This window comes from Lactuca sativa, chromosome 5 (assembly GCF_002870075.4).
Source record: "Lactuca sativa cultivar Salinas chromosome 5, Lsat_Salinas_v11, whole genome shotgun sequence".
Lineage (NCBI taxonomy): Eukaryota > Viridiplantae > Streptophyta > Magnoliopsida > Asterales > Asteraceae > Lactuca > Lactuca sativa.
Window position 1 is genome coordinate 284,329,152 of NC_056627.2, and position 144,179 is coordinate 284,473,330.

At 34.8% G+C, this 144,179-nt stretch overlaps 8 protein-coding genes and 1 long non-coding RNA gene across 10 annotated transcripts; 7 read left to right on the plus strand and 2 right to left on the minus strand.

Annotated features, from left to right (window-relative positions):
• The first annotated feature begins 27,480 nt into the window (after positions 1 to 27,480).
• On the plus strand, positions 27,481 to 31,222 carry LOC111910218 (cell division cycle 5-like protein). The gene is made up of 3 exons (XM_023906008.3): positions 27,481 to 27,780; positions 28,223 to 28,634; positions 31,007 to 31,222. The coding sequence occupies exons 1-3, from the start codon at positions 27,604 to 27,606 to the stop codon at positions 31,057 to 31,059; spliced, it is 642 nt and encodes a 213-aa protein (XP_023761776.1). The 5' UTR covers positions 27,481 to 27,603; the 3' UTR covers positions 31,060 to 31,222.
• Positions 31,223 to 36,856: 5,634 nt separating this feature from the next.
• Positions 36,857 to 37,921, plus strand: LOC111910168 (protein FAR1-RELATED SEQUENCE 5-like). The gene has a single exon (XM_023905944.1). The coding sequence runs from the start codon at positions 36,857 to 36,859 to the stop codon at positions 37,919 to 37,921; it is 1,065 nt and encodes a 354-aa protein (XP_023761712.1).
• A 289-nt stretch (positions 37,922 to 38,210) lies between these two features.
• Positions 38,211 to 39,229, plus strand: LOC111910169 (protein FAR1-RELATED SEQUENCE 12-like). The gene is made up of 2 exons (XM_023905945.1): positions 38,211 to 39,032; positions 39,149 to 39,229. Exons 1-2 carry the CDS (start codon positions 38,211 to 38,213, stop codon positions 39,227 to 39,229), a joined length of 903 nt encoding a protein of 300 aa, XP_023761713.1.
• Positions 39,230 to 54,014: 14,785 nt separating this feature from the next.
• On the plus strand, positions 54,015 to 56,525 carry LOC111910116 (uncharacterized). Of its 2 annotated transcripts, XR_008224108.1 has the most exons (6): positions 54,015 to 54,244; positions 54,313 to 54,353; positions 54,589 to 54,762; positions 55,032 to 55,102; positions 55,957 to 56,005; positions 56,121 to 56,525. It is a non-coding gene; the product is annotated as an uncharacterized LOC111910116 (long non-coding RNA). The 2 variants fall into 2 exon arrangements; XR_008224107.1 differs by having other exon boundaries at positions 54,015 to 54,762.
• Positions 56,526 to 63,516: 6,991 nt separating this feature from the next.
• On the plus strand, positions 63,517 to 65,391 carry LOC111910219 (uncharacterized). The gene is made up of 3 exons (XM_023906009.3): positions 63,517 to 63,784; positions 64,565 to 64,796; positions 64,901 to 65,391. The coding sequence occupies exons 1-3, from the start codon at positions 63,690 to 63,692 to the stop codon at positions 65,180 to 65,182; spliced, it is 609 nt and encodes a 202-aa protein (XP_023761777.1). The 5' UTR covers positions 63,517 to 63,689; the 3' UTR covers positions 65,183 to 65,391.
• Positions 65,392 to 73,015: 7,624 nt separating this feature from the next.
• Positions 73,016 to 75,354, minus strand: LOC111910220 (uncharacterized). The gene is made up of 9 exons (XM_023906011.3): positions 75,175 to 75,354; positions 74,799 to 74,984; positions 74,440 to 74,519; positions 74,295 to 74,354; positions 73,940 to 74,194; positions 73,779 to 73,841; positions 73,588 to 73,656; positions 73,372 to 73,417; positions 73,016 to 73,285 (listed from the first exon to the last, which is right to left on the minus strand). The coding sequence occupies exons 1-9, from the start codon at positions 75,182 to 75,184 to the stop codon at positions 73,215 to 73,217; spliced, it is 840 nt and encodes a 279-aa protein (XP_023761779.1). The 5' UTR covers positions 75,185 to 75,354; the 3' UTR covers positions 73,016 to 73,214.
• Positions 75,355 to 90,696: 15,342 nt separating this feature from the next.
• Positions 90,697 to 93,696, plus strand: LOC111910221 (26S proteasome regulatory subunit rpn11). Its single transcript, XM_023906012.2, has 10 exons — positions 90,697 to 91,019; positions 91,578 to 91,703; positions 91,839 to 91,926; positions 92,050 to 92,135; positions 92,257 to 92,460; positions 92,538 to 92,680; positions 92,758 to 92,916; positions 92,999 to 93,079; positions 93,151 to 93,205; positions 93,274 to 93,696. Exons 1-10 carry the CDS (start codon positions 90,909 to 90,911, stop codon positions 93,472 to 93,474), a joined length of 1,254 nt encoding a protein of 417 aa, XP_023761780.1. The 5' UTR covers positions 90,697 to 90,908; the 3' UTR covers positions 93,475 to 93,696.
• A 9,169-nt stretch (positions 93,697 to 102,865) lies between these two features.
• On the minus strand, positions 102,866 to 104,786 carry LOC128126304 (uncharacterized). Its single transcript, XM_052764048.1, has 3 exons — positions 104,711 to 104,786; positions 104,111 to 104,161; positions 102,866 to 103,336 (listed from the first exon to the last, which is right to left on the minus strand). Exons 1-3 carry the CDS (start codon positions 104,783 to 104,785, stop codon positions 103,121 to 103,123), a joined length of 342 nt encoding a protein of 113 aa, XP_052620008.1. The 5' UTR covers position 104,786; the 3' UTR covers positions 102,866 to 103,120.
• A 16,113-nt stretch (positions 104,787 to 120,899) lies between these two features.
• On the plus strand, positions 120,900 to 121,518 carry LOC111910118 (late embryogenesis abundant protein Dc3). Its single transcript, XM_023905901.3, has one exon. The coding sequence runs from the start codon at positions 120,949 to 120,951 to the stop codon at positions 121,249 to 121,251; it is 303 nt and encodes a 100-aa protein (XP_023761669.1). The 5' UTR covers positions 120,900 to 120,948; the 3' UTR covers positions 121,252 to 121,518.
• The last annotated feature ends 22,661 nt before the right edge of the window (positions 121,519 to 144,179 follow it).

Below are 144,179 nucleotides of genomic sequence, written 5' to 3' on the forward strand. Positions count from 1 at the left end.
CTTAGCCTAAAACTGACCAAACTTCAAACGGTTATAACTTCTTCGTTCTAACTCCGATTTTGATGTTATTTATATCCATAGAAAGGTATTGAGGAGCTCTACAACGCAATCCAATCACTTTTGACCTAAAACACATCGAAATAAAATCCATAATTCATAAAAGTAGTTTGAAACACTACTTTCTCATTTTAACCTTTGAGTTCAAAACGCAAATCGAATTATTGGATCACATATCTACATTACCCACATCCAAATGGGCCTAAACCTCTTTTCCCCCAAAGCATGATGCCTTATGACACTTGATATTCGGGTCACGGACCCGAATTGTGAAGCAACTCGAAACAGGGTGTTACAAATCTGCCCCACTTAAATTAGATTTCGTCCTTGAAATCATTCCTTGCTATCTCCTCTGTCGAATCAAACGATAATGTCCGAACTCCATGAATCACAAAGATGACTAGGAAAATCATCTCACTCGGATAACCATCCACCCTTACTACCGTCAAACCAAAAATAACAGAAATCACAAGCCCTAGCGAAGAATGAACCTCATATATACTCTAAGCCCACGAGTGTCCAACTGCTACACCTGAAACTGAAAACCCTGATCGATGTCTGACTCCTAAGAAGGCAAAAACACTCCAAATCATTTCCATAATGACTCAAATTCAGATCGCAAACCACACAAACCTATCCGCCCTGAACAAGTTAACGGATACCCGAAACATATACTCCATGACCACTTACCAGTAAAAAAAATCCTCATCGAAAACAAAATTAGCTCCAGACTCAAAAACTGAACAGGTACACGTGGTCATGGTCTATCCGCCAATACGAATCCATTATTTATTCAATCCTAATGAAGGATAGATCAACCAACAAATGCTTGATGATCACCTAGTCCACTTAACCCTAACAATGGCTACAACCAAACCGAGTTTTCACATCACATTGGCCCCAACCCAGCCAAGTGATGATCTAAATCATCCTAGAGAATGCCACAGGCCAATTCATAGACTTCTGTTACTGTTACCAACACCTACAAACCTAGTGAATGCTACGGCTGCTCCGTAGTCTTATAACACTTCCGCAACCGCACACTAACCTAGTGAATGTCACGGCTGCTCTGCAGTCTTACATCACATTCACAACCACACACTAACTTGGTGAATGCTACGACTACTCTGTAGTCTTATATCACATTTACAACCACACACTAACCTGGTGAATGCTACGGCTGCTCTACAGTCTTACATCACATTCACAACCACACACTAACATGGTGAATGCTACGGCTACTCCACAATCTTACATCACTTTCACAACCGCACACTAACCAAAAAAATTGTGACTTAAAACCCTGGCTACTTGACTCTATCGGGTGTTCGGCTCGTGTTTTAGAATCCAAAACCTTCATCAGACAAGAACAGGTAGAGAGGTCCTAACGCAACCCTCGACCTGAACCTAACCATGAATCCATATCATCTGCTCTGATGCTCATCACTAACCAAAGAACACTATTTCTTGCTTAACTCTAACACCTCTCACAACTAGAACTAGCTCTCTAGTTTACTGGCCTTCCCAATTAATCCTTAATCAAACCATATCTTACCCGCACAACCTGATTATCCGATCAAGGCCCTGCCGGCCAAACAGTAGTCTGCTCCATGCTCACAATCCCGAACTATCTTGGATTCTTCCCAACCTCAAGGAACCCTGATGCTCCCTCCAGATATACCGATCCAAAACTCTAACACGGGCACAAATTCTAAAGTGGCTCGCACTTGGAACTATTCCCATCAGCCCCAAGTGACCATCCCTCACTTGGATTCATCTACAGTCTGATAACTTCATAATCATTGGATTACCTAGATATCCTACAATCTTCCTAGCTAATCACCACCACATTGAGCTTACTATACTAAGATCCCATGATCAAACAATATCAGGTGCTCACACTCGAAACCAGATGAAGCACTTTACTACTCTCGACCAAGATTGTCGTATCCCAAAATATCTTCCCTTGATACAATTCCACATTCTTCTACAGTCCCAACTGATGACAAGGAGCCCAAAAGATCACAATTGGAACAAATAGATAATCACTTCAATGTTCTTCCTACTACCAAACAAACCTGAGTCTGCTATAGACCATAATTTCACAATCCAACAATTCAGGGCAACATACCCAGAATCCATGATATACCCATAACAGAACATGGCGATTGATTGTCACAATCATTGACCTTCAATTATATAGCTCAAAACCTTCAAAGCATCCCCACCCATTGACAGTAAACGAGGACAACCAACGATCGATAATGCACTGATAACAACCCGATAATCCAGAGTTTTCCGCTGAACTAAACTCATGCAGGACTACATATACCCAATCCTGAAGTTAACTGAAAGATCACCCATTGCTTATCTTAGACTATAGGTAGCAATCTATACCTTATCGACGAATCCTTCAAACATCGATATTCAAACCGAGCGACCCAAACGGTTCATGACCTAAACATCAACGAACTCGAAAGAACCACTAACTACAACGAGCTCATGACCAACAACTTCCTGCTGCGAAAACAAATTATGCATTTCTGAGCTCATACAACAAAGGTTAACTTGCTTTACACCTCGTCTTGACAACATCTTGAACCGAAGCCTCGCATGTCTGGACCTCAAATCCTTATAGCCCATTCTTTTGAAGTTGTGAACTCAAACATATCGATGATCTTTCAAATAGCATGCCTAGATCTCCCCCACTTGGGTTTGAACTATCACCAATTGATGTTTTTGAAAAATCCCACTCAAACCAACTCATCCAGATACATATCATCCTTGACTCTGGGAATGTATAACACAATGCAAGATAATCTCCCAGAGAAAAAACCAATAACTTAAAGACATTCCAAATCACAAATGGAGACCTCAAAATCTTTTTAGACCTAACGACCTCTATAATCAAGAATCCCATGCAAATGCACAAGCAATAACTCTAATTGCCCATTCATAGAATCGATTATCTAAGAACAATTGGATTACTACAAACTTCGCCTCTGATTCCATGGCATTCACTCCATTACGAGACGCAATCATGCAACATGACACATCATCCTCATAGTCGAGACACAACAAAAGTTGTCGTTCTCGATTCACTTTTCCTGATCATTTGGAATAACCTGCCAGAACACGCTCTAATAGAACTCAAGGAAAGCATATCGTGTTGGATTAGGTGTCTAAGCCCATAACTATAATTGGTATATACTTGAATTAATAGTAGCACAATCCTTTTGGGTTGCCCTCATAACTAGCAACGAGACAAGATGACTTTTGGAGAGATGTTGAATTTATTATTTGGTTAATAAATTGAAATAAATAATTTGTTAATATATTATGAGAATAATATATTAATTAGAAATAGAAATATTTGATTAATATTTAATTAGAAATTAACTGGAATTAATTTTAGGATTAAAAGAATTAATTAAAAGTACAAGGGCTAAAGTGCAATTGTTCAATAATTAAGCAAGAGGTTCCATAAACTTCCTAGGGAAGGAGGTGGGCAGTTTCTATATGGATAATCTAGAGTTTCCATATTATTCCATGTGGATAAATAAGGAGCTGGATAATTACCAATTTGAAATATTAATATTATATTTAAATTAGGGTTATCCAAGGCATCATATCTGTATTATAAATATGCGTCTACCCCTTATGAATTTCGGCTCCTTATGAATTTCGGCCACTGGAAACCGTAGAAGAATAGCCGAAATTCTTAATACTTTTTTCCTCTCTCCTCTATCATCCTCTTGCTAGTGTTGGGTGTGATTTACTAGAGACACGACACTTGTGGTGCTTGCTCTCGATGCTTCAACAACACCAAGGATTTGTATTGTTATTGCTATATAACAATTAAGGTATGTTTTCTTAACCCTAGTTAGTGATTTCAAAAATATACCAGTAGTCTTAGGGTTTCCATTTGATGTTCAAAAGTTATATGTTCAATTAGAGAAAACATAAATCAAGAACTAGGGTTGAATGCACACATAGGTTTTTGTTTGGTATGCTCAAAACCCATCATTGGTATTAGAGCGTTGACTTTTTTTTTTCTATTGAATGGATGGCAATCGTTTGAATTTGATCAATTAGGGTTTATGACAATTAAATCCTTTTGGACTTAGGGATTTTCGATTCTAGGGTTTCTTGTGCCCTAGATTTTGAAAATTAGGAAAGGGTTTTAACCCTTTCCCTTGTCCTACAATTTTAGAAATTAGGGTTTCCATAACCCTTAAGGTTTCAAAAATGTTAGGGATTGAAATCCTTGCCTTCCTCCCTGAGATATGCATTTTTCGAAAATTTAGGTTTGGTAGGGATTTCCTTGTTTTTGGTAATTATCTGTTTATTTGATTAATTGGATAATTATAAAAGTTGTAAAACTATCTTGATTAATTTAATTGGATAATCCTCAAATTGATTTAATAAATTAATAAAATGTTTAATTAATGGATAATTATTAAATCATATGGTTTAATTTTAAATTTAAATTAAATGTTTTAATTTTCGAAATTTAGAAATTAAATATAGTATTTTGAAATGTTTAAAATACACCTTATACTATATATAAAATTAAATGTTTAATATTTATTATATGTATAAGACCAAGTCAGTCGAACCGCTTATACGCATCATTCGCGAAGCCGATCTATAAGGGGGTATAATGAAACTGCCTATAAAATGGTAGTTGAATGTGTGTCCACTCTTTCCCACCACTTTCTTGATTAGTGGAGGGTCGTTATCCGAACGGGTTTGAAAGGACAAATAATCCTCATTAATAAGTATAATGAATTATAAAGTAACTAAAACATTTTTTTTACAAAATTCCCAATCTTAGTTACTTTAGGAAAAATGAGACTTTGTATGCTAACCCATGAAATTGCACATTGCACTTTATAAGTCGTTAGTGGAGCATGTGTGGTTAACCAACACACTAATAGGGACTAATAAAGGGTGACAATGGGTGTCTCGTAAATTATCATTGATTAATGGAGCGCGTATGGCTAACCCACACATTAAAATGAGATGATAAATGACATCGAGAGTACCAAGCTAATTTGCATGGTTATTCACATCTTGTTTGTGATCCTTGGTATCCAAGTCACAAATGGAAGAACATAATCGGGATTAAACATTGCATTGAATAGTTCAATGAATCTCAAAAGATCTTGGAATTTCATTAAAAATCTAATTCGTTTAAAATTTCGTTTTCGTGGTGAAATTGGTAAATCGTCATTTACCTACCTTTATATAATTTAGAATTAGATTACGGCATCCCTTTTCTAAGTTGTGAATTATCTAGTTGGATCATAGTCTTAATATTTCATTTGGATGTTATATTGAGGATTATTCTTATCTAACCAAAACTATATTTCTTCAATTTCAGATGTCTACTCCAAACAATGCTTCCAGTTCCTCCTCCTCCAACAACAACTCCTCCAACAACAACTTCTCACTATTGAACATCTGCTCGAGGGTAACTTTCGATGGCACCAATTATAACGATTGGATACGAAACATCAAAATGGCTCTACAATTCGAGGACAAAAGTAATGTGCTCGAAAAAGAACTTCTCGAGATTGATGAAACTAAAGCAACTGCTGCAGAACTAGTTGAGTATAGGAAACACTATAATGATGCAACAAAAGTTGCTTGCATCATGGTGGCAACTATGACTCCTGAGCTACAAAGGTTCTACGAGGATTACTGGCTGTACGAGATGAACAAGGACTTGATGGAAAAGTAGCATCAATGAGCTCGTCAATAGAAGTTGCAAGATGAAAGATGGAGAGTCCATTAGTAGCCACATCCAAAGAATGCAACAGTACACGAAACGCTTGCTAAAGCTCAATGTGAACTTTGATGAGGAATTGGCTATTGATATTGTCTTGCACTCATTGCCCAGTTGTTATGATTAGTTTATCTTGACTTATTATCTGAACAACCAAGAGACCACATTGGCTCAAATTTAGAACCTCATGTGAACTGTTGCTCCAGTCTTTGGCCATTGGGCAAGGAAAAGGGAAGAAGATAAAAGGTCCTCCAAAGCAGAATTGGAAGGGAAAGTCCCAAGACGGTTCATCAAGCAATGGACCCAAAGGATATGCCAGTTCTGATGCTCCTACTGCCTCCGATCCCAAAGAGGCTACTTGCTTCTATTGCCACGAGAAAGGGCACTAGAAACGAAGCTTCCCGAAGTACTTGCAAGATATAAAGGATGACAAAGTAAAGCCAACCTCGACAAATATTTACACTATCTTATCTAAAAACTCATCATATTCTCATTCTTGCGTCCTTAATACAATAGGCGATCTTCACCTGTTACCAAGATTGGAGTTTATAACTTAGTGCTTAGTAGTAGGTTAGGTTTTGGTTTGATAAATTATTTTTACTCGTCAGAGATGACAAGAAACATCATTTCATTTCATGATTTATTTAAACAAGGATTTAGATATTCTTTCAATGATGAGAATGGATCTATTTCTGCTTTTAAAAATGGTATTTTTTATTTTGAAGCTTTACCTTGTGATGGTGTGTATGAAACTGTGATGATTGTAGACAATTTAGAAAAAAGCATTTCATATCCCTGGTCCTCATCTTGTATAGTCTCCACAAAAATGACTCTCTTTCCACACATGAAAAATTTGAAGAACATAATCCTCGTCAAAGAAAATGACATCATATGCCATCGACCGATCACTCAATCTCAAGACTACAATCCTCAAGCTGCTTATCCCAACTGCTCCCTCATCGAGTTCCACGAATCAGACTGACACTACCTCAAGTAGGGCCCCCAAGAACTCGAAATCGAATACTCATCAAGGTCTGCACCATTCAACCCTAACTGACATGGCCACTAATGCCCAAACAATCACCCAACCCGTCTTCTACCCGAATAGCTATAATCGAAAGCAACATATTTGTAACATCCCAAAATTCAAGACCAAAAATTTCATTTTTAAATTAGGCTATTATATAAAACCATCGGTATAAAAACATTCATATTAATATTTCATGTAAAAACCAAAGTGTCAATAATCAAAACATATTATCATAAAGCCATAACAGAGTGTAATCCCAAAGATCTCATGTGCGGAAAACATAGTGTGATGCGTTGCTATCAAGCCGACTCCTTTCCTTTGAAAACGAGCACCTAAAACCAAAACTGTAAACCGTAAGCACAAAGCTTAGTGAGTTCCCCCATCATACCACATACCATACTACTAACATACTGTCAGGCATATCTGGGTGCCCGACCTACCCCTTCGGTATCTTTCAACCGATATCCACCTAGCATATCTGGGTGCTGGCCTGCCATTTGGTCTCTTTCAACCGGTAACCGCCTAGCATATCTGGGTGTTGGCCTCCCCTTTGGTCTCTTTCAACTGGTAACCGGGAGCTAACCTCTCCTTCGGTATCTTTCAATCGGTAACCGGGGACTACTTCACCCCTACAACTTTCACATAGTAACATAGCATAACATACATGAATATATTGTCAGGCATATCTGGGTGCCCGACCTACCCTTTTGGTATCTTTCAACCGGTAACCGAGGACTATTTCACCCCTACTACTACTACATAATATCATATCACATGTATCATAATCTTTCTAGTATAGTTGGGTACTAAACTACCCCTTCAGCCCTATCGACCGGTAATCAGGGACTATTCCCCCTATTACCACTATCACATAATATCATATCATGCTAACACATAAAACAATATCAGATAATAGCAAACCTAGATGATTATCACTAAGACAATCATCTATTATACAACTCCTACTAGTGGGCCGACATTGTGGCCTTAGACCCACTTCTACTGGAAGATAACTCACCTCACACTGCTGAAGTCCCGAAGACACAATCCCACACTGCTGAAGTCCCGCAGACTCAACCCCAACTGCTGGATGACAGAATCTCGATCTGTCAATATCAAAACGTCACTCAATTAATAATTGGGTCCCAACACATAACCATAAGTTCATTCTTTGGATAATTACTACATTACCCCAAGCTTGGCTTATTCAAACCCATGGCCCAAAGTCAATTAGGAATCAAAGCCCAACACATGGCCCAATTTTCCAAATTGGGCCCATGCCTATACATGGTCTTATTCTAAGGCCCAACATCATATAATCATTAAGGCCCAAACTATGGCCCAATTTTCCAAATTGGGCCCAACCCCTTACATAGGCCTTACTCTAGGCTCATTAAATTACTTTAGCCCATTTGCTTGTTCTTGGATGACCCATTATTATCCCAATCATCAAAGCCCAATAGAAAGGCCAACTCAAGGTCCAAGTGAAACTAGGGTTTCACATGAAATGACGATTAGGGTTAAGCTTCCTACTTAACCCATTAATGACTTAATCCATTAAGTCCTACATGACCTTAGGTTAATTTGCAATGATTATTAATTATTAATTTAAATTCATTAAACAATTCTCATGCGGTCCCGATAATCCCAAATTATGGTTTTATGGCTTTAGGGTTTTCCAAACCCTAATTAGGGTTTCCAACCCATATTAGCCCAATAGGCCCAATAGCTAGATCCTTAAGCCCATTAGGGTTTTCCTTAGGTCAATTAGGGTCCATTAGATCCATTAGGGTTTTCACTAAGCCCATTAGGCTTCATTGGGCCCGTTAAGGCTTACAAGGCCCATTAGGGTTTCAAGCACCCCAAACTAATCAAACTCACAAGGCAAGCACATCGCCACCCGACACGGCGGCCGGTGGCGGTAGCCACCACCCTAAGGTGGTGGTTTTTCAATTTCTTTTATTATTCCATTTTACAACTCAAAATAAACACACTAAAATAGATACACACACACTGCCGCACTGTGGTGGCCGGTGGTGGCGCATGGCGACAACCACCACCTCATCGTGGTTGTGATGCCTTATTCCGAGAATTCCGGCCAAACATACACGCCCACAAATGAAAACATGCACACCATCACATCTTTTGCTCGGAAGGAAAAGCCAACCACCCACTTAATGGGTTATCTCAAAGAGCTAAAGTGTCAATTTTAGAGATGGCGGCTTAGCAGCAACGAACCGAGCAGAAGGGGGGGGGGGGGTCCGCGACGATGGTAGCCACGCTCCAGCTCCTCCGGCGGCGGCAAAAACAACGTAACAATGGCGATTGGCGACTCCCGGCCTCGTCGTCGACCGATCTTGCAGCTCCACCGACACCACCGTACTCATTTTCCGATGTAGAAGGGATGGACTCCGGTGACTAGCTTCAACGGTGGCTGGATGTGAGAGGTGCGAGCGGCGACTGGACATAGCAGCGTTAGGGTTAGGGCTTCAATGGGGTGACGGGTTTATATACCCCGATCCCCCAAACTTGTTTCCATAATGCCAAGATCAGCCCTTCCTTTCCCTTTTCTTTAAAAATTCAATCCACATTTTACCTTTTAAACCCCGCCCTCTAAATCTTTACAAATTAAGTTCGAAATTTACAAAACAGCCCCTTGCTTGACAATTTCTTTTCAATTTAAGTTCCAATAATTACCACGGAGCCCCTGACTTTATAAATATTTATGATTTGAGTCCGAAACTTACACTTTTGACCCCCGGCTTCTAAAATTGACAATTAGCTCTTCGAGATCGTCCTTTTATATTTAATTATTTATTTTAGGGCTACTATTCATTCATTAATTTATTTATCTAATAAATAAACTAGGTGTTACAACTCTCCCCCACTTAATTTAGATTTCGTCCTCGAAATTATTGAAGAGTTTTGAGCATTCTAACACTTCCTAAGTGTACATGCAATCCTAATAAACCTTGGATCTATGTTTGTCTAAATACATGCAAAATTTGGTTTTCAAGGTTCATAATCCTGTCTAGCATACATGAAACCTTAATCCTAAAAGGATAGCTAGAAATACATACCTTATAGTTGATTTTGATTCCTTGAAACCTTGAGAGCCTAGCACCCCAAGTGTGATGCCTCAAATGCTTCACACAACACCAAATGCTTTTGGAATGACTTTAGAGAGAATGCACACACTATAAAAATCGTCCTAGCCCTCACTTCTCTTTGTGTAGCCGATTTTGGTGGATAGTATGTTCCTTATATAGTGTTGACACATCTAGGGTTACACCATGTAAACCCTAATGTGTCATGGCTCTTCATTTCCATGACCCATGAGTTTGTAACTCCCATGGAGCATCCATGGAGTATCCTATTGGTTTAACCCAACTTGATAATCCATGGAGCCTCTTATCCCACTATACAAGTTATAGATGATTTACATAATCAACCCATATATTTAATTAGTTATCTTTTGATCACTTAATTAATTCCAAATTAATTATTGATCAATACTAATTAAATAATACTATTAATATATTAGAACTTATAATATATTAATAAACCACAAGTGTTATTTCTCTCTTTTAGTCTATCCAAATGCATGGTGCCATGCAACCCAAATAGACCATGCCAGGTCAGGTCAAGTACATACCAGAAATAGTTATGGACTTAGACACCTTATCCAACAGTCTCCCACTTGGATAAGTCTAATAACTATAACTGCAAGTAGGACTTCAGGAACCGATCAGCAATCGTAGCTCTTTCAAGGTCTCTCAAAATTGAGAAGATGATGATACACCATTTAAGATAAGTGGTCATATAATCCTCTGTTCTAGATATCAGCCGGACAAATACATGGAACAATGTTTTTCTTATTGTCCAGCAATTTGTTTCCCGATTTCCGATTTGTTTGACAAAGAACTTAATTGAACACATCAACTTAGTTCTGACCGGGCCCAGTACATAGGTCAAAACAAAATCATCGAGGGGCCCAGATATCAGCTTCTAATCCAAGAAGGAACAGATAAACTTAGACTCATATGTTTGTTCTACCACTCATTGAATTATACACAAGAGCACGTTTTATAACATCGAGTTACCAACTCATAAGTAACAAATCAAAAATAAATAGTTATGGGTTATCAGCAACCATGGGGACTATCGACAGTCCCACTGGGCTAACAGCAGGCCCGGTGGGTTATCAGCAACCCTGGAGATTATCAGCAGTCTCAGTCACACATAATATCATAACACAATAATAACAACTAGACCCATTTGGTCGCCACATATACAACCATTCTACCACACAAGCTCATACAAACATGCATGAGTCACAAAGACAGCTAACATCCTACATACACAATTTGGTGAGTCGGCATTGGTGTCTTTCACTCATGAGCACTGGGAGAAGACTCACCTGAATCGAAGAACCATGAGACACCATGAAATGATCTCTTTTCTGCACTGCTCGAACCCGTGAATCCACTAATATCGGGACCAGATAAAATCTTAATTTATAACACAAAACCCTCAAATTTGACCCTTGGTCAAAAGTAAATGGTCAACAGAAGTCAAAGTCAACAAGTCAACTTCAGGCTGAGTACGCCTAGTGTCCTCAACTAGTACGCATGACATACTCGCCATCTAGAATCGGGACCCATACGAGTATGCGTAGCGTACTTAAAGGTATGCCCGAAGTACTCGGCCAAAAGGCACTTTTCCATTAAGTGCTTAATCTCGTAAGTCCTTTTGTCCAACACTTAGATCTAGTCTCACAACATCATTCTAAGTCATAAAGTTTCCACCTTAATGACTTTCCATGTCTAAAAAAGGTCAAAAAGCAAAAACCTTAACTTATTAATTCATTAAGACATCATGACACTTTCATGGAAGGTATAGAAGGATCAAGATAACATTTTTATGGATCCTAAAAGCTCCATAATAGATAAAGTTTCCAACATTATCCATTATAATGTTCCAAACCACCAAGATATTGCCTTTAAACATCAAAGAGACCAAAAGTGCATCTTTTTCAACTTAATCCATTAAGTCCAAGTCTCCAACCTTCATATTTGAATCACAATGATGTTTAGATGGATAAAGTTTCCAAGTTTATCCATAATAAGGTCACAAACTTTCAAGATATAAATTTTATGCACTAAAATGTCCAAAAGCTCATAACATCAAAAACTAGGTAGATCTAACAAATGCATCATCAAGATTGAAACTTTATACCTGTAGAAGATAGATCAAAGTGAACAAAGTCTAGATCTACATTCTCCAATGCAACCAACACTTCTCCAAGAAGTTCCTTCTTATCCAAGGCGCACCATGCATACTCCAAAGGACTCAAAAACACCTTCTTTTACCTCAAAAGGCTCAACTAGGGTTAGGTTTCATGGAAGGGGTGTTGGAGGATGGAGGCTTAGAATGGAGTGTGTTTTGGGAGTTAAGGAACTTAAATCGGACTCAAACCACAAAACTGGGGTTTGGGCACTGATTGCGTATGCCCAATGTACTCCTAGTATGCCCAACATACTCAGGATGCCTCAATATGCTCAACGTACTCAATGTGCCTCAATACGCCCAACGTACTGAAAGACCCTAACTTTTGTATTTATGAAAGACCCAAACTTTCATACTCGACAATATAGTTACTCCAAAACATGCTACTTGCATATTCATAAAAACAATATTTTACATTGATAAAGAGATTACAAACTACTGGATACAAACTGACTATTTTAAAGTGTTATATATTACATAACTTCCCAGGATTCTATAGTTTTATACATATGGGAGTGCAAAATACAATAGTTTCAAACTATTCATAAGCTTCTATCGATACAATAGTTTCAAACTATTCAAAAATCTTCTACCAGTATATAACTATACTGAATGTTTATCTCCTGCAATTTGTTAAACATCGAGAGGGTAAGCGGTGACGCTTAGTGAGTTCAATAATAGATACAATATAACGTTATGCCATATATATACTTTAATAGGGCAGAAGCAAAGAGGAACAAGGAACAACAAGGGCATATGTGAATCATGTGACAAACATTCCATATCAATTATTGATTTGATTTAAAGATATACAATCAATGAGACATAACAATTTCCATGCTTGATATACATCAATAAAGCTTTGGCCCAAACGGCACAGAAGATATACAACTTCGGATTAACATTTCGGTAGATTTCAGGCTTATAGCCCTGTCTAACCTTCTGCCACTACCATAGAATAGAATTCATTCTCTTACGGAGACATGTTCCACATGGCCAGAGGCTACATACCAGTACCAACGTGAATCTAAGTCCTTTCACTGATCACATGGTCAAAGGTATTTCTTTACTATTAAAAATAGCAATTAAAAATAACCCGGGAAAATGACCCGGAATAATAACACTGAAAAGCACGTAGCACATATAACACATAATATACAATTATTTCTATATATTAAACTCACCGTGAAATAATCGGGGGCTAAAATATTAATTTGGGCAGTACTTCGGCTCTAAATATGACTTTCGTCGTTGAAAACCGGGCTCTACGAAGGTAGAGCTTCGAAACCGAAAAGATAAATTTTTCGGGCTTCTCGGGAGTCTCGAGGCGTGTTTCGGGCTTTGGAATCAGTATCGGGGCTTTGGGGGAAGTCGGAATAGTAAAAATATCAAAAAGGGGGGTGAAAGTGGCAATTTTCCAAAATTACCCGAGAGGTCTCGCAGCCCCTTGTATTTATAGGGAGGTCCGAAGTCGGCTAAGGAAGGGGAGTCATCAGCGAGGACACGCGGCATCAGCAGGGCGAGGGTGCGCAGGTGGCTCGCACGTGGGTTGCGCATGCGAGGGGCTCGGTGTCGGCTTCTGATTGGACCAAGGCGAGGCTTTGGACGTGGCACCCCTGCGAGGCTCGCACACATGATAAAGGGCACGCGTCGGATTCTTAGCGGACCGGACTTCGGATGCAAGGGTAGGCGACACGTCTCGCCAGCTGGCTTCGGTGACTCACCAATTTCGAATATGTGGCATGTTTTAAGCGAGGGTGACGTGTCCGAAGTCCACGTATGCGAGATTTCTCGGTTTTTGTGCAAAAACTTCTAAAATCCATAACTTTCACATATGAGCTCCGTTTTTTACGTTCTTTATATGCACGCATAGCTAAAATTATGCTCTACAACTTTCGTTTAGACTTCGTCGACTAATTTTGACTTTAATTTTAATATTATTATTTTAACAGACCGGGACAGGAAAATCCGTTAAAAGTTCATAACTTCTTCATCCGACGTTCGTTTTCGTCAGACTTTTTACCGTTGCACTACTAATGACGAGACCTTCAATTCTCGTTTAGGTTGTGTCGGCTAAAAATCACTCGATCTAAAATTCGAGTTTTTAGGTGTACTGCTAAGTTGAAACTTCGAAAAATCATAACTTCCTCATGCGAAGTCAGATTCAAACGGTCTTTATATGAAAGTTGATTATTTTCACGAGTTCTACAACTTTTATTTAGATTACTAAGGCTAAAAATTAGTTTATCGAAAACTAAATTTTTACGCGACAAAGTATTTTCCGGATTTATCACGGATCTTCATTTGGTCATAACTTCTTCGTTATAACTCGAATTTCGATGAGGTTTTCGCCCAAATGTTTCTAATGAGATTATCTACAACTTTCAATAATAAAATTTTACTTATTCCAAATTTTATATTTTCACTATATTTCATTATTTGGCTTTTAATTGGAATCTCATAAGACTTCCAATACTTTCTGAATCATTCTAAGCATAGTTTTACTTCAATTCTAGTAAAAACTATCTGTTAGAACTCAACATTCAAATTCACATAATATTTCATAATATTATTTACTTAAAACACGATTTCAAAACGTGTATGTTACACGTACTCCCCTCTATACGCTCTACGTACTCAACTTAACCCAAAACCGACCAAACTTCAAACGGTCATAACTTCTTCGTTCTAACTCCGACTTTGACGTTCTTTATATCCACATAAATCTATTGAGGATCTATAAAAACCTATCTAATTAATTTTGACTTAGAACACATCGAGCTAAAATCCATAATTCATAAAAGAAGTCTGAAACACTACTTTCACATTTTACCCTTTAACTCCAAAGCGCAAACCAAACTATTGGATCACATATCTACATTAACCACATCTAAACGGGCCTAAACCTCTCTTCCCCCAAAGCCCGAAGCCTTATGATACTTGATCTTCGGGTCACGGCCCCGAATTGTGAAACGATTCGAAACAGGGTATTATATATATATATATATATATATATATATATATGGAACGGTTCACTTAAAGATCTAAAAAAATACAGATATTGAGAATCAACATTAGCCATACATTTCTTATTTACTGTTCTAACGCTCCAGCATCTAAGAAACAATAGTGTATGCCTAATCATAAATGATTATATGACGGAGAGGTATAATCATATATGATTATAAATGTTTATACATATATGTATAATCATAAAAGATTATAAATATATGTATGTTCAGAAAGTGCTTAATCATATATGAGTATAGTTGTTGATGGGGGATGAGGTGGTGGTGGGAAAGGGAGTGGTGGTATAGTTGACGGAGGTGGCAATAGTATGGTCGGTTGGTGGCGGGTTGGTAGTGGTGGTTGTAGTCGTGGGGAAAGTTTCATTGAGATTATAAAAAAATAGAGATCTTGAGATTTAATCTCAACCATATATTTCTCATTTCATACAAAAACTTTTTGTTTAACAAAAATGTTAAAAAAAGGTTTTTACATAGAAATGAAGATTTTTTATGTTAAAAACAAATTGTATAAATATAATTTTATAAAACAAAAAAAAACATATGCACAATCTTAATTTTGAAAAAAAAAAACATGTAAAAAAAACTAAATTAATGATGAATTCGTAACAAAATTTTGATATCTAGGCCAAAAATATAAAAATTTGACCATATTTAAAATAACATTTAAAATCTAGGCTAAAAGTATAAATTTTGGAAATTGATAATTTGTAGACTGAGTAAAAATTAATACAATTACTGGTATTCGCGATTTAATCACACACACACACACAGATATATATATATATATATATATATATATATATATATATATATATATATATATATATACACACACACACACACACAGAGAGAGAGAGAGAGAGAGTGAGATGGGTAGGTTACATTAAGATGATAAAAAAAATAAAGATCTTGAGATTCAACCTTAACCATATATTTCTCATTTTCCGTTCTAACCCTCCGGCATAGCGGCACGATGGGAGTGTTTATAATCATAAATGATTATGCACCATTGTACATTCCTTTTTCCTCTACCGCCTTCCCCACCACCACCACCAACCCGTCACCAACCGACCATACAATTGTATACATATAAAATCATATTTATATAACTTTTATGTTGATCATTTTAGCTAAAAAATATATATATTCACTTTCATTTTTATAAATAAATGTTTATATTCATTAAATTCTATAAGTGAAAATGGGAAATTATATAATTGCTAAATATGATACTTATAAAATCACAAGTGTTTTGTAGAATGTATTAATGGACTAATTGTCACACCCCCAAACTAGAACGACGGAATCGTTTGAGGGCGGATGACTTCATGTAGTATCATAACAGTTGAATAAATAGTAAAGAAAGCAAACAAAATCATCATAAATATAATTTAAAAAGTTACATTGTTGATTGTATTACATGTTTCAAAATAAATTACATTATGATGATAAAATAAGTTTGAAATTGACGCCTTAGCGTCCCTTCCCCAAAAGTTGTTGTTATACCTGTATTACTGAATTCCTGAGAAATACAAGTAGTTTTAAAAAAGTATCAACAATTAAGTTGGTGAGTTCAAAAGCGTTTTTGTATAAGAATTGAATGACTTTTTGTATAAAGTAACTGAGTTTGTTTCTAGAAAATCCAATATTTTCCATAAATGAATAGTAGTTTTAAAGGTTCTAAAAACCGGAATACATAAATATTTTCCAGACCTAAAATAGTGTAAGCGGATTTATATATGTATATATAATCACTAAGGCATTTGATAGCCTCGTAAATCAAATGTTTTAATATTTCATGTGAGTTTTATAACCGTATTATTGACCCAGACTGCCTGTAACAACGTTCTTCAGGTGTTGGAATGATATGACATTTGTCACCCTAGACCTGCCGGTCCAACTGTAGCTAACAATTTAGGTGCGGGATTGTCAATCCCGTATAGATCTATACACAAGTATCACACTCTCCCTACAAGAGATTATGGTATATAATACAAGACTTAAAATGCGTACATGAAAGTGCATGAAGTCAAATTTCTCACAAAGTTTGTATCAAATAGAGTTACGTTTGAAAAGTCCATTGTTCTTGTAAATGTGAGTATTTCCTTTCTATAGTGTTTATAGAGTGTAAAATATCATGAATATCTCATAAACTATACCTATTATAGTTTTCCAAAAATGTATTTCATTTGCATGATAAACCTTAGTATGTTACTATCTTTGCATGTAAAGTGTAACATTTGTAATAATGTTATTTTATGTATTTAACATTTATACACAAAATGTAGATAGAGTATTTGAAACTTTATGTAATGATTTGCATTTTAACATAAGTTTTTCTTGCGTTTCAGTTGTATTCCCCCCCCCCCCCCCTTAAAACATAGAAAAGACGTGAAAATATAGGGATATGAACTCACTTGGTAGAAGTAGCAGTTTGAAGAAAACGAGACTTTTCTCGGGCAGCACTTCGACTGGAAAGTGGAAGATTTCTCGGGAACTTCGGAACTTCGGGCTTCCGTCAAGGCTTGGACACGTAACTGGGGTGTCGGGGTGGTCTCGGGATGCTTATCACATAGTAAAAGTAGGAGAGGGGATAGAAATGAGCAACTAAACTCGGAACTCTCAACTTCTATTTATAGGGTGCATTTTCTGGGTTCATGTCGTGAACATGAAGTTGTTCACGTCATGAACTCGATCTTATCTCCTCCGTAGACACGATGACTGATAGCCCGAATCTGGTACACATCAATCACTAGCTCACGTCGTGAGCTTCTGGTTCACGTCGTGAGTTTCTGACAGCGTGGGGTTTCGTGTCCCGAACTTCAGAAATTCATATCTCTCGCATACGAGTTCCGATTTCGACGTTCTTTATGTCCATGTGTAGGTGAGTTTATGCTCTACAACTCTTGTTTAGACTTCGTCGGCTCATTTTGACTTTTATTTTTAATATTATATTTTTAACAGGCCGGGATTGGAAAAGTCCGTTAAAAATCCATAACTCCTTCATCCGACGTCCGATTTCATCTGTCTTTTTACCGTTGTACCACTATTGATGGGATCTTCAATTCTCGTTTAGGTTGTGTCAGCTAAAAGTGGCTCGATCTCTATTTCGAGATTTTAGCTGTCTACTGTCGTATCCGAAACTAAGCAAAATCATAACTTCCTCATACGAAGTCACATTTGGACGTTCTTTTTATGTATTTTTACGGTTTAATGATATCTACGACTTTCATTTGGATACCTAAGGCTAAAAAGTATTTTATTGAAATTTCGTGTTTTATGCTTAACAGTGTTTTACCGGTTTTGACGCGAATTTTTGATTGGTCATAACTTCTTCGTTATAACTCAGATTTGAGTGTTCTTTATATTTCTGAAAACCCTGACATGATATCTATCACTTTATGTATCCCAATTGAGACTTTTGAACATTTCATTTCTGATGCTATTTTATTTATTTATTTATTTATTCAAAATAGATTACAATACTTAACTTAGGTCATTACCTTGACTTGAAATATCGGGTTGTCATACTAATGCTATGATTAAATCTTTCTATGCAACCCTCAGGGTTTTTAATAAAGAAGCTAGGATCAGGGTCTTTCACCATCTCATAAAGCTTGTATAGGAAAGTAAAGTTGATGTTTTTTGATAATATTTTCAAATTTGGCACTACAAATTGTATACTTGACAAAATTAACCCTCCGACACAAACACTGATGGGTTTTATAGAAAACAAAGCTTTACAATGCGGAAAACAATTAACAATTAATAGGGTGCATGCATCCTATAAAAGATATATGGCATACACCTTGATAACAACATATAATGAACAACTAAACCCAACCTAACTGTAACATCTTGTTTCCTGCCATTTTGGGTCGTGAGCCAGAAGTAAATTATGTAAGGATTTGAGCCTTAAGGATACAAAGTTTAGTCATTGTGTAAGGAGGTAATGTTAGTTAAGAGATTTTACCCTTGAATTGTGTTTTGGGACGAAGGGTAGAAAGGGAAATGTCATGGGCCGTGTTCTTGCATGAAATATGGATTTTTATTCGAAAAGTTTTTAGTACAAGATATTTAGATAATATTTTAGAGCTCGTTAGTACCTTTTTGTGGATATAAAGAACATCGAATATGGACTTGGAACAAAGAAGTTACGACCGTTTGAAGTTAGGCGATTTTTGGCTTGGCTATATACGCAGGGTGTACAGGGAGTACGCATGGCATACTAGGACATCCCTAGTACACTGTGCGTACTCAATATGTACGTTGGGCGTACTATGGAATCCTTAGTATGTTGGGCGTAAATTGAGTACGTAGGGCGTACATGATCATTGCCTAAACCCTATTTTCGTGGTTTGAGCCATATTTAAGCTCCTTAACTTCCCCAAACCCACTCCATTCTCAGCCTCCGCCATTCCAACACGCTCTCTTGAAACCCTAACCCTAGATTGAGACTTGTGAGAAAAAGGAAGCGTTTTTAAGTGCTTTGGAGTGTTCTTGGTGCACCTTGGAGAAGAAGTAACTCCTGGAATAAGTGTTGGTTGCATTGGAGCTTGTAGATCCGTACTTTGTTCACCTTGATCATTCTTCTAGAGGTTTAAAGTTTGAATCTCAATGATGATATTGTTAGATCTAGCTAGTTTTGAGCTTTTGGTCACTTTAAGTGCATAAAGTTTAGATCCTGAAAGTTTGTGACCTTATTATGGATAAAGTTGGAAACTTTATCTATCTAAACATCATATTAATTCATATCTAATTATTAGAGACTTAGACTTAATGGCCATGCAAGACCAACCATAAAGTTGGAAACTTTATGGTTAAAGACATCATTTTTGGGCTTGGATCTGGAAAATGGGCTTAAGAGCTTAAGGATTAAGCTCATAATGAGTTGGGTTGGGGGCCAACCGTGTATGCCGGGCGTACTCAGCTGGGTTGACTCGGTTGACTTTTTAGAATGTTGACTTTTACTTAATTTTGACCTAGGGGTATTTTGGGTATTTTTGGACTGTGTTTGAGAATTGGTCATTTGGATGGATAAATGACGGTTAGAGCTGAGATTCAGAGTCAGGACCTCATCAACTATTGTTCAAAATAAGATGTGAGTTTTTCCTCACTGTACTTACAGGTCGAAGGCACCAAGGCTGACCCACTATATTAGATATCCTGTTATGTGATAGTATGTTATCGTGTTGTAGTGATCTGTTAGATCGGTATCCTATTATATAGGATGATGCTATGCTTAGTGATCTGCAGATCCGTTGTCTGTTGACTGGTTATATGTTTATCTGTTATATGTACACATATTTTGGTTGGTGGTTGAGGCTTTACTACTATATACGTGGGCCAACAAACCGGGGGCATTCCAACCCGATGGTTGATTGGGCCCAAGGGTATTCCATCCCGAGGATAACTGGACTCATTTTACATTGGCATTCCAACCCTATGGTTGACTGAGCTTGGGGTATTCCAACCCGATGGTTTACTAGACCCATTGTATATTAGCATTCTAACATGAGGTATTCCATCCCGAGGATGACTGGACCTGGAGGTTGATTGGGCTTGGGGTATTCCAACCCGATGGTTGATTGGAATTGACATGCTTATTTGTGTATGTTATCTGTTTGTGTGGTGGTACTTTGGGGGAACTCACTAAGCTTCATGCTTACAATTGTTGTTATGGTTTCAAGTACTTCAGCATATTGGGAAAAGCAAAGGCGTGATCGTGTACATCCTTCGTATTTTATGTTATTGGATTGTGGGATACTTTGATTTATAAATAATAATTTTGAACATTGGTTTTGTGAACACTTTATGTAAGAAATAGGTTCTTTTTAAAAGTTTAAATTTATTCTAATTTTTGAGATGTTACACTAACCCTAGTGCAATTCAAAATTACTAAGTATAAAGTTACATACCTTTTGATTATTGTAGTAAACAAATCACTTCAATCAACTTGTAATGTATGACTTGAAAACTTAGCACCAAAATGATGGTGCCTCTAATGGCTCACATCCAAACCTTAGAACTAGAAGACACTTGAAGAGAAAGGAGGATGTGACATCCCCAATTTCACGGTAGAAAAGACCGATTAGTTTATGCTTTATTAAAAATCAGAGTATCCTTTTGAAGACTAATATTACAAAATTTATTCCCAAAAATATGATAAAGATATTATCAAATATTTTTCGAAGAAATGTATTTTAATTATATTAAAATATTGGGATGTCATCATCAATACAATACATAAGCATAAATGGAAATAGTACAGACCTTACAAACATCTATTATTCTAATGGCCAATAATCCATAAATCTCTCATCTTTTCATCACACATATGATCTTGTGCCACTACCTGTAATACGAATCTGAGTGGGTGAAACTTGGGAGCCTGGTGAGCACATAGGGGTTTCAACCCACAATAATTAAATTCTTTATTTTCATCAAATCATTCAACCCGATTACCCGTTCCTGTTATCCTCACTTTATGTCCCTAAAGAATCTAATTAAAGAGGCCTATACTAAGGATTATCTTTAGGATAAACAATAGTGCTTAGGGGATTCCTCAACAATATATGTCGGCAAGGAAACCATGAGGGTTATGGAGTACACCTGGTGAACACTTAGTTCAAAAATATCTATAGGATGCGTGTCTACCATCATTCCACTAGATTGTCTAGGATAGTCCGTGGTCATCATCTATACTCCGCTAGATGACCGGATCATCTTTAAAATCAAGGCCTCTCATTATTTATCTCATCTTTCATCATCTATATCATCTTTCATCATCTATATCATCTTTCATCTAACCATCTTTACCCAACATATTTATAGGTATAAAATACATATACGGTTTAAATCAAGTTAAACATGTTTAAACCGTTCATCCAACATAGATATCAGGAACACATATAATAGGCATATATAACATGTAATTTATATTAAATACTTCATATCTATGTGTAAGATGAAAGCAACTATGCACTCACTTGTTAAATCGATGACTCGAAATCCAGGTAGCGCATCGCTTCTAGCAACTGTCTTTTCCTTTGACGTAACCTAGTTTCATTATCACTAAGTCTTAGTCTAATATTTATTGCGACTAATTATTAGTATAGATTCATCATTAATTCAAAGTTTACTTCGAGATATATCAAGTAAGGAACAACTAGGTAGGATCATATCGAAGGTATGGTTCGTTTGGTCTACAAAGTATACTGTCTGGAAATCTCACTTTAAGCACCTCACTAAATCCAACCAAAACATCATCCCCGTAAGTAGATCAATCAGTATAATGATTTGGAAATACTGATAAATATTGTTTATAGGTTCATAATAACGATAATGAACTTAAACATAAGTCATACTTAATGTACATTAAGCATAACTCAACTTATAGGTGTTTTAGCAAGAAACCGGTCTCTACCCGGGCAGAACTTCTAAGCCGAAAGCTCAACTTCTCGGGGCTTTCTCACGCTCTGGAGCTTCGCTACTAACACCTAGGAAATGCTAAAGAAAGGTATTGAGGTTGGGGGGGGGGAGTTGGATGGAAAGGTGTGAAGAAAAGAGTGAAAATAGAGCTCTATTTACGGGCTGCCAACACTAAGTATGTGGGGGCGTACTCAAAGTTACGAAGGTGTGGTGCTAGATCATGCCACGTGTCATTTTCCGGTTAATTCGAAAATTAATTATCTTGTAAAATTCATAACTTTTGTATACGAGCTCCATTTTTTGACGTTTTTTATATCCACGCGTAGCTATCGACGATATCTACAACTTTCGTTTAGACTCCGTCGGCTAATTTTGACATTATTTTTAAAGTTATATTTTAATAGGCTCAGACAATTAAAGTCCGTTAAAAATTCATAACTTTGTCATCCGATGTCCGTTTTCAACTGTCTTTATATCGTTGAGCTCCCATTGACGAGATCTTCAATTATTGTTTAGATTGTGTCGGCTAAAAATCGAACGATCTAAAATTCGATTTTCGAGGTGTATACCGCTACACTGAATCTTAGAAAATTCATAACTTCCTCTAACGTAGTCAGATTTGGACGTTTTCTATATGCACACTCTTGGTTTAACGTCTACTACGACTTTCTTTTAGACATTTAAGGCTAAAAAATATTTTGTCAAAAATTTACTTTTTACGATACTCGGAGCCGTGCCGGTTTAATCACAAAAGTTCAACATGGCATAACTTCTTCGTTTAAGTCGGATTTCAGCATCCCTTATATCTCCGAAATCCTTGTTACGACTACTTCAACTTTCTTCAAAGATATTAGGTATAATTATTATTTTATTTTACAGGCTTATTTTATTCCTTTTTTTTTGAACCGGCAAATCTAGTCTATTCCTAAACTAATACCACCTAATTCCACCTATGTCCACAATGAGACTTGAACCCTCGACCTCAAAGAGGGAGGACACCACCTGATACCGCTGGGCTAGAAGCCCTTTGGTATATTTTATTCCTATTTTATTCCTATTTTATTATATTGTTATAAACACGTATATTTCCCATAATTTACACGTAAATCACATAATACTCAAATAATTCTTCTTCATCACATCAAATATGTTAAAATTATTGACCCTAACTATTACATCGTCATAATAGTGCTTAGCCAGAAACGCGAGCGTTACAGAGGAGAGTATAAATTTCGTTCATATGCTCCTTGGAATGAAAGACCACACAATTTTATGACCATGGGGTCCTTTTTATAGTTTAGGTAACTTAGGGATAAAACAAGAGTTGAATAATTAAATAATGGATTTAATTCCAATTCAAATCATATCCTTATTATCATCCAGGAGGCTTCTGGAAACCTAAGAAACTCTACAAAACCGTCCATAGCATGATGCTTCTAGAATCGCCTCTCTTGTTCAACCATTGAACAATTACAATTCATCCCTTGTACTTTTAATTAGTTCCAGTTAATCCCAAATTAATTCAAAATTAATTATGATTGATAATTTATTAATTCCAGTTGATTTCTTATTAATTTATTAGTCATATAAATTAGCAAATCAATTATTAACGATTGATCTGTTATTAGTTTATTAATCACATAATAAATTAACAAACCAACTGTCTTTTTTAAATTAATATATTAATCATATAATATATTAATAAATCATTTCCTTATAATTTCCAATTAGTTTATTAATCATATAATAAATAATAAATCATCCTCTCTTTATAAATGTCATTCTAATCAAATTCTAGTTATGAAGGCAACCCAAAAATAGACTTTGCTTCTGGGTTAGACACCTTATTTAGCAGTCTCTCACTTGGATAAGTCTGTAACTACAATTACAATTATAAACCTTAAACTAAACAACAAAGAGTGCTTTACAAAGCCACTGTCGAACTCTGATTCAAATCAAACGTTGACTCTAAGATAACTGATCAGCTATTCCTTCGTTAATTCTACAATATATCATATGGACATGAGAAATGGATTAGAATCAATCTCATAGTCCAAGATTTTGTTTCTCAATTTTCTGATTTATGATGACTAAATTCAAACTACTAATTGAAAACATCAATTTTGTTCAGGCTCGGCGAAACACTTTAAATGCTGACAACAAATCATCAAGGGGCCCAAAGATATCGCTTTTCCTGTTAAGGAAAAAGGAATGAATTACTTTAACTATATATCCATACAATTTACTAACAAAATCATGCATGAAATTACTCTTTATAGCACCGAGTTAAGAAAAAAACGTTGATGGCTTGATGCTTCTAAAATTGACTTTTTTGTTCAACCATTGAACAATTACAGTTCACCCCTTGCACTTTTAATTAATCCCAAATTAATTACAAATTTACTATGATTAATAATTAAGTAATTCTAATTTATTTCTTATTAATTTATTAATCGTATAAATTAACAAATTAACAATTGACCTCATATTAATTTGTTAATCACATAATAAATTTATAAACTAACTGTCTATTTCCAATTAATATATTAATCATATAATATATTAATAAATCATTTCCTCATAATTTCCAATTATTTTATTAATAATATAATAATCTAATAAATCATCATCTCTCTATAAATATCATTTTAATAAAGTTATAGTTATGATGTAACATCCTGTTTCGTGTCATTTCTAGGTCGTGGGTCGGAAGTCGATTGTGTAAGGATTTGGGCCTTAAAGAAGCAAAGTTTAGTCCTTGTGGAAGGAGGTAATGATAGTTAAGAGATTTAACCCTTAAATTGTGTTTTGGGCCGAACGGTTAAAAGGGAAAAGTCATAGGCCGGGTTCTTGTATGAAATATGGATTTTTGTTTGAGAAGTTTTAGTCCAAGATATTTAGATAATATTGTGGGGTCCTCAACACCTTTCCGTGGATATAAAGATCATCGAAATCGGAGTTGAAACGAAGAAATTATGACCGTTTGATGTTAGGACGGTCTTGGGTTAAGCCGCGTACGCTGGGGGTACAGGGAAATATGTTGGGCATACCAGGAGTATGTTAGGCATACGCGATCAGTGCCCACACCCTATTTTCGTGGTTTAAGCCATATATAAGCTCTTTAACTCCCCCACACCCTTCCTATTATCAGCCTCCACCCCTTCAACATCCTCCTTTGAAACCCTAACCCTACTTTTAGCCTTCTGAGCAAAAGAAGGTGTTTTTTTAAGTGCTTTGGAGTGTTCTTGTTGCATCTTGGAGAAGAAGGAGCTCATTGGAGAAGTGTTGGTCGCATTGGAGCTTGTAGAACCAAACCTTGTTCAACGTTGATCTTTCTTCTGGAGGTATACCTAAATAAGAAATTATGGTTGATAAATAGTAGATAAAAATGGATCTCATGATTGATGACATTATGAACATGAGGTGGACCCGGGAAGTGGTGTGTAGATCGAGCCAAGAGCCAAAACATGTTTGTTGCCATTTTTATGTACCGGAGACATATAATGGCCGGTGTTGTAAAATTACACAAAAAAGGTTGGGACTTAGATGATTTCACAAAGTACAAGTTAAATTTCACCGAATTCAATTGTACATAAGAAAGGCCCGATATCATCTTCAAACTCAGTATTTTCGAACATATATTTTTCTAAATAGTTAATGTATTCGCAAATTATTTTAGAAGCGTGTCCATCAATTTCTAAGAGTAAAACCATCAAATTTGATTTAAAATGTCAAATCTCAATTGTTTTTATGACCAATGGAATACTGTCGAATCTATCAAGGAAACCCATTCAAAAACCCTATTAAAAATATTTTTGAAGACGAAGAACATGTTTGAAAAACTTTGAATGATTCTCGAATATGTCCTTTGTCTTTTATTTTTTTTTTCAGTGTAAAAACACAACTTAAAACGGTTCAAAAAAAAAATTAATGTTAAGAAAAAGTAGAAAATTGTTGTCTTTCCGTGTTTTATGATCCAAAAGACTGATTGTAAAAGACGTCGTTTTTGGAGAGTCTTCAAAAAGGGTTTTCTGATAAAAGGGATACAAATAATACTTTTGCCATTTTTATGTACCGGAGACATATAATACATTTTAAGTATTAGAGAAATCAAAACTTATCCAAAATTGTTTTTATTTATTGAAATTTTAAAGAGAAGGATAAAGACCTAAAATATACTCCAAAAGAAAAAAACTTCGGAGTATCCTTAAAATATTTTTTTTGGTGAATAGTTTTAGTAGAGAGGAATATAAAGAAAATGGTAGGGGTGTCAATTTATCACACGACACGACAAAAATACACGACACGAAACGAAATCGGGACAAAATCAAAATTCGAATTCGTTTTCGTGTCGTGTTCGTATCAAGTATTAAAAACACAATGTCGTGTCGTGTCGTGTTCGTGTTTACAAATTCATACGAAATTGACACGATCGAGCATGTGTTTGTCGTGTTTTTCGTGTTTGTTGTTTTTATCGTGTTATATATGATTAAATATGAATTAAATAAAATAATAGTTATGTAATATTATCTTTGTCGTGTCGGTTCGTGTTATTGTTTTTTAATTGGTTCGTTTTCGTGTAAGAGGAAAAAACATGACATCGTGTCGTGTCGTGTTCGAGTTACAAAAAAAACCTTATAGTGTCGTGTCGAGTCGTATTAGACAAAAACAAGACACGACGGCCCGATTTAACAGGGCTAGAAAATGGCCACAAGACAAATAGATTTAATGAATATGAAGTTAAAAAGGAAACAGCCTTGACTTGTTTTTGCTATATATGTCCCACATCGGTTCATTTGTTAAAGGTAAAAAAGGAGATAACCCTATATAAAGAAGGGAACAGCTTCTTTATTTAAAATCTGAGAGCCTACTTTTGCTACTTTTAGGTATATTTTTATTCAGAAACCAGTTTAGTTAGGAAGAAAGGGCTAGACATACGACACATCTGTACTAGTGTTTTATTAAAGATAAGGAAGATGAGGATTTCAATTAAAGGAGGTGTTTGGACAAACACAGAGGATGAGATCCTCAAGTCTGCTGTGATGAAATACGGGAAGAACGAGTGGAGTCGTACGTCTTCCTTACTTGTGCGCAAATCCGCTAAACAGTGTAAAGCTCGTTGGTACGAGTGGCTCGATCCTTCCATTGAAATGGTACGCATCATATTCTCAAGAATTGCTAGTTTACATATTGATTTTAATCTATACAGGTGTCAATTTCTGTCTAATGTTTCTTTATCTTAAAGCAAGAACGTCAATTAAGTGGTATGTTTCACAAATACACACAAACAAGTTTTCCAAATTCTGGCATGGGATATACGTTTTTGTTTGCCACATACAACAAAATTTCTATGTTGATGCATGTATCTTGATGCCATTGCAAGGGTTGTTACAATAGGTGGCATCAACTTGTTAGGAGAAACCTTGTACCTTGTTAGGTAGAGACAAAGAGATAGGAGAAAGCCTTTAATAAAGAATTACCACTATCTAGCTTGGATAAACTCTAGGTCTTGATAAAATCATTAATATTCTTGCCATCAGTTTTGTAATAATTGATATATATCCTGACTGTGTTACTATTATTTAACATTTACAGAGTGAGTGGACCAGAGAAGAAGATGAGAAGCTGCTTCATCTTGCTAAGCTCCTTCCGAGTCAATGGAAAACAGTCGCTCCCATGGTTGGCCGCACTTCGTGTGAATGCATCGACCGTTACGAAAAGCTTCTGGACACAGCTTGTGTAAGGGATGACGATCCAAGGAAATTACGACCCGGAGAGATCGACCCAAACCCGGAAGCAAAGCCTGCTCGACCCGATCCAGTTGACATGGATGACGATGAAAAGGAAATGCTTTCAGAAGCACGGGCTCGGTTATTAAATACAAGGGGTAAAAAGGCAAAAAGGAAGGCCAGGGAGAAGCAGCTTGAAGAAACCAGTCGCCTTGCTTCTTTACACATCGCAAAAATGGGTCTTCCAGCTTTGAGGGATCAATTTTCACAAGGAACTGGTACAACATGTCGTAATTTTTGAAAACACAATAAAATTCTATTACTAAATGAAAGAAATATCAATGAATTTATACTAATACGATTTATTTTAGCATCATGCTTTCACCTTTTTTATTTATATTACATTATAATAAAAAAATAACGATTTAAGTCGTATTTGAAAAAATCATGTCTACCATTGTACTTTGAAAACTCTACTAATTATAGCATCATACTATTCATTTCTTATTATGACCATTTATATTGAAAAATCCTCCTAAGTATCTTTTTAATACATTGTACGTTAGAAAATCAAATATATAATTGTACTTTCAACAGTTTTTTTATTAGAACATTGTAGTTGAGAACTTTTAATAATTCTTATTAGGACATTGTATTTTAAATAAGAGAACAAATTATAGCAATGAAAATATTTTTATACTTAGAATCACAATATTGCTACCATTAATAGATTTCTCAACTTATAATGTTGAAAATCATATAAAGCCAAACTCTCCTTCACTTTTTAGAAATAGAGTTTGATTTTTAGAAAAAACATTATTACAAACGGTATTATGAGAAACAAAAAAATAAAGAACCTCCAGAAAATAGGATGTTGACTTATTAAGCAGTTCCAAGTCCAAATAAATATCGTTGGTCGTTAAAATTTATGAACTTCTACCAAATTATAAATTAAATGAACTATAATCAACAAAAGACGATAACTAATAATGCTATGTTGTCGTCAATACCAATGGAACTACAAAATCTGAATAATTTTTATCCCAATTCGACTAAACTAAGGTTTTATAAAAAAAAAAAGTATAAAAATTATGATTGTTATGACTTTTTTTATTTATCACAATTCGACTACACAACTGTAGTTGTCTACCTCCTTTTCCCATCTATTGAAACCAATCATTAATATTTGATGTCCATGAAAAAAACTAACATTGTTTAGTAAAATGAGTTCTTACAAAATATGAAATTTCATTTGATAAAGAATTCTTACAAAATATGAAATTTCATTTGATTTACATGCATAAAAACAATCGGGAGGTTGATGAGAAGAACTTGTTCCTACTTCTCAAGTTTATATGTCAATAAGGACCAATAATGATGAATTTTTTCTATGAAACTCAACAATTAAATGACAAAATGATCAATTAACACAACTAAATGAATTATAAAACAATTAACATGTTGTAAAAATTCTTATTTAACCAAAATGGACTTTTTGTATGCATTGTTGCATTCTAGGATGACACACAAAAAAAACCTATGTACACATGGACATACTTATCTCGTTCATGTGGACATCAAGGGCACAATTGCAGATAATAGTTGGCCAAATCTAAAGGTGAAAAATCCAAGGACACATCAAAACATATCATGTGGTTTCACAAAATAACACATTAGCATTGCCCACATTAACTATGATTATGTAGTCCTTTAACAAAACTAAACTTCAATTCCACACCGAAGTACTCATTCATTTCATTATAATCATCATTTGAAGAGCTTCTATGAATTGCTTCATTTTAACTTTGTCGTTGACGTTTTCTCTACGGTTTTCGTCATAATCATCTTAATCATTCATCGAGAATCTACCATAAAAAATTAAATAATTCAAAGCTATAACCAACATACCCTTGTCATTTGTTTCACCAGTTTCCTCGGCATATATTTCAATTTAAAAGATTGAATCATTAAAAATATATGGTGAGACATACACATTATTGTGTGGATAAGACCACACACACAATACATATATTTAACAAGACTACAAAATACAAATGTAATTTTTGTAGTGGCGTGCTTTGTCCAAAAACATTGTTGGAAGTTGATCTCCGAGTTCCCAAAGCTATTGAAAAGATATAGAAAGTGTCATCTAAGCAACACACGTACATTCAATTAGATTCAATGACCATTCAAGTGATGACGATATTGGAGGTGTTGAACATGAAGGTGGTAGAGAAGACTTACCAAATGGAGACTATGATATAGACATATCATGTTGGCAAATAGCTGAGTCCAATGTGACATTCTATGTGTGTTTGGTCCATATCATATTTTCCTTGGAATGTTGTCCAAGTAATTTGGAGTGGCGTCCAAGTACTAGACTCCCTTGAGCTATAAGGAAAGTCTAGATTATTAGGAATCCTAATTGTATAATTTGTTTTCTGTTTACTATATATATATATATATATATATATATATATATATATATATATATATATATATATATATATATATATATATATATATATATATATAGGTTAGGTTAGGTTACTGTACTCTTAGATCAGAGGTTGTAGTTTTGAGTTATTTTCTATAATAAAAGATCCTTGCGAGTTATGTAATTCTAATTACATGTTTTTTCTGTTTTAAGCTTTTAATTGGTATCAGAGACGTGTGAAGAAGAAAACCTATGGCAGTTTCTAAAAAAGAAAGAGGAACCTGCAACAGAAAGTGCAAAAAGAAGAAGATCTTGTTTCCTGTTTCTGCTGTGTTTTTCTGCTACACTGTTGTGTGTTCTGCTGTGTTCTTCTGTATATCACAACTTGTGACAGCAACTGTTTCTGAAAAGGTTGTTCTCTTGTTGGAATCTCTGGATTTTTTTCACAGTTTTTCTGCTTTTGGTTTTGTTTGTGTTTGAAGCAAAACTATCTATTTTGTCCATATGAAGACCAAAGACCTGCAATATCTCTACTTCCATAATCAAATTCTTATAATTGAAGGGAACCTGCCACAACTTTCTGAAAAAAGTGTGAACAAAAAAGTCTCATCATCGTTCTTGTTCAGAACAGAAAACCATCATTCTTTTTTTTCTGTTTGAGTGGAGGGATTTGTAGGATCAATTTGATTATGAAACAAAGTTCGTGTGGAACTTAATCAGAAACCAATTGAAGATGACAGGAAGAGAATCATCACAGCCACCGGTGAAGGAAACGACTTAGTTAACGTTCCAATTCCCGACCTTGACATCGACGAACTACACAATATGGAGGATGCGCATGGAGGTGCTACTCGGCATTCATGGCATTTGGGATGTGATTGATCCCAGACTAGATGACGTAAAGAAGAACAACATCCTGAAAGGATTGTTGTTTCAATCGATACAGAAGGATTTAATCCTTCAAATTGGTAATTTGAAAATTAGAAAAGAGATGTGGGACGCGATCAAAACCCGCAAACTTGGAGCTGGTCGAGTAAAGGAAGCCAGACTCCAAACACTAATCACTTTATTCTAGAACTTCGAGCACCATAGACAACTTTGCAGCAAGATTATCTGGAATTGCTTCGAAATCCGCTTCATTAGTAGAGGTCATGACCAAACAAAAGCTTGCAAAGAAGTTTCTTATGAGCCTCCCTAGGCGATTTGTCCACATAGTTGCAGTCCTCTAACAAGTTTTAGACCTTAAGATGATAGGATTTGAAGACGTGGTTGGTCGCTTAAAATCTTATGAAGAAAGAATCAAGGGTAAAGACAAAGTAATCGAGACTTAAAGCAAATAACTTTATTCCAAAGCAGAATCGTCCAACAATAACAGTGAATCATCAAGAGGGAGAGGTCGTGGTTCAAGTTATCGAGGAAGATTACGTAGTGGAGCATGTGGTCGAGGTAACGCACAAGATCACAGTCACTCGGATTCCTCTATAAATCTTGAAGATCAAAATCAAAAGGGAAAAAAACGCGAACAAAGGAATCTCTCAAAATGAGAAGTATGGTCACTTTGCTTCAAGATTCCCGAATTGAATCAAAAATCATGAGGCTAACCTTAATCAGAAACATGAAGGAGATATCAATCATGAAGAAGGGACATTATTTATGATGAATATAATTCAAGAAACAGTGTTCTTGAATACAAATACATCCCTCGAAAAGTTGAAGCAAATGCCGATGAAGACGGAATTGGGTACCTAGAAAATGGCCCAAGCAACCACATAACTGTAAACTACTCTTATTTTTGTAAATTAAATAAGAACATAACATGTAAGGTGATATTTGGAGATGGTTCGTGTGTTAGCATTAAAGGAAAATGTAACATCATGTTTTAAGTCGATTCATATTCACGGCCGTGACACAAATATATGTTACAAAGAGGCTTCAGTTCTTGGGGAAGAAAGGTTTAGACCCCTTTGAGAGTGGGTAATGTAGCTTGTATGATCTGAGAGTTCGGTTTGTGTTTTTGGAGACCAAGGGTATATCGGTAAAATGGCAGTTCGGGCCTTAGATGGAATTAGATCTTTGTTCGGAAAATTTTATGGCAAGGGGGAGTTGATAGAAATGTAGAACTCTTCGAGACCTTTCCATGGATATAAAGAACGTCAAAAACAGAGTTGAAGCGAACAAGTTATGGCTGTTTGAAGTTGGAGTGGTTCGGATGAGTGATCGTTGACTTGTTGACCAAGCTCATTTAAGGCTCACGACGTGAGCATAAAGTGTTTACGACGTGAGAGGCACCTGATTCCGCAAAAACCTTATTTTCGGGTTAGAGGTATGAGATGATTAGGGTTGTTCCTTCTCATCCTCCTTCACTTCCAAGACCTCTGGAAACCCTAATCTCAACCCCATTGAAGTTCTTGGTCATTCTTGGTGTTATTTAAGAGCTTTTGGGAGAGAAATATCATTGTGATGCATTTGTTAGAATTTTGGCTTCATCATCAGCTAGTTGTGGAGCTTTTGGACCTCTATAAGTCCTCAAGCTCATGCCTTTCCTTTTCTTGCTTGCTAAATCTAAGTTTACGTGCATTTTATGGCTTGTAATGTTGGTTAGCATGCATGGGATCCATAAAGTTAGCAAATTTATGGATCATGTTGGTATCTTAAGTCTTATAAGTCTTAGATCTTGATTTTGGTCATGGTTTTGGACTCCAAGTTTGAGTCTTGGTCCTTTTTCCTCCATTTTGACCTAAGTTGGTGTTTGAGTTATGTATTGGAAATGCATGACTAAAAAGCGTCGATTTTATGTCCCTTGGTCAAGGATGACCCTCTAGACTGCCCCATGTTAAGGCTTAATGGATTAGGAGCTTAATGCATAGTTTTAGTCAGATCTGGAATCACCACGTGAGGAAGAAGACCATGACGTGAGATCGTGTTCGAGGATGTTTATGGTCAAAAGCCACAACCTCACGACGTGAGCATAAGTGCTTACGATGTGAGCACCTCCTGTGGAAGTATTGGGCTCTTTGATTGTTGGCTAACTTGGTCTTAGACTTATCCTTTGGTTTGGGCTCATAATGGATTAAGGATTTTAGAGTAATGGACTTCTGTTTGGGCTTGCGTTGATGGGCTTGCCCTTATGGGCTTTGGATGATGAATTGGACCTTAGTGGGCACAATGGAGTTACCTTGATTGGTACCAATGGGCTTGGGTTAACTATAGGTTTGTTAGTTAGGCCATTAGCAGGCCTAGTGCTTGGGTTTATTCATGTGTATTGATGGAGTTTAGTTTTGGGGTTTTGGTTCAGTGTTTGGAGTCGGTTCGCAGCAAAAGCAGTTGTAGGGTTCGTCTTACTTTTGAGACGAGTTACCTTCCCTGTATCTGTGGGTCAAAGGAACCAATGTCGACCCACTAGTTGATGTTTATAGTAAAGATGATTGTCTTTGTGATAATTGCCTGGTATACCAGTATTTGTTGAGGTTTCTGTGATCATTTGCTTATGATATTATGTAGTAGTGGTAGGGGTGAAATAGACCCGGTATCCGGTTGAAATAGATCGAAAGGGCGGGGGGGGGGGGGGGGGGGGGGGGGGCAGCACCCAGATATGCTCGACAAGGCAGCTAAAGCACCTAAATATAATCGGCAGGGTAGGTCAAGCACCCAGATATGCACGACAGGGTAGGTCGGGCACCCATATATGCCCGACAGGGTAGGTCGAGCACCCAGATATGTTCGACAGTATGTTTGTTATGTATATGGTATGTTGGGGGAACTCACTAAGTTTTGTGCTTAGGTTATCAGTTTGTGTTTCTGATACTTCAATTTTCAAACAAGGGAGCTCTGGATGATTGTAGAGCACACACCACATGTTTCTGCATTTTAGAATTTACTCTAATTTGAAATGATGCTAATACACTTATTTCGTTAAAATTTTATGGATGTTGTTTTTGTAACACTATCTTATTAAATCAAAAATAAAATTTTATGGTCTTATTTTTGGGACGTGAAAGAAAAGGTCAACTTTGTTCGAAGAGAAAAGCGGTGAACAAAAATTAATGGAGGATATTTATTATATACCATCACTTTGTAGCAATTTTATTAGTCTCAGACAATCTACAATAGCATATTGTGATATTCGTATGCAAGGTAATTTTCTAACCATGCCAGATGGAGACAGAAGTTTGCCTATGAAAGTCCCGAGAAGTAAAAATCCTCTTTACAAAATAAAGCTAAAAGCTGGTAAACCACATTGCTTGCATTTAAATAACCAATTACCTAATTTAATACTTATCGTTGGCATAATATAACCTCTAGTAAGTCGATGCTCTATGCCCGTCTATTAGCCCAAGTTTTGGTCTCCCTATTGAATACAATTATTATTATTATTATTATTATTATTATTAAATAATCGATAATATTTAAGAACATCTAAATGTACATCGAAAACATATGATAATCCCTTAATGATATAATGTGATGGTGGTAAAGATTTCCAACTCTAATATGATTTCCAATCTTATCAAAAGCCTTCTTGTTAGTTTTTAAATAGGCTTACGTTTGTCTACCCCATGAGTACACATGACATAAGAAATCAGTAATAGGAGATCACATTTACGGTTGTTCGTCGTTAAGATAAAACCGAGTTGTCATATTCGACAATACATGGATTATATGACTCCCATACTTCGATTTTTGAATTGTTTCAACTAACCGAATTATTGATTTTGATTCAGGAATTGTTTTGGTTTATAAGGAACCGCTTTAACTCTAAATTTTCATATGTAATATATTAAACTATAGTGTATCTGTTGTTTATAAATTTCAATTCATACGTAATCAATTTGTTTTATCGAGTCGACTGATTTTCCTGTTATATATTTCAAAATGTCACGGCTATTGAAAAACTAAATTATAAGCGTTGAAGCAAACGACTTGTAGCTTTCTTTGGTCATATTATATTTAAATTTACTTAGGATTATTGGGATTCATGTTGTGAAAAGCTAAATAAATTCGAATTCGTTTGATATGAGCGGATCGATTAGATCCATTCAAACGAATACCCGTACTAACATTTCAAAAAGATTGTTAATGATATATATATATATATATATATATATATATATATATATATATATATATATATATATATATATATATATATATATATATATATATATATGGGAAAAGTGAATATACCTAACAACCCCATATAAGCTTAGGTACCTAATTTTAATACCACGTCGTTTTTAGCCCAAAAAAAAACCCAGGTTTCCTTTTCTTTTTCGTTTTACGCCTTGAGTTCACGTTTCTCGCTTCTGATCCCTCTTTCTTCCTCAAGACGCATCCAAGTCTCTACGAGCCTGTGAGATAAATCGCCGGTAATCTTATTACTCTTTCCTGTATATCATAATTTCAGGATTGCTTCATCCACAAACAATCGTAAACCTTGATAATAAAGAGAATTGATCAAGACCATCACAAAGTTTGATTGAAAAGATAATTTACATAGTTTTAATTGGTATCGACATTTGCTGCACAATTAATTGCATTAATGACTTTTGTTGATATCCTCTTATGTTACGACGTTACGTAATCTCCCAAAGTCTATGTTTTTTAATTAATTTTGAATTTATCAATTGAGACAATCAATGACATCATCTTGTATGCATAGGTTCACTAATTTTTTAATTAATTTTGAATTTAACAATGGAGAATTGTTTCTTCATTTTTCTAGATAATTTCAGTTTTTGTAAGTTCTGTTGCAGAGCTGGATATCAACTTTTGTTGCTTTTTTTTTCCGCTTGACTTTCAACTACATTTTTGTTGTTTTATGCATTTTAATATTTATTATTGCTTGTAGGTTCTGTGTTATGCATTTTTTTTGGCTTAATTGTGTTAATAAATTCCCTATTAATCAACTTTTATGTATTAGTTTTACTGATGTCATATATTTCAGTTTTGCTCAGGTTAATTATTCAACTTTTATCATAGGTTCACTAATTTTATGTATGTCGATAAGCTTAATTGATATAAATTTATTGTTCCTTTGTATTTACTTTAATTATTCAGGACATGATGGCTGACATTGAAGAAGTTGATCAACCTATTGAAACACATGTTATTCATGAAAATGAAGCAAATGCAATGGAACAATGTAATGAAGGTAAAGGTAAGGATGAAAGTATATTGGGAAAGGTTTTCGATACACCTGATGATGCATATACATTTTATAATGATTATGCATTTTTACATGGATTTGGTATACGTATTGATGCCACATTTAAACATAAGACGACAAAGGAACCTTATCGCAAGATATATGTATGCGACAAAGAAGGTTTTAAACGGTTAGACGATAATGCTTCAAGTGGAATCGAGGAAAAACGTCGTAGAGAAGTTAGAATCGAATGTAAAGCAGAACTTCGAATTTCAAAAAATAAAGATGGTAAATGGTTTGTAGTCTCGTTTAATGACACACACAATCATGAATTGAGCATGACACCAACGAAGGTGATGAAGCATAGATCTCATGCAAAGTTCCATCGTTTAACGGAATGCAAATCTCTTATGGTGGAACTAGGTCAAGCAGGATTGAAACCTTGTCAAGTTAGAAAGGCTATTAATGCAATGAAAACGTCAACCGTAGCTGATGTTACTTCAAAGCAGTGTGCTGATGTCTTATCTGAGCAACGAAAACAATACAAAGGAAAGGAGTTCTATGGACTTATAAAACATTTTCAAGATAAAGCCTTAGTGGATAATGACCAATACTTTACTGTGGATTTGTGTGATGATGGGAGTCCTAAAAATATTTTTTGGGCTGATAGAAGATCAAGAGACGCATATACTAAATTTAGCGATGTTGTTGTGTTTGATGTCACTTATATGACAAACAAATTCAAGATGCCTTTTGCTCCCTTTGTTGGTGTTAATCATCATGGGCAATCTATACTTTTTGGTGGAGCATTGCTAGAAAACGAAAAAGAAGAAACTTCTGAATGGTTATTTGAGCATTTCCTCAAATGTATGTTTGGCAAATATCTGAAGGCTATTATTACTGATCAAGACAAAGCTATTGGCAATGCAATAAAAAAAAGTATTTCCAAAAACTCAGCATCGTTTTTGTGCATGGCATATTAAGAAGCATGAAAATGAACACATTAAACCGTATGTTTCAAGTTATAGTGATTTTAAAGAATCATATACAAAATGGGTAAATAGTGACACCATTGAAGAATTTGAAACTAGGTGGGAGGTTATGCGTCATAAGTATAGATTAGAAAACAATTGTTGGATAAGTGACATGTATAACCAACGAATACATTGGGCTAAAACCTTCTTAAAGGATGTTTTCTTGGCAGGTATGACCACAAGCGGACGAAGTGAGAGTATTAATTCATTTTTTGATGGATTTGTTAACTAAAAAACTATGTTGAATGAATTTGTAATGCAATATGACAAAGCAGTTGAGTCTCGAAGGGCCGCCGAAGAAGATGAAGACTTCAAGACTATGAACTCAAGGTCGATTCTTTCTTCTCTTCATCCAATTGAAGAAAAAGCAGGTGAGTGTTATACTAGAAAGATTTTTGATATGTTCAAAAAAGAATGGACAGAAGCTACTAGCAATTTAACTCACGAGACTATAAGCAAGGGTACAGAAGAAATCAAATATCGAGTGGGGCAACTAAAAGTTGAAAAAACATATTGGCGAATTGTTACGTTTTGTTTTTCTAATGAGGTCAGTGTCACATGTTCGTGTTCTAAGTATGAGACATGTGGGATTTTATGCAAGCATTGTCTATATGTGATGAAGAAGAGACATGTTGAAACACTACCTAGTCACTATATTTTACATCGGTGGACACTTAATGCAAGGTACAAGGTGGGTAATAGTAGAATCGGACTCGAAGAAATAAACAATGAAAATGAAGTTAGTTCCTACACATTATGGTGTGTTCGTTCAAATTTTGCTAAACTAATTGAACAAGCAAGAGACTCCCCTTCGGAGATACAAAAACTCAATAACTTGCTGATAAGTCTTTTAGATGATCAAGCAAATCGAAAGAAACCTATAGCAAATGAATCTCAAGATTCTTGTGCGAGAACTTCACTAGTAGATATGATGCATCAGTTATCTGTCCGGGATCCTCTTGGTCCAACTAACATGAAAGGGCATCCAAGAGTTGCAAGTAGAATTAAGTCTTCTTTAGAAGCCCCGAAAAACGAATGTGTTCTTACTGCCAAAGATTGGGTCATTACGCTACCAGTTGTTTAAAAAGAAAAGTATGTTTGATAAAAATTTATTTTTTTAATGATTTTACAAGTTTGATAATTATATTAATGATTTATTTATTTTTCATGTATCAGGGGAAGATGAATCGATGCAAGAGAAAGAAAGATGAGATGTGTAGTTTCTTTGAGAAAATGACAAATCTAGACATTTCTTGACACTATGTTTTTGTGAATTGCATTTTTTTTTTCTTGTTTTGGAGACAAACGATGTATGAAAAATCTGGATCATTGTTGTTTTGGAATGAAATTAAGATGCCATTATGTGTTAAAAGTAAAAGTAAGATGTTATTTTGGGTTAAAAATAAATGTAGGCTTCCATTTTGGGTTAAAGCCGAACTCAAATGAGGTGCATTACGCTCTTAAGCCAACATTTTAGGTTAAAGCCGAACTCAAATGAGGTGCATTACGCTCTTAACTTGGCTTATACCCCTTAAAAATCCAATATAAAATTTTACTTAGCTTTTTGTCTTGGGATTCATATTTGACCATATAAGAAAATGATGGATTAAAAGGACAAAAGAAAAAAGAGACAAAAAGAAAAGGAAACCTGGGTTTTTTTGGGCTAAAAACGACATAGTATTAAAATTAGGTACCTAAGCTTATATGGAGTTGTTAGGTATATTCACTTTGGGAGATTACGTAATGTCGTAACATAAGAGGATATCAACAAAAGTCATTAATGCAATTAATTGTGCAGAAAATGTCGATACCAATTAAAACTATGTAAATTATGTTTTCAATCAAACTTTGTGATGGTCTTGATCAATTCTCTTTATTATCAAGGTTTACGATTGTTTGTGGATGAAGCAATCCTGAAATTCTGATATACAGGAAAGAGTAATAAGATTACCGGTGATTTATCTCCCAGGCTCGTAGAGACTTGGATGCGTCTTGAGGAAGAAAAAGGGATCAGAAGCGAGAAACGTGAACTCAAGGCGTAAAACGAAAAAGAAAAGGAAACCTGGGTTTTTTTTTTGGGGGCTAAAAACAACGTAGTATTAAAATTAGGTACCTAAGCTTATATGGAGTTGTTAGGTATATTTACTTTTCCATATATATATATATATATATATATATATATATATATATATATATATATATATATATATATATATATATATATATATATATATATATATATATATATATATATATATATATATATATATATATATATATATATATATATATATATATATATATTCCATGTGTCAAAGTAATCTAGCAATATCACTGTAACCTCCTTTCACGTGGTCATGCACGTCTTACCCCATAAACCCACACTCTAATGAATATAGTAGGTAGAAACACTCCATATCCTTGTCAAGAAAGTTTCTGAAACAGTTTGGCTTAAAAAGGTCCCGATGGTCTATAATTGTCATGATATCTTGCACATTTATTTTTTTGAATACCCGTCTCCTAAACTTAGAGATTCGTGCATTATCCTCGAAGGGTTGACCCAATCTCAATCCGATCATCAAAATTTGATTAAGCATGACTAGAAGTTCATGCCGATTTACATAAATAAGAAATTAGGGTTGATAAATAGTGGATAAGACTGGATCTCATGATTGATGGCATTATTAATAAGAGGGGGCACCCGGAAGTGGTGTGTAGATCGAGCCAAGAGCCGAAACATGTTTGTTGCCTAAACATCTTTTCTTGGACAATATCCAACCTTCTCTTTATAGTTAAGTTAAACTCAAATGACCCGCGTATAATGGGGTGTTGTAAAATTACACAAAAGGTTGGGATTTAGATGATTTCACATAATACAAGTTAAATTTCACCGAATTCAATTGCACATAAGAAAGGCTTGATATCATCTTCAAACTCGGTATTTTCGAACATATATTTTTCTAAATAGTTCATAGATTCGCAAATTATTTTTGAAGCGTGTCCATCATTTTCAAAGAGTAAAAACATCATATTTGATGTAAAATGTGTAATCGCAATTTTTCTTATGACTAATGGAATAATGTCAATTCTATCAAGGAAACCCATCCAAAGACCCTACTAAAAGTATTTTTGAAGACAAAGAACAAGTTTGAAAAACTTCTAATGATTCTTGAATATGTCATTTGCCTTCTAAAATTGTTTTCAGTGTAAATAAACAACTTAAAATGGTTCAAAAAATTTGTATATTAAGAAAAAGTAGAAACTTGTTGTCTTTTCGAGTTTTAAGAAAAAGGCCGATTGTAAAAGGCGTCGTTTTTGGAGAGTCTTCAAAAATGATTTTTGGGTAAAAGAGATACAAATAATATTTTTTCCATTTTTATGTACTGGGGACACATAATATATTTTAAATATTAGGAAAGTCAAAATGTATCCAAAATTGTTGTTATTTTTTGAAATTTTAAACAGAAGAATAATGACCTAAAATTTACTCCAAAAGAAAAAAGAATTGGAATATCCTTAAAATAAATATTTAATTTTTGAATAGTTTTAGTAGAGATGAATATAGAGAAAACTAGGCGAATGCCCGCACGTTGCATGGGATATAAAAAAAATATTTTATATTAAAAATAACTAAATCATTGTTATTAACAATTAAATAATAATTTCATAAAAAATATAAAAAATGATTTTTAGTATTGTTATTGTGTTGAACTATATTATAAGAGATAAGATTGGAACTTGAAGTTGTTTTGCATATACAAAGTTATATGATTAAAATAGAAAAATAAATAATTTTTAAAAATAAATAAATCGTTATTGTTATCTATTAAATAATAATTTCATATTAAATTCAAACGTTTATATTAAACATTATCATTACGTAGAAAATACGATAACAGAGACATCTTTTTATCTATCTTAAATTTTATCATTATGTACAACATATGATAATAGAGACAACTTTTTATCTTAAATAGTAAAAAAAAAATGTTTTGTATCATAAATATTACCATAATATGTAGAACATATGATAATAGTAACGTCCTTTATAATGTTAAAACTTTAAATTGTATTATATACAGGGTTGTAAAACTTGGCTAACACAACCAAATACTCGGCATGTTACTTAAACTCGGCCTCCAATGGAAGCGAGTTTGCCTAACTCAACCAGAAGACACTCGTATCCTTATTAAACTCGATCCACATCTAAAAGATACGATCCAAAATCTTTTCAAAATTCTAAAATTTAATTGGTCACGTGTCAATAAAGACAATCTCACCAAAGAATACACTCAACATCCTACAAAGTTAGATGCAAGGAAGATCTCATGGCTTAGTCCCTTTAAAATATTTCATAATCTTTCATATTTATAGAGGAGAATACATTCTCTTGTTTACTCTTACGATCAATGTGGGATGAAGACATTTTAATTAAACTCATTTTCTTATTTGCCAATAATTTCATTTTGTTAAATAAAATATCAAATAATAAAAATAAAACGTTATCCAGAAAATTTATTGTTCAATAGTTCCATTTTTCAGTAATCTTGTAAGTTGCTATAAAAAATCATGTTTTTATTGAATAACTTTTTGTTAAATCCTAAAATCATAAATTCGGTTAGGTACTTAATATAGAAAGTTTGTGTATATGTATTTTCATGATTCAAAATGTCATTATAAAATGAATTCATTTATAAAATATAATCGAGTATATTTCGTGCTTTTGATTACTTTTACTTTGGTTTTGACATGACATGATATTATGGATGATTTATTATACTGTTGGTTTATAATAACGTAATTAAAAATGAAATTTTTGGCCTGTATTTTTGGGATGTTACATATTTGCTAGAAATCACCACAAATGAGCTCAAAATCAACTACGGGGAGCTAGGGTTTCAGGGGGTATTAGGAGGTGGTGGAGGCTGAGGGTGGGTTAACTCTAGCCCTCATTTCCTTTAAATACGAGAAAACCCCCGAAAATTAGGGTTTTCCCTACAGCCAAATCTCACTTCGTGACTAATAAGGGCTCACGTCATGAGTATCAAAGGTGATACACGTTTTTTAGATGGCATGTCACCAATAAGGGCTCATCTAGGTTTGATCCCTAAAACTAATTTAAATACTTAACAAAATGATTACCTGAAATGGGTGTTACATTAGGGTTTCATCAAGGGGATTAGGATGTAACACCTTAAATTTTTCAAAACTTTTTCAAATGCTATGGTTTTAAAGACATTCGGGTCGTAACCCACATTTAACGAAAATCGGTACCACAAAAAACCTTTATAAATTAAAACATTGGGTGTTACCATTAAGCATCAATAAATCCATAGCAAAAAAATAGGAATTACATCAATACAAAATAATAAGGAACTTATCAACTTGCACTCCATTCTCTATAACTTGACTTCTAACTTCCATCTATCATCCTCTCTCCTTAAAAGTAACCTGAGATACATTGCATTAAAAAGAGATACGTAAAACAATAATGTCTCGTGACCTATGTGGGTTTGTGACCCAAAACATTTATCAAATTTTTACCAAAAACATTTCATCTTTGCAAAACAAAATTTTAGACCATAAAACATTTCCAAGCATTTTCAAGGAAAACTTATTTCATACATGTCATAAATATCATTTCATTTCATTTCTAAATCCATATTTCCATATTCCATTTTCTTTTATCATTAAAGGCTAATTCCGGTATTAAGTCGTTGCCATTTTTATACTTAGGGTATGCATCCAATAAAGGAACCACTCCCAAGTCGAGACTAAGGTGGAAAGAACAAATCAATCTACCAAGGCATCATTTTCATTAGGACATCTATCTCGCAAAGGGAAGGCGCCACCCTGATAGATTCCTCTAGTGCCTCTTACGAGGTATCATGGCCCGGGCAGTTTTCATTTCATTCCTTTACATTTCTTGTCATTACTTTCCATTCCTTTTCATTACTTTACATTTCTTGTCATTACTTTCCATTCCTTTTCATTACTTTACATTTCTTGTCATTACTTTCCATGCTTTACACATTTCATACATTAGTATCATAAACTCGTTTCAAAAGTAAAGTATATATATTTCAAAACATTTCAAAAACTTTTTCAAAACATTCAATTTTCCAAAACATTCTTTACTCTTAAGAACATTCTTGCCTTCAAGATATTATTTCAAAACATTCTTTTCAAAAGCATTTAATACTTTCATTTCAAAAACATTTAGTATATCAAATAACTAATATCTCTTTATCATAAAAATCATTTTGCCATGTACCCCAAAGTGGGGAAAATTCCAACACGTACTCATCTCAATCACACATAGGTTAGCTAGTGCTCTTCTAGTTCCTTTCCCTATAGCAATCCTCTTCAAACACTACCTACACAATATATGGACATAAGTCATTAAAATGACCACAATACCCCTCAAAGGTCTAAATACTAAATTTTATTGCTTCATACTATTCCTCATGAAAAACTATGAACGTAGGTGAAACCGTTTGTAAATCCGAGTCCATATGCAAAAGTTATGAAAAAAACAAGAAAATCTCCAAATCAGGGAATTACGCGGGCCGTGTAAATTAAAGCATGCATTTTCACGGGTCGTGTTTTCATGTATGCACACACACAAAACTCGGTTTTTCTCAAAATAACACTATACTTTGCATAGTTATTGAAGAACCTTTTCCAATCACTTTGTACCATTTATTTAGGTCCTCACACATGATTAGGAGGTGTTTTATCATCCAAACACACCCCACATAATCCATTAAGTGCTCATTGAAACCATTAAGGATATGATGATCCTTAAGTTCAATTGAAAGTTTAACTAGTCCAATTTCACATTATACATTCGTTCACATAGTTTGTTCCTAACTCATTGAACACTCATATGAAAGTTTTCAAGTACATCAAACCAAATTAATCTCATTGTAAGTATATAAACTAACAATGGAATCCTCAATTCCATTCCATGTTTCCCAAATTTCCCTTATAGCCAAACAATCACTAGAACCGCTTATAGATCAAAAGATCCTTCCTGTTTATGTTTGAATATCATCTCTAGAGTGTTAATTCATGTTCATGAATGTCATTCACTTCTTATATGTCAATCAACATATGATATCCCTAGATTTCCCAAAATACCCTTATGACCAATTATTCCATATATCAATCTAGGAATCAAGCAACACCTTATGTTTTGATTTCAAATCATTCCAAGAGTATCCATTCATAATTATGAACTTCCTTTACCCATAAATCTCTCAACTACAAAGGACTCCACTGGTTTCATCATATTGTCCCCAAAACCATTTCAACCCTAACTTATACATGATTCCACCATCATCGACGTGTTTGAGCATTCTAATTGGATTCATTGTCATCAAACAACATCTAGGTTATAGAATACAATAAAATTTTATCATCAATTGCAAAATCCCCAATTTGGGTTTCTAGGGTTCATAAGGGTTTCACCAAAATCCTCAAATCCATCAATAAGGTGATTGTATTGAGATTAGGATCATCAAAACAACTCAATGGAGGTTAGAAACCAAAACCTTAACCCATACAAGAAGCTAAATTCTAAATTGAGGTCAAACCTACTTCACAAATCCGAATTCTAAGTGAAAATGAGAAGAAATTATACCTTGAACCACTTGATTTCTTCACAACTTGCACCAAATGAACCAAAAAGGATTGAGATCGGCCCCTTGGGTTTCTATTGAGCTTGAATCACCATCCAACCTCCTCTCTTCTCCTCCCAACTTTCTTGTTTGGCTGAAATGAAGAGGAAACATTCTTATTTTCGGATTTGTCATATTTGGTCCTTCTACTTTACATCTTTTGCCAAATTTACCATTTCTTCATTTATTTTCACATTTGCTTAAAAGGTTGACATAATGAGTCCTTGAGCATTCCATTTTTAACATTCCTCATCCATTTAACCTTGGTGAGTCAACCCTTGGTCAAACATACTTTTCTAAATTAACAATTTAGGTCCCTTAACTTTGAAATGTTAACATCTCAACCTTTAACTTTGCAAGCTTCATATCAACTAATAATATGATTATCATTTAAATGATTTAATTATATAAATCATTTTCATTTATTTACTTTATTAATTTAAAAGCCTGGTCTTAAATTTTAGGATGTTACATAGGAGGTGATGAAGGTTAAGGGTAAAGGAAAGCCTAGCTCCTCACTTCCTTTAAATAGGGTTCAAGTCCAGAAATTAGTGTTTGCTTCAAATCAAGTGTCACGTCGTGACACTTAAATGATACTTCTCGTCTCATGTGGCCATGTCACGACGTGACGATGCTTCCCTCACATCGTAACCCACCCAAAACACATATTTTACTTAAAAATCTCATACCTCGAGGATCTGGATGTTACACTTATCAAAGACAGTACGTAGTTGTTCATAAGTGAAATCTCATATCACTTTACCCCATGGGTACATGTTGTTGGATTAATGTCTAAGTCCATAACTATATTTGCTATGTACTTGACCCGACCTGGCATGGTCCATTTGGGTTGCACTTCACTAACACAATTTATATGGATAGTCTTTTGAGAATAGTATATTTATGATTTACATTAATATTATAAGTTCTAATATATTAATATGGAATCATATTATTTAATTAGTATGGATCAAGAATTAATTCAGAATTAATTAAGTGATCAAAATGAACTAATTAAATATGGACTCTTAGATAGATGTGTGTGATGGGCCAAGTTCATTTAGGGTGGGCTAAGCTTTCATGGATAGTCCATGGAGTGTTTAACCCATGGATCATATGAAATGAAAGGTCATGGGTTTAACCCTAGTCTCCACACTATATAAAGATGTCCTTGGTTGGTGAAATTGGCACTAGAGTGGGTACACTAAGAGGGCTAGCCAATTTCACTAGAGAGAACCAAAGTATTCATATTCTCAAAGTCTTCCAAGGTGTTTTGGTGATTTGTAATTCCATTTGAGGCTTCCACACTATTGGGGCTAAGCTCTTAAAGCTTGAAGACATCAAGCTACACCAAAAGGTGTGTCATCTAACTAGTCTTTGTAGTATAGTTGCCTCATATTATGCTAGTTAGGATTAAAGCCTTGGAAAGTTCTTATTTGCATGTATAATAGAGAAAAACATAGATCCAAGGTTTATAGGGTTGCATGTACACCATAGGAGTGTTAGAATGCTCAAAATCCAACAGTGGTTTCAGAGCCTAGGCTTGTTTTCTTGTTATACTTGCAAAATTGGCTTAAAAATCGAATTTTGGTGCTGTCTGCACAGCAGACTTGCCGAGTCCACTGATGGACTCGCCGAGTCCAAGGCAAAAAGCATCCAACTCGCCGAGTTGGTTCATGCACTCGACGAGTTGGACCCCCAGACAGCATATATCCGATTGTTTTGGCTGGAATTGGATTAGGAACATTACCCTAAGATGTTTTTGGACTTATAAACTTGTTTTTGATGTGGTAATGTTCATGCTAATCCAATTTCAAAGATAATTGTCAATAGATTCATGTTTTGTATTAGTTGAAGTGTTATGCTAATTACATGAAAAAGTTTGATTCCAATTATTTTGTTCATATGAGTTGCTTAGATTAATAGAAAAAGTTAATTGAATAGTTGTTTTCAATCCATTTTAATCTAAAAGTTGATTCTAAATTTTTTTTGTGTAACTTGTCCTCAAGTTACATGAAAAGTCACATTTAAGTTTCTTAAAACTCATAAAAATTGTCATAGGTTACAAAATGAAGAGTCTTGTTCTCATTAAATGGTTTTATGACTCCATAACTTGTCCTCAAGTTGTGGAGGTTCAAGAGTCTCTTCATTAAATAAAATATGTGTAACCTTAGTTAAACTCATAAAGCTTCCATAAGTTATGAATTATGAAGAGTCACATTCTTAATTAGTTTAAAGTCTTCCATAACTTGTCCTCAAGTTATGGAACTTGAAGAATTTTTTAATTAAAACTACTTGATACACATAAGTTATGGAATTAATTAGTTTTGAATATTTTCAAAACTTGCCCTCAAGTTTTGGAATTTGAAAAGTTTTCTCTTATAAATACTTTAATTCCAAGTTTAGCCCTTAGAATTTTAAAAGTTAAAATTCAACCCTTATACTTTATAATGTTATAAGTTAATATATATATATATATATATATATATATATATATATATATATATATAATATTAAATTATAATATTATAAAGTATAAGGGTTGAATTTTAACTTTTAAAATTCTAAGGGCTAAACTTGGAATTAAAGTATTCATAAGAGCAAGTCAGTCTTACCGTTAGTAGGTCTCATTCACAAAGTCGGTCTATAAGGGGGGGGGGGGGGGTATAAGGTTAATGCCTATAAAATGGCAGTTTAATGGGTGTCCACTCTCACCCACCGCTTCCTTGACTGGTGGAGGGTCGTTAGCCGAACGGGTAGGACAAAGACTATAAATTCTCCCTTCATTAAAAGTATTAATGATAAATACTAAGTAACTAAACCTTTTATAAATACCTAATCTTAGTTACTTAGGAAAATGTGAATAAGGTGCTAATCCTTGAAATTATACTTTGCACTTTGTTTAAGTCGGTTAGTGGAGCGTGTGTGGTTAACCGGCACACTAACTTGTATTTAACAAGGTAGGCAAAGGGTAACTTAATGTTTATCATAGTATCGATGGAGCGTGTGTGGTTAAGCGACACATCGATTGAGGGGTAAACACTTAAGGGTACCAAGTAATTTGCATGGTTACTTCACACCTTGTTTTGTGATCCTCGGCATCCCAGTCACAAAACCTGAAGGGCACACTCGAGATTGAAACATGCCATTGAACAGTTCAATGAATCTCAAAAGATCTAGGAGTTTCAAATCCAAGTAAAACCTTATTAAATTATTTCGTTTTCATGGTGGAAATTGGTGAATCGTCATTCACCTACCTTCAAATATTCTATAGCTTGGATTACGACATCCCTCTTCCAAGTTATAAAATATTGTGTTGGGTCCTAGCCTTAATAGTTCATATTGGGTGTTATATTAAGGACTTTAAATCAACTATCTTGAATATCTCTCAAAAAGATGTCTAGTTCAGACATCTATGATCTACCCAAATCTCTTGGAACTTCACTTCCTCCACCTTCCTCCACCTCCTCCAATTATTCTCCCTATCCCACAAGTTCAAGGTCACTCAAGCCCTATTGGCAGGCAAGGTCTAGGTGTGACCACATCTTGGAGATGAAGTCACATATTGACAATAATGGGAGAGTTGGGTGTCAAAGTCTTGAGAAATTTGGTGGTTCAATCACTTTCTAAGTCACATAGTGAGTTCCTTTAGGACTCCTATGAAACAGACTATGACAAGACCCTTAATGATCTTATATATTTGCTTGGTGCTGTTGAATTAGCAATTATTTGGAAGGCTAGTAAAGAAAATTTGATTAGAAGATCGACTTCCCAAAACTTTATGGACATTAACAATGGTGACACTGGAAATCTAGGAAAAGCATTCTCTTCCGAATGGAAAGGGATCAGCCATAGTTAACTTGGTTGACCAAATGGTAAAGAGAAAGACTAAGTCTGTGATAGTCCCATGTACCATTACCAAAGGGTTCGTATGTTAAAGTGACAAAAGGAAAGGGCATTGGTTGCTAAGCTGCCAAATTTACCTAAGGATGTTAAAGTCAATAAGTTTGACTCTACTTCAGGTAAAGTCCATTTTCTAACTCTATTAAGTTCCCATTTGGAGATTCTTATTACATAATGTGACTGAGTCACATGGTGATGTTATAAGAATCAAAGAAAAGAGAGAAAGCTTAAAGGAAGTTTATGCTGCTTCTGATTGCGAAGATGGATTTCGATCGCATCAGAATTTTGAAGTTGTTACTTAGGAGTTATGACACATTGCTTAGGAATAGATAACAACAAGGTTTTCATATGGATTGTAAGGATAAGTATTTCCACAAAGTTTTAAAATAAAAGGAAATTTTTGATTTTATTTATTTTAAGTATCCTTACAATGACATTTGTTAAAAATTGTTGTTTATATGATTCCATTGATAGCAATATTGGAAAGTGGATTTGACTCTTTCATTTGTGATAGTGTCTAAATTTACCAAACAAGGAAAGATTCTCATCACCCAAGTTTCAATTGGATAGAAACTTGGAATCATGCAAGTTGTATGATGAATGAGAACTTTCAGATTTGGAAAATTAAGACTCGCTCCTTGTTCAAATGTATATGTGAGTCAAGTGAAGGACTAAGGGATCGAGTACACATTACTGTGCATTGGTCAAGTCCACCACAAAAGAACGATAAGACTATTCGTCATGATTTACTAAAGTTTAGTATATATGGTTATACTTACGGGCTTAAGTATAATTTTGAAGCATTGAAAAAATTTCAGTGTATGGCAGAACGAATAAGAAGAATCAAATTTGGCAGAAGGATAAAAGTTTCTCAAATCTGAAAAGATGGGAGAGTACTTTAGTATCATGTTTTAAAATCATCTTAATGATTTTGAGACCTTATCACAATTCATCCTCTAAGTGCATTCTGATAGTTAAGAAGAGGAGTTATGAATTGTTGAGGTGGTTAAATCAAGAAGATGATTCATACTTCGTTCCAAAAACAATTCTTAGAGTTATACTCTAAGATTGTAACTTGAGTGACAGGTCTTAAAGAAGGTTTAAAACACTTGTCAAATGTAAGAGTAAAAGTTTTCTACTCTTTTACATTTGAAATTGGTAAGTTGTGATGTTTTGGATAAAACAAAGACCAACTAAGGCCAATTGTGTTAAGTGTTTGTCTTGATTAGAATTCACACTATCTCTTGAATATTTGGCAAGAAAGTCTTATAGGTCAAGGAGACAGTGCGAGTCTAAAAGATCCTAAAAGGGTTTCAAGAAGTAATCAAGAATAAAAACTCGTATTTCATCACTAGAACACAACTAGAGGTTTATAACCTATTGTGTTGACATTTCTGTGCCCATTCCAGTTAAGTTGGCTATACATTTGAGTTCTACATGTTCTCAATTCTTTTCATAGCTACTTGCAAGCAACGGCAGGTCCTTGAGCTGCCAGGTGGCAAGAAGTTAAGATTGCATAAGTTCAATCCATATGAGTTAGGATTTGTCACTAACCTAGTCTTGTGATTGTGGTTTTGACAAATTCACATGGATAGGAACACTTACACCACAAAATATAAGTGTCATAAGGTTTCTCTTCGATTCATGAAAATGATGGTAGGGAAACTCTTTCACTAAGTAGATTTTGAGTAGATAGCAATTGTGGGAATGACAAAAGGTCTAAACATTATGATTATGGCATCCCTCTTCGTAATTGTTTAGACACACCTGTGAGCTATCTAAGAGAGGTGTATGATTTTGATAAAGTCTTATCAAGGAAATCTAGTATCAGAAATCTGAACTTTAGTAAGAAAGTCAATAAAGTATTGATTTCTAGAAGTCCAATTGACTTTTGGGTACATGTCAAAGCTAGTGGGAGCATAAGTGTTATGTTAATAATCATCATGTTAGTGGGAGCATGATAATTATGATAAGTATTGCAAGTTATCAATGTTAATTATAAAAAACAAAAGTTTCAATTCGTGAGGTTGCAGGGGTTGAAAAAGTTGTTTTGCTATAATTAAGGGAGAGGAAATTATAATTTATTTCAATTATGAAAAGCTTAGATTGAGTTTATAATCATTCTAAAGAGCTTATATTGAGGTTTTAATCACCTTTAGTCAAGAATATATATATATATATATATATATATATATATATATATATATATATATATATATATATATATATATCTTTACTATATTATTAAGGATATTGCCCACTTCTTGAAAATTAAGAGGTACAAAACTTAATACATCATTTACAAACATGTTATGCATATCACTAACTTGACATCATATACGCTTTTCCTTTTGTTAAAAACCCTAAAATCCAATACACATATCTTCACACGCCGTTTCTCCCATTTTTCTTATGTATCCGTAAACGTAACCGCCATTCCACCTACCTCTTGAAGTCGTCGCTACCTCCACTCTCTTGAGACAGTCGCTACTTCCACCCTCCGACAGGCCTTCGCTACCATCACCCACCTTACGTCGCTACAACATAGAAGAGGGTCCCCCATTAACCCTTACATACTAACCCGACTGTTCTTCCATTTTAACTGTATAATTGACGGCCTAGAAGTTTACCTATACTACCACCGGCATCCGCCATCCCCCTATGCCACCCCACTTCTACGTTCTATCGGGATGAGAAACCCTAAACCTATCCCACCGCCAACGTCACACACCGTTCACAGGTACCACTAACCCTAAGTTTCCTCCACCATCACTACCAGGCATCACACACACTTGACAGTTGGATTCTCAAGACTGATTACTTATCCGCAAGCAATGAGGCAGGAAGATTCCTAACAGAAGAACCTTACGAATAGAAAAAGGACGGCCTAAGTCAAGATGGTTAGATTAACCTGCAAGCTCCAAGGAAGTGGCGCCTTTTGAAAGAGAAAATCGGGCATGCTGCCTTTTATGGAATACGTATTGTTATATATGGGGAATGCATTGCACCCTCTTTGGTATTTTTATTTTTTAAAATCTTGTTTATATGTAACATTACAACCAAACTCTTTTAAGATGGTTTTTTTTGCTTATGTTACAAGGCACTCTTAAACGGGCAGTGAAGGCTGGAGATGGGACCATAGTGGCGACTTCCCCACCATACACCCACTTTTTAGACACTGGTATCGACTATGCCATTGTGAGCCATGGCATGCCACATGTCGATATATGGGTTCAGGAGTTCATAAAACATGAGATACCGTGTGTCTCCGCTGATTACCTTGTGGAATATGTACGCAAACCTGGATATTCCCTTGAAACACATGTCCAATATGATACCAATGTTTAGGCAAAACGGTCATTTAACAATCTCAAGAACCGTTGTTTAACCATTGAAGAAGAAGAAGAGTCAACAGGTCCCACAACACTTGAGAGCAGTGATGTGGCATGTAAGGTATGTAGATCACGTGACAGAGGTGAAGAAATGTTGATATGTAGGAATGAAAGCGGTTCGATTGGATGTGGTGTTGGGATGCATATCGATTGTTGTAATCCACCAGCACCCATTTTCCTCCATTGCACCATATCTTCAACGATGAACCCCAACACGATATGCCATCACTGGGTTAAAAGTCAACAAATGCCTTTAAAGGTACTCTAAATACATGAACTTTTATATATTGGATTAAGTTTTTCAACATTTCTCATATTTCATAACTTCTTATGGTATTCACAAAATATATGTTGAAGCCTTTGTGCTTAAGGTATACTTTGATAGATGTAATTATCAGGGAAGTTTGTGTGTTAGTTAATACAATTAAAAAATATTGATTTTCCTTTTTTTTATTTTCACTTGATTTTCCTTCTTTTTTGTTAATATGATTAAAAAAATGTTGGTAGGTGAAACCACTGATTTGAGTTGAGGCTCAAGTTGAAAGACTTGCTAGAAGTAGAATTATGATGCTTGTAAAACCTATAAGCCAATTTAGGGAACAAATGTATGTCTTATACCATGGGCTTTGTATTTTTTCAGAATCTGTAATCTTTCTATTGTATGAATGCAAGTAAGAGGGTTTCATTCACTGATTTATGCAATGCACTCCTATGAGCAGGTGTTTTAGGGCTTGTAAGCTTTACAACTATAACATTTGTTGATGAGGCTAAACATGGTCTTGAATGTCCAAGCTACCCCTGGCCTCACCAATTAATTCTCAGTTCATATGACCATGCTTTGTAAGTTCCCTTTAATACAATACACATTTTTTTGGATTAACATGTTGAACTTTTTCTTTTGTTCTTTTTACTTTTGAAGTGATGCACACTAAGTATAGACACAAGTTGCTGTCATTCTACTTTTCACATGGTTGTTGCCATTCAAGGACATGGAGTTATAATTTTGAAAACAATGGATCAAAGGTACTTTTGACAGGGCCACCTGGAATTGATCCTTCACCTTATCTTAATGGAATGTAAGCCTTACATTGCTAATACTTTGTTCCTTTCAAATCTTTATAACATTATGTTGTTTTCTCTATGAAATCTTGTTGTATCTTTTGGTTATGACCTTATGATTTGGAGATAACCCATAACGCTTGATGTTTTATATGTAGGAGAAAAGTGATAAATATGATCACCTGGACATTGAGATTGTTTGCAAGGAGTAGTCTCAAATGTCCACCGGTTGTAGGGTAAGTTTCCTTCGAGATCTTCTTCTGTAACAATCATTCTCTTATCTAACCTTTTGGAATGTTAACAGACACAATTGATACATTTCTTCTACTCCCATCTCTCAATCTGGTATAGTTTACTTTCCCATTTTGTTATGCCCTTTCCAAACTATTTTTGTTGTATTTTGTTGTTTCTAATTTATTTTAGTAGTTCTTAGATTATGGAGTAGATCTTGGCTTGGGAACTGAAACTCATTTAAGCATATCTAGAAACTAGCCTTTTTTTGTATTTATTTCATTTAAGTAGATCTAGAAACAAGATCTATATAAAAACTAACATTTATTTGTATTTTTGTTTATTTCAGCAACCCTGGAATCAGAGATCTTTTCATCACCTTAGGTTGTAGCCTCTAATGTGTAGGTAAAGTGTTGCTAATTTATTTTTTTATAGATATCTGTCTATGTCTAGAAAGCTCAATGTGTTGCCACTCTTGATGGTGAAGGGTGAAAATGTCTCTAATTGATGACGTTTCTTCAAGGTTGGTCACTCAATTCTACCATCAATATATTTTTAACCAATTTCCTTAAGATGGTTTGTAAAATACAATTGTTATGAGCCTTTCAATTGATTGAAGTGACAATTTGGGAGCATAATGATATTTCTGTCAAAAATAAGAAGCTTGTGATGTTTTTGATTTTTTGTCATATGACTTTTATTTTCTTGAAAGAACAATATTCTTCAAATAAATTGTGAATATTGAGTTTGAGTATTAATGAAATATTTTTATTTTTATTTTTTTATGCACAGATATGCTTAGAGAGGTTTAAGAGGTTTAGAACTTTAAATGGATCCCAATGGTTGCAGTTTTCTTACTCCAGGTATGCTCCATTTTAGATATTTTCTTTTCTTTTTAGGCATTTGATTATAAAAATGAAATCTCCAAGGGTAATTTTGGAAATTTCTTTGCTGCCTTTTCGTTTGTTATGTGAAATACATAAAATAATAGCAAGTTAAAATCTGTCTTTTTTGAATTTATTAATTAGTACTTTAGTATAAATATATATTTGAAAAAAAATATATTGTTTTTATGGCAAGTTCCATAATTCTGGTTGTTAATTATTAATTTTTTATTATGATTTTATGTAACTGAAAATATGCTTATAACACGATTAATTTGGGTATGATTTTTAAATATTAATGATAAGATTTTGCATAATTTTGGTATGATTTAATTATTTGAGTAATTTTGTTATGTTCAATATTTTTGGTGTGCATTGTAATTTTGTTATGTTCAATATTGTTCATTTTCTTCAAACTTATTCCCCTAGACTGCTTCAGTTGTTTGGATTACGTGATGACTTCTTTATTCATTTGGATTTTGGGACGACAACAAGTTATTTTAACTTATTTTTATGTTTTGTCTTAAGTAATGGGTATGAAATATAAGGCTCTGTTTAATAAGCAAAATCTGTAAAGAAAGATATGGTTGTGTGTAAATTTGTTTGTATATTTTACTTCAAGTTTTTGATTTATCAAAATCAACTCTATTTTCCTTTTAATGCTTTAGAACGGTCTGATCATGTAGATTGACTAAATTGCTAATACACTATTAACATTGTTTATTAAAGTTTATAATCTATGTTATATTATGATTAAAGATAATTGCATGTGTAAATATTTCAATTTAGTAGAATTTATGAAATTTATTTTCGTATATGGCATTTTCTAATAGGTTTGACATGGATTCTGCAACATGGTTAAGGCCATCGAAGGCTATTTTTGTAAGTTTTTTGTGGTTTTTAGTTATTAGGTTAATTTTAGTTTTTTGTATTATCAACTCTAATTTGGTTTTGGATTGAATTGTAAAATTGCTAAAAATTGATTCTTTATTGGTAGGAAAACAAATCAGAGTTGTGTTATTTTTCCTATGACCAGGTATGCACAATTGACTTGGTGGAAGCTTTTTTTTTTTTTTGCAATTTTTTTGAGATCTGTGTTGGTTGTTTACATATGCTATTATTATGATATGGAGGGTGTAATGGTCAAAGTAAGTTAACAATACTATCATTCAAGGTTTACTGTTATTATGTTTTTTGAGAGCTTTATTAATTTTATATGCTAAGAAAAATAAAATTTATAAACTTTCAGAAAGCTGCAGATGATTTGAGAGGGGATGCTTTGAGAGGGGTGTTATAGACGGATTAATTGATTTAGATTCAGATAAGGTGCAACAACTATGTGATAAAATAACACTTAATTTCTAATAGTAATTTAATAAAAAGTTTGGTTCTTTGGTTAACATTTTTTGGTTCAATTTAAATGTTTTTAATTTTAATGTAAGATTACTTTTGCTTTGAGATTGTTTCCAAAGATTCTCGAGCAATTTATATAATAAATGTCAATGTACCTTTATTTTTAATCCAAAATAACAATATACATCTATTAATTTTAAATGAAAACAACTAATTTTAAATGAAAACAACGATGTAGATTTATTTTCAGCCAAAACAAGTGCACATCAATATTTTAAACCAAATCACATGTATTCATATTTTTAACCAAAATAAAACCTTATTTTATTTTTAAACCAAAACAATTTACTTTTAATTTTCTCTCAAAACGATAATGTAATTTTGATTTTAAAAACAACAATGTATTTTATTTTTAATCCAAAAGGACAACTTATATAATTGATATATTTCAATGATAAATGATATTTGTAGATTCATTACGTGCTCTTTAAAAATACAATTAATAAAATATAATCTCAAACAACATTATTTTGTTTTAAACTCAAACAATTTACTTTTATTTTTAACTCAAAGTTTTCTTTATTTCAACAAACATAACTATGTAATTTCACTTTTGAACCATTCAAGCAACATACCTAAAATTTAAAACCAAAAGCAGTAACTTGTGTTCCTTGAAAAATAATTTACGTTACTTGAAATATAACATGTTTTCGAATGGAAATTATTGCCGCAACAAACTATTTGCACCTGGCGCTTGACGCGGGTAAACGGCTAGTGTATATATATATATATATATATATATATATATATATATATATATATATATATATATATATATATATATATATATGAATTTCATGTTGGATTGGTTCAACTTAAGAAAATTCTATATATTGCGTTCTCAAAATTCGATTATGATTACGGCATCCCTTTTCATAGTCAAATTTTGAGAATATGGCAAACAAAAAATTATTATGGCAAAAGACTGGTCTAGAACCATGTCTTTATGTGAAACATCATGAATCATGTCCCATTTACTTTGGGTACAAGATCGATTACATGTGCTATAATATTCATCCTTTCTAAAACCTTCCAAATGCCTGGGGCATTAAGAAGGGAAAAGGTCTAGAATTGGATTTGACTAAAAGGATTAAGCAATTGTCGATGACAATCTAATGTTTACCAAATATTGGTTGCTTAAGGATAGTTGGAAGTATATTGTTAATATCGGAAGGACCATATTGACATATTCCAAAAAGAGGCAACTCTTGTTCAAAAGTGATAGTCAAAGTGGGAATATGGAGTTGTCTCCATAGGTTGAATTTGAGACGTCGTTTCAATGGAATTGCTCTCCATTGGAATACTCTGTAATGATTGTTGTCAAGCCTTGTGGCTTTGTGCATAATCATTACAAGAGGAACAGTGCATATAAGTTTAAAATCTAAACAGAGTTCGATAAATTTCAGGAATTCTTACATTTATGACAAGGATTTGGAAGTGTGAAAAGAGAATCATTGAAATTATGTTCAATCGATCTAGTTCACAAAGTAAGGATCATAGATAAACATATAGTGCATACTTGGTGTATGGCAAATCTATTGTTTAGAAAAACATAGTGTGCAGGCTTGGAGCATGGGACAACTAGTGTTTTTAATTCAGGTATAAAGTTGATAAAACCGAAACAATGAATAATGAGTAATTAGTATGGTGATAAATAAAAGTGGTCTATTTATATTCATAGGGTTTGATACGATATTTGATTCATTTATTCTTGTGTTTCACTTTGCATGTTTTGACTTCCATAATAACTAGGTTATTCTTCCAGAATGACTAAGTTATTCAAACCATCCACGGTCGGTCATATGGCGGAAGTAGATATGAATCAAGACTGTCATGGGTTGGCTTGTAGAGGTCCTAGTTGGTGGACAAAGTTGTGCTACAACACTCATGAGTGCTCATAAGTTTTGAGTATTGGATTCAACCCGCGCTCATTTGAATCACTTCATAGATTTTATCATGAGTGATCATGAGACGATAATATCTTATATTCTTCAAACCTAGAGATATGAGTTGTTACTATGAGTTGGTTATACATTGATTGCACGAAAACGCATTGGTAACTCGATGTTATAAAACGTGCCTTTGTGTATCATTCAACAAGTAGTAGAACAAGTCATATGAGTCGAAGTTTATCCATTCCTTTTACCTTCAGGATAAAAGCGATATTTGTGGGCCCCTCGATGATTTAATGATGACACATGTGAGTGCTTGGCCAAGCCAGGACTGATTTGATTTGTTCAGTCAGTCAGTCGTCATGAATCGGAAATCGAGAAACAACAAATGGACAGAGAGAATGATTATAATCCATGTCTCAGTCCATAAGATATCTAGAATGGAGGAATATATGATCCCTTATCTAATGGACAAGTCATTTACAAGGTCAGAGTTCGACAACGGCTTTAAGAGCTACGATTGTCAGTTAGGTTTTGAAGTCATACTCAATAATAGTTTTAGACTTATCCAAGTGGGAGACATTTGGATTAATGTCTAAGTCCATAACTATATTTGCTATGTACTTGACCCGACCCGGCATGGTCCATTTGGGTTGCACTTCACTAACACAATTTATATGGATAGTCTTTTGAGAATAGTATATTTATGATTTATATTAATATTATAAGTTCTAATATATTAATATGGAATCGTATTATTTAATTAGTATTGATCAAGAATTAATTTAGAATTAATTAAGTGATCAAAATGAACTAATTAAATATGGACTCTTAGATATATGTGTGTGATGGGCCAAGTTTATTTAGGGTGGGCTAAGCTTTCATGGATAGTCCATGGAGTGTTTAACCCATGGATCATATGAAATGAAAGGTCATGGGTTCCACAGTATATAAAGATGTCCTTGGTTGGTGGAATTGGCACTAGAGTGGGTACACTAAGAGGGCTAGCCCATTTCACTAGAGAGAACCAAAGTGTTCTTATTCTCAAAGTCTTCTAAGGTGTTTTGGTGATTTGTGATTCCACTTGAGGCTTCCACACTATTGGGGCTAAGCTCTTAAAGCTTGAAGACATCAAGCTACACCAAAAGGTATGCCATCTAACTAGTCTTTGTAGTATAGTTGCCTCATATTATGCTAGTTAGGATTAAAGCCTTGGAAAGTTTTTATTTACATGTATAATAAAGAAAAACATAGATCCAAGGTTTATAGGGTTGCATGTACACCATAGGAGTGTTAGAATGCTCAAAATCCAACACATGTGTCAGCAATTGCACTTAATAAGTATATGTATCATTTCATATAATTTATGTAAATAAATTTATACATGTTAAACTCAACTAAATTAGAGAGGATTCCAATAAGTTCATTACTAACCGGCTGCCAAGGATATTTCCCCAAAAATATCTACTCTAACATATACAATAGGAAGACTCTCACTGCGTCTGCATCACCTAATTTATGAAGTAAGTCATTGAACATGTGCATAAGGTTATCTATTCTCACCTTACATGAAGGTCAGACAAATGGAAATATACATTGTATTAACTGAGCAAAATTAGAATAAGGGGAGGGGGAATAGTCCCCAAACCGCAACCTGGTAATCATGCATAATGTTTTCCTGTCGAAGCAAACCCGATAGTCGTGTATCAGAAATAAAAGCTCTTGGACGTCAACTGGATCATTTGAAGTATATTACTTTACATAAGATAGTATCAGAGTAAAGGGTGACATTCCACACCCATCGGCATGTTCACATAATCACCAAAACAAGACTGTCTAAACATGGCCGCACAAACTCCTATGTTTTGTAAACGATTCATGATTTCCCGCCCAAGTTTAGGCATGCATGTTGTAGTCACATCCACTTTGTATGTTCTGTCATGACACAATCAAAGAATCATTAATTAGGGAATTTAGCTTGTATGTTATGGAGGAAAATTTGGAATACAGTATACAAGACAACTTTTTCAGATCAAATTCTGGACCACTCTTCCGGAATCCTTTTTTGGAAATGGATTTCGGATCACAATTCTAGATAATAACAATTTGGATCCATATTCCGGAACCGTTTGTCATATTCCGGATGAGTTCTTAGTATTCCGAAGGTGTTTTACGGATTCTGGATTCGTTCCGGACAAGTGAAAATGGGTATATTTGTAAGAATTTTTGATGTGACATACATATATAAGTAAATGTAATCATATAATTGTTTTTAAACTAAAAAAATCATAGAAAAACAAATAAAACCTATATAATTGCATAACTTATATAGTTGTTAAAATACAATCTGCAGTAAAGATATATAATTATAAACATACATATAAAAAGTGAATCTCTTCAGCGTCAGAAGAAGACATTTGTGATTTAATGGGTTTGAAACGTATCTAGAATGTAGGTTGTAGTAGTTCTAAACGGTCTCCGAAATAAGTGAACTTAAAATTGAACTCCGAAACGGAATTTATAGGGTAAGGGGACCACAAACCGAATCAGGTCGGATCTTATATCGGATCGGTTTGGGTCTTATAATCGTTACCATTTTCCTACAAACAGGTTTGAAATGACATATTACTTTCAAATGTAATCTTGGGTTCTTCCAATCACAAGTGTAACTTGTAAAAGTAAAAGAAAAAAAATAAATAAAATCATAGGTCAAATAGATTTTCATAGGTGTTGAACTGCAAAAATATTTTTTTAAAAAAAATCGCAAGCCTCTTGCATTTTTGTAAGTGGTGGTGACTTGCTAAAATCTAAAATAAATAAATAAGTCTCCGGCAAGCTTAGCACGATGGCTTGCGAAAATTATTTTTATTATGATCATTTTTTCTGGTTTTTTGTTGTATTTTGAATGCAATTATATATATATATATATATATATATATATATATATATATATATATATATATATATATATATATATATATATATATATATATATATATGGGAAAAGGGAATATACATTACAACCCCACCTAAGCTTAGGTACTAAACCTCTTGAAAATACATTCTTTTACTATACAAAAGATTACGATTAATGGATTCACGATTAATACTTCAAGATGTAAATTCAAGATCGACACAATAGGGTTTAGGGTTTAGGGTTTAGGGTTTAGGTTTACGTTTAGGGTTTAGGGTTAAGGTTTAGGATTTAGGGTTTAGGGTTAGGGTTTAGGGTTTAGTGTTTAGATTTAGGGTTTAGGGTTTAACTTTAGTGTTTAGGGATTAAATTTAGGGTTTAGGTTTAGGTTTAGGGTTTAGTACTGCTCACTTGGATGAAGTAATAAACGATAATTGAGGAAAGCAAACGGAGATGATAAAACGATAATGAAAGAAAGAAATGTTATGGAGAATGATATATTTACTAAGTGAAACCAAACAGGGTATATTTAGCATGTTAAAACGACATATTTTAGAGGTTTAGTATCTAAGCTTAGGTGGGGTTGTAATGTATATTCCCTATCCCCTATATGTATATATATATATATATATATATATATATATATTATGGTTGTTTTCTCTATAATGATTTATTAAATACTCATAGTTAACGAGAGAGTATAGTATACTCTTCAGAAGAAGAAGAAAAAAAATGCATTTGGCAGTAAGAACTAAGAAGTGACTATCTCAAAGTTAGGGCGGACCCGAAGGAAGTTAAGAAGGTGCCTATGAACATGCCATTCTTCCCTAAGGGCCCAAAATTTTATCCACTTCAAAGGCGTCTCGTTAGATTAATCAATGTTCGCGACTTTACATATTCGGGAAGTGGAAAGCATGAATTTGGTTTGAGTTTCTTAATGATCAATTGTCAATTGGTGATACGTATGAAATTAATAGGAATTATCTGTATCCTTGGTGAGTGACTAAGTGGTAACAGTCTCAGTCTCAATGTCACATATATTCATTCGTATTTAAGAATCACAATCGCAATCTAGAATTCATAGTTGCGATAGAAAATTTAGAAACCATGTTCTCGATTCTTATCTTCACAAGGTTGTAAAAATCGTTCAGCGGTAGCTCGGCGGTCGACTGATGATAAGCGATTAATCGGACTAGGCGGGGATTAATCGGGGATCCTTAATTATTAATAAAATTATTTAAAAAAGTTAATATTCCCTAAAAAACTAAGTATTTGAAAATTTAAAATTTTTAAAATTTTAGTTTAATATTTTAAAATTTGAAAGCTTAAAATTTTGGTGTAATATTTGAAAATTAAAAATTTTTGAATTTTTTTAAAAATTCTCGCCTATGACCGTGAGACCACCAAGGACCGCCAAAGCCGATTTTGACAAATTTCCGCCAAGCACCCTAATCGTAATCGATTCAAGGCCGTCAAACGATTAATCGGCTACCAAGGCCGATTTCTGCAACACTGTATCTTCACCCTTCGACCTCCAAAAGTTACAATCATCGACTCTTCTAATATTTGTGAATCTTGATTAAAATTCAACTTGACACTCTTTTAAAATTACTAAATTAGGTATGTTTCTATTCTAACTTTCTATCTTTTTGTTTTTGATTCAATGCATCTAGATTCTAATCGACTAATTTCTAAAGTATGTGTCTCTAATTCAGATTTTTACATTGAGATTCTCGCTTGGTTGCTCAAGACTCAAGAGCAGAGTTCATTTTAAATTCAAAATTTATCAGTTAGCATGCCTTCTGGAATTAAAAACCATGAAGCAAGTATATTTTTTTTGTGTAATTGTGTCTTGAAAGTAAATTATGAGATAAAATGAGAAAGTAATTTATTTTTTTATTATTTTATAAATTATAAGTTTTAGTTTTATTTTTATTAAACGTATAGGGCCTCCGTAATCTCGGGGGGCGACCCTAGTTCAAGCTCTATATAAACATAGATTGTTATTGGGTATAGATTAGTTGTCTTTTTAAAAGAAAAGAAAAAAAGTATACTCGTTAGGAAATAAATTCTCTAACATGTTTAACGTAAGTAATTCATTGTGTATTCAAATGAGTTGTATTTATTTTTATATCTTATCTATTTTTTTTTTAAACACCCCTTAAATCAATGTAAACGTGAATGTTACTTTCCAAAAACGGTTTTATGAAGAAAGAGGCGATTTTCTCACGAAGACAGTGGACCAACGATGTTATCGTGGGTCCGTACGGCAGCATATCCCGGACCCCGTTGAAAAGAAGAAAACTATAAATATAAAAAAGGCACAATCCTACGACATCCATCCGCCATGGCTTCAAAAGCGAGGAAGTGGGCAACAATCATTTCTTTCACTGCTTCCAGAATATTCTTTTTCTTCATCTTCTTCCAAATTCCTCTTTTCAGGTATCAATTTTATCGCTTCTTTGTTAAATCCATGTGCTGACATTTTAATCTGCAACTTATTCAACGAAAATCGTTGATTGAGACGTTAATTTTGACCTAATTATCTTTTTGCATTCGACATTCGTGCTTCGACATCAGAAGCTTTTGCATTTTCAGTTTTTCACATTCATGCAGCAGTCTGATTTTTAATTACCTTTTGTACGATTTCTGACGAAAAGCGGTTCTCTCCCTTAGGTTTTTTTTTCCTACATTCAAGTAATTTAATGGCAATGCGGAAAGAAAAATCTGTTCACGCTGTTATGATCACAGTTTACATTCGCAAATCGTTAATTGAGAGATTAAATTTGTCCTAATTATTATTATCTTATCCGCAATCTGTTTTTAGTTGCTTCATTTACAGTTTCTGCGGAAAATCAATTCTTCCTCGTTGATCTTCCCACTTTTTCTACAACGAAGTGAATTAACAGCAATGCTTACAGATCAGATGCTAACAGTTTTATTGCATTTTTTTAATTCATGTGTTAACAATTTACACCTGCATTTACTTCCTAAATTTGACCTAGTCATCATTACGTTACATCATGCACCAATCTGTTTTAAATTACTTTCACTTTACAGTTTCTGTGGAAAATCAGTTCTTTCTTCAATTCCTGTTCATCTTCCAACAGAAATTACGTTTTTTTTTCTACAATAAAGTGATTCAATGGCAATGTGTAAAGAAGATGAAGAAAATTTGGGATTTTTCAAGAAACAGTTATTTTGATACATATATTTATGCAGATTTCCATGTAGAATTGGAACATGCATGACACCAATGGAGCTAACATCTTCTCATTTACTTGCGAGTGAAGTAATTCCTTCAGGGGTAGTGACAGCTGTCCTTTACCCAGGTGCCATTGCAAAAGCTCTTTTCAATGATAAACCTATTCCAAAATACAATGCCTTATTAGACTCATACAAGTTAAAAAATCTCAAACAAAACCCTTCAGTTACTGATCTTCAACATATCGAGGTTTGTTTTTTTTTTTTATCAATTTATGTCATAATTTGTTAATAATAAATTTAAAAAAAAAAAAAAAAAGAGTATAAATTGATAAGAAATCCATTTTTTTTTAGGTTTTAGCAGGGAGTTATTTGGCAATTGCTGGTGCGATGATAGGGTTGTATAGATCAAGGAGATTGGGATTTTTTGGGATGATTTTGTTAATTTGGGGACTTTCTAAAGAACCCCATTTCAACAAAAGACATGAAGTTTTCAAAAATTACAAAAATGCCATTTCGGTTTACTACCCGCCTATGTCTATCACGGTCGTTTCTGCGTTCCTTTCTATAAGAAATGATGTTAGGAAGATTGTTTCTTGTTTCAAGTGGAGTTTTTCAAAGTCAAAATACAAATGAAGCTTTCGAAAAATCATGTATTTTCTTCTTTTTTTTTATTGTCAAAGATGTAGTTTTCGTAGTCCAAATTGGTTCATATGTTAGAATTTATTTCTCATTGATGGTTCATGGAATATGCTTATATGTTTCCTTTCTAATTACATTTTTTATGTTATATGTTTGAGATGTGGTCAATAAATAAAACTTGCATTAACTATGCTTCGGATGAATGAGTTGAAATTATTTGCATTATTCTATTTAATTTATCATCCATAATGACTTTTAGCGTGTTTAAGTGGGCCATTTTGAACATGTGCAACTCTTCGTACCAACCCTTTTTTGGCAAATAAAAAACAATAAAAATAAAAAATCAAACTGTATCAATCGTGATTAATGAAATGAGAGAGAATGTCTTTTTAATGCAATTGTAGAAATCAACGAAACATAAATTCTATGTGGATAACCGAACCATTTTAACCGAACTATTACTAAGATGTATGGTTCGGTTTCTAATTTTTTATTAACCGAATACATATGGTTCGATTATAATCTTCATCAAAAACCAAACCACTATAAATCGAACCAAACCAATAATATTAATAATGTTTTAATATAATATAATATTAAATATATGGTATGTAATTATAATGGGAATTGAAAATTTAAAGGGTAGTTATTTGGAGTTAGATATGATAAATAATATTTTATCAATACAATTATATATACATAATAATTCACTTTTTATAACGATAGACTATGTGTTTTTCAATTTTTATAGAAAAATATTTTTATTTTTATACCATCTTGGACCATTTTGGTTAACCAATATGAACCATTAACCGACTAAAGCCACTAACCAAAACCACTATTAACCGTTGGCCAATTATTATCGAAATACATGAATTAATTGTAATGGTTATGGTTCGATTTTGTTAACTTTTTCTATTTTAGTCATTTTCTCAAAATTTCAAAAGTGTGTATGTATTTACCTCACGTCTAAGAAGAAAGACATTTTTTTCACTATTATTATCGATCAATATTATTTTTACGAACTATATAAAACATTCAAAAAAACAAGAAAATAGTTTTGTCTTCAAAAATCTTCAAACTATTTTATTTTAAAAAAAAATTGTAATCAATTAAAGCCTAATATTTAATTAGTAATATTTATATTTTTAATTAAATTTAAATAACTATAAGATACTTGTTACTTTCCGTCTGTAAAAGAAAACAAGTTTATGAATAAAAAAAAAAACTTAGGGGGTGTTTGAGTTATCTTTTGAGATGCTAAAAGTCCTTTTAGATAAGGATAACAGAGAAAAGATATTTGGTAAAAGCTCATTTTGGATTTTTCAAAGAAAACTGACTTTTTGGAAAAATCAGAAAACCTGGCTTTTTGTAACTTTTTTCAAAAGTTTTTTTGCCCTCTAAAAGTATACCTCAAACACCCCCTTAAACGTCGAAATGTACGAGTCAAATAAGTATTTTATTAGTCTTAACATTGAAAAATATCAAATCAGTTGTATTTAGAGTGTTGTATATTTAATTTGGTTTTGTTCATAACAATTCTATTTAGTTGAAGAAATAAGAGACTACGGTAATAAAAATTAGTGGTTTGGAACTTTATATTGTAATTTTTAAATGTTTCTAATTTAATACATAATCTATAAGTACTTCGTATATATTTGATGAGTTCCAAAAGATAAAATGTTAACCTTTATTAAAAAAAAATATTTGAAAAATATATCAATATAAAAGTAGTTAAAATAGTGTATATCTGACAAACTATAAAAGTAATAAAACATAAAGAGTATTGTTGCAAAACATGAATACATAACCAAGTTTTTTGGAAAATAATAAACTTGTACATACAATAACTAAGTTATTAAAAAAATAATAAGAAAAATAATTGATAATTACTAAATATATGTTTAATAATAATAAAAGAAAATTAAATTTTATAAAAACTAATTTATTATAAAACAATAAGGGGTGTTCTCGTTTGATATCTCATATTAAGAGGTTACACCTTGTTTCCGATGAACGTAAAAATGTGTTGTGGAAGGCTATTTCTGGGGACCATGGATATGTGCTAATTGTATGAATATTCGTGCATTGAATCGCTATTGCCACCACCCTAATGGCCTTGTACAATTTACTGATGGGGTCGACGGCATGAGTGGATACATTTTTGGCATTTCAAAGCCAGCTTCCATAGGGCATGAAACCGTAGTACTTAAAGGGATGGCTTTGGAAGCTGTCCTGCTCGATCGTGTTTTCAAGGCACCTATCACGACCGTCAAAAGTATCCCTCATAGTTGTCGTATGGCTTTCTATCAAGTGTTGCAAACAACTCTTAACAAGGTGGTCGCTCACCCGAGTCTGTTGAATCATGGGTTAGGCTATTGTTGCTCCCCCGATGTACTTTGCAGGTGTTCAGGCCTAAGAACAGACAAGAACGTAGGTCTGGGAACAGGAAATCGTCACAAAATCGTTGTATATTGAATTCTTTGGCTACGTGGGGGAAAGAGAACGGTATTGTCACATTAATTGAAAATATGTTCGAAAATGCATGTCTTGGCTCATTAGGCCAAAGTGTTGATCACTTTCAGGATGGCAGAACAAAGGGCAGTATCAACGTCAGACAATGTCTCCGTAAGGTGGCTGATGGACATGTTACAGCAGCTATGAAAGTGTTGTGCTCCTCGGGTGTTGCTTCACATGACAGTGACACTATCAAAGCTCTAGAGGCTAAGCATCCATACAAGCCACCCTCATCTATGTCGATTACCATTTATTCCGAGCCTCCCTTTATAGTAGATATTGACAATGTCCTTGGTTGTATTAAATCGTTTCCTAAAAGAACTTCGTGTGGGAGAGACGGCTTGAGAGCTCAACACATTTTGGATGCTCTATGCGGGGAGGGGTCTGCTATAGCCACAGATCTCTTACATGTCATCACTACAGTGGTTAACCTGTGGCTAGGGGGAAGATGTCCGTCATGTTTGGCAGAATTTGTAGCGTCTGCACCTCTTACTCCGCTCCTAAAACCTGACAATGGAATCCGCCCCATTGTTGTGGGCATTATATAGAGGCATTTGGTCTCAAAGGTTGCTATGAAAGGAGTTGGTAAAGAAATGGCACAATACCTTAGTGACTTTCAATTTGGAGTAGGTGTGTTAGGTGGTGCTGAAGTTATACTTCATAGTGTCAATAGGGTGTTGAATGCACGTCATGATGATGGATCTCTTGCAATGCTTACTGTGGATTTCTCAAATGCCTTCAAGTTAGTGGATAGATATGTCTTACTTCACGAGGTCAGGATGAGGTGCCCTTCCATTTCCTTATGGGTCGAATTCTTATATAGACATGCAACAAGGTTGTATTTGGGAGATAAGCATCTTTGGTCCACTATTTGGGTCCAGCAAGGCGACCCTTTGGGACCACTTCTTTTTGCTCTTGTACTGTACCCACTTATACATCAAATTAGAGACAATTGTAAGCTTCTTCTTCATGCTTGGTACCTTGATGATGGGACTGTCAGTGGAGATTCAGATGAGGTGGCCAGAGTATTGAACATCATTAGGGTGGCAGGCCCAGGATTGGGGCTTGAGCTGAATATCAAGAAAACAGAGCTATTTTGGCCTTCATGCGATGGTAGGAAGCTTCGTTCAGGTTTATTCCCTGCTGACATTGGGTGACCGTCAGCGGAGGTGAAGCTTCTTGGGGGAGCTACTAGTAGAGATGCGAGTTTTATTAGTGGGTTAGCCATAAAGAGGGTTGCCAAGGTTGTTGACCTGATGCGCCTTCTACGGTTCTACCACAGTTACCTGACCCCCAGAGTGAGCTCGTTTTTCTTCGATCTTGCATGGACATCGCCAAACTTTTCTTTGGCCTGAGAACGTGCCAACCTGTTCACATGGAAGAGGTTGCTTTGTGTTTTGATAAAGGGTTACGTGGGTCGATTGAAGACATTGTAGTTTGCGGGGGTCCGTTCTTTGGGGACCTTCAATGGCGGCGGGCTTCGTTACCAATTAGGTTTGGTGGTTTGGGGTTGTACTTAACAGTAAAGGCTTCCTCCTATGCTTTTGTGGTCTCACGAGCTCAATCGTGAGTGTTACAAGACCACATCTTACGAAATAGTGGCATATATGGTATGGATTCAGATTATGTTTGTGCTTTGGCCTGTCTTCATGATACGATTCCGGGCTTTGACTTCAGCGGTTTCACTAATAAGGACACCGCCCCTCCAAAAGCCCAACATTCATTGGAGAGTTCCCTTTTTAGTAAAGTTGTCCAAGACATGAAAGTTCACTTCGACATGACGATTAGACAGAAAGCAATTTTTGAGTGTCTAAGGGCCCCACATGCTCAGGATTTTCTTATAGTTATTCCTATTGACGGTCTTGGCCAACATATGTCGCCAATGGAGTATTGTGTCATTCTTAAGTATCGTCTTATGATCCCTTTATTTCCATTTGACGAGACTTGCCCTATTTGTCGCAAGACATGTTTGGACTCTTTTGGGGAGCATGCAGTTCATTGTAAAAAGCTATCGGGTTTCTAGTACCGACACAATCTGGTTAGGGATGTTCTTTTCGACATATTTAGGCGCGCTAGGATTTCTGCCAAGAAAGAGGCCCCTGTGAACTTTCTGACTGACCTATTGGAAGGAAGATCAACACTTAGACCAGCTGATGTTTTAGTATTTGGATGGGTTGGAGGAAAACATGCATGCGTAGATCTAACTGGGGTTTCCCCTCTAGTGGGCTTAGGGAGTAGAGTTTTCACTGTGGGGCAAGTTGCTTTAAAAGCTGCATCAAGCAAAGTGGCAAAACATGAGAAAGCATGCATGGAAAATCAACACACGTTTATACCATTTGCATTTGATACTTTCGGTTTCCTTGCGCCAGAAGCTTTGGAGCTACTCAATAGAGTCCAACGAGTCATGCATAGTAATGTTATGACTCCAAGATCTATAGATTTTGCTTTTAAAAGAATTAGTTTTACCATCCAAAAAGGGGTTGCGGCACAGCTTGTTGTTCGTTTACCCGCAACGTCTATGTAAATCTTTCTTTGAATTTGGTTTGAAAAGTTCTGAACCAAAAAAAACAAATAAAAATAAAATAAAAATAATATGAGATTGATACGAATGAAATGACTTGTATGGATTTATTTAAGAAATTATGGGGTTTTTTAAGATACAATTCTTAATTGGCTTTGAAATGACATTTTTTGAGTTAACTAAAAAATAAAAAGAAAATTACAAATATAGTCAATTTTTTTCATTATTTTTGTTTAAACAACAAAAAATAGTGTTTTTCATTAGCAATAGTTGTGATTTCGTACCCTCTAGCTGTTATTTTCTCTATTTGGGCTGTGATTTTACCCCAATTTAAACCCATGGGCTAAAAGTATAAAAACCTCAAATTTTGGATATATCACTTGTGCATCAGGTAGTGGTGCACAAAAAAACCGGTTTACGATCCGAACCGGTGTCCGAACCGAAAACCGGTTCACCTCTGAACCGGTCCAAGTTAGAACCGATCTGATGCCGAACCGAACCGGCGGTTTGAACCAATTCTTATTTCTGAACGACGAGACCGGTTTCGAACCAGTTTACAATGAACCGGATTTCCGAACCGGTTTTGGACCGATTATGAACCAGTTTTTGAACCAATTATGAACCGGGTTTTCGAGATGTTTGAAGATGTTTTTTTATGTAACCTATAATATCCCAAAAAATAAAACAAACAATCAAAAAAATATACAATTTCTGCCGGTTTTTTTTAACATGTTCGAAGAACCGGTTTTGAACCGGTTTAGAAACCGGTTTAAGATGATCTGGTTTGTATAGGATCGGATAAATTTGATGGTGAACCAGTTTGAAACCGAACCGGTTTAAGGGTGAACCGGTGTTGACTTTGTTGACTTGAACCGAACCGTTCCACTGAACCGAACCGGTTCGGAAAAATAACCGGTTTGTACACCTCTAGCATTAGCTATGTATAGGTATGTATACCTATGTTTTTTTTTGCCAAAATCTTCTCATTTTTTATATATTTTGACATATTCTTACCATATGTGACTTCTAAAATCATTTTTATCATTATTGTGGCAAAAAAATCATTTTTTTGCCATATTCTTACTATTGGGATATATATATATATATATATATATATATATATATATATATATATATATATATATATATATATATATATATCCTTATTCTAATAAAATAATAGTTTTATTCTCCTTTTGACATGTGTCATCCTATTAGTCCTCCTAATTAATGCATATTTTATTCTCCTTTTGTCATGTGTCACCTTATTATGTCTCCTAATTAATGTATGTCACTTGTCAATTTCATTTCAAATTTTAAGATTTCCACTTTAATTACATTAATTAATAACATTAGAATAAAAATTAAAATAAAAATAATACAAATGATATAATTTCACATATTTATTTAAATCAATGATTAAAATTTAAATAACTAAAAAACTCTTAATTAATAACTTATTTAAAATAATTAATTAATAATTTTGAGTTTTTATTATAAAAATTTAATTAATTTTGTAACCGTGGTTCCCACGGATTATAAACTAGTATATAGATAAACTCAAATTTCGTAAGGAAATCACAGTTAGATAACAGCTAGAAGGTACCAAATTGCAGGTGAGCATAGCCACATGTGGTTTCAATGGCTATTTTGGAAAAAACCATATTTTTGACTATTTTTTAAAATGTTATCGTATTAGATTAAATTTGTAATTTTTTCAAAAACAAATGGGCGTTTGTTAACCCAGTGTCAGGTTTTAAACTAAGAGCATCTCCAATGGTTAACTTACTTTATCACTTAATATTTTGGCACATCATTAATCTAATACTTTTGACCTCTAATTAAATGGGTTCTCCAATGGTTAAGCTTTTTCCATAGCTTTTTTTATAAATTTAACTTTGATCCTTATATATCTAAAATGTTCATACAACTTCCTCATTTAATTAATAGTCTTTAAACATATTATAATTGAATAGGAAATATTTTAAATTAAGATTATCACTAAAAATTAGTATATAAACATTTAACAAAATTAAAAACTATGATAGAAATAATTAAATAGTTAAATAAATGAAAAACATTTAAAACTACAATATAATTAAGAGGGTAAAAATAAAATATGTTAAAAATAGAAGATGGTAGATGCTTAAAGCTTTATACTATATTGACCACTCATTATATGTAGTCAATATAAATACACAAAAAGCAATCAACTCCAATGGTATTAAATGAAAATAAGTGATGGATCAATAAAAAAGCTATAAAATAAGTCCACATTGGATACTCTAATTGTAAGTTCAATCTGCGAAACATCATTAGCTTGAGGTTGTTTGGTGTGACCCGTTCGAATTGTCGGAGATCAATGGGTTTGAAATATTTATTTAAAAAAAATAAATAAATAAATAAACACCACCACATTCTTACATTGTTATTACAGTTAGATTATAACTATTCAATGTCACATAATAATTTCCACAACACACATTCAAAATTAAATTCTTATCTCCTTTTTACTTGATAAAAACTACAACCTACAATTTTACAACTTTTCCCTCATTTATATTTTTATTCCAAGTTTAAGTTTCCCATGTGTTATTTTCTCTAATATTTTTTAAACATAATTTATCCACAACACTTAAAAGTTAAAAATATAGTAATTTATATAGATATAGCCATATAGGTGATGACATGTTTGGTAGCTATAGGACACTGTCATTTACCATTTACCTTCTCATATTGACTGTGAGACTATGCAAAATCTTGAAATTTGAAAATGAAACTCCAAAAAAGGTCTCAATTTACACCTTTATTAGATGTGAGCTCAGTCATACAGGCCATAAATATATATTTTAAAAAAAAAAAAATCTTCCTAAAAATGATAGTTCAAAGATTCTCTTGCTTTTGATGGATTTAATTATATGCATGTATGAGTACTTCAATCATCCAATCTCAACAAATGAAGAAAAAACAGAACTACTGACATTACAACTACTGAAGCTTCTTGATTCCAGGAAATGAAGGAAGGATTGCAATCAAAGCATCACCATATCCCACGGGTTCTGTTCATAAAAAATAATATATTTATAAAATTAAAATATACAATAACTAATATTAGTTGTATTTAATAATAATAAAGTATACATACCACCATCATCACGAAGTATCTTAATAACTTCTCCACCAACATCAGACTGAAAAAAAAAAACAGAGTCAGGCAATTACTATTCAATGTCACTTCTAAACAGAAGGGTAAAATGGTCATTTTTTCATGGTCAAACCATTCATTCAGTCCAAAAAAGAAATAATTGCCAATAAATATTATAAAGATGAGATAATAAATTGAGAAAGAAAATATATAAACCTCAATAGGAAGCTCTCCACCAAGCTGCTCAACATAACAAATAACTTGCCCTTCCTTTACAATTTGCTTCTGTTAGAATAATGACGCAAATATTATTAAATTAAATACAACAAATGATATTTAAAACTTTAAAAATTCTCAAATAAAATATGATTATTTTATGGGTGAAGAAACACACAAAAGTATATTACCTCTTTGCATGATGGAGGTGCTCGCTTCCCCTTAATGGTGCGTGATCTTTTGAAGTACCCAACCTATTTTTTTTTTTAATCAAGTTTCAAATTTTATAAAAAAAAAAAAAAAAAAAGACTTACCCGTTATAAATTATAAAAATATATATTGTTTTACTCACCCTGGGAGACTGAATTATAACCAATCCATCATCTGCAGCTGTATCAAGAAAGCTCTGAATCCCACCAGAACTAGGTGCAGCTTTAGTAATGGCTAGAGAGGTTGATGATGATGATGATGATGATGATGATGATGATGATGCTGACCCATTTTGTTCAGTTGACTCCACAGTTACACCATTGACCGGAGGTGGTGGTGGAGGAATCAAACTTTTTCCGGTCAAATCCCTCAGTACATATAACCGGAATCCACCAAGCTGATAATAGTCATCAACAACAAAAAGAATATAAGAATTTCATGTTAATACATAGATAAAAAAAGGGTTGTTTATTGTTACAAAATTTGTTACTACTTACTTTCAGTTCAAACTCTGCAATTGAGGTTGTATCACAGATTTGTGTTAGAAGAGACTCCACCTGTAAATATTGTGTAAAAGATAAATGGATGAATGAATTGTGTACATGTTAAAAGGTTGAATATATGTAATAATGAATCACTTACATTTGAAGCATTTGGAGTGAGTTGACTTGTTGATTCGGATGATTTTTCCACCTTTGAACAAGCTTCTAAGTCTGTATCAGCTGTAACATTTTATGATTTTTGAATATGGATTTTGAGTTTGAAACAGAATTCTATCAATGAACTTATCTTATTGTATATAATTGACTATCTATTATGGTATTCTAAAGTGTGCATGTTTTGAGAAGCTTTGTGGATCATGAATGTCAAAGATCGATCTTATTAATGTACAATTTGGTGAAAATATCAGTTTTTGTATGATTTAAATCAATTAAACCCTAGGGAATTTGTAACTTTAGAGCAATTATATATAAAGAAACGATACAAGCGAAATTTCTTACATTGGGCGTTCTTGGTAGGCAAACATGGGCACCGATTGGATGCCTTGGTTGAACGTTGTGATAACACTAAACCATCAAACTTGGGCGAATTTGAGAGCCTTACAACATGCGAATTCTTTTGTGAATTAGTTGATTCGATAATAGCAGGACCCTTATAAATTCTCAAACTTGAAGCCCCAAAGCTACCTGGTGACAAAAATTCAAATGCACGATCAAAATCTCGAGCTACATCAGAATGCACGCCTTATAATCAATCCAATTATGAACATAGAACCATAGAAAATAACTCAAAATGCCAACACATGACTTTGTGTGAAAATGCACAATCGATTTAGGGTTGAAACGTGAACGCCATAGCATAAAGAGGGAGACTTACAGGCAGCCATGGATGCCGGTGAGGTTATGGGAGCTGCAGTGCAGTTGTGATCGAATTCAAAGTGGGGTTGTGAAGATGAAGTTGAAAGAAGAAGGGAGGAAGAAGACGAGATTATAACAGGTGGAAGTGGTTGGACTGTATGTGCAGTAATCTGTAATCTTCTTCCGTTACGTTCGAGGCCCAAACATCTGGTTTTGGGCTGGTGACAACCGTACAATACTATAATGGTGTTGTTTTGACTTTTGACCAATACCCTACTTTTAAAAGTTGTTCATCTAAAATCTAAAATGATTAATATGGGAATGGATATTACTGGAAATTATTTTTTGAGAAAATGATTATTGATAGTTTTTTTTTAAGTTGTTCTTAAAATAGCCAAAAATAGAAAATGTTTAAAATAGACATATAATTTTGGTAAGCCATATATGCGTAAATATATATCTATATATCTGTATATCATCCGCAAAAATCTACATAGATTTTCGTAGGCCACGTTGTGAAAATTTAGTTTTCATATAAAAATTGTTTATGTTTGATCTTTTTCATTGTGTTATTTGTAAAAAGAATTATCCATAGACATCACTTCTAATTTGAAATTAGGAAATCATATTTTTTTAGGTACAACTCATCGGTGAAAAATATGAAAATATTTATAACTTTGAGTTTTCATAACTCTTTCATACGAAGTTCGTTTTAGGTGAATCTTTTTCATTGTGTTTTATGTAACAGTGACTATCTATGAACAAATCACACTCCAAATTTGAAGGTCGGGAAGTCATGTTTTGTGGCGACAAAATAGGAAAAAATTCAATTTTTAAATTCTCTAAATATCATCATTATCATGGATTGACATATTTGATCACGAATTCAGACATTTTGACTACAAATTCAGACACTTTGATTACGGAATACTCATATTTTAAATAAATAAATGTTTTATGTGAGTTTTCAGATTCTCTTAGTGATACATCTAATACCCCACTTACCATTATCATCAAACCTCTTTATGTAGAACATAAAACCATAAAATTTTCATATCATTCTTTTGTCGTTTTCTAAAATTGTATGCATGTCTTGCGGCCTTTGAGATTAAGTGGTTCAGTATGCTCCACAATGGAAAATAACATGGATCGCCTTGTTGTTAGACAACAGACTCTTGTTGATAATAGTGCATGATTTATTTGTAACACTCATTTTCAGGTAAGCACTTTTGTTGAAGTTATCAATTAACTTTTAAGGATTTAGCCTTGGTCACAACGTGAGCATTTGTGTGTCACGCCATGACCGTGCTCGATGAACGCGCATTCCATCTGGGTTGTCATGACGTGACCACATGTGGGCCACAGCGTGATGGCTTGTAAGCCAAAACCCTAATTTCAGGGGGTTGTCTCATATTTAAGGGAAGTGAGGGCTATGATTTGCCCACCCTCAGCCTCCATCACCTCCCTTCACCTTCCAAAAACCCTAATCTCCATTTTTTGTGATGGGTTTTGATACAAAATATATGTTAGTTTTTCATAAAAAAATGGTCAACGGAAACGTTAAAAATAACAAGTTTATTTTTAGTTTATAACAAAACCAAACCATCAAGGATCCATTTATAGAGGTTAGAATGAAATAAAAACAACTAAAAGTTTCTAGAATGACAACCTTTGATGTCTTTGAACCCACTTGGTTTTGGGGTATTGATAAAGATAGCAAAAATCAAATAAAATGATTTCTCTATGTGTATCCATCATCAAGAGTAAGACACTTGGAATGCTAGTTCCTTCTTGTAATACTTTGTTCTTTAAGCCTTAATTGCTTGAGCAATTAAACACTAAATGAATACACAAAGTAAGGCTTTAAACACTAACAACAAGCTTCAAAAAGGAGAGTGCTATTGAGCCATAAAACCCATAGTTTTAGAGAGAAAGAGTATAAGAAAAGAGACCAAAAAATTAGCTAGTTTTTCATGCAAAGAGTCTCCTTTTATATGTCATGCAAGGTAAGGGTTTTACATTAAAATACTCTAGCCCCGCATGAAGGTGACTCGCCCCCGATTGTAGGAAGCCCACTCTACAGTCTGATATGCTTTCTGTATCTAAGGTAAGGTGAATAATGCTAAAATATGTATAGTCTTTAGAAACATCGGGAGACAAAGCATGGAGGTTGACAAGCAACATCCATGTCTTCTTTATGATTTCGGCCATACCTCTCAAAAGAGGAAGAATTCCTTAACTTTTATAAACTCAAAGTTTACAAAATATTAACTTTGTCTTTAGGTAAAAGACAAAAAAATTCAACTAGTCCAAAAGGTTGTGCATGACTTATTAATTCACACCATATGAAATAATAATTAGTTATTCTCTCTTATAATTATTATTTTCACAAAACAATAATTATTCCCTAATTAAATTACAAGAATTTATATTATTTATTAATAATCATATTAATAATAAATATACAAAATGTGTCAACTTGATAAAGGTGTGACTCTATAGAATCATATATTATTAGCAAAGTCACTCAATAATGATTTTTGGGCATATAGATTCAACAATCTCCCACTTGCACAATATTCATTACAAAATGACATAAATAGTAGTTGACGTTTAGCAATGGGCTACTGCCCCTAACAACATATGAAAGGTGTCATCTCATCAACAGCCAATTCCAGGACCTCTAAGCTACAATTGTTACTAAAGGTGTGGTATCAATTATTCATTTGTATTGGACATCATGTCGAACATGAGATATGGATCGCCATCAATCTCATTCACTGTTCAATTTTTAGTAAGGCCTTGGATGTCTAACTCTCAAAAAATAAGATGATCAAATCCCATCTTGACTACATACGCCCATCAATGTAGTTCATGTCACACCTAACAATGGCACTTATGACTACCTTTTACGTAACACCATTAAACCATGTCAAAGCACAACAATTCTTACACTCCAAGTCCCAAAGATGTATCTCAACTCAAAGAATACAAATATACAACCTTAATCAAAACATCACTCATGACTAAGATCCATAAAATGATTTTGATGCGAGTCATATCCAATACTTATGCTCCTAATCAAGTACCTACAAAGTTGGTAGCAACTCTTCCTATTCTCATCTCCATGAGAATGATATTAGTACTACATCATAGATGCTCCCACAACTATGAACGACTATGGACATTTAGAATAACTTAGTTATTCAAAGATTAAACATGTTAATATAAACAATTATTTAATGAAAGACTTGTATCAAATATCTCAACTTATTACAATATATGTTGTTTTTATTGTTCCAATATCCAAATACTAAATTTCAATCAAATACATCTACTTATATCAACAAGCCCCTATTGCACCAGCTTGACTTTCATGCTTTATTTGATGAAGGAGCATTGTTAAGTAGATTTGTATAAACTTTGCGAATACAAACATTTTTAGTTTTATATATATAACTCGTATATAAAGAAAACTATCCAAAATATATTAGATGCTTAAACATGACTTAAATACCAATATGTAACATCCTGATGATGAGGTATTTCTAATTTTAACCCTAAGTACGAAGATTATTTGCATTTTAGCCCTTGTGTATGAGAAGTATTGCAAAATGACATATAGTGGCATTTTTGTAAACTTTGGGCGGGGCTCACGTACATTGGGCGTACATAGCATACGTAGGCATACGTGCCAGAACCTCAAACCTTAATTTTAGGGTTTGGACCCTAGTTAAACATCCTTAAGTCCTAAGTCTCGTCCCTTCCATCAGCCTCCAACCTCATTTCGACCCTTTTGCAAGCCCTAAACCATTTGAGAGCATTTGAGTGTATTTTTGGTGTCCTTGAAGGAGGAAGGAAGAAAAGAAGATCATCTTAGAGGAGTGGGACGCTTCGGATACAAAATTACATCATCATTTGGCATCATTTGGAGGTAAAAAGCTATGAACTTGGTTAAGTGTTGATTAGATCTTGTTTAGTCATGAAGTTTGGGTTCTTTTGGTCCTATTAGTTTGGTATTTTGAGTATGAGTTACTTCAACCCATTGAAGTTGTCCTTTCAAATGTTTTGAAGTGTTTAGAAGCATAAAAATGTGGTCTTGGTCATTATTTCCCTTCTATGCATGGTTTTAGATGTCTTAATGGGTTGAGAGGTTAGGGTTTTTGGGATTTAGCACTTAATGGTCACACAAGACTATAAATTTGGAAACTTTAAGGTTAAGGACAACTTTTGGGACCAAAATATGTAGTTTGGACACAAGGACTTAAGCATTAAGCTCTTATTGAGTTGGAAAAGGAGATAGACGTGTACGCTGGGAGTACCAAGTGGTACGTTGCACGTACGCAATCAAACCCCTACTTTTGGTCAATGCCCAAGTACGCCCCGCGAACTGACTGAGTACGCCCAACGTATTCAGTTGAGTTGACTTGGTTGACTTTTTGACTTTTGACTTTGACCAGGGTTTGGCCAATCTTGACCTATGGGTATTTTGATTATATGTTAAGTTTGAAAATGATCTAATTAATTGGTGATAGGTAGAGTCGATATTCAGAGCATAGATTTATTCAGCTATTGTTCGAACTGAGATATGAGTTTTCCTCATGGTACTGGTGGGTCAAATATACTAATTCCGACCCACTAGGTTATGTATTCTGGTAGTTAGGATGATGTTATGCTAGTTATATGATAGGTTAGTAGATTTGTATGATTACATGTATTTGTTGGATATGTGTTTATGTTATTTGTTGCATATGTCAACATATTGTGGTTTGGTTGAGGCGGTACTGCTTTGTGCTGAAGGCCAAGATATCCGGGGTGGTCTAGATAGGTTGTAGGCCTTGTGAGGTGGTCCGGTTAGGCCAAAGGCTCGTAGAGAGGTCCAGATAGGTGGTAGGCCCTACGAGGCAATCCAGTCGGGCTGAAGGCTCATTTTTCATGCTATTGTTGTTATGTTGTGTGATTGTACTTTGGGGGAACTCATTAAGATTTGACTTACGATTTTCAGTTTATTATTTCAGGTACTTCAGAGGATCATGGGAAAGCAAAGGCATGGTCATGCACATCTTCCCATTTTTATGATAATATATATTAGGATACTCTGATGTTGATTATACTTTTGAAACAATGTTTTTGTAAACACTTTATGGTTAATGTTTTTTTTTTTTGAAAATTTTAAATTGCTTCGACTTTTGGGATGTTACAAGTTGGTATTAGAGCCTTGGTTTGAGAGAATTGGATGAACACTAGTGTGAGGACTTTATTATTTGTGATTTGGTGCGAGGACTTTCCGGTTTAACAACCCAAGTGTTATTTGTTTATTAGCAGATCGAGGTCAGTCTCTTCACAGTACTTGTGGGTTGAAGGCACCAATGCCGACCCACTTGATTATGTGTGTAAGATGATTAGTTGTCTTTGCGACACTTACTGTTATGCCTGTATGTGCTTGCTGTCTTTGTGACTATTGCTGATATGATTGTATGTTTACCTGTAAGGGTGAAATAGACCCAATACCGGTTGAAGGAGACCAAAGGCGGGTGAAATAGATCCAATTATGTTTTGACTGTTATGTATGTATGGTATGGGGTATTTTGGAGAAACTCACTAAGCTTTGTGCTTACAGTTTTATGTTAATGGTTTCTAGGGCTGTTCACTATTTGGATAAAACCGAATTATCCAATTGGACAATTTGGATTGGACTATTTGGTTCAGATATTCGGATTTTTGGATTAGATTTCACCAAAACCCAATTTTTTTTTTTGGATTTCGGATTAGTTTTTGTTTATAAAATAAGAACCGAAGAGTCCAAAATAACCGAATAACAGTTTATTATTTATTAATTTTTAATATATATATATATATATATATATATATATATATATATATATATAATTATTTATTAATTTTATAAATTTTTTTTTTCAAAAAAGTTCAAAAGGTTTCACCTAATAAAAAAAATTAATATGCATTTTCTCTCAAAAGTGTTTTATCTATTAAATATTAAATTATAATATATGATCTTAGTAGTTCTTAGTAGTTGTTTATAAATATAAATTACAACAATATAATTTGTTTTTGCTTCTTCTCTAAAAATTGGATAATATTATAATTATATATCGTTTTAAAATATTATGCCTTTTGAAAACCGAATTATTAAATTGATCCAACCAAATTGTAATTGGATTGGATCGGATCGGATCGGATTTAAATTTAGTTTGGACATTTCGGATCCATATTTTGAAAACCGAAATCAATTTGGATTTACTTAATTGGATCGGATCGAACCGATCCATCCAAACGAACACCCCTAATGGTTTCAGGTACTTCCAGTTTGAAAGGGAAGGGCCTGACATCTGATGACTATTTTACTATGCTATGCTTTTGGATGTCTTGACATGAATATTTGTTGGTTTGGGTTAAATTAAAAATGAAATTTTTACCTATGATTTTTGGGATTTTACATATGCATTGGACATGCATGTCCTAAAAGCTAAGATTTTTATGGTATTTTGTGATAGAGAAGGCCTTTTGGAAGGTTTGGTTGCATGGATGAAAGGATTGAGCACTTAAGGCTTGAGTCTGTCCAGAGCGTTGTCACAACGCGGCACTCTGGGTCGTCACGATGTGACGAGAGATTGATCCACAATTGTTTTGTCTCTGTTATGCCACAACATGATCAATGGGTGGTCACGACGTGGCGACCGACTGAATGACTTTTTGAGTGATGACTTTGACCAGACCGTTGACTTTTTGACCAAGTTTGACTTTAGGTCAAACTTAGGGTTTTGGGATGTAGTTTGAGGATTGATAATTTTTTGTTGTATATATGACCTGTAGAGCTGGTTATAAGATATGTGATCACTACTGTTATCTTCTAGACTGCAAGGTGGGTTTTATCACTATACTTTGTACTGTAATAGTTGTCCTTATGTGTAGGTTGTTGATATTGACGAGCCCCACATTCTTATCTAGTTACTTTTGGCTTAACACATGTCAAACTAAAACCATAATCCACGCAAGAAGCCTGACATATAACTTTTCCCATTTTACACTTTGGTTCCAACACACAAATCAAGCGCTTAAGTCTCATAACCAATCAATAAGGTATAAACTTTACTTCCTCAAAGCCTAAAGCATTTACTCGATCGAATTACGGCTCACAAACCTTGAATTAAGAAACCTCCCATAATAGGGTGTTACCAATGTTTTGAAAACCGGACCGGACATTAAACCGACCGTCCTACCGGTTCGATGGTTCAACTGGTCCCAAAAATCGGAAAAACCAGATGACATCATATATATATATATATATATATATATATATATATATATATATATATATATATATTCCTAAACATTCAAATAATATTAAGAATTTTAACTTCTATTTATTTATATATACGCCTATGTTTGTTTAGATTTTGTTAGAACATAATAGAAAAGGTAAAAAGTATTAGGTAGTAACGAGGAAAAGAAAGAAGAATTCATGTGAATGTTAAGGGATTTATCCCATATTGCCTAAACACCAAACGGGACAACTTTGAGAGCCTTATAAGGCTGGACAGAGTGGGTGCGGGAAAGGTGTGAGGGAAGTTTCCCTCACTCTTGCACAACACTCCGTGGGTGAGGGAAAGGTGAGGGAAAAAAGTTGCGGGAAAGAGATGGGGGGAGGGGGTGCCGCACTCTCTCCCTTCATGCTATTGGTCAATTTTTTTTTCTTTTTCTTTTTATCTTCTTTAATATTTATAAAATTATATACCTACTAAAAAATATAAAATATATATCAAAACTCATGGTTTTTTAATTCTTTACAAAATGAGTATAATATATATATATGAAATATATTAAAAAAAAATAGTGAGGGAATGACTTCCCACCCATTCCTTGGCTTTTAGGTGAGGGAAAGAAAAGTAAGGGAAATGAGGGTATGACCCACAAAAAGTGAGGGAAGCTTCCTTCCCACACCTCCGGTCTAAAAAGAATGATAAGGAATAAGAGGAAGTCGAAATCAGTGCTTGGGTCTAACAATTTAAAAATGTGGTCCCCACTGAACTTTTTTATTAAAAGATTGAAAAAATTGCAAAAATGGTCCCTGTGGTTGGCAAATTTCTGCAGTTTTTGTTTAAAATGATACATTGGTGCACCACTGGTCCAATTTTGGGTCTTTTTATTATTTATGGTCCCTACACACTTAAAAAGACGATTATGCCCTTATAATTTATATTTTTCATTTTTTAATTGTTGAACTACTTTAATTAATTTAATTTTTATTTTTATTTATATTTTATTTATTTATTCTCCCTCAAAAGCACACACACTGGTGAAAGAAACGAAGAAAGAAACAGGGACAGCCAAGGGCTGCCAACCTCAACCACCCACCGGTGACCCCCCACCGCCGTCAACCACCACAAACGGCCACCCTCTCTCCCTTGCTTCTTTTCTCAAATAACAATAGCCCCACCAGAGGTGGCATCAACCTCCCAAAAACCACCGCTACCACCCCGTCTTTACCCCTGTGACAATGAGCAAACACCAACCCCCACCATTCGCCAACATCGATACCGCCAGAAACCTTCACACCCCACCAATCTATTCGCACATTGGGGAAGGAGTGATGAAGTGGGTTAACAAAGACATCAAGACCTCTTCTTTACCCACCACTAGCCAACTTCCACAACCAAACAACCTCCACCAAGCTTCAAGACCTCTAAAATCCACTGAACCCCCTCGCTCTCTCTCCTCTCGTTCTCTACACCACTACCAACTTTTAATTTTGGTTCCTGAAACAAGATTGGAAACGATTTTCAGATTCGATTTTAGAGGAGAATTTGAAATGGGGACTTCAGTTTTTGGATTTGATTTGGGGATTTAAGTTCGTTTAGGGAAACACCATCTTGAAGGCATATGAGATGGAGGTCTCACAGATGTAGGAACCGGAAAATGTCCTCCATCATAAAAGGATGGTTTGATGAAGTCATGCCAATGAAGCTAGTATCGTAGAAGATATGGTGGTGGTGTTGTGGGTTTGATTTTATTTTGGTGGTGGAGGTTCCGGTTGGGAGCATGACACACAGAAGAAAGAAGAGAGAGAGAAAGAGAGAGAGAGAGAGAGAGGGAGAGAGAGAGAGAGAGATAGAGAAAGAGAGTGAGTGAGTGAGTAGTGGGTTTATTTTGTTTTTGTTTTTTATTTTATTATAAGAATAAGAACATAAATAAGAGAAATTAAAATATAATTATTTAAGGGGCATACTAGTCATTTTAGGTGGGATGTGGACCAAAAACACAAGAAAATACAACCATAGGGACCAAAACCACACAAGGTATCTAAAATTGGACAATGGTGCACCAACATTTCGTTTTGGACCAAAACTGCAGAAATTTGCCAACCACAGGGACCATTTTTGCAATTTAGTCTAAAAGATTTGTTTTTTAACTAAAAGGTCTAGTTTTTCTGATTTAACCAAACCGGTTCTATGCTGGTTTTTGGTTGGACCAATGCTTTTTACCAGTTCGTTTTAAATGGTTTTTGGGCCTTAAAAAACCAGTAACCTGAACGATTTCTGGTTGAACTGGCCGGTTTGGTCCGATTTTCAAAATCATTGGTGTTACAGTACATCCAACAACTTCAGTATTTTAACCACCACACTTCAACAATATAAGAAAACCCACGGTGGTAAATTATTTGGCCATAAAAATTTATGGCTATTTATGCGACTCTCCAAAATGGGTTCTTAATCTGTAAGCTCTTTAGCAATCCATTGACTCCTAAACACAAACGAGAACTTCAGTGTCAGACGAGGGTTTTAGAATTAACCTCGATGATGACTTTGATAGGGATCCACTGGAACGGAAAATTTACGTCCAATAGGAGGATTAATAATTTTATATTAGTTTTATTAATGTAATTTTTATTTTTAGAGTAATGTAGTTTTTAATTTACCTTAGTTTCTTTTAACTTTGTTAATGAAATCTTTATTTTGATTTGGAAATGGTGTGTTTTTTTTAATGTTGTATTAAATATATAAAAAATAGAAAATATATAAAAAATATGAAGTGCTAAGTATTTAATAATGTTTGTTACATGGTAAGACTATCAAACATACAAGCCACACATATTTTAGTATTTTATTAAGAGAAATCAAATGTTTTCTCATTTTTTCGTTCTATTTATCTTCAGAATAATTAGATCAAGATAAATGTTAAAATCAAAATAGATGATTAAAAGAAAGAATTAATAGTATCCACATATTATAATCTTATATAAATAGAATAATAAGTAAGAAGAAAATATATAAAAAAAAATATATAATTTTTTTTATTAGTATACCCACCTCATTACCTTACAAGTTACATTATCTATGAACCTCAAGGGTAGGGTGTTCCCTTCACCCACACCATAGAGAGAACAAGAGAGATGAGGAAAGGGACATGGCTTACCACTTAAGCAACTTTGGCTCGGTGTCCAAGCTTGCAAAGATGTGGTGTGCTAAGTAACCTTGTGTTCCACATCAACCCCAAGCTTGCTTGGGTAGGGGTGAACATTTGGACCATACTAGTTTCGGAGAATATTGTGGACCGTGGACCGAATCGGATGAGATTTACTGGGTCCATGTCCAAGTCCGATTTTTTCTGTTCTTGGACACGGTTGGACCGGTACATGCAAACAGTACAAGTAGTTAAAACGATTTTTGGGTTTGATACAACTCGTTAAAATGAATATGTTGTTGGGTTTGATATGTTACAACTCATTAAAATGAATACTTTTTTGGGTTTGATACGATACAACTCATAAAAATGAATACGTTTCCGTTTCTTGTTGTAACAACCAATAACTTTCTCATTGTACATCTAGTCAATTCAATCAATGTTAAACTTGTTCTGTTAACTTCTAGCGTTGTTTAAAGGTTCAATTAAGTGTTCTAAGCTTGGGTACAGTCAAGGTTGAGGTTAGGAATGAGTCAGCAAGGCGTATAGTAGCCAAAAAGGGCCATACACTCCTTTGGGAGGAGTGTACGGCTGTACACATGGGTGTGCGGCCGTACACCCACCTCCTGGCAGCACACCCACTCTTATATAAAGGGTAGAATCATTGAGTCCCGTCATGTTCTTCATCTCTTTGAAGGAGTGCGTCCGCACACCCACATAAGGTGGCCTCGTAATCCTAAAAGACCCTCCAAAGTGAGAGTTAGACTTCCATATTCGAATTGGACATAAACCTAGCTTTACTACACCTTAGAATTGGCTTTTTTTGGACATCATCATGTAGGGTGTACGGCTGCACACATACCCTTGTGCGGCAGCACACTCCCATGTGCGACCATACACACACCCTAGGACCACAAACTCATTTTTAAAACCCTAAACATGTACTACAACTTAGTATGGACCTAGAACACTTCATGGATGCAAGTATGGACCTTGAAAACACCTCAAAAGCACCTTCCACCATGAGTGTACGGCCGCACACCCATGGCCACACACAGCTTTAAGGTGGCCATACACTTCCCTCATATAATCCTTTAAGGTCCTAGCACTTAGTGTAAGCAGTCCTAAGTTATTAGAGTGGTTCTCCATCACATTTAGTAGGGAAATACCTTCATTTGACTCCTTTATGTGTCATTACATGTTAATTAGGGTCAAATCGTGTTCAAGGTTTCACTTGAACATCCCGCAATTTGTATCGATCCGTCATTTAAATCACCCGAGGTGAGTTCATGCCCCCTAAGTTTTTCCGAGTTTTCGTGTTTTCAGGGAGGGAATACAAGCAAAAGTACAAGGGAACTTGTGCTCAAAATATATTATTTTCTTTAAGATAATTATATTTTCAGTATGCTTTTAACACGGAAAACAGTTTTACCAAATGATTAACAAATCAACTCGTAGAAACAATTTTCTAAACTAGAGCAATGAACTTATGAATCATGTAGCAAAATGTATCGTTTTATGAAGGATTCATGTTAATCACAAAAGGATTTTCTATATTATTACTTGTAAATTTGTTAGTCTAAGTTGGAGACAAGTCCTTGGTAACACTCACCACATGAAACAGAGTGTAGGACCAGCACTTGTGACCAAAATCTCTTGTAGGGAGAGTGTGACTATTGTGTATAGATCTATAGGGGACTGACAATCCCGCACCTTGCTGCTAGCTACAGTCAGACCGACAGGTCTACGAGTGACAAAGTCATAAAGGATATTGACTGTTCCGGGCCATATCCAGTCAGTTATGGTCATGAAACTTACAACCTAGATAGCAAATATTTACTTTTGTAATAATGAATCGAGTGAACTAACCTCAAAGTAATAACCGATTTTGATTACTGGAGGGTATTAATAGTACCTTCAGGATTTAGTTCAACACGTTTTCTTTTATTAGTTTTATTTATAAAATAGGGCTAATATACCTCACTGGGAGTAACCAGAGTTTTTAAAAGAAAACGACGTTTACCAATATAAGTATGGTGGATACTTGTACACCTTAGTTTAGAACGGATAACCAACCATCAACTTTTAGGAAAAATATAGGATTTTCCTGGGATAACTCGGCTATTCATAAAAGGATTGTTTTTACATGTAACTAACGGATATTCATATTCATTCCACGACTCCTTGGATTGTACATACCTCGTATGGATCCGTAAGTCATGGAAGGAATGGTTTTTCAAACACGCTTTTTATAAGAAAATATAGGATTTTCTTGAGGAAAACTTTTCAAAAGGATTCAAGGAAACATTTTCCATCAAAACTAAATGCTTATGAACTCAGCAGCTTTATGCTGATATTCTTTCAAAACTGCTTGTATTCTCAGGGATTTAGTAGACAGGTACTTCCAACATTTTGGAGAAGTCGGCGCGTTAGAGTCACGTATTTCGATTTTACTTTTGTCATGAATAAAACTATGTACTAAGACAATGTAAACCTTATTCATACATGTATTCAATGTTTGGTTGTGTTTACTATGCTTGCTATGATACAACTGTTGTGATACTACGCATGACGTCAACCACCCCGAACGTTTCCGCCGTTCTGGTTTGGGGGTGTGACACTTGTACCCATTGGACCAGTCAAAATTGGATTGTTTATACCATTTTGTTTGAACTTTGAATCAAATAAGTTAATGACTATCATATTTCATGCATAACTAATCTAACTTTATCTATAATATTATAACTTGCAAAATTAAATTTTCAAATAAAAACACGTAACATATAAATCTAGTCCGCCAACAAAAGTTAACAATCTTAATACAAGCATACAAAAGTAATTACCATAACACCAAAAATCATAGTTTAAAATTTAAAATAAATCCAACTAACAAACGTCATAATCTAATCTTTCGTTTGCCTATTCCCCATATCACTGTCATCTAAATCTAACATGTTTAAGGGTTGTGCAATCTCTACATAAACGCAAAATGAAAATTTTGTTAGTATTTAATAAAAAATGATAATTGATAAACTGAAATATTTCAACTTTAATATCCTAACTTCGAAGGATTGTAACTCACTGAATATAACACAAAAAAACAACAAAATTATAGGCTAAGTTCATCTACAAACTCTAAATTACATGTTGGAAAAAATCAAATGTCAATCTAATTTAAAGAGAATGGGATATGCCTGTTTAAAGAATTTCACATAATACAAAATTAAATTTCTTGCTGAAAACTGAAATATTTCAACTTTGATATCTCATATTTGAATGATTGTAACTCATAGAATATAACACAAAAAAACAACAAAATTATAGTCTAAAATCATCTGTAAACTCTAATCTAAAATCATCTGTAAACTCTAAATTACACGTTGGAAAAAAACTACACGTCAATCCTGATGGGTTTTGGTCATAAGACATCATATGTGCTCATACAAACCCTAATGCTTGGATCTAGGTTTCTCTATTGTACATGCTTTGATCCAAGACTATAAACCCTAATTCTAGCATATGGAAATCAATATTAACATATAATTAGGTTTATGATATTACCTTGATTGTTATGTAGCAATAACAATCCCAATTCCTCCTTGAATTGACTTTGGAAGGCTTAGAGTCACAAGTGTCACTCCTCTAATGGCTTACAAACACCAAGAGCAAATGGAGAAGGTATAAAGAGAGAGGATAGAGGTAGGAATTCATCCTTAGGACTTCTTGGGAAAGGCTTAGACGAATTCATGAGCCTTAGGGGGTTTATATAGGTGTAAAGATTAGGGTTTTAGTCCTTATCCTTATCTAGTTGCTTGCCCACCAAGCAACCATAAGATAAGTCTTAGAAACCCTTATCCTAGTCGAATTATAAGGCATTATCTCCTTAAATTCGTTCACCCTATATTTAAGATAATTCTTACCTTATTTTGTAACTATCACATAATTACAATTCAGCCCCTTTAGTTTAATTAATTACACTTGATCACAAAATTAATTCTTAATTAATTATTGACCAATATTAATTAAACAAATATGATTTCTCCTTTAATATATTATTCTTATAACATATTAATAAATCATAATAACCTCTCTCTCTATTTATTTCTCCAATCAAGTTGCTTTGGTGAAGGCAACCCAAAAGGACCATGCACCATCGGGTCAAGTACATACCAAAATAGTTATGGACTTAGACACTAATCCAACAGTCTCCCACTTGGATAAGTCTAACAACTATTCTGCGTATGACTTCGGATCCTGATCTACAATCGTAGCTTTCCAAAGCCGCTGTCAACTCTGATCCTATTAGATACGCGTGTCCTTAGATAAGGGATCACATATTCCTCCATTCTATATATCATATGAGATATGGTTTCAAATCATTCTCTTTGTACTATATCTCGATTCCCGATTTATGACGACTGACTAATTGAACAAATCAAATTAGCCCTAGCCCGGCCGAGCATTTACGTTTGTCATCACTAAATCATCGAGGGGCCCAAAGATATCGCTTTTATCCTACTTTGGATAAAAGGAACGGATAAACTTTGATACAATGCTTGCTTGCACTCACTAACCAAATCACACACAACAATATGTTTTATAACACAAAGTTACTAGTGTGTTTACATATTATCAATGTGCGACCGATTCACAAGATACAACTCACACATCTCGGTTTCAAGAATATAAGATGTTATCGTCTCATCAATCACTCGTGATACAATCCATGGAGTGATCCAAGTGAGCGTGAGTTTAATCCAATGCTCAAATTCATATTCATAAGCACTCATGAACGTTGCAACAAACATTTGCTTATGTCTAATACTCTTTTAGACAATCCACACACCAATTCACGACAGTCTTCATTCATATCTACTTCCAACATATGAACGATCCACGTATCTAAATCCGATCCACGTATCTAAATCCTCAACCCTCGGATGTGGTATTGTGTATTGTGTAATCATACCACATAACCCACCGCATCAGCCCCAAGCTTGCCCGGTATGGTATATCGTGTAGTCTAAGTATCATATAGCTTTGATCCACCGTTGAAGGGATTAAATCATCGTTGACCGGACGTTTTGGAAACTTTGAAACAAACGGCATCGATTAATGGCTACACAGTAACGATCTACAACCTCCTACACCGCATAATTATCACTTCAACAAAAGCCAGTTCCCCTAAAGTCATCGTCGAAAGCTCCACCGTTGCCCTTCAGCACCGCCCTCGCTCCGATCGGACCTAACCTTTTCCGACTACCAGGATATATACCGACGGACGGAGAAAGAGGTGAACGGAGGAATTCATCGCAGAAAAGCTGAGAGAGAATGTCGCTAACGAGTGTAAAGATGTCGGAGGATGTGTGGTTAACATGTCTCACTCATGCATTGTCCACGGAGACTGAAGAAATTATGGGGCTTCTTCTCGGCGATATTCAGGTTATACCTTTGCATCATGTCTTTCTCTTTCTTAACTTTTAGCTATTTACAACTGCTTTTAGGGTTTTTTAGCTTATCAATACATTTTGTCCGCTCCAGAGCTATTGCCATTGCTTTCTGTGAATAAAATCATAATCTGATCGACAACGTCTGTGTAATTCCGTCTATTTCTTCGAAACTATTCATGTGCAAGCGGCATAGTTTCATCTTTGCTAAACCCGTTGTTAACTGTTCTTCTCCGTGTGTATATGATTAGGAACATGAATTCTGTTTCTTACAATCTACCTGATTTGATGTCCTTACCAAATCGGAGTAATTTATCACTGTGTTTAGTTGTTAATTCTACAGATGAATCTATTCCATCTTTTTTCCTAATATAGAAATGAAAACTAGTTCACCTGTTGCAGAAGCTTGTTGTTCAGTGCTGTTTAACCTCTTTTTGCTCATTGAGTCTTTGTTCTTGAAATAAGATGTTGCAAGTTATGCCTATAATTTGGTGTCTGTAGCTATTAGATTTTGATTGAATAATTTCTTTATCTTACAAAATTGCAATTTCAGCACTCCAAAAATGGAAGTGTAACTGCCCTAATTTGGGGAGCATTGCCACAACCAAGATGTGATAGGCAGAAGGATCGCGTTGAGACAAATCCTGAGCAGCTGACAGCTGCATCAGTTCAGGCTGAGATATCCTTTATATGTATTAAACTATTAATATAACAATTTTACATATAAACATATAATTATCTTTTTACACTACAACTATTTTAAGGTCATATTGATTAAAAAATGTTTGTATTTGTTCAATTAACTCTACAACACAAAATGACTCTGGAAACTGGAAGAACAACAAGAGTGATTGGCTGGTATCATTCACATCCACATATCACAGTCCTTCCTTCTCATGTTGGTAAGTTTTCATATACATTGAAATATGATGTCTAAAAAAAGGTACTTTAAAGTTTAATGTCTTTCTTTTTCTTACTCTAAAACTCTAAATCAAGACATATCATTTTGTCAATTTCCTTTTCAGATGTTCGGACTCAAGCTATGTATCAACTTCTAGATTCTGGTTTTATAGGATTGATTTTTTCGTGTTTCAATGAAGATCAATACAAGGTTCTAATCTTAACTAAACTGTTTGCAACTTTGCATATGTAATGTAATTTCTTTTACAATAACTGTGTATAGGAATTAGATAAAACAAACCTTTGAAATTTTATTAAGTGTGTTGATTCAGGTTGGAAGAATACAAGTTACAGCATTCCAGTCATTAGATGGAAAGCAAAACCATGTATTGAAACCTCATTTCAGTCCTATAAATAAAAGTTCCATTATAGATCTAGAATCTTCCTTAAGTTCCACAGAGAATTCACTCACACATTCTGGCTCAACACGTGTAGAATCTCTAGAGTATGACACTGGTGATTCAAAAGCTTTAAAGGTATATATTTAATTTGCTTATTAATAGAATCAGGGAATGAATTCTTTCTCTAATTTTACAAAATTTGAGGTATACAGGGTGGAGCAAAACCATCTGCTTTGAAGGGTTTCTTTGCAAATGCAGATACTGTGAACACAGAAAGTGGCATAGTTGATATTGACCCCATGGATATGTCTGAAAGCATGCAAGAAGCAATGCATCGTTCAAATATGGAAATGAGGTAATATCCAAAAATGTCTTCTTATTATTATTTCATGTGGATAACAGAATTTAAAAATAAAAATTTAATTGTTGCAGTGGTGCAGAGTATGTGAGAAAAGAAGTTCCTCTTCATGTTTTGCCAACTTTGTCACTTCTGAATCTTGAATCGCCTTTAACATCATTTAGTCATTTACAATCTGTGTTATATGAAGAGGAGCGAACAGCATATCATCAAGCAATATTACAAATTATGAGGTACATATCAATATAATATATTATTACTATTATTATATAAACATGTTCTTTTATTGAATATAGAGTGATTTATTTGATGTAGGGATGGAAAAGCCCATCCGCTTTCTTTCATCCATCATACTTCCACTTATCAAGCTTCCATCTGCAAATTAATGGAATATTGGTGAGAAATTATAACCCCCTTTTTTTTTTATATATATATTTCTGGCTCATGACATAAAATTTAATTTGCAGCTTAAGCCCTGCTATAACTGCTCTTCAGGATCGAGTGACAGAAAATGAGATTAGGGTATGAATAATATTTTCTGTCTTGTGTATATTAATTAGCATCGTAATATTATATTTAATTTGAATCAGCTTCGGATGCTTGCAAATGAAGCGAAAATTTTGGAAAAAGAAAGCACAAGAGTGAATGTGAATGATTCAAGTTCAAATTCACCAAGAAATGTTTCATCTCATGGACACAGAGGAAGTGGGAAGGATTTGTACAATCCCTTTGAATCAAATAATGTGAGATCTGTTTCTGGTTCCAGTAGTCGTAGTAGAAAAGGTTCCTAGTTGCTTTTTTAATTTTATTTTGGGTATGTCATGTTTCAGCTTTTGGTTCATTAATGGAATGGAATTGTATGATATTGGAATCATGTTTTGTTAGGTAGTTGATTGGATTGTAAATGGCAATCAAGCCACCTATGTATATTTTTTTGATCAAGGGTTAGGCCTCGAAGTTAAAACATCTTGTTTTAAAATATGAAATCAACTTTTAGATTGTGATTGGGTTAAGTGGCTGAATGGGTGAAGCTGATATCTGTTTGGGTTAAATGTTGTGGTCTGTTTCTTTCTTTTCTAAGTTTGAATAAATAGTGAGAGTAAATGATAATTTTACTATTACATTTCATCAAACAATTTTCACAATATCATTGATTTTATCAGTATTCATTAATTTTAACGTGAAAGGAGTTGGACTGAAAAAATAAGAACAATTTGGTAAATGGTTGGTGTCTTGATGTATTAAGCTATGTTTTTTGGCTTGGCCTGTTAAGTCATGTAAATGCTTAACTTATAAAGCTCATTAAGTAAAAAAGAAACAGCCTTTTAGTGCTAACCTTTGTATATGTATCACATGTATGAGACTTAAGGAATAATGAGTCCAACTCTACAGAATCAAGCCTACGGCACTTACGAAATAATATAAAAAAAAATGAGGCAAAAGTATGCCCACATCTACATGCATTAACACTATTTCCAATTTCATGTCCAAATGCAATCTTTTCAAAGCTCCCGTCATACACACTATTTCCATTTCGAATAGGTGTCCACAACCCAAATCGGTACCTAAAACACAACCTAAATCATCATGACGAGTTAAGAGCACTAAAATCACAAACAACATAAATATGTAATGCAAAAGGAGAAAGAGACATTGTGTTGTATTTGGGTTTTTAAGATTTATGAGGATAGCATGACCAGTACGCAAGTTTTTTAGGAACATATTTTGGCCCAAGTCCACAAATCAATGGGCCGGAAATATCAGAGTCTCAACCAAGTATCTTCAAAGTGCCATGACTTGAAACAAAAGATCAGCAAGTTCAAGAACATTTACAACTTAGTGGTTCAAAAAAATGTGACAACAACATGGATTTTTTGCAAATGGCACTTAAGAAATACCGTATTGAAAGTTTTGGGAATCCGTTTACCCACCACAAAGGTTGGTATATACTACGAAATTGCACAAAGTGGACAAGGGTTCTACCTCGGCCGAAACAGAAGGCTCTAAAATCTCAAATACATCCGAGTCTAACGATTACACACAAACATTGGACACATGTTGTCATATCGACCTTAACGACGAAGATGCCAACCTTTAATTGGAAGTCAATAATGCCTCTAGACCCGATTAAAAGGGATAAGGTGAAATGAGTTAAATTGACTTCTTTCAATAATTCTTCAAACAATAACTTTTCAGTAGCTACTTAAAAATGGACGGACACATGCTTCATAAAAGGAAAATGGTGAGGTGCAAAAACAAAAGACATATTTAGAGATCCTTAAAATGAATACGTGTGGTTTGGAAGACGACAACCTCCAAGCGATACCATTAGAGATAAAATTTTGTAATTTGTATCTTAAAAGGGTAATATATTTTTTTGATTTGTACCCATTTAGTCACTGATTTTTTTTCGTCTATATTTACCCCTTCAACTTGTTAAACTGTACACATTCAGTCCTTATGACCGGTTACTCCAGGTTAGCCGGGAAAATAACTTAATAAGGTAATATATTTCTCATTTTGTACACATTTAGTCCTTAATATTTTTTTGTTTCAAAATAAGTCAATTTTGTTTTTGTACTCATTCAGTACTTATAAATGATTTCTTTAGGTTTTTTCACGACATCTTACATGAGACAATCAGTGATGAAGTGTGTGTGGCTGTTGATGTTTATGTGTAACGTCTCATTTTCACAAAAAAAAAATTCATTTTTAAATAAGGCAAAACTCCCTAATTATAAATCCATTATTAAGAAAAAACGTTTATTCCAAAATTTATCGAAAATCAGAGTAATATATGAAACGCGGAATCCTCAATACTGTTGATGGGTGTGTACAATCATGTCTTCTCCTTCCCACGATCAACGATAGAACCTGAAAATATAAATAACTGGGTAAGCATAAAGTTTAGTGAGTTTCACCCAAAATACCCGATACAATAAACGTATTATCATGCATAATGGACCCACACTCATCAGATTGGAATACATTGGCCCAATCAGTCATCTGACTGGAATTCCAACACACAACAGGTCCAATCAGTTATCGGACTGCAATATCCAGGGTTTGTCGGCATGTCGCCTTAACCCAACTGCTCTTCTCGAGCTTCCGTACCTACAACTTACAGCCGATCCGCACCAGGTATATTGGCCTACAACATATATCAGGACCACCTCAACCTATCTCACCACCATATGACTATCCCACTTAAGATGTTGTGAGAAAAACCTAAAGAAATCATTTATAAGTGTTAAATGAGTACAAAAACAAAAATGACTTATTTTGCAACAAAAAAGATATTAAGGACTAAATGTGTACAAAAATATTAAGGACTAAATATATACACAGTGAGAAATATATTACTCTATTAAGTCATTTTTACCGGCTAACCTGGAGTAGCCGGTCATAAGGACTAAATGTGTACAATTTAACAAGTTAAACGGGTAAATGTGGACGAAAAAAAATTCAGTGACTAAATGTGTACAAATCAGAAAATATATCACCCTTTTAAATCATTATCCCTTTGTATCATGTAATTTTTATTTTTATGAAATAATGAAATATTTTTAATTTTAATTAATCTTATGCTTTTATTTTTATTTAATATTTTGTATTTAAATTAGAAAATAATAAATTTGATTTGATAGCAAGTGTTGACCGCACCCTTAAAGCATCTCTAATGTAGAATTTTTTCAAAGCTTATTCCTATTACTTTTTTTTATTGACCATTCAATATTATTAGGGCACAAAAGCTTATTTGTTTTTTAAAATGTCTTAATGCATTAAGATGCCACTAGCAAGGAGCTAAGGCAAAAACAAAACAATTAAATTCAAAGAATAAAAGATGACTTCTAAGTTGGTTGTACCAGTTATGATGAAACTTATGCTTTCTATGAGTTATCCAAGTAAAAGAAAATGAAACAATATCATCAAGCAAAAGAAAATGAAACAATATCATCAAACAATTTATCCTATTTAGAAGTGGTTTTGTCAAAGACATACTTGTTTCTGAAACACCAAAGCCACCACCAAGCCGTAACCATGATAACATCAATGACCAAAGGCACCATCAAGCCGTAACCACGATAACCTCAAAGCTTATTTATTTTATTTATTGATTATTCAATATACATTGCATGATTAATACACTTTTATGTTTCTAAATCTAACCCCTCATATTTTAATCATATTTCATTACCCCCTCGATTTATATTTTAGTTTTAAATCAGGGGCATAACCAAAGGGGCTTTAGGGGTGGCTGGTTGTTGCTATGTGATATTTCGGATGCTGAGTGGATACCACCTTGAGGGCTTCTACCAATGAGCAGTCCAAGTAACACGTTGTATGATGTGTGACAAATATATGTTAGAAAGCCATATCGAGGGCGGACCCCCCATATTGCTCTCTAATACCTAAGTTAGAATTCATATTCAAGGCTTAGATATCAAGTGTGATAGAATTGCAGAGGGTTTTTTATGCCTTACCTTTCGAGTTAGGTGAAAACCTGTTTTTATAGTTGGGGTTCGGACCAGTTCGTGATTTCCCCTTCTGGGTTTTGCGTTAGTCCTTAGGTCGTAAGGGTAAACTTTTTTTTATTAGAATAGTCTTGTCTTTTCTGTGTTTCCTGGAGATGCTTCATAGGCTGTGTATGGGGATAGGTGATTCTTGTCCTATGTGCTCGATACCATTCATGTATTCGCGGCTATACTGCCAGGCTGGGTTTGTTGGTTGGCTTGGTGTTATGTGGGTTGACGTCCATACCCCATTACCGATGCTACCTCTTAAATTTCGCGGCATAGGGTAAAATATTGGGAAATTTTATGACGTGCTACCCTCAAAATCACATATGTTACACTTTGGATTTTTTCTCGGTTCAGTCACCATTTTAAATATTATATATATATATATATATATATATATATATATATATATATATATATATATATATATATATATATATACTATTTTTATCAAATAATGAACGACATTTCATTTATAAAACATAAATTGATAATATGACGTGTGCTTAAAAAATATTAATTAAATAAAGAATACTTTATAAAACCTTTTAGATAGATATAGATAAATTAATAAATTTTCTAAAAAAAACTATTGAAAACTGTTAACAAAGATGTGATCTAATTAAAAATTAAAAATTAATAGAATGAAGAAATATACGTCTATTATAATTTATAACTTTAAATAAGAAAAGGCTTTTGCATGAAAATCCCTTAATAATTTTTTGCAGTCTACTTTAAATGTCATTATAATTTCTTTTGTAAAAAAACATTGATAATTATATTTTTTTTTTATTTAAGCAATTATTTATCTATTAAAATCATATAACACCTTAGAAATGATTACAATAATTACCGACCGGTATAAAATATATCGTATTTGGTTGTTTTGAAGTGGACAACGATTTATTTTTTTACGGATAATGACTTAAAAGTGTAACATATTTTTTGATTTATACACATTTATTTATTGAGTTTTTTTGTCTATATTTTTTCATTGAACTGTTCAAAAACATCCTTATGACATGTTATCGGAGGTTTAGCCGGTTTACGATGTATTTGACACCGCCGACGAGGCTTCGATCATATTCTCTGGCGAGACTCCGGTCATCTTCTCTGGCCAACAATGTTTGCAACACACACACAAGCAAGGTTTCGATTTTCATATCTAGAACACACATCACACTCATATTTTGATTTTCATATTAAGAACAAACATACATCAAATTTGAATTTTTGAAATCTATTAGAGCATCTGAGACAAAGAATTGTGATGAAAACAAAACTCGTTTCATGTTATCTTTATTAGAAATCATGATGAATTCAGAAATTGTGATGAACCCAAAAATTGTGTTCATCCATAAAACAAACACGCATAAACACTTTATGAGAGTGTATTCGTGTTCTTCATCTTTTTTTGGGTTTGTTCTTCAAACACACACACATAAGATTTTGGTATGTATTCTTGAACATCTTCATCCCAAAAATCAATGTGCGTGTTCTTGAATATCTTCTTCCCATATATCGATTTTGTACGCATGTATGAGTTCTTGAAAAGAAATCAATGTGTGTTCTTGAAAAAAATTGATGTGTGTATGTGTCTTCATCTTCGTTCCATAAATAAAATGATCTTCAATATCACACCTAGCATTTTTGGCTAGGAAATTCTATCTATGTATGATCAACTCTTGATGTATCTTGTAACTCTAAGATTGATGCTATGTATGTTATTCATTTCAAAAACAACTATTCAAATCAAAACTCACTCGTGAAGCCCTAAACCTAATTCAATGCACCACACTCATTCGACTTTGGGCTTGTAACCCTCATTTCCCGGTTCAAACTCTTATTGGACCATGATCCTCTTGTTGGGCCTAATGGGCCTATAAACCCTCAACTTGATTATTTTGGTTTGGGAAACCCCATTTGGGCTCTAGTTGGACCCACATTCATTAAACTATAGCATTTTGGGCCATAAGACTCTTCATGGGCCTTATCAGGCCTAAACTTTCTCACTTCGTTCTCATGGGCCTTATTGGGCCCAAAAACCACCCATTTGTTTTCAATGGATCGAAAACCCGTTGATTTTACCTCTTTTGGGTCGAGAGCCCCTAATGGGCCTTTATGGGCCAAAAAACCTTTATTGGGCCAACGTGTTTTAGGTTGCATTTTAAACTCAAGCCCAATACACTCTCTTCTTTCATCCTCCATCCATTCTTGGTTTTAAAACAAAAAAAAGATGGAGATTTATGGGGTGACACCTCATTATTATTTATTGGTAATCCATGCACTATAACCACCATGCAACTAGAAACTCTCATACCTCTAGGCAACATCTTTTCTCACATCTCTCTCCTCTCTTCTTAATTCTCGACCAAGCCTCTCTCCATTCTCCACTCTCCAAAAATTCAAACTTCATGCCATACTAAAAATTCCTCTCTAGAATCTTCAAGAATTCCTCCATTCTTTTTCAAGAAACCGTGAGGTGGTTTGGATTTTCAACAAGTTCTCACCAAAGTTCATCTCTTTAGGTAAGTTACTTCACACTTAAGCTGATTAAATCCATCTTATGTTAAGATCTTCCCTCAAAACATCATCGATCTCGTGTTTATGCTCCTAGAAACATCTTGTTTTCGAAGATCTTCTTAAAGGAACTTGCTAGGCTGAAATCTCCTTCAATCTTCTCACCAAAACCGATCCATCAACCAAAGTGAGTTCATACCCCCTTGTTTTCAGTTTTAATATGTTTTTGGGGAGGAATACAAATTGCTTTTGTGTTAGATATATGTGTGTATGCATGTATATGTGTGTTTTCATGTTATATGTTGTGATTATGTTATGAAAACATGCTAAATCTTCACCAAACACGAAATATCTACTAAACTTGGTGATGGTTGTAAACTAAACCACCTTATGTGACTTACTATGAAGTTAAAAGGATTAAACATGCTAAGGATGTTTGCAAACTAAATAAAATCGTATAAGGGGCCATTTTTGACAAATAAATAAAAAAGTGAGGTCCTTATGACACACACAACTTTGGAGAGGGCCAAAAGAGTCATTTTAGATGAAAATGAATCTTTATGAAATTCATGGTTTTAATGGGGGCAAAAGTGTTAATTTTCACAAAATGGGCTTCTTTTTGGGCTAAATTTGTCAATTTTCAAAAAATGGGTCTTATTTAGAAACTCACGGTTTCATGGGCCTAAAAAGGAAATATTTGACTTTTTATGGTCTTCACGGTTTTAATGGGCTAAATTTGTCAATTTTCAAAAAATGGGTCTTATTTAGAAACTCACGGTTTCATGGGCCTAAAAAGGAAATATTTGACTTTTTATGGATTACATTGTTATTTTAAACAAACATGAGCCAAAAATGTAAATTCTCAGTTAAATGGGCTGAAAATGTCATTTCAATAAACTTTTGGGCCAAAAATGTTTTTCTAAAAGTGGGTTAAAAATGTCGTTTTATACAAAATAAGCCCTTAAAAGTAAACTTTCGGTCTTAATGGGCCTAAAGTGTTATTTTTACAAAAAATTTGCCTTAATTGTAAATTTTTGGCTTAATGGGCAAAGAATGTCATTTTTACAAAAAGTGGGTCTTTCATGTCATTTTGGAAAATAATTTAGCTAAAACAAGCAATATAATAACAAACAGACTAATTACGTCATTCTCACTTATATTGGACCTTGTTTACTCATTTTGATGTTATTGGACTTTGTGATCCTTTTACATGCTTATTGGACCTGATACATTCATTACATGTTTATTGGGCCTTAGTGACCCATTTACATGCTTATTGGGCCTAATGCTTTCACTACATGCTATTGGGCCTTAGTGACCCATTTACATGTTTGATAGGTCATATGTACTCCTTACATGTTTATTGGGCTTTGTTAACCCATCTACATACTTGACGGACCTTGTATACTCATTTCGTGTTTATTAGGCCTCATTCATTCATGTACATACACTTGGGGCCTTGTAACCTAAATACATGCATGGAAACGTTATTTAAAACATTAAATAATGTGTTACAATATTCGCGTAAACATAGTTAAGGTTCTTGTGAGACGTTCTTTCATTCGTACCTACCTAGTGTACAACCTTCAGTCCTGTAGTTATAACCAGAGTCTCCTGGAGGGAGAGCGAGAGTTTGTGTATAGATCTATACGAGGTTGCCAGCCCCGCACCTGAGTTGTTCGCTACAGCTAGACTAGGCCAGTCTAGGGTGACAAATGTCTTGCCTTAAACACGCGACGCCTGAAAAACGTCATGATCAGTCATATCAAGCATGGTTATAACGACTCACATAGAAATTAACTCCACTGTAAAATTTACGAAATACATATACATTTATGCAGTTACGATACTATATATATAAACACCATTTTACGGTCTTAGGGTTTAAGATCACAACACTTTTACAAGCAGAAAATATCGGATTTTCTGAGAAACTTACATTAAACATTACCTTTTACTTAGAACAAAAAATATCAGATGTTCCTTGAATACTCTCTTTACACATTTTCAAAACAGAAACATACATACTTTAATAAAAGATTTGATACAAAACGTTCAAACCATTTTTACAGAAAATATCGGATTTTCTGGTGTTTACAAAGTGATACAAACTTTTCATACAAATATGCTTATGAATTCACCAACATTATATATGTTGACAATTTTCAAAATAACTTGTATTCTCAGGAAATCGTTAAGCGGGTTGGTCACCAAGAACACATGGATTTTGTTGTATTTTTGTTATCATCATACACTTATTATTTTGGAATGTAATTTGTAAACTAACACACTGATGTAAACAATGACGGTTGTATTATTGTATGTGTGATGATGATGTTGTCTTGATTCAATTATTTACAATGTAATCATATTACAAGATGAAGTCACCCAACCCCCGGACGTTTCTGTCGTTCCGGTTCGGGGGTGTGACACTCAAGGTGTGTAGATCTTCATTGTGCTCATCTTCTTCATAGAAATCAAACGATCTCCAGAACTGTTCATGTGTATGTGTTCATGCTCGAACATCAAATCTGGGTTTATTGGACCGATTTTTAGATCTATGTGTGTTCATGCTCGATTTTGTATGTGTTCATCATACATCGTGAGTTCATGAGAAAAGATAAGAAAGTGAGAGGAGAAAATAGAAACCTTGAATCTGAAATAGATATGATGTGTATCTATACATAATTACATATATTACCTTTTTAAGTCATAATCTTTTGTTTACTAGACTCTTTTTGAAATGTATGTACCGTGTTCTACAAATATTTATATACTCTTTTTAAAATGTATGTACTGTTTTCTACAAATATTTATATACTCTTTTTAAAATGTATGAACTGTGTTATACAAATATTTATAGATACTAATTCATTTTAATATCTAAACAATTGAAAAACTGGAAAACAAAAATGGTCTTTTATTAGAAATTCTTTTTTTCACTTTTTCATGTAAAATACTTGTGTAATGATCAATACGATTTAAAATTTTAACATTAAACTAAATATTATATCCTTAATATAAACTCAAAATTAAAGTTACACATACACTTGATCTAAAAATTTATCAATTTGCACTTCAGCAAAACACAGCAATTCCTTTTTTCACTTTTCATGTGAAAAGAAAAAAAAAAAAGGACTCCTCTTTTACTATAACTGAGTAATGACTGTATGATTTTAATTTTTCAATATTAAACCAAATAAAGGTACACATACACTTGATCAGCAAATTTACCAATTTCACTTCCAACAAAACACACGCCATAGAAACAAGCGTTAAGCGGCATGTCTTCACCGATCTCTGGTCGGGAAGATAAGATACAACATGAAATCAAATGAATCACAGAAAAAGAAAGAGATCCGATGAAACAAAGAAGTTAATCAATCGTAAATCGTAATCAATATCTCGGGTTTTGTGGGTTTTCAGTGGGAAGTCGGGTGTGCAAATTGTGGTTTCGTGGGTTGTGAAATGTATTACTGACAGCAGAAGCCGCACCTTGGGCTAGATGGGTGGCTCCCATGGCTGCACCCTGTGCGAACCCCATTGCACCTCTCGCCGCTCCGCTAGCCACGTCCCCCGCTCCATGTGCCATCGTCTTCACCGAATTCCCTGCCTGCATTTACATTCCAACTTCTTCATTGATACAAAATAAGAGTTTAATAGAATTGATAATTTGAACATAAAATAAAATTTTAGTGGTCAATAATATAAAATAAAAAAAAAAAAATTAATAGTCAAAGATATATAAAAACGACCAAATATAATAGAGAAATCTTCGAAAAATCGTAGTATTTCATTCTAATTTATGAAAAAATTCAAAACTAAAATTGATTTATGAAAAAGTCTTAATTACCGGAAAAAATGACGATTTGACCATTTTTTCCGGTTTATCGGTTTCAATAGTTATCTGGTTTCATTAGAGTCCCATTATTTTACCATAATTTGAGACTTATTTGTAAATTATGGTAAAATAATGAGACTTTATTAAAACCGGATATTTAATGAAACCGGTAAACCGGGAAAAATGGGCAAAATCGTCATTTTTACCGGTAATTGAGTCTTTTCCGTAAACAAATTTTAGTTTGAGATTTTTTTGTATATTAGGGTAAAATTTTGGAACTTTTCTAGAGATTTCCGACTATAAAATAACGACAATTGTTTACCATGTTAGTTTTCCAAAAAAGAAAAACAAAATAAATTACCTCAGTAAAAAACCATTTACTTTAAATAATAATAAACTTATAAAAAATTACTCTGATTAGAGATTTTTGCAGATCATTTTCCACACATTTATGTATTAGCTCACTTCAAAAAAATAAAAAATGATATGTATTTGGCATATATATAATTTTCGTCCTTAATAGTAATTGGTTTTTACATAAAGTACCTGATATACAAGAATAGAATCTTGGGATTCTCCCTGACCATCTCTACGCAACTGTAACAAAATAAAATAACAATAAGAAAATTGATAAAATTGCAAGTTTGAAGGTTAACAAGTATAATTAACATCTACAATTATGTGCCAAAAATAAAATGAATGGTTGTATTGACCTTTAAACATTTTCTTTTAAATTTCTTATGAGACTAATATATTGAATTTGTTAAAAGAAATTATTATTATAATAGTTTTTTTTTTCTTTTCTTTTATTTTAAACAATTTAGACGGGTTTTAAATACCTGAGTATAATTTGTGCTACATTTATATGCTTTGAACCCGTCACATTTCTAGCTAAAATTCTATAATTTATACATTTGACAGGTTAACCGCGAATTATATCCAAATTAATTTGTAAATTTCCGTCCCCAAATTCTAGCAACAATTTGCAACCATGGACACAAATTTGGTCATATATTCACATGTGTTTCTTGGAATTTGAAGTAATTTGTTTTATTGATATTTATTTTGTTATGAAAGTACATGTCCTAATAATAACTAGATCCAAAACTGGCTACACACATTGATATAAAATGCGATTTCAATTACCTGACATTGTGACTGATCATCGTTGCATTGTCCGTCAGAGTCAAGTAAACTTTGCTGACTAGGGGTTGCTTTCATTCTTTATTTGTTTTGAAATATGTTTAAAGATTACAAGTGAATCAAGAAATGTGTATTTATAGGTTCTATGAAGATTAATGGTTAGTTATGAGGTTGTTGAAGGAGACCACAATGTGTGGATTTGGTAACGTGTGGCATTTTAATGTTTGGATATGCTAATTTATGGATTTATGCATCTAATGGTTGTAAACTTGGTCAACATGTTAGAATGAGAGGTTTCCTAAGCTTTATGGTTAATTGTTGGAAAAGCGTGGCCATTGTTTTTATGGAAGATGGTGAAAACTGAAAAGTAGGCAACGACAATACGACATGCCACATTTTGGGTAGTGTGGAGTGTGGACGTTTATCTCTCTAAAAAGATAAAAAAAAATATTGAAAATATGTGAGTTTTCGTATAATTTGTTTCTGTATTTGAAAACACTTAAAAGAACTAGCTCAATAATACAAAAGGGTTTGATTTATTAATTATCAAAACTAAGATTGTAACGTGTTATTTCGAATCAAAACCAACCAAAAATTGTATTTATACAGACTTAAAATTAGGCCAAAATCCATAAAACTCATTATAGTTCAAAATTTAATTTTCCGTTTAACCAATGCAAAACATATTTTTGATTGAAACGTTAGGATCTTTTTCCTCTAAAAACAAATGTAAACAAGTAAAAGCGGTTTGAAGTAGGGGTGTTCATAACCGGATATCCGAAATTTCGGATATGGATTCGGATACAAAAACGGATATTCGAAAATTTGAAATTTTGTTGAAATTTGAAAGACATATGAAGTTTTTATATTAGAAAGACATATGAAATAATATAGATATTTAATTTAGGATATTATGAATATGTTTTAGTTATTAACATTCATATTATAAGACATATGTGATTAAAATAACAAATAAGGCATAAATTAAAATCAAAATTTTCGGATATCGGATATCCGAATTATCCGAAAAATCTGAAAACACCATTCAATTCTGAAAATTCAGATATCCGATTTTTCAAACAATTTGGATACGAATATTTTTGAACACCCCTGGTTTGAAGGTGATCATAAAACTTTGATTTCTACAACATTGCTATATTTTAGATTTTTTTCAGGTTTAACGAATTGAAACTTTGTATTACAATTTAACCACCAAAACTTTAGATTTTTTTACAGAAAAATCCAGGTATGATAATTCATTCCAAAACCCTAGAATTGTTTCTACTAAACTTTCTAAAGTAATTTTGATATACATCGACAGGTTCAGAAAAAAAAAAGAGAATCGTTCAATTTCTTTAATTTCGAACGGATATTATTTTCCTATGCAAATGAATATAAGTTTTTTAATCAATGTATACTATAATATTTCTAATAAATATATTAAGTAAATTCCATACAGATGTTTTGAATGTTTTGTTTAGTTGTCGATCGTCTAATAAATTTATTCGTCAAAGATATTACAATATTTTTATGTATTATTGGAGATAAACTATAAGGGTATTATTGTAATTTTATAATAGACAGTCAGTTAGAATCTGTTTAGTAGTTAGAATCGTTTTTCTTTTCCTTCATGTATAAAGATGTAACAGCTTCATTGTTGAAAGTAATGAACTGATTACTTTTATGTGAGATGTAATATGGTATCAGAGACATAGAAACGCTCAAATTTCCGCTTTCAATTCATTTGTTCCTTGATCTGAATCAATCATTCGTTCTTTTTTGTAAGGTCGTCGTCGTTGATTCTATTTCCTTGAATTCTCAATTCACAAATTGTTCTTGTGAATTATATTTTTTGATTTCTCGATTCACAAATTGTTCCTGTGAATTTGTATTCTATCGATTCATTTCATCTTGATCTGAAATCATGTCTTCAACATCTAATTCTCATCCAATTGCTCCGATTGATGATCGGATGCATCCATACTACTTACATCATTATGAGAGCCCTGGATTCATTCTTGTATCATAACTTTTAACTGGTGATAATTACAATTCATGGAGTCAGGCTATGCAAATAGCATTATCTGTGAAAAACAAAACTGGATTCATTGATGGAACTCTTCTGAAGCCCAACAATGGTGATCCTAATTACAGTGCTTGGATAAGGAACAACAAACTTGTTATATCTTGGATCTTGAATTCTGTATCCAAAGAGATATCTACAAGTATCATGTTCACTGAAAATGCTCACGATATCTGGAAGGATTTACAGGAACGTTTCCAACAGAGTAATGGTCCGAGAATTTTTCAAATCAGGAGAGAGATCGTCAATTTGAATCAAAATCAAGACTCAATTGGTATTTACTTTACTAAATTGAAGTCTCTTACCGAAGAATTGGTCAATTTTAGACCTCACTGTACTTGTAACAAATGTGATTGTAATGGAGTTCAAGAGATCGAGAAGTATTTTCAAACAGAGTACATCATGAATTTCTTAATGGGATTGAATGACTCTTTTTCTCAAAGTAGAGGTCAGATTCTTCTTATGGATCCTCTTCCCTCCATTAATCGTGTTTTCTCTTTGGTTGCTCAAGAAGAAAAACAAAAATCCATTATCAATGAATCTCAACAAAGTGTGGCCTTCCTTGCTAGAACTAATCAAAGTTTAGGTTCAACTCGCAAGAATAACAGCAATGTTTCCAGATCTTCAAACAAAGAAAGGCCATATTGTACTCATTGCAAGTTTCAGGGGCATACTATTGACAAGTGTTATAATATTCATGGTAATCCCCTAGGATATAAACCAAAATCAAAGTCTAATTTCACAGCTGCTGCTATCACCAATGATCAATCATCAAATAACAACAATTCTTCCTCCATTAATGATGGTCTTAGCAACATGTTCAGAGGATTTTCTCAAGAGCAATGTCAACAAATCATGTCTGCTCTATCTTCTCACATGATTTCTGTTAATCCTAATGAAGAGACCACTACAGGTAAACATTATTCTCTCTCAATTAGACATGGTTCCAAATTCTCTTTGTGGATTCTTGATGCAGGGGCTTCTCAACATGTGTGCCATGATATAACTCTTTTCACAACAAAAGGAAGGTTTATAGACATACAATAACTCTTCCTAACAAAGTTACTTTACCTGTTCATCTTGTTGGTGATGTGAAATTAGATCCTATAATCACTCTTCAAAATGTGTTGTATGTTCCTGATTTTGATATGAACCTTATATCAATCAGTGCACTTACTAGAACACAAAGAGTTATAGTATATTTCACTTGCAATCATGCAATGATTCAGGATATCAAGGAAATGAAGATGATTGGCAAGGCTGAAATCGATGAAGGATTATATGTCATGGGAAATTGTGGAGTCAAAAAGGAAGAATCTCAGTTTACTACATCAAGGATTAGTAATGTTTCTTTACAAGTATGGCATAAACGATTAGGTCATCCATCCAATAAATGTTTGATTCCTATTAAAGAACTTTTGAATGTTTCTGTTTCTAGTAATCAAAATGACAATTATTGTCCAATTTTCCCCTTGGCTAAACAGAAACAACTTCCTTTTAATTCCATGAATCATATTTGTGATGAGAATTTTTCGTTAGTTCATTGTGACATATGGGGGCCTTATCAAAATGTTACACACACTGGACATAGATATTTTGCAACTTTGGTTGATGATCACAGCAGATATACATGGATATATCTTTTAAAACAAAAGTCAGACATTCAAGAAATAATCCCAAAGTTCTATTCATTCATTTTAACTCAATTCAACAAAAAGATAAAGGTTTTTAGATCTGATAATGCCAAAGAGTTGGAGTTCCATAATTTTTTTTGGAGAAAAAGGGATTGAACATCAAAAATCATGTGTTGCAAGACCTCAACAAAATTCTGTAGTTGAATGGAAACATCAACATCTATTAAATGTTGTAAGGTCTTTAATGTTCTAGTCACATCTTCCAATTAATTTTTGGGGAGAATCTGTTCTTACAGCTGCTTATCTCATCAACAAAATTCCTTCTAAGATTCTTCATAATGATTCACCATATCTCAGATTACATGGTTTCAATCCCGAATACTCTTCTCTTAGAACCTTTGGCTGTTTAGCATTTGCTTCAACATTAACAACTAATTGTCTCAAATTTGAACCAAGAGCAAAGATGTGTTTTTTCTTGGGTATCCTCCAAATATGAAGGCTTATAAACTTCTTGATTTCAATACAAAGAAGATTTTTTACTCAAGAGATGTTGTTTTTCATGAGACTATCTTTCCCTTTCAAAATTACTCTAAAAACTCATGTCAAGATGTTTTTGACAAAATTGCCCTTCCATACCCCTTTGCTGATAATGACATTGTTGACAATTCAGTTCCACAAGTTGACACTTCAATTCCTGTACATGATGATCCATCAAATGTATCTTAAGATAATGTTTTAAGGAGGTCTACTCGTATACATCAACCTCCTTCTTATCTTAGAGATTTTCATTGTAATGCTGTCACCAATTCTAATAACCCACATTCGTTGCATAAAGTTCTTTCTTATGACAAACTTTCAACCAGACATCGTGTTTTTGCTATGTCTATTTCTGCTACATTTGAACCCAAACATTATAATCAAGCATCCAAATATCCAGAACGGTGTAATGCCATGGATTCTGAGCTAGAGGAAATGAAAGCTAATCACACATGGAACATTGTTCCATTACCAGCAAACAAGAATACTGTGGGTTGCAGGTGGGTATATAAGATCAAACATGGTAGTGATGGGAAGATTGAAAGATATAAGACAAGATTGGTGGCCAAAGGTTTTAACCAAAAAGAAGGAATTGACTATTTTGAGACTTATTCTCCAGTGGCGAAGCTCATAACTGTTAAGATGTTTTTAGCTATTGCAGCCATTAAAAAGCGGAACATGGTTCAATTAGATGTCAACAATGCTTTCCTCAATGGTGAATTACATGAGGAAGTATTCATGGATCTTCCACCTTGTCACACCCCCGAACCAGACGGCGGAAACGTCCGGGGGCTGTTGTGACTCAATTGAATACCATCACAGTGAATATACATGAAACATAACATCATTCATCACCATGCATTGAAATAGTAGAACTGGTAGCGTTTACATTTAGTACATTGTTTCATAACATTACATTCCCAAAAGTAGATTGTTCGATACTAGTTAAACAAACAACAAGAGATCACTGAGTACTTTTCCCTTCGATTTACCTGTTACCTGAGAATACAAGTATTTTGAAAATCGTCAACATATGAAATGTTGGTGAGTTCATAACTAATGTTTGAAATATAATGTTTTGTATTGTTTTGAAAACCACCAGAAAATCCGATATTTTCTGAAAATAGTATAGTATAAAAGGTGTGAAGATCCGTAAGTATGCTTGTTTGTTTCTATATAAAAAAAATTGTTAAACTTGGTATGCATCTCGTAGGTGTATGAATTGAAAACCCTAGGAAAACCCGATGTTTTCCTAATACTTTGAATTACGCATTTTATATTTTGTTATACCGTTGCGACGTGTGTATTCGATAATTCCAGGTGACATTGGATTAATTATGGATTGTAAATTGTTATAAACACGCATTAATGAAAACGACTAGTTTACAACTATATAAACGATCCCTTAGGCTTCGTCTGTACTATTCACTTAATTCCAACCACCCTGACTTCCCATAGCCCCACAACCGAGGAGAAAAGAGGGTGCGAAGCCCCCGCTATTTCCATAAGTCGTTTAAGGCTATCGTGAATGCGAAAGGCCCTTGGCCCGAATCGCATTGGTGAATTCTCGACTTTGCTAGCAGTACCAAAAGACCCTTGGGGCCCAACAGCACAAAAGCCAGTGAAAGTCCTTTTACATGGAATTAGGTCATATAAGTCCCAACAACATGTAAGCGAGTTTCCTTCGGGCCTAAAGATCATGTCATTGGGCTAGCTAGGCCCAACAAGCACGATTTGAAACTTTCGGGCCCAAAGATGGTGTATCAATGTCTGGTGTATTCCCACGTGTGTATTGACTTCCCAAAATTTCCGCGTGTGTATTGAATTCCCGTAAATTCAACGTGTGTATTGTAGTATCGTCGTGTATAGATTTTTGATTCATTATTGATTCGAGACCGAATCAATTCATTTGGTAATGATTTTTGGTGTTGAAGTTGTATTATGTTTCGCCAGTAGTCGTGGTACTAGTATTTCATCATGACGGATTTACTGTTTAAAACATTAGAATTTTACTTTTTTGCAGCCCCTTTCTTTTGGATAAATTTACACTTTTGACCCTTTGTATAAAAGAATTTCTATTTTAGTCCTTAAACCATTTTTCTTGACACTTTAGTATCAAAACTTGTAGAAAAGGTATTTTTCAGCTCAAATTTATTTGAAAAACAGTTTTAGTCCCTCAAAATGAAATTTTCTCGGCTGAAACCTCTATTTTCGCAATGTTTACACTTTTGGCCCAAAATAGAAATTTTTTGCATCTTTGGTCCCTTTTAAATATGAAAAGTATTTTTAACCCTTGAAATGGACTTGGAGCACTAGTAGTCCCCTGTTTTACAGAAAAGTACAGTTTCAGCCCCTCTAATTTGAAAATCTCGCAATTTGGGCTTTATTGGGCCGAAAAGTTCATTTTTGGCCCATTATGCTTAAAAATTCACATTTTAACACTTCAAAAGAGTAAATTTCCAGAAAATACATTCTTGAAACTGTTTTGACTCATCTCATCCCTCAGAATTTGTATTTTGACATTTTGGGCCCTTTAGTTTCATATTTTTAGCATTTTGAGTCCAAAAATGGGTTTTAAACCCAAAGATGTTCATATTAACCAACTTGGTTATTTTTCTAGAAATGATTTGTGTGAAATAACATAGTTTATACTTATTTCATGCAACTTAATGTAGATCTCGGTCTTAAGGTCTTTTTGACTAGATCCAACACCACAATCACATAAGAACATATATACAAGCATAAAAATCACACAAAGCATACATATACTCATAGATCTACACATTTGCTTGTATTCCCCCCACAAAACTTATAAAAACCGAAAAATAGGGGGTATGAAGCTCACCTTGAGTTGTAGTTTCGGTTTACAGAAAAGTACAGTTTCAGCCCCTCTAATTTGAAAATCTCGCAATTTGGGCTTTATTGGGCCGAAAAGTTCATTTTTGGCCCATTATGCTTAAAAATTCACATTTTAATACTTCAAAAGAGTAAATTTCCAGAAAATACATTCTTGAAACTGTTTTGACTCATCTCATCCCTCAGAATTTGTATTTTGACATTTTGGGCCCTTTAGTTTCACATTTTTAGCATTTTGAGTCCAAAAATGGGTTTTAAACCCAAAGATGTTCATATTAACCAACTTGGTTATTTTTCTAGAAATGATTTGTGTGAAATAACATAGTTTATACTTATTTCATGCAACTTAATGTAGATCTCGGTCTTAAGGTCTTTTTGACTAGATCCAACACCACAATCACATAAGAACATATATACAAGCATAGAAATCACACAAAGCATACATATACTCATAGATCTACACATTTGCTTGTATCCCCCCCCCCACAAAACTTATAAAAACCGAAAAATAGGGGGTATGAAGCTCACCTTGAGTTGTAGTTTCGGTTTTGAAGAGAGAAAAGAAGAAAATTTCGATCCTAGCAAGTCTTGTTGGTAGATCTCGAGTTTAGTGACTTCTAAGGTGCATGATCACAAGTTGGAATAGATTTAGAAGAGATTTTGATGAAATGAGGTAGCTAGATCATGGATTAGTCATCAACTTACCTTAGATGATGTGTTTGTGGGAAAAACCTCCTTGAAAAGCTCTTGATTCTCAAAAATTTGATGAAGAAAGGTGAGGGTGTTCCTTGAGAGAGTTTGATAAACAAAAAGTGGTTGAAGTGTGTGTGTGTGGGAGCTCTTGGCCGAGAACAAGAAGAGAGGGGAGGAGAGAGAGGTTTGACAAGATAGTTGCATGGAGATATGTGTGTTGCATGGAAATCCTATGTGCAAAAGTGAGGTGTCACCCAACAAAGTCAACCCTCCTTCTTTGTGGGCTTGGGCCGAGAATGGAGAGGGGGTGAGGGGATTTTTGGGCTTTTTGTCCTTAAGCCCATGTTATATTTAGGTTGGGTGATTTTTAGCCCTATAAAATATAAGTGTGATTTTTATGCTTTATTAGGCTAGATTAGGTTAATTATGGTCCATAATAGTTCATAATATTTAATTCATTTCATTCTAGGCCCAATATGGCCCAAAATGTTGAATAAATGAAAGTGGGTCCAATTAGAGCCCATTTAAGAGTTCTAAGTCCAAGATGGTCAAATTGGAAGCTTATTGGTCCATTGGGCCCAATAAGGAAGTCCTAGACCAAAATGGACCTAAACAAGAACTTCTAGGGTTCCCAATAGCTTGTTGAGTATTTTGTAATGCTTGTATGGTGTATTTGATTGCAAATTTTTGTTGTCATAAAGTAAGCATCATACATGCTCTTAAGACTTTGATTCATAATTTTACTACATTGTTGTAGTTACAAGGCACAAAATTTCTAGTTGTGACACACCTGGTCTTCATGTTAACAATCGAGAACAGAGACATTCATCAAGATTAGTATGCAAATTGAACAAATCAATATATGGTCTTAAACAAGCTTCTAGACAATGGTTTGAAAGATTTTCTCAATTTATGCTCAGTTCTGGTTTTGTTCAATCAAAATCTGATTACTCTTTGTTTCATTAGGGTAAAGGAGATGACTATGTTGCTTTATTGGTGTATGTTGATGATATTATCATTACAGGTTCATCTCAATCTGGTATAAATCTCTTAAAAGAAAAGCTAAGACAAGAGTTCAAACTCAAATATTTAGGAAGTTTGGGATATTTCCTTGGATTAGAAATTGCTAGGTCAAAGGAAGGTATTATGGTTTCTCAACGTAATTACACATTACAATTGATTGAGGATGCTGGATTATTAGCTGCAAAAACCAAAAATACCCCTATGGAGCCTAGATCACAATTGTCTTCAAAGGGTCAAGTTTATAAAGATCCTTCTCAATATCGAAGATTAATTGGTCGTTTATTGTATCTCAATATCACCAGACCTGACATATCCTATGCAGTTCAACAGTTATCCCAATACATTTCAAAACTGTAACGCCCGTAGATCAGGGCTAGTCAATTTAGAGACGATAAGCGTCAAAAATGACTTTTTGATAGAAGATTATTTAGGATGAATAATCCTAACTAAGTTGTAGTATATGTTACAAGGTTTCCGTGCATATAAAGAACGCCAAAATCCGAGTTATAATGAAGAAGTTATGACTTGTTGAAGTTTCGCGACAGAATCGGCACAACGCTGAATGACGTAAAAAGTGAATTTACGTTAGAGTGATATTTAGACTTAGTGATCTAAACGAGAATCGAAGATCTCGTTGTTAGTAGCGAAACGACGAAAAGTTAGGCAAGAACGGACGTCAAACGAAGAAGTTATGAATTTATAACGAAATTTTCTGTCCTGGCCTATTAAAAATAAATAATAAAAATAAAAGTCAAAATTAGCCGACGGAGTCTAAACGAAAGTCGTAGAGCGTAGTCTCACCTACGCGTGGATATAAAAAACGTCGAAAACGGAGTTCGTATGAAGAAGATATGAATTTTCGAAGTTTATTAAGTAATTAATAATTAAATTTAATTATTAAATCCGGCATTATCCGAAGAGGAGTCATCGGACTCATCTGAAGTACGCCCAGCGTACGAGCGTACGCCCCGCGTACAGCGAAGCATGACACGCCTCGCACTCGAGTTCTTCGGATACGTAAGCAATGACGATTTCGGACCAGTACGCCCCGCGTACTCCGAGGCTCCAGCCTCCTATAAATAGGATGCGAGGGCAGCCGGCTTATTTGCTCTTTTTCTCTCTTCTCTCTCCCGTTTTGCATCGTTTTGCGTGCCCGAAGTGTCCCGAAGCCCCGGTCTCAATCCCGAGTCCCGAAGCAAGATCCGAAGCCCCGAGAATCCCGAAGAGCGCGATTCCCGAGCCGAAGCTCTGCCCGCGAGAAGTTCAATTTTTGTGAAGACCTTCCAGATCTGCGGAGATATACTACTTCTGCAAGCCGTAGTGCTGTCGGATCATCTTCTGATCAAGTGAGTGTATACTACCTTTCATAAACACGATAATAATACAAGTATGGTTTGAGTGTATTAAGTATATTGTTGTTTATATGTGTGAGGGTGTAGTTACTTTCTTCTAACACATAAATATGAAGTATTTGCTATGAAATACATGCTATGTGTTTATGCATTATTTGTCTATTTGAGATGGGCGTGGAGTTGATGTTTTATACAAGTGTTAAATGATTTAAACTGTGTAAGTATTTATATCTACGAAAATGTTGGGTAGAACTTGGGTAGATGGGATAGTTGGTGACTATGGAGTTAGCGCCTATTGTATAACCTTGGCGACTATGAAGTTAGCGCTTGTTGAGTAAACCTTGGCGACTATGGAGTTAACGCTTGTTGAGTAAACCTTGGCGACTATGGAGTTAGCGCTTGTTAAGTGAACCTTGGTGACTATGGAGTTAGCGCCTGATAACTATGGATTTAGTACTTGATAAATAAACTTTGGCAGCAATGGAATTCGTGCAAATTCCTTACGAATAAAAGAATGAAGGATAGTTGGTTCTTAGGGTGAAACCTTAAGAAGATAATGGGGATGGGTAATTGGGTTGATTGTTTGCTGATTACATATAATAATTATATTATTGTGGGTTGAAAACCCTATATGCTCACCAGGCTCCCAAGCCTGACCCACTCAGTTTTCTTTTAATTACAGGTAATAGCACAAGGGTATAAGTTGGCGGACTTGACGAGAGATTTTGGATTATAGATCAGTAGTTATAAATAACTATTGTAAAGTCTATTTTATATTGTTTATGCTTTTGGTCTGTATCGAACATGACATCCCAAGGTTTTATTATTTAATGAAAATACATTCTCTTTGAGAAATGTTTGGATAAATGGTTATCATATTTTTTTTTGGGAACAAATTCCGCAACAATTTTTTTTAAACGATTACTCTGATTTTAAAACCAAAGCATAAACAAATCGGTCTTTTCTGGCCGTGAAATTGGGGATGTCACAAAAGCCAACCATCGAACACTACAATGCTGCTTGTCATTTGTTGAAGTACTTAAAAATGTCTCCTGGTCAAGGCATTTTCTTCCCTTCTACATCCAAACTTCAATTGAAAGGATTTTGTGATTCTAATTGCGCAAAATGCAAGGATTCGAGAAGGTCAATCACAGGGTTCTGCATTTTTCTTGGTGACTCATTGATTTCGTGGAAGTCAAAGAAGCAATCCACTGTTTCCAGATCTTCTGCTGAAGCAGAATATCGTGCTATGGCAATGACCACATCTGAATTAGTTTGGCTGAAGCAATTGTTACAAGATTTTGATGTCAAAATTACAGATTCAACTCTTCTTTTCTGTGATAATGATGCAGCTGTTCAGATTGCAACAAATCCAACTTTTCACGAGCGTACGAAACATATTGAAGTTGATTGTCACTTCGTGCGGGAAAAAGTTGTGAATAAAACTATCAAATTGTTACCATTTCGATCAGCAATGCAGCTTGCTGACATGTTTACCAAGTCTTTACCTGCTTCCAAGTTGTTACCTTTCATGGTCAAGATGGGATTGAAGAATATCTATTCTTCCCTTCCATCTTGAGGGGGGAATATTGGAGATAAACTATAAGGGTATTATTGTAATTTTATAACAGACAGTCAGTTAGAATCTGTTTAGTAGTTAGAATCGTTTTTCTTTTCCTTCATGTATAAAGATGTAACAACTTCATTGTTGAAAGTAATGAACTGATTACTTTTATGTGAGATGTAATATGTATGCTTATAATTCATATAATATAATTAATAAAACCTCTTATTCTAGTTAAAATTGTTTTTATATCAAAGATTATGTGGTTAAATCATAAAAAAAATCTTTGGGTGTTTAAACCGGAAAAATATAAACTATAATAAAATTTTATAGAATTCAAAGTGCTATGATAAATTGAAAACCTGTTATTAAAAAAATAAAATAAATAAGTTAAAGGTTAGATTGGAAAAATATTCTTTCAATGATTAAACAAAAAATCAAAGTACCAAACTACAATGTTTTTATGTAATTTAGCTTTAAAAATACAAACTCAATAGTACGAAAGGGCTTGAGTTGTCGTTTCAATTTCATTTCCAAAACCTTAGATATTGATTTTGATCCTTATATATGTTTTTTATGTTTTAGAAGATTTTGTTATGGAAAAAAGAAACTGTCACAATATATCTATTGTTACATGTATAAAGGAGGTGCCAAACTTCATATGTCTTATGAATGATAATATTTTATCTTTAACGAGTCAATTAGATAAAAGAACTAGTCAAAAGAGAAACGAGTTAAATAGATTCGACATGTTATTTATCTGCGTTCATGTATATTTGTATGAAATAATTATTGTTATCATGATTTATGATATGTGTGTGCCATGATGCCATCCGGCTCCGAGTATAAGTATATTATTTTAAATAGATAAAAAATGTAAACTCACAAGAATAAAATAACCATAGCTTGTACCTCATACATTTGGCTTGAAGGCTTATTTGAAGTCCGAAGAAAGAAACAAAATGTGTGTGAAGAATGAAGACCTACAAAACATTTTAGACTAGTGTGCTAACGATGGACCACACCCGAGCTTAAGGCTATCCGGTATCCTTACAACATATATACGCGTGAAAACAATTCCATAGCCCTTTCACAACCAACACACTATACTTTGGGGATGGTGTTCACTAGTGAAGAACTAGTGAACAACCAATAAAGAAGAGAGAGGGGGGAGAAAAGGAAGAGAGAGATAGACACAATTCCTTTAGTGATCTTCCGTGGTAGCCACCACTCCACAAGACACCCACTATACATTGGGGTGGTGTTCACTAGTGGAAAACCCTTCCACATAGGATCCACATAGGATCCATGTAGGATAACTACGTGTGAGAAGGTCTCCATACCGTCTGGCCTAAGAACAAGTTTGAGCTTAATCCAAGGTCAAGCCGAATCTAAGGTCGAGCCCAAGCTCTAGGTCGAAGCCAAACCAAGGTCGATCCCAAGCCAAAGTCGAGTCCAAGCTAAGGTGTCAAGTCCAAGATTCTAGCAAGTTGTTAGAGTTTAGTTTAACCACTCTTTGTCCTTTTGAATTATGATCCAACACAAAAGGTCATGCTTAGCCCAACTCGTAGGCCCATACATAGAGACTCTAAATATGTCACGACATACAAATTCTAGGGCTGTCCCCTTTAGTAATTAAATCCATAGTTGTCAAAATTACGATTTTGATCGTAGGATCGTACGTTCCTAGGTATGAAAAACGAGTTGGATCGTATTTGAGGTACGATCGCATGTAAAATCGTAAGATCGTAGGTAGGATCATAGGACCGAGATCCGATCCGCTCTTACCTCCCTTTTTTTTCAAATGAACTTTTTTTACCATTTTATGTCTTTTACCATTTACCAATTTAATGTTTATCATTTTGTGTTGTGATTTATGACTAATATTTTTAAGTTTTTATAACTTTCGCATGAAAAATTAAACGTTTGAAATATTTTTCATGTTTTAAAATTATAAATTAAAATTATGTTTTGTTTTGTTTTGTTGGATCTTAAGATCCCGATCCCGATCTTACGATCCCGAATTTGTAACCCCAAAAACGATTCTACCTAGGATCTTGATCTTGACAGCCTTGACTAAATCCAACCCAACCTTTTTATATAAAAAAAACTATTTTCTCTTTCTTCTACCTATACTAACTCAATCCAATTATTCACACTCATTAGCAATCTAATCTAATCCAATCCAACTTTATATTAAAAAATATATAAAACAGTTATATTGATGTTAGTCTTGTTTTATAGAGAAAAATAAATTACCTACTTTAGTATATTTTATTTGATTTTTTACCAAACATAAAATATAATTAGTAAATTTAAATATAAAAATTAATTTAAGTCCACTTATATAAAAAGGACATTTGGCAACATAAAGAAATAAAGGGAAAATGACTATTGAGGGTAATTAACTTTTGCATTTGTACTCATTTGGTCCATTTTTTTTGTATTCAATATACCATCGAACTTGTTGTTGGTGTTTACCATAGCCCTTTTGACCGACTTTTGACCTGTGATAGCCGGTCAAAGGGTTATGGTGAACACAAACAACAAGTTCGATGGTATATTGAGTACACAAAAAAAGGAAAGGGACCAAATGAGAACAAACGCAACAGTTGGTTACCCTCCTGATTCATTTTCCCTTTACTAATTTACAACAAATCTCACATCATCTCCTACTGATATTAATGACTTTATGAGATTCATTATTGCTTATCTTCAAAACATAACCTACGAAATGACATTATTCATACATGTACAACTTTGTAATGCAGTTGAATATTTATTAGGGGAATCTTGACTAAGCAGGCGCATTTCATGACTACATTTACATTTGCAATCAAATGATTTATCGTATCATGGATTCTAGACAAGTCTACAAACGAGTGGAATCACAAGTGCTGTAATTTTGGAGTTTACTTAGCTTTAAGATCGAACTCATGGGATAAGATACAACATCAATATGTACAATATCATGCTGCTTTTGTAGACACATCACCATCATATTGTACATATTGATGTTGTATCTTATCCCATGAGTTCGATCTTAAAGCTAAGTAAACTCAAAAATCATAGTACTTGTGATTCCACTCGTGTGTAGACTTTGTCTAGAATCCATGATACGATAAATCATTTTATTGGAAATGTAAATGTAGACATGAAATGCGTCTGCTTAGTCAAGATTCCCATAATAAATATTCAAGTGCATTACAAAGTTGTACATGTATGAATAATGTCCTTTCGTAGGTTATGTTTTGAAGAGAAGCAAAAATGAATCTCATAAAGTCATTAATATCAGTAGGAGATGATATGGGATTTGTTGTAAATGAGTAAAGGGAAAATGAATCAGGAGGGTAACCAACTGTTGCGTTTGTTCTCATTTGGTCTCTTTCCTTTTTTTGTACTCAATATACCATCGAACTTGTTGTTTGTGTTCACCATAACCCTTTGACCGGCTATCACAAGTCAAAAGTCGGTCAAAAGGGCTATGGTAAACACCAACAACAAGTTCGATGGTATATTGAATACAAAAAAAAGAAAATGGACCAAATGAGTACAAACGCAAAAGTTAATTACCCTCAAGAGTCATTTTCCCAGAAATAAAAAGGCACGAGTTTTTTGGTGAACGACTCGTTACGGTAGCCTAGATCACCAAATATCTTTCATTTTTTATTTTTCTTCTTCAATTTTTTGGTGCGCCAACCCCGAAAGATCACCAATGAGGATAGTCTAGACTTTTCCTTTATGATCGTATGTTATTTTCTCCTGTAAATCTTGATTTTACCATCACAGTGTATCACGGGCTCCGATCTAAGATTAGACTCCATCCGGACTTTAGACTCTTAATTAAGGGCATCTAAAAAGTATTGAACTTTATAAAACTTAACATATGATATCCTAACATTCCACTTTTGGTACAAATTTACCATTCAATTGCTATCATACAATGCATTGAACTGTGTACGGTTAAATGTAACATATATTAAAAAAATTAAAAGTTTGTTTTTCCATTGAACACAAGATCCATTATTTGTCATCGAGGCATCTCACTAAAATTAAATTGAATCAATTGAATACCAACTAAATATTTCTTCTCAACTCAAAGATAACACAAAATCCCTTTTTGAGGAAATGTATTGGGCTTATTTAAAGTTATTTCATCTAAAATGTATAATTTCATTTAAGAATATGAGATTCGTGTATAGATTAATAAAATTTAAACTCACAATCATCATAATGTATAAACTCATGGAAGTTGCAGGAGATAGAAAACTATCGTTGCCAAGTTAGACGTAGATGCTCCAAAGAAGCGGAGCTCAATTATTCATGGATTACCATGGACGAATCAAAATCCAGCAAGCCACGTGTGCCCCACACGCGTCAACCTCCAGGACACCTGTCACCTTCTTAGTCCCAATGCATCCCTATATAATACTACCTGATCCTCCATTCTATTCCTCGTAATCATACTTCTGCAAATCAAAATATCTTAAAGATCAAAAATGGCGTCCCAGAATCAGCGTTACAGAGCCGGTGAAGCCACAGGCCAAGCTGAAGAGGAAACCAAACAGACCGGCAGCTACATGTCGGAGAAGGCCGGAGAGGTAAAAGAGAAGGCGTCGCAGATGGGTAAGTCTACAAAAGAGACGGCGGAGGCCGGGAAAGAGAAGACCGGAGGGTTGATGCAGCGGACAGGTGAGCAAGTGAAGAGCATGGCTCAAGGTGCTGCTGATAAGATGAAGCAGTCATTTGGTATGGCCGGCAGCGGCGAGGAGGATGATGAGTTGGTGCTGGGTCGTGGGTGACAACACCGCTGCTGTTGCCACCGGCACCACCACTGCAAGTACTACTAGGAGGAATAAACTACTGATCGTGATATGAATTTGTTTCCTTAATCTTGTTAATTGTTGTTGTAATGGCGTTTTGTCATGTCATGTGTATGAACCGGGTCGGTTTTTAGGTTCGGGTTCAGTAGATACCATGGCGAAGTGGTGGAAATTTATGCATGAATGTTTCTTTGTTCTGAATAAACGTTAAAAAATGAATGGTGAAGGATTGGCTATTTGATATAAGCCAAAAGGCAAATCAGAATAATTATATAAAATTATAAAATAAAAAATGCGAGAACTCTTGTGATCATAGAGGTGTAAGAAAATATTTGAATCCGAATAGATTTGAATAGGCACTATCCGGTCCAAAATTATCCGAAAACTCGAATATCTCATTTTGTGATTCAGATTTAGATTCGTACAGTCATTTCATAGATTTTCAATATCCTATATCCGAAAACTTATGTTTTATTATTCTTTAATAACTTTTTAATTTAATATTTAATTACCTTTACATGAATTATCTGAATCAAAGATTTCATTTTTGTCCCATTACACAATTATTTGAATTCAATCCCTTAAAATTAGGAGGTAATTGAAACGTTATTTGGATACCTTGGAAATCAACCAATTCACGAATTATATGTATATTGATAACTTCGATTGCAATATATGAAGAATAAAATCATTTCCAAGATTAACCCTCTATGACATCTTTTATGTGATTAAGAATACTCATTGACCACTTATACATTCTCTTGACATCTTATCAACATCTTCGTTGATAAGCTATTTAATGGTATCGTTTTCATTGATTCCTACTTCTAGAGTTTTTATTTTTAAATTGTTTGTTGTTTTTTATTCATAAAATTGCATTGATAATTTCAAATTGTGAGATGACCGACATGGATGGTTCCATCTCATTTTGTTTATCTCTCTTATATCTAGGTTAAATATAATCTCATTTTTTCTATATGCACAAAATCTCAACCCAAACTTCTTGGGTCCACGTGTGTTACTAAAATTACAAGTTTGATATTATTTAGCTAAAAAAATCTTTTAAATTATCTAATCATATTTGATTACATTCTAATTAGATTCGACTACATCTAAAGCTTGTGTGAGTTTCCTACCAGTTGTTTGATAAAATTTCTTTTAAATTTTTTGAAGCATGAAAGCTCAATCGTAACTAAGGTAGAATCAGTCACAACCACAATGTATTATCATATAAAAATTTAATAGTAAAACTGAAAGATCTAGTAAGAATTATATTAAAGTGATATTGCTAATTAACATATGATACTAATGGGTCACATTAACAACAACCTGATATAATTGATTAATATTAGAAATTAATTTTAATAAATATTCAATAAACTCTTATAATTAAATTTGAAATTATTTATTTCATGGAGATAATAATTTTTATTAGCAAGTAACATTACATAATTCATATGATATGTAATAAGTCATGTACAATAGTCTAGACTAGATAAGTCTTTTGTTTTTTAACAAAAGACAAAGTTTATATCTTATAAACTTTGAGTTTATAAAATATAAACTTTTTTTTTTCTCTTTTTCTCCATGATGGCCGAAAATAAGAGAGACATAAAGAGGGATGACTTTCTTCTTAGTTTAATCAAAAGAAATAAAGCATGGTGTGTAGCACCTGGTTCCTGGTACGTTAATCTTATTTGAGTGTTTTCCATTTTTAGCCTTGGACTCGGCGAGTAATAGGTCCGACTCGCCGAGTAGAGACGGGACCCGGGACACGTTTAAGTAGGCGACTCGGCGAGTCCATATCTTGGACTCGGCGAGTCACCGCTGTTGGATGAAACCCTAAGTTTCAGGGGTTTGCACCCTATTTAAGCACTAATTTTCGCCCCAAGCCAGCCCCCATTCACCCTCAGAGCCCTATACCTCGTTCAAGCCTTGTTTCTTGTGGATTTGAAGCCTTTGGTGTGTTCTTTTGAAGCTTTGGAGTGAGAAGGAGAGGAGATCAAGAAGGAGAAGAGGAGGTCAAGCACCTTTGAGCAATCTCAGAGTGTTCACTAAGGTATGGCTCGTTTCCCCCATGTTTTCATACTTATGGCTCCATTAAAGCTCTTTTTGACCCATTTCCAAGATTATATATGCTTGTGGACTTGTAATAAGCTGGGTAACTTCTAGATCTAGGTGAGATCGAGCTCCAGGAGCTTGGATCTACTGCCTTTATGGACCCATGTTGCATGTACACACTAGATCTACCCTTTTGGTGCATTTTGAGCTCTAAAACCCTCATTGGTGAGTATCTACACGTAAAGTTGGAAACTTTACGTGTTATTCATGCTCTAGGAACCCAGATCTGTGGATAGCATAAGCTGGATTCAAGCAAAATCGACCATATAGAGACTGCATGGTAGCGACTCGACGAGTCGTTCATCTGACTCGGCGAGTCTGCTCACGAGTCTCCGAGTTTGTCCCCTGTTTGTTGTGTCGAGTAGAGTAGTGAGTCACGGGGTGTGACTCAGTGAGTTGGAAGCCGAACTCATCCATGAAGGAACTCGGCGAGTCATTGCCTTGACTCGGCGAGTTTAAGGCAATCTCCTTAGATCAAGATCAGACTCAGCGAGTTGTTCCTACAACTCGGCGAGTCGCAGCATAAGTGTTCATCGGATGAAGATGAACTCGGCGAGTTGTTCATACAACTCGGCGAGTAGGATGAAGGACTTGAACATCAGTTTGGAAGGAGAACTCTTCGAGTCAACGCCTAACTCGACGAGTAGAGACGGGATCCAGGTCAGTCGATTGGACAGGGACTCGGCGAGTTGGCGAGCCAACTCGGCGAGTCGGGTCAACTGAAAGTTGACTCTGACTTTGACTTAGGGCATGATCAGGGGTAAAATGGTCATTTTACCCAAAGGACAGTTAGCAATGTTTGATTGAGTATGTTATGGGAATTACAACCGGAGGATTTCCAGAGCAGCAGTAGAAGCAGTAGACAGTCAGTTCCCGATCAGATCAGCAGCTACTTCGAGGTGAGTTACCTTCCAGTAGTGGTGGGTCTACGGCCACAATGCCGACCCACCAGTAGGAGTCGTATGATAGATGATTGTCTTTGTGATATCATCTAGGTTTGCTACTACCTGATATGTTATATGCTAGCATGATATGTTATATGTGATAGAAGTAAAGATCGGTTGTTAGGACTGAAGGGTAGTTCAGACACCCCATAAATGTCTGACAGTATGTGATGATATGTTTGCATGTTGGCTTGTTATGTTATATGCGATAGAGGTAGTAGGAGGGGACCAGTCCCCAAGTTCGGTTGTTAGGACCGAAGGGTAGCTCAGACACCCCAGATATGTCTGATAATATGTTATGTATGATATATGTGTAAGTAGCAGTAGGGGGTGAAACAGTCCCCGAGGATCGGTTCTTAGGACCGACGGGTAGTCAGCACCCCAGAATAGCTTGACCCGGGTAGTCAGCACCCCAGAATGGCTTGACACGGGTAGACGGCACCCCAGAATGGCTGCACGGGTAGTCGACACCCCAGAATGGCCGTACCGGGTAGTCAGGCACCCCAGAATAGCTTAGCAGTATGTATGATATGTGTTGTATGGTATATGGTACGATGGGGGAACTCACTAAGCTTTGTGCTTACAGTTTACAGTTTTGGTTTCAGGTACCTCTTCATCAAAGGGGAAGGAGCTGGCGCAGTAGCGGCACATCATGCACACACACTGGTTTCCGTATTTTCGAGATTTCTCTGGGATTTATACTCTGATATTTCGATTGGTTGTATGATTTGGCTTTTAGACATGGTTTACATTGTGATGTGGTTTGATCAAACAATGTTTTTAATTATTAATGTTTTCTAAAGTAATGTTTTAAAAACGAAATTTTTGGACGTGAAAATTGGGTCGTTACAAGTTGGTATCAGATCCCTGGTTTGAGGGATTCGGATACACCTTCGGGGGTGTCTGAACTCAAATCGAGGGACTAAAAGATTTTCCAAAAAGAAAATGTTTTCTAAAGATTGAGAAAAGAGTTTTGAGAAAGAACGAAGTGTGTGATGTGCGCAACCGGCCGAGCTCAAGTAAGTATTCCCCAAAGTACCCATACAAGTTTATGTTATGTTTATCAGCTTTTGTAGAACGGCATGCTAGAATAGGACTAAGGATCTAGGAGTGATGCCTTATGTGTCTGCTTTATATGTTTCAGTTGTATGAGAAATTGCATGCTAGTGTTGAGTAGGCAGCGAGTAGGATAACCTGATTAGGTTATGCCTGATAGTATGAACTTAGCATTGTATGCTAGTGCAGTTCCTGTAAGCAAATAGAGTTGATTGAGATTGTTACCCTTGTCCGAATGCTGCTTGCTTTGTGCTTTGTGGGACTCTGAATAATGGGAGTTAGCCATTAGGTGAATATGACACGTCGCATGTGATCAGGGTTGAATAATCTTAGAGTGCTGGATTTGATCCTATTGCGCAACTCTTGTTTGAGTCCAACCATTGTATGGATGAGTCTGTTACTCGAAGGATTATCTGGAACTCATCATATGTGATGGTATTCGGGTAATGGCTAATTGGCATTACAAGGAGGCCTGTAGCAGCTGGGGACTGGATGGAGTAGAGTCAGAGATTTCCCTAGGGCAAGCCTAGGATGAGTATAGCAGAGGACAACAATAGTGAAAGGGATCTAGCGGAGTCGAGGCAGTCCTTGAAGAAGGTACGGATAGATGTCGAAGGTAGTATGGGCCCGTACTACTGAAAGCAGAGGATCCGTACCCGAACCAAGGGAGGCCAAGATGAGACCAAGGAACTTGTAGTAGATGTGATCCCTCAAGAAGTATTAGTATCACTAATAATTGTTATTTATGTATTGCAGAATGGTGGTACTTCGGTCGAGGCCGATAGATGGCAGTTCAGGAGAGGGGTTAGGTTCGGGATCAGGTTCCGAGCCGGTAGATGAGGGACTACGCGAGTTCATCGTGTCAGAGATCACCAGGGGTATCCTTGAGTCGACCCCCATTATTTTCGGGTCGATCAACGAAGGGATCATCGAGTTGATGGAGGATCGCCTCAGGGCGTTCAGGAGTGACATGGCATCTGGCCAGTCGGGATCTCGCACGCTGTCCTTTAAGGACTTCAGGGGCAGTGGTGCGCCGGATTTCCACGGGGTGAAAGACCCCATTGCTGCCAGGCGATGGATTGCGGACATCGATTCTGCACAGTTGACTAGCTTTTGCCCCGAGGGGTCGAAGGTGAGGTATGCAGCAGGGTGTTTATGAGACCGAGCTCGAGATTGGTGGGAGTCAGTGGATGAATCGTTGGGAGCCTCAGCTATCGAGGCTATGAACTGGTCGAACTTTGTGACCAGGTTCAGGGCAGAGTTTGTGCCGGCTGTCGAGCTTCAGCAGCTGGCCAGGGAGTTTTTGGACATGAGACAGACGACGGAGACTGTGGCGGAGATCATCGCCAAGTTCCGGGAGAGGGCACTATTGGTGCCCCAGTATGCGGGCGATGAGGACATGAGGAGGACCCGCTACCATGACATGCTCCGGGCTGATCTAAACTAAATGCTAGATCTAACAATACAAGGGCAATGATCAGAAATGCCTCTAGGCAAAAATGCCGTATCCGGGAGCACGTTAGTTTTTCAGCTTGCCCCACGTTGGACTCCATGATTACCAGGGCGAGGGAGAGGGAGATAGATTTGGAGCATACCCAGAAACGGAAGTCAGAGGAGGGATAGACAGGAGGGGCTTCGGGGAAGAAGCCCAAGGGATCAGATGGTAGGCCAAAAGGCCAGTCAGGACCGAGTCGCTGTAGGAAATGCGGCAGGCCTCATGAGGGGGCATGTAGACTGGGATCGTCAGGCTGCTATAAGTGCGGAAAGACGGGGCATTTTAGCAGGGATTGTACCGCCCTTGCACCTATGTTACATACATCAGAGTTGCTGTGTTTCCACTACAACCAGAGAGGCCACAAGAAGGTCAATTGTCCCCAGTTGACAGTTACAGCGTCAGTGAAGGCGCCAGCACCAGCGACCCTGAAGATTACTGATGGCCGGCAGGGCAAGGTAGAGGCTCCAGTGGTGAGGAGTCGGGCATTTCAGCTGACTACCGAGGAGGCACGCGCCGCACCCGATGTGGTGACGGGTATGATTCTTTCCCTCTATTTTTTTTATGATGTTATGATATTGATATGTGCTCGGTATATATATATATATATATATATATATATATATATATATATATATATATATATATATATATATATATATATATATGTGTGTGTGTGTGTGTGTGTGTGTGTGTGTTAGGATCGTTCCATGTGAACGGTATCCCAGTTCAGGTGTTGTTCGAATCGGGTGCTACCCGATCGTTTGTTTCTCTTGCGCTTAGCAAGAAGTTCACTGAGTCTTCGGGCATGTTGGATTGCCTTTTGGAGGTAGAGATTGCTGACGAACGATCGGTGCGAGCGTCATCAGTGTTCAGGGATTGTGTTCTGAGGTTATTCGAGGAGCACTTTTTGGTGGATTTGGTTCCCATTCCGTTGCGTGGGAACAAAGTGATTATAGGCATGGATTGGTTGAGCCCTAATGGGACAGTGATAGATTGCGCACAGCAGCTAGTACAGGTCAGGACCCCAGGTGGGGGAGAGTTAGTGATACATGGAGAGAGGCCACAGTGTGGACCCACAGTCTTTTCGGCAACGAGGGCTAGGCGATACCTTCAGCAGGGATGCGCAGGGTATATTGCGTACGTGATGGATACCCGGGAGGCGGGTAAGGCGACAGTTAGCAAGGTTCCGGCGGTGCGAGATTTCGCAGATGTATTTCCAGAGGAGCTTCCTGGGATACCTCCGGAGCGACGGATTGAGTTCAGGATTGACCTCGTTCCTGGTGCGGCTCCGATAGCCAAGGCACCGTATCGGTTGGATCCTCCTGAGATGCAGGAGTTGTCTACACAGTTGCAGGAGCTGTTCGACAAGAGATTCATTCGACCAAGCAGTTCACCCTGGGGAGCCCCGATTCTGTTCGTGAAAAAGAAGGACGGGTCGCATAGGATGTGTATAGATTACCGGGAGCTGAACAAGGTAACGGTGAAGAACCGTTACCCACTCCCGAGGATTGATGATCTCTTTGACCAGCTTCAGGAAGCATCTTGGTTCTCCAAGATTGATTTGCGTTCGGGTTATCATCAGATGAGGGTCGGGGAGGAGGATACGCAGAAGACCGTGTTTCGGACGCGCTATGGCCATTATGAGTTCGTGGTGATGCCGTTTGGGCTCACCAATGCTCCTGCCGCGTTTATGGACCTCATGAACCGCGTGTGCAGACCGATGCTGGATCGGTCTATGATAGTTTTCATTGACGACATCTTGGTTTATTCCAAGACATAGGAGGATCATGAGGAGCATCTAAGAGATGTATTGGAGACCCTGAGGAGGGAGAGCTTGTATGCAAAGTTCTCCAAGTGTGAGTTTTGGTTGCGCGAGGTGCAATTTCTCGGACACCTTGTCAACCAGAACGAGATTCTGGTCGACCCGGCCAAGGTCGAGGCCGTGATGAGGTGGGAGGTTCCGAAGTCTCTATCTGAGATTCGGAGTTTCCTAGGATTGGCAGGCTACTATCAGAGATTCATTCAGGATTTCTCCAAGATAGTCGTACCCCTGACGCGGTTGACGAAGAAAGCCGTGCTCTTTCGGTGGGGACCCGAGCAGCAGGCTGTGTTTGAGACATTGAGACAGAGATTGTGCGAGGCACCAATCTTACCCCTGCCAGAGGGCGTAGAGGATTTTGTGGTTTACAGTGACGCGTCCATTTCAGGGTTGGGCGCGGTACTAATGCAGAGGGAGCATGTCATTGCCTACGCTTCGAGGCAGCTCAAGCCTCACGAGGCGAACTACCCGACGCATGATTTGGAGTTGGGGGCGGTGGTTTTTGCCCTCAAGATTTGGCGGCATTACCTCTACGGGGTTCGATGTACCATCTACACGGACCACAAGAATTTGAGGTACCTCATGGATCAGCCGAATCTGAACATGAGGCAGCGTCGGTGGTTGGACGTGGTGAAAGATTATGATTGCGAGATCCTCTACCACCCGGGGAAGGCCAACGTGGTGGCCAATGCGCTTAGCCGCAAGGCGGCGCCGGTCAGGGATATTTGCATGAGGATGACCGTAGTGACTCCCCTGTTGGAGCAGATTCGGGAGGCTCAACAGGAGGCTATCAGGGAGGAGCATCGGAAGAGCGAGCGTGTGGTGGGTCAGGCTTCCTCCTTCGATTATGATAGCCGAGGACTATTGACACTACACCGTAGGGTGTGGGTGCCGTATCACGGAGACGTGCGCCAGATCTTGATGGAGGAGGCGCACAAATCCCGATTCTCTATTCATCCAGGGGCGACGAAGATGTATAGGGATCTTCGTCCAGATTATTGGTGGCCCTGCATGAAACGGGATGTGGCATGGTACGTCGAGCGATGCTTGACCTGCAGGAAGGTCAAGGTCGAACATCAGAGACCGCATGGCAAGATGCAGCCGTTGGACATCCAGTTGTGGAAATAGGAAGATATCACGATGGATTTTATCACGAAGCTTCCCAGGACCGCGCGTGGAGTAGATACGATTTGGGTCATCGTGGATCGATTGACCAAGAGTGCTCACTTTATCCCGATTCAGGAGAGTATATCGGTCGAGAAATTGGCCGACATCTATATCAGGGAGATCGTGGCGCGGCACGGGGTGCCAGTATCGGTTATCTCGGAAAGGGATGTGCGTTTTACTTCCAGGTTTTGGAAGAGATTTCATGACGAGTTGGGCACTCGTTTGCATTTTAGCACCGCCTTTCACCCGCAGACGGATGGTCAGAGCGAGCGGACCATCCAGACTTTGGAGGATATGTTGCGGGCATGTGTGTTAGATTTTGGTGGTAGCTGGGATACCTATCTTCCCTTAGCTGAGTTCTCATACAACAACAGCTACCACGCGAGTATTGACCGTCCCCCATTCGAGATGTTGTACGGTCGGAGGTGCAGGACCCCGATATGCTGGGGTGAAGTTGGCCAGAGAGTCATGGGGAGCACCGAGGTGGTGCTCAAGACGACCGAGAGGATCCAGCAGGTTCGGAGCAGGCTTCAGACTGCTCAGAGTCGACAGAAAAGTTACACCGACAAGCATCGATCCGACTTGGAGTTCCAAGTCGGGGATATGGTTCTCCTGAAGGTGTCGCCTTAGAAAGGCGTCATTCGATTCAGGAAGCGTGGCAAGTTGGGCCCGAGATTCATCGGACCGTTCAGAGTTGTAGCCCAGGTGGGCAAGGTGGCGTATAGGCTGGATCTGCCAGTCGAGCTCAGCCAGATCCACAACACTTTCCATGTTTCTCAGCTGCGAAAGTGCCTAGTGGACGATTCAGCAGTAGTGCCGTTAGAGGATATATAGGTTGATGACAGCCTGAATTACATTGAGCGCCCAGTCGCAATCCTCGATAGGAAGTCGAAGGATTTGAGGAACAAGAGGGTGGAGCTAGTAAAGGTGCAATGGCAGCACCGCAAGGGTTTGGAATGGACTTGGGAGCCGGAAGAAGAAATGATGGAGCATTACCTCGAGCTGTTTCAGGATCAAGCGGTAGACTTCGGGGACGAAGTCTAAAATAAGTGGGGGAGATTTGTAGCACCTGGTTCCTGGTACGTTAATCTTATTTGAGTGTTTTCCTTTTTTAGCCTTGGACTCGGCGAGTCATAGGTCCGACTCGCCGAGTAGAGACAGGACCCGGGACACGTTTAAGTAGGCGACTCGGCGAGTCCATATCCTGGACTCGGCGAGTCACCACTGTTGGATGAAACCCTAAGTTTCAGGGGTTTGCACCCTATTTAAGCACTCATTTCTGCCCCAAGCCAACCCCCATTCACCCTTAGAGCCCTATACCTCGTTCAAGCCTTGTTTCTTGTGGATTTGAAGCCTTTGGTGTGTTCTTTTGAAGCTTTGGAGTGAGAAGGAGAGGAGATCAAGAAGGAGAAGAGGAGGTCAAGCACCTTTGGGCAATCTCAGAGTGTTCACTAAGGTATGGCTCGTTTCCCCCATGTTTTCATACTTATGGCTCCATTAAAGCCCTTTTTGACCCATTTCCAAGCTTATGTATGCTTTTGGACTCGTAATAAGCTGGGTAACTTCTAGATCTAGGTGAGATCGAGCTCCAGGAGCTTGGATCTACTGCCTTTATGGACCCATGTTGCATGTACACCCTAGATCTACCCTTTTTGGTGCTTTTTGAGCCCTAAAACCCTCATTAGTGAGTATCTACACGTAAAGTTGGAAACTTTACGTGTTATTCATGCTCTAGGAACCCAGATTTATGGATAGAATAAGCTGGATTCAAGCAAAATCGACCATATAGAGACTGCATGGTAGCGACTCGGCGAGTCGTTCATCTGACTCGGCGAGTCTGCTCGCGAGTCTCCGAGTTTGTCCCCTTTTCGTTGTGTCGAGTATAGTAGTGAGTCACGGGGTGTGACTCAGTGAGTTGGAAGCCGAACTCATCCATGAAGGAACTCGGCGAGTCATTGCCCTGACTCGGCGAGTATAAGGCAATCTCCTTAGATCAAGATCAGACTCAGCGAGTTGTTCCTACAACTCGGCGAGTCGCAGCATAAGTGTTCATCGGATGAAGATGAACTCGGCGAGTTGTTCATACAACTCGGCGAGTAGGATGAAGGACTTGAACATCAGTTTGGAAGGAGAACTCGTCGAGTCAACGCCTAACTCGACGAGTAGAGACGGGATCCAGGTCAGTCGATTGGACAGGGACTCGGCGAGTTGGCGAGCCAACTCGGCGAGTCGGGTCAACTGAAAGTTGACTCTGACTTTGACTTAGGGCATGATCAGGGGTAAAATGGTCATTTTACCCAAAGGACAGTTAGCAGTGTTGGATTGAGTATGTTGTGGGAATTACAGCCGGAGGATTTCCAGAGCAGCAGTAGAAGCAGTAGACAGTCAGTTCCCGATCAGATCAGCAACTAATTCGAGGTGAGTTACCTTCCAGTAGCGGTGGGTCTACGGCCACAATGCCGACCCACCAGTAGGAGTCGTATGATAGATGATTGTCTTTGTGATATCATCTAGGTTTGCTACTACCTGATATGTTATATGCTAGCATGATATGTTATGTGTGATAGAAGTAGAGATCGGTTGTTAGGACCGAAGGGTAGTTCAGACACCCCAGAAATGTCTGACAGTATGTGATGATATGTTTGCATGCTGGCTTGTTATGTTATATGCGATAGAGGTAGTAGGAGGGGACCAGTCCCCGAGTTCGGTTGTTAGGACCAAAGGGTAGCCCAGACACCCCAGATATGTCTGATAATATCTTATGTATGATATATGTGTAAGTAGCAGTAGGGGGTGAAACAGTCCCCGAGGATCGGTTGTCAGGACCGACGGGTAGTCAGCACCCCAAAATAGCTTGACCCAGGTAGTCAGCACCCCAGAATGGCTTGACACGGGTAGACGGCACCCCAGAATGGCTGCACGGGTAGTCGGCACCCCATAATGGCCGTACCGGGTAGTTAGGCACCCCAGAATAGCCTGGCAGTATGTATGATATGTGTTGTATGGTATTGGGTACGATGGGTGAACTCACTAAGCTTTGTGCTTACAGTTTACAGTTTTGGTTTCAGGTACCTCTTCATCAAAGGGGAAGGAGCTGGCGCGGTAGCGGCACATCATGTACACACACTGGTTTCCGCATTTACGAGATTTCTCTGGGATTTATACTCTGATATTTCGATTGGTTGTATGATTTGGATTTTAGACATGGTTTACGTTGTGATGTGGTTTGATCAAACAATGTTTTTAATTATTAATGTTTTCTAAAGTAATGTTTTAAAAACGAAATTTTTGGACGTGAAAATTGGGTCGTTACATGGTGCATGCATGGGGACAAGCTTGTCTAAAGTGCTTATTGGATAAAAACCTTTAGATTAAGTTCATGCTTTAAATAGCTAGTGTCTTGTACTCTTGGTGATGCTTCTTTCCTCCCGTGGCCGAAAGTATTTCTCTCCCTCTCATTCTCTCTTAATTAGTTAAGAACACTTGAAGATTACTTGCATCTTATGCTCTCTTGAAGTTCATATTGGTTATGAACTTCAAGCTTAAGAGTTAAAAGTTTATGGACTAGCATCTACATCAAGTTGAGGTATTGTTGGTGTCTCAAAGGTTTCAAATTCTTCATCAACTTCCAAGCCTCCAAGGAGGACCTAAAGAATAACAAAGGTTGTTATTTCTTCATCGTTTCTTTGGTTGATGTTTTAATCTTTCTATAAATTGTAAGATGATCCTTGGTGGGTATAAAATGTTTATGTTATTTGGAAAAAATTAAGTCTTCCGTTTGCCATATTTTGTAGTTTTTGAAACTATTTTTGAACTAAAACCCAACAATTGGTATCAAGAGCCACCTTGCAAGTTTGGTTAGATTTTTTGATTTTGGAAATCTTAGTTTTTGGAGAATATGGATAACTTGTTTTTGTATAAAAATATGTTCCTACATATTTTCTATGACAACTTTATAATTGTTATTTTTTTATGTGACAAAAGTTTTATGCATCTTTTGTCATTTAAAGTTGTTTTAGAAAAACAAAGGTTGTTTTATGTGTATGTGGATATGTATAATGTGCATAAACTAGCGAATGACCATTATGATTGTTGTGTTGTTATGTTTGTTGTTTTTGTTATAAAAATAGTTGTAATAATTTATTTATTCATATGACATGTAATAATTAAATAGATTAGTTTTCTTGGTTATTTTTGTAAAGTAATAGATTACTTTTTATAAATAATTTATTTGTACAAAGATGTAACAAAAAATGAAGTTGAAGCCGTTTTTTGAAGATAAAAGGGCAATTTTCATGTCTATATATGTCCTGGGCAGAAAGATGACATTTTCTGAAAAGTGTCATGAATGCTGTCAACAATAGCTTTTTCTTTAAAGGGTTGTTGACCTAATGCAACACTTTTTGCAACCTTTTTCTGAAAAGTATTGCATGTGGCTGAATTTTTTCCTTTAAAGAATATTTTCCAATCTTTTGCAAGCAATGGGTATACACTCAAGTGGGAACTTCTAAAATAACATTACAAGAAGATTTTTGGTCCCCTTAAATGTCATTTTAGGAATGGACTTGGCATCTTTTGTGTTAGCTCACAAACATGTCATTAGTTGGTTATGTTTATGCACATATCTTTTTATGCATGTTTGTGTTGTTTATTTTATTATTTTATGCTGTTGATAAATTAGTTTTTCACATGCTAAAATAATTTTGGACAAAATAAACATCACATGGAGTTTGGTTTTCAAAATTGGACTAAGATGTAACAATTTATTGTTTTAAAATAAAACCCGGTTTTATAAAAACGTTAATAATGACAAATTTTGAAATACTCAATTATAAGTTTTAAAATGGTGAGTTTTTGTAACTTATACAAACTCCAAATATATAAGTAATAAAATGAAGTTTTATTAAAGATATAAAAGGTTCAAATACACTCAAACTTAATACCGGTTATTAAAATTGAATTGCGTCAAATTATATAAAAACAAGTTTTTTATATAGAACCTTTAAAGGTAATTTTCTTTTGAAAATTGATACCGTGGTTTATTATATGCATGTAATAACCATGATATCATATGTTTTTAAACTAGAATTATAAAACACATAAAAGACCCCTTACCAAACCTCAAATCTATGCAATCCTTTTTAAAGACACTTGAACATCTCTTGATGAATTAGTGGGATAAAGTATATCTAACCGCTTAGTGTTATCTTTTGATGGCCGGGGTGTATTCGCGATTTCTATAACCAAGTTATAGGCCGATTACACAAGTTTTTCAAATTGGATGATTTGATTGGAAATCTTTTGTGATAAAAGATACCTAAGCAAGAGAGTTTCGGGGCATAGATGGGATCAAAGATGTCTAATTAAATTTGTTATTAGCGATCCAATAAATCTCGGAATTATATAGTAAGATATAATTGATAATCGATATCTACTGGGTCGAATTCAAATGGATGAGATAAATGATACCTAACCATTTATTTATTTTGCAACTTGGATCATAGACTTTGTTAATTAATGTTTTTAGAAACTAAAAGGGTAATAATTATTGAAGATAAAATATTGAAAATATTAAATAAATTTTGTTAAAATTTTGTAGTTAAATAATCAATTCTCATTATCATGAATTTTCATTTTCTTTAATGACTTAATGAAACAATAACATTCACTAGATATAACTTCAATGAATGAGTTCATGTCTTAAGAGACAATCTCGTGAGAGATATGAAATTGTATACACTTAAAAGTCCTAATCCTAAATTGTTTGCTTTGAGAAAAAAAGCTTGAACATGATACCTAGTAAATGCATCACTGTGATGCTAAAGATGTCTCTAACATCAAACTAGGAAAGGTACAAGGCCAAAAGAATCACCTTGTGTGATCTAGGAGGCCCATGTTTTATAGACTGAACACCTTTAAGCCCAATAAATCTACTAAAGCCCACATAGATGGATTTTGTTTCTTTTATGGAGAAATTGGACATTGGAAGAGGATCTACTCCTCTTATCTGGAAAGGAAGTCTGGAAGAGGCTAGTACTTCTAGTATCTACTAGATAGAACTCATACTTTTCATATAACAATTAAGTACTTGGTACTTAAATGTTAATCTAATATTTTTAAATGGCTTGCACATATTTGCTGAAGAGTAACCAAGTTGGAACTACACTCTCGGAGTTTAGTTTAATACTTATGCTTAGAACATAAAGTACTTGTAATGTAAAACAATATTTGTTTTGGAACAATGTATATTTTAATTTATAATGTCTAAATTTATGTCTTAGTTATTTTATTCAAATGTTTGATAATTTACTTAATCATTTTTCATAACGATAATATTCATATTCTGAAATGATTAACTTCTATTATGAGACTATATCTCTTAATAGAATTGTAAAGTAAATATCAACATTTTATAAATAAAATTAAGTTCTATATGCAAGCACTTTTGACTTAAACTATTTTTAATGAAACCCATCTTTGATATTGTTATCTTTATTATATCAATGACATTCACATATTCCAACTTCAAGAAAGGGATCTTTGAAAGAAAATAATATAATTTATTTGACATATGTGAACCTTATGTATATGTAAAGGATTCCTAATTATATTTTCACTAAAGTGTAGAGAAAATAATTATTAAGGAACTATAAACTTTGGTGTATGACTTCCTTTCTAATGAGTGTCTGAGATTAAGCACAAGATACAAACCATTAACACCATCTAAAGCCATAGTGATGATAAAGGATGAGTTGAATCTTACTTGATATGATTTACTTTCTAATTGGTAGAGATATCCTCCTTTAATCTTTTTGGGATAATACTTCAATCACTATTAATTGTATCTTGAATACAAACACCAACTAATAAGTAGATTAAACACTTTATAAGACTTGGTATGGAAAGGCTCCATCTGTATCTTACTTAATGTTTTGTGGATTTAAAGTTGATGTTGGGCTAAAGCTTCTAAACCTAAAATCTACTAAATACATATTTGTGTAATACTCTAAATGTGGCTTGGATTATTATATGAAAAAACAAAGCAAGAATAAGTTATCTTATTATTGTGAAAGCTAAGTTAGTAGAAATCATGCTTCTAATGACAAAGCGAGTGGGAGGTGCATGGAACTTGAAGAAGCTCAAGAACCATAACCTTATGTAGTATTAGTTGGCACTAGTTTTAACAAGGATTCTTAAACTTGAATAATAGCTATTCACAAACACAAATTGTTCGCATTAGTGGTAGAAATCATCTATGACTTGAGGAATGTGGAATCTCTCATTGATGAGATTTTATTGATAGTTTCTGGAAAATCCATCAAGTACCAAGATGTTATGTCATATCTCGAATCTGATAAATGACTTAGAGTCATGAACATGATATGTAATCCATGTATGAAAATCAAGTATGGGCTTGATTAAAATTTCCCCCTATAGCAAGGCTAAAAGGAGTAAATAATTCTTCTCGGAAGAATAAATTACATGGATAACCATACACATTTAAAGAACAACTTGTAGTAAAAGGATTTTCTCACACTCATGTCAATGACTATGGTCCTCATCATACTCATGAAATTGGTTGTGATCAAACCTTTTCTACAATTTGTTATGATCAGATCAACAAGGATATTGTTTACTATAAATTCATTTTCTTAATATGAGATATAGTAAATAGATTTCAAGAAAGACCGATTTATCTAATCAACATCTACTAGAAGATATCTATATATATTATCCTGGAGGTTTTCTTAATCCATGTTATCCTAACAAAATGTGTACAGCTTGAGATCTACTTGTGGATATAAAGCAAACATCTCAATGTTACAATCTCATTTTATATAAACCACAAGGTATGTTTTTATATCAAAATGAATAGAACATGTGTGTTTACTAAGAACTAGTTGGTGCATAGTGAAATTTCTAATCTTGTATGAATGAGAAATACTTAATTATTTGAAATCATATTATGACTAAGCAAGGTCGTTTTCACCTAGACTCGGAAAGTGTATCTAAAATGAAAGACTTAGGAAGGAGAAGATACATTCTTGGAATGTGAAATCTATAAGGGATAGATAAAATGAATGTTAAAAGTGTTATGTCTTCATGCATGTATTGGTAATATCTTGAAAGGGATCAAGACACAAGATTCTTTTGGAGAATTCTTAGCATTGTCATATGGCATCAATTTGAGCTAGCCTCAAAAGTACATAGTTCATAGGTTTGAACTAGATGAAATGATTATATTTCATTTTCTTGGCAAATAAATTCATTATTTACGCCATATTATGTATAAGACATGGTATTTGATCATGCTGTAAGAATGTCATAGGATACTAATTGAATACATGGTTAAGTCGCCGGATGACTAAAAAAGCATTTTAAGAGTGCTTTAGAAGAACTAAGAGAAAGTATATGAGACAATCAATTTAGAAAGGATATTTATGGAAAGAACTACACAAGATGTTAATTCTAAATAGATATAATTAATTATGAATTATAATTGGATTTTGACTTCATTATGAAATGAAGAGTAAGTCTTATTGGAATGAGGTCCAAGCAAAACATAATGACACAATAGACTACATAATAAGAATACACCACATTAGAAGTTGAATTCAAATATGATTGAATGAATGAGATCATTGAAAAACTATGTTGATCTCTGCCATTCAAGGATCACATAGAAATCTTTGTGACTTCGAGAGTATACTTAATCAAGCTAAGAGACTCTATGTCATGAAAGAACACCAATCATATTCTCCAATATATTTAACTATACTTAGAGTAAAGTTAAGTATGGAGATGAGAGTATTCACAAAATTCACACAAATTAAATTTTATCTGACCCATTGATAAAGTCATTCTTTTGAGCTAAGTATGAATGGTCACACTTCAGCTGTAAGACTTTATTATTCTAGAAATGGGATTTTGATTTGGATTTGTTATTTGGATATTAGAACATTATAACAACAACTATTAGATAATGTTATGATATATTGGGATATATTCATCACATTAATACTCGTTGTGTTCTATATTAACATGTTTAATCCATGAATAATGTTATTATTCTAAAAGTTCATAGTTGATTATAATTGTGGGGGCAATTATAAAGTAAGACTAATATGAATTGGATTGGTTGACTCTCACTAGATGAAAGTAGGCAAGTCGTTGTAACCAAGTTTCGTAGGTACTTGTCAAAGAACTAGTATTAAACTAACCCGCATCAAGATCATCTCATGGATCGCTATCATGAATGATACTTGATTAAAAAGTGTTATCTTTGTAATCTAACACCTGAGATACATAGTGGGACTTAAGTGTAGGGAGTACTATGCTTTGATATGGTCAAATGTTGTTCCTTAACTGGGCAGTTATAAAAGCCATTTTCAAGTATGGTGTGAACTATGTAAGAGGCTTATGTAGTCAAGACGGGATTTGGTCCTCTTATGTGTTGAGAGTTAGACATCTAAGGCGCCTTACCAAAAGTTGAACAACTAATGAGATTGACCGCGATCCGTATCTCATGTTCAACATGATGTCTGTAGTAAAGGGATAACTGATAAACTTACCTTATACACCAATTGCAGCCTTGGGCTTCTGAGAATTGGGCATTGATAGAATGATACAGAGTCGTATGTTGATGGGGGAAGTGAAATGTTGCTAGACGTTCACCACTGTCTATATCAATCTAATATGAATCTTGCGCAAGTGTGAGATTAGAAGATCTAGCATGCTCAAGAATCATGTTAAGTGATATTGCTAATTAACATATGACACTAATGGGCCACACTAACAACATACAATTGATTATTTATTAGAAATGAATTTTAATAATTATTTAATAAACTCTTATAATTAAAATGGAAATTATTTATTTAATGGAAATAATAATTTTCATTAGCAAGTAACATTACATAATTCATATGGTATGAATTAATAAGTCATGTACAACATTTTAGACTAGGTAAGCCTTTTGTCTTTTAACAAAAGACAGTTGATATCTTATAAACTTTGAGTTTATAAAATATAAACTTCTTCTTCTCTTTTTTCTCCATGATAGGCAAAAATGAGAGAGATATAAAGAGGGATGGCTTTCTTATTATTTTAATCAAAAGAAATAAAGCATGATGCATGTATGGGGACAAGCTTTTCTAAAGTGCTTATTGGATAAAAACCTTTTAGATTAAGTTCATGCTTTAAATAACTAGCGTCTTGCACTCTTGGTGGTGCTTCTTTCCTCCCATGGCTAAAAGTATTTCTTTCCCTCTCATTTTCTCTTAATTAGTTAAGAACACTTGAAGATTACTTGCATCTTATGCTCTCTTGAAGTTCATATTGGTTATGAACTTCAAGATTAAGAGTTAAAAGTTTACGGACTAGCATCTAGATCAAGTTGAGGCATTGTTGGTGTCTCAAATGTTTCAAATTCTTAATCAACTTCCAAGCCACCCAAAAGGACCCAAAGAACAACAAAGGTTGTTATTTCTTCATCATTTCTTTGGTTGGTATTTTAATCTTTCTATAATTTGCAAGATGATCATTGGTGGTTATAAAATGTTTATGTTTTTTCGAAAAAATTAAGTCTTCCGTTTGCCATATTTTGTAGTTTTTGAAACTATTTTTGAACTAAAACCCAACAAAAACATGTTTTGTATAATGTTTAAATAATATGTTTTGATGCTTAAGTGACTTTTGAATTTCTAACTCTACCCATAATTTTTCATTTTTTAATGCAAGCATCTGTAGGTTTGTGATTCTTTATTTGGGTAAAAAAATATTTAGAATTAAGTGGCTTATGGTTGTTTTTGGAAGTAGTGGCCATGGGACATGAGACTTTTTTTGTTTTTCTTATCGAATCGTTGTGTTTTTATGTGTAATCAATTGGAAGATATACTTTTATGTGTTTTCTGTGTATATGTGTATGTAATTGTGTATATCTTTTATAAAGTGTGATTATTATTAGCTATTTTAAGATGTTATTTTCGGTTGATTTGATTATATCTTTCTAATTATACTGGCATGTAACATTGTTTTTAGTTATCTAAATAGGTTGTTGTCTAAGATTCAGAGAGCTCTATAAGTCATTGTGTTATAGAATATATGAGGAATGGAGTAGAAAGGAAACTAGCTAATCAAATGAGTCGTTGATAACAATCGATGGCTACAGAATTGTGCATTGTTTCAAAGCCAAAACAAATTGCAAATGTCGCTTCTTACATTTAAAAGAAATTATCCTTTGACTTTATACGAATGTATCATCTTATTTTATAAAAAAAATTTAAATTCTTATGATTATCAATGTAAAATCGGTAACATGATGTTATGAGTTTCTTCTAGTTTTTTTATAAGTTTTGTGTAAAAATATATTCTTATATTTTATTTGAAGTTCATAAAAGTTACTACAAATAATTAATAATATACTCAAGTATTTGAAAGAACGAAAAAAATAAAATTAAGATAATCACATTATTGTTGGATTAGTGTCTAAGTCCATAACTATATTTGGTATGTACTTGACCCAATTGTAGCATGGTCCTTTTGGTTTGCCTTCACCAAAGCAACTGGACTGGATGATTAATGGAGAGAGAGAGAGAGAGAGGATGTTATGGTTTATTAATATATTATAAGAATACTATATTAAAAGAGAAATCATATTGTTTAATTAATATTGGTCAATAATTAATTAAGAATTAATTTTGTGGCTAAAAGAGATTAATTAAATAAAGGGGGACTGGTATTGCCAATTATAAGATAATTGGATTTGGGTTGTGGATCTTGTGGATTAAGGGAGTGGACGAAATTAGGGTGGAAGCCCACCTTGAAATCGTCCAAGCCTCATTCCAGAATGTTCCATTGAACTTCTTAAGGCCTAAGCCATCCAATTAGGGTTTTGACTGAAACCCTAACAGCTCAGCTATTTAAAGAACCCTAGGGCATCCAAAATCGGCGACCAGAAGAACCCTAGAGTCCTTAGAGCTGATTTTGTGCCTCTATATCCTCTCTCCAAAGATCATCTTCTTGCCTTGGTGTTTGTAAGCCATTAGAGTTATTACAATTGTGATACTAAGCTCTTGAAGTTGAAGATTCTTGCTACTTGTGAAAGGTAATCATCTAAACTTGTTTTAGTTATTATTTTCAGATTTTGTATGTTAGATCTAGGGTTTGTAAGCTTTGGATAAATTTGCATATTCAATAGAGAAACCTAGATCCAATGCTTTAGGGTTTTGTTTGTGCACCATAGGATTGATGTTTTTCTCAAAACCCATCAGTGGTATCAGAGCCTTGCTTGGTTTCTATTGTATTTGATGCATTGTGTGTTTATTCATTGCTTAAAATCGATTTTTCTGCCTTCTGCCTAACAAACTCGTCGAGTCCCACAGTGAACTCGACGAGTCCAAATGGTGACTCGACGAGTCGAAGTGTCAGATAGATGGATTTTTGGGATTTTGGCTTATTTTGACTTAGGATAATTACCAAAAATGTTTTTGATTGATAAAATCCGAATTTTATTAATTCCATGTGATTATCCTTGTCAAATGAAAAGATATTTATCAATTAATTAGATAATTATTGCCTTATTTGATAAACCTTAATTATTTGAATTATTTGATCAATTATCTTGCATTAAATTGGATTAGGTCAAAATTAGATAATCACCAATTAATTGTTTAATTATATTATTTGAATTTTGATCTACATAGTTTTGAAATGTTTCAAAACTTGCCCTCAAGTTTTGGAATTAAATTTTTTTAATTAAATGTTTAATTTTGAAATATTTAAATTCTAAACCCTAGAATTTTACAAGTTTAAAATTCAACCCTTATACTATTATAATGTTATAAGAATAATAATTATATATGTATCAGATAAATGATAGCCTTACCGTTAGTAGGTCTCATTCACGAAGCTGATCTATAAGGGGGGGGGGGGGGTATAAGGTCGTTGCCTATAAAATCGCAGTTTAATGGGTGTCCACTCTTACCCACCGCTTCCTTGATTGGTGGCTGGTCGTTAGCCGAACGAGTAGGATAGGGCAACTAATTCCTCATTAAAAGTATAATGATTAATAAAGTAACTAAATGTTTTTTTTATAAAATTCCCAATCTTAGTTACTTTAGGAAAAATGTGAGAATGATGCTATTCCATGAAATTACACTTTGTACCCTTGCCAAGACGTTAGTGGAGCGTGTGTGGTTAACTGGCACACTAAATTGGGTCTAGCAAAGGTGGCAAAGGGTGACTCGATGTTTGTCATAGATCAATGGAGCGTGTGTGGCTAACCAACACATTGATTAGGTGACTATAACATTGGGGGCACCAAGTACATTTGCATGGTTATTCACACCTTGTTTGCAATCCTCGATATCCCAGTCACAAAGTTGAAGGGCATATCGAGATTTGAACATGCCATTGAAAAGTTCAATGAATCTCAAAAGATCTAGGAGTTTTCAATACATTTAAAACTTAATTTCTTTTTTGTTTTCATGTGGAAATTAGTGAATCGTCATTCACTTACCTTTAAATTATTTGTTGTTTAGATTACGACATCCCTCTTCTAGATTGCAAATAATGTTGTTGGATCCTAGCCCTAATTTCTCATTTGGGTGTTTAATTGGGGATTCTTATCTAATAAAACTTTGTCTCTTTTCTTTTTCAGATGTCTAACTCGAACAACAACAACAACGCTTAAGGGTCAAACTCTTCTGACTCGTTCTCACTCATGATTTTCAATGGGACCAACTTCAACGATTGGATCCGCAATATTTGAATGGTTACCCGCTACGAGGACAAGGAGTATGTCCTAAACAAGGAGCTAAAGGAGGTGAATGTAAACACTGATACTCCCGAGGAGATCGCTGCCTTTAAGGCCCACGAGCGAGATTATAACACCCCGGATTCCCAAGTATTATTTTATTCTTTTATTTTTGGGTGAGTGTGAGGAGACTCGGCGAGTTGGAGTCCAAACTCGCCGAGTAGGATCGCGGTTTTGTGTGCATGTTCGCGTCTGGACTCGGCGAGTCCATGTTGTTTAATGAACCCCTAATTTCCAGGGTTTGAGACCTATTTAAAGGGGCTTATGGCCGTCAATTGCGGCCACCAAACCCAGAGAGAAACCCTAAAGAGATTTTGAGCATTTTGGGAGAGAGAAGAGGCCATTTTTGACCTTTGAAGCTTTGTGTGGCAAGGCAAAGGAGATTCTAGCTAAGAGGAGGCAAGGGAGGTGGACATCCTTCAATTTTGGAGCTCAGAGCATCATCTTGGAGGTATATTTTGGCTTCCTTTTCTATTGTCATGATAAACA

Bases quoted from the DNA above. Each gene is read 5' to 3' on its own strand.
- LOC111910218 (XM_023906008.3), top strand. From the start codon at position 27,604: ATGAGGATTTCAATTAAAGGAGGTGTTTGGACAAACACAGAGGATGAG. The intron at 27,781-28,222 runs GTACGCATCATA...TAACATTTACAG, and splicing joins TCGATCCTTCCATTGAAATG to AGTGAGTGGACCAGAGAAGA. The intron at 28,635-31,006 runs GTACAACATGTC...TTCTGTTTTAAG, and splicing joins TCAATTTTCACAAGGAACTG to CTTTTAATTGGTATCAGAGA.
- LOC111910168 (XM_023905944.1), top strand. From the start codon at position 36,857: ATGGCTGACATTGAAGAAGTTGATCAACCTATTGAAACACATGTTATT.
- LOC111910169 (XM_023905945.1), top strand. From the start codon at position 38,211: ATGTTGAATGAATTTGTAATGCAATATGACAAAGCAGTTGAGTCTCGA. The intron at 39,033-39,148 runs GTCATTACGCTA...TTCATGTATCAG, and splicing joins TTCTTACTGCCAAAGATTGG to GGGAAGATGAATCGATGCAA.
- LOC111910219 (XM_023906009.3), top strand. From the start codon at position 63,690: ATGGCTTCAAAAGCGAGGAAGTGGGCAACAATCATTTCTTTCACTGCT. The intron at 63,785-64,564 runs GTATCAATTTTA...ATATTTATGCAG, and splicing joins TTCCAAATTCCTCTTTTCAG to ATTTCCATGTAGAATTGGAA. The intron at 64,797-64,900 runs GTTTGTTTTTTT...ATTTTTTTTTAG, and splicing joins CTGATCTTCAACATATCGAG to GTTTTAGCAGGGAGTTATTT.
- LOC111910220 (XM_023906011.3), bottom strand. The intron at 74,355-74,439 runs GTAAGTGATTCA...CAATATTTACAG, and splicing joins TCACTCCAAATGCTTCAAAT to GTGGAGTCTCTTCTAACACA. The intron at 73,418-73,587 runs GTTTATATATTT...TTTTTTTTTCAG, and splicing joins GTGGAGAGCTTCCTATTGAG to TCTGATGTTGGTGGAGAAGT.
- LOC111910221 (XM_023906012.2), top strand. From the start codon at position 90,909: ATGTCGCTAACGAGTGTAAAGATGTCGGAGGATGTGTGGTTAACATGT. The intron at 91,927-92,049 runs GTAAGTTTTCAT...TTTCCTTTTCAG, and splicing joins AGTCCTTCCTTCTCATGTTG to ATGTTCGGACTCAAGCTATG. The intron at 92,136-92,256 runs GTTCTAATCTTA...GTGTTGATTCAG, and splicing joins TCAATGAAGATCAATACAAG to GTTGGAAGAATACAAGTTAC.
- LOC128126304 (XM_052764048.1), bottom strand. From the start codon at position 104,785: ATGAAAGCAACCCCTAGTCAGCAAAGTTTACTTGACTCTGACGGACAA. The intron at 104,162-104,710 runs GTAATTGAAATC...ATTTTGTTACAG, and splicing joins ATGATCAGTCACAATGTCAG to TTGCGTAGAGATGGTCAGGG. The intron at 103,337-104,110 runs GTACTTTATGTA...ATGTAAATGCAG, and splicing joins ATTCTATTCTTGTATATCAG to GCAGGGAATTCGGTGAAGAC.
- LOC111910118 (XM_023905901.3), top strand. From the start codon at position 120,949: ATGGCGTCCCAGAATCAGCGTTACAGAGCCGGTGAAGCCACAGGCCAA.